The sequence below is a fragment of the Oncorhynchus kisutch genome, linkage group LG19 (assembly GCF_002021735.2).
Source record: "Oncorhynchus kisutch isolate 150728-3 linkage group LG19, Okis_V2, whole genome shotgun sequence".
NCBI lineage: Eukaryota > Metazoa > Chordata > Actinopteri > Salmoniformes > Salmonidae > Oncorhynchus > Oncorhynchus kisutch.
In genome coordinates, this window is record NC_034192.2 from 3240451 (window position 1) to 3384629 (window position 144179).

The 144179-nt window shown below is 43.5% G+C and overlaps 6 protein-coding genes, 1 long non-coding RNA gene and 3 pseudogenes across 18 annotated transcripts; 4 read left to right on the forward strand and 6 right to left on the reverse strand.

Moving 5' to 3' along the window:
- The first annotated feature begins 5002 nt into the window (after window positions 1-5002).
- On the forward strand, window positions 5003-10496 carry LOC116354957 (protein mono-ADP-ribosyltransferase PARP12-like; annotated as a pseudogene).
- Window positions 10497-30836: 20340 nt separating this feature from the next.
- On the reverse strand, window positions 30837-32941 carry LOC109896603 (peroxisome assembly protein 26-like; annotated as a pseudogene).
- A 1584-nt stretch (window positions 32942-34525) lies between these two features.
- On the forward strand, window positions 34526-39386 carry LOC109896583 (cystine/glutamate transporter-like). Of its 2 annotated transcripts, none has more exons than XM_020490859.2 (12): window positions 34526-35007; window positions 36455-36581; window positions 36701-36816; window positions 36912-37037; window positions 37145-37244; window positions 37342-37386; window positions 37478-37601; window positions 37704-37807; window positions 37902-37998; window positions 38158-38307; window positions 38431-38608; window positions 38751-39236. In XM_020490859.2, the coding sequence occupies exons 1-12, from the start codon at window positions 34917-34919 to the stop codon at window positions 38813-38815; spliced, it is 1323 nt and encodes a 440-aa protein (XP_020346448.1). In that variant the 5' UTR covers window positions 34526-34916; the 3' UTR covers window positions 38816-39236. The 2 variants fall into 2 exon arrangements, with proteins under 2 accessions (XP_020346448.1, XP_020346446.1); XM_020490857.2 differs by having other exon boundaries at window positions 34555-35151; window positions 38751-39386.
- Window positions 39230-45389, reverse strand: LOC116355001 (forkhead box protein M1). Of its 4 annotated transcripts, none has more exons than XM_031797638.1 (9): window positions 44710-45069; window positions 43475-43990; window positions 43216-43364; window positions 42797-42991; window positions 42482-42610; window positions 42272-42313; window positions 41893-41944; window positions 41598-41767; window positions 39230-41489 (listed from the first exon to the last, which is right to left on the reverse strand). In XM_031797638.1, the coding sequence occupies exons 2-9, from the start codon at window positions 43944-43946 to the stop codon at window positions 40683-40685; spliced, it is 2016 nt and encodes a 671-aa protein (XP_031653498.1). In that variant the 5' UTR covers window positions 43947-43990; window positions 44710-45069; the 3' UTR covers window positions 39230-40682. The 4 variants fall into 4 exon arrangements, with proteins under 4 accessions (XP_031653498.1, XP_031653495.1, XP_031653496.1 ...); XM_031797635.1 differs by having other exon boundaries at window positions 42257-42313; window positions 44710-45068; XM_031797636.1 differs by lacking the exon at window positions 44710-45069 and adding an exon at window positions 45221-45389 and having other exon boundaries at window positions 39906-41489; window positions 42257-42313.
- LOC109896589 (RAD9, HUS1, RAD1-interacting nuclear orphan protein 1-like) lies at window positions 45249-46602 on the forward strand (annotated as a pseudogene).
- A 3322-nt stretch (window positions 46603-49924) lies between these two features.
- On the forward strand, window positions 49925-90356 carry LOC109896544 (tubby-related protein 3). 3 transcript variants are annotated; one of them, XM_031797764.1, is made up of 12 exons: window positions 49925-50057; window positions 66231-66272; window positions 70754-70805; window positions 78945-79107; window positions 80094-80300; window positions 84957-85090; window positions 85346-85537; window positions 85770-85882; window positions 86065-86182; window positions 86296-86394; window positions 86821-86992; window positions 87142-90356. In XM_031797764.1, the coding sequence occupies exons 1-12, from the start codon at window positions 50038-50040 to the stop codon at window positions 87273-87275; spliced, it is 1446 nt and encodes a 481-aa protein (XP_031653624.1). In that variant the 5' UTR covers window positions 49925-50037; the 3' UTR covers window positions 87276-90356. The 3 variants fall into 3 exon arrangements, with proteins under 3 accessions (XP_031653624.1, XP_031653623.1, XP_031653625.1); XM_031797763.1 differs by lacking the exon at window positions 49925-50057 and adding an exon at window positions 50256-51085 and having other exon boundaries at window positions 87142-90354; XM_031797765.1 differs by lacking the exons at window positions 49925-50057; window positions 66231-66272; window positions 70754-70805 and adding an exon at window positions 72160-72472 and having other exon boundaries at window positions 87142-90354.
- Window positions 90357-90382: 26 nt separating this feature from the next.
- LOC109896578 (protein mono-ADP-ribosyltransferase TIPARP) lies at window positions 90383-97203 on the reverse strand. 5 transcript variants are annotated; one of them, XM_020490850.2, is made up of 6 exons: window positions 97048-97203; window positions 95852-96704; window positions 93786-93954; window positions 93440-93627; window positions 91444-91722; window positions 90383-91129 (listed from the first exon to the last, which is right to left on the reverse strand). In XM_020490850.2, exons 2-6 carry the CDS (start codon window positions 96616-96618, stop codon window positions 90676-90678), a joined length of 1857 nt encoding a protein of 618 aa, XP_020346439.1. In that variant the 5' UTR covers window positions 96619-96704; window positions 97048-97203; the 3' UTR covers window positions 90383-90675. The 5 variants fall into 5 exon arrangements, with proteins under 5 accessions (XP_020346439.1, XP_020346437.1, XP_020346438.1 ...); XM_020490848.2 differs by having other exon boundaries at window positions 95852-96729; XM_020490849.2 differs by having other exon boundaries at window positions 97041-97203.
- A 134-nt stretch (window positions 97204-97337) lies between these two features.
- On the reverse strand, window positions 97338-99946 carry LOC109896600 (zinc-binding protein A33). Of its 2 annotated transcripts, none has more exons than XM_020490879.2 (6): window positions 99775-99946; window positions 99143-99623; window positions 98832-98927; window positions 98493-98746; window positions 98288-98409; window positions 97338-98107 (listed from the first exon to the last, which is right to left on the reverse strand). In XM_020490879.2, the coding sequence occupies exons 2-6, from the start codon at window positions 99557-99559 to the stop codon at window positions 97563-97565; spliced, it is 1434 nt and encodes a 477-aa protein (XP_020346468.2). In that variant the 5' UTR covers window positions 99560-99623; window positions 99775-99946; the 3' UTR covers window positions 97338-97562. The 2 variants fall into 2 exon arrangements, with proteins under 2 accessions (XP_020346468.2, XP_031654196.1); XM_031798336.1 differs by having other exon boundaries at window positions 99143-99588; window positions 99775-99930.
- Window positions 99947-100503: 557 nt separating this feature from the next.
- On the reverse strand, window positions 100504-102962 carry LOC116355028 (uncharacterized). Its single transcript, XR_004204256.1, has 3 exons — window positions 102546-102962; window positions 101999-102385; window positions 100504-101614 (listed from the first exon to the last, which is right to left on the reverse strand). It is a non-coding gene; the product is annotated as an uncharacterized LOC116355028 (long non-coding RNA).
- A 1966-nt stretch (window positions 102963-104928) lies between these two features.
- Window positions 104929-107635, reverse strand: LOC109896585 (zinc-binding protein A33). Its single transcript, XM_020490860.2, has 6 exons — window positions 107024-107635; window positions 106722-106808; window positions 106049-106279; window positions 105837-105859; window positions 105629-105759; window positions 104929-105531 (listed from the first exon to the last, which is right to left on the reverse strand). The coding sequence occupies exons 1-6, from the start codon at window positions 107420-107422 to the stop codon at window positions 104999-105001; spliced, it is 1404 nt and encodes a 467-aa protein (XP_020346449.1). The 5' UTR covers window positions 107423-107635; the 3' UTR covers window positions 104929-104998.
- Between the last annotated feature and the right edge of the window lie 36544 nt (window positions 107636-144179).

Here is a 144179-nt window from a genome sequence, read left to right on the forward strand (position 1 = left end):
CCCGAACACAGATGTTCGACTTGATTCACCTGGCACGGAAATGGTTGCGACCGGAGACCCGTTCATCCGCCGAGATCGTTGAGACCATCATACTCGACCAGTTTCAGCGAGGTCTACCCCAAGAAGTTCGACGATGGGTTGGCCAGAATGAGGTACTTTCCGCCGACCATCTCGTGGGCCTGGCTGAACGGTATTGTACGGCAGGAACAGCTGAGCAGGCACAACAAACATGTGTATGATGAAAGTTCAAGGGAAAGGGGTTGAAGCACTGTTGGAGTCCGGCAGTATGCTAACCCTGGTCGTTGCAAACCTAGTGCCGACTCATAAACCGGATACAAGTCAGGATATCAGTGTTACGTGCATTCATGGGGATACCCGCTCGTGCCCCACAGCCTTAGTGAGCATACAAACCGAGAACGGGCTGCTAGATTATGAGGTCGGCGTGGTCCCAAAGATGCCATATGATGTAATACTGGGTAGATACTTTGCGAAGTTAGGCCAAAAGAACGTCATTTTTGAGAAGCCAACAACCCTGACCAAGCAGGAAGTAGCATGTAGCCTTCAAACAAAGCCAAGAAAAGAGAAGGTCTCCCTCAGCTCCCAGCTGTGCCCTGGACACCATATGTGAATTGATTGCCCCCCATCTATCTTCAGAGTTCGTTCTGTTAGGTGACCTAACCTGGGATATGCTTAACACCCCGGCAGTTCTACAATCTAAGCTTGATGCCCTCAATCTCACACAAATGATCAAGGAACCCACCAGGTACAACCCTAAATCTGTAAACATGGACACCAACATAGATATTATCCTGACCAACTTGCCCTCCAAATACACCTCTGCTGTTTTCAATCAGGATCTCAGCGATCACTGCCTCAATGCCTGCATCCGCTATGGGTCTGCGGTCAAACGACCACCCCTCATCACTGTCAAACGCTCCCTAAAACGTTTCTGCGAGCAGGCATTTCTAATCGACCTGGCCTTGGTATCCTGGAAGGATATTGGCCTCCTCCCATCAGTCGAGGATGCCTGGTTGTTCTTTAAAAGTAATTTCCTCACCATCTTAAATAAGCATGCCCCTTTCAAAAAACTGTAGAACTAAGAACAGATATAGCCCTTGGTTCACTCCAGACATGACTGCCCTCGACCAGCACAAAAACATCCTGTGGCGTACTGCAATGGCATTGAATAATCCCCGCGATATGCAACTTTTTAGGGAAGTCAGGAACCAATACACGCAGTCAGTCAGGAAAGCAAAGGCTAGCTTTTTCAAACAGAAATTTGCATCCTGTAGCTCTAACTCAAAAAAGTTTTGGGACACTGTAACGTCCCATGGAGAACAAGAGCACCTCCTCCCAGCTGCCCACTGCACTGAGGCTAGGTAACACTGTCACTACCGATAAATCCACAATAATTGAGAATTTCAATAAGCATTTCTCTACGCCTGGCCATACAAAACCCTGGCCAACAGCTCTGTACCCCCCCGCAGCTACTTGCCCAAGCCTCCCCAGTTTCTCCTTCACCCAAATCCAGATAGCAGATGTTCTGAAAGATCTGCAAAACCTGGACCCATACAAATCAGCTGGGCTAGACAATCTGGACCCTCTCTTTCTAAAATTATCCGCCTCCATTGTTGCAACCCCTATTACTAGACTGTTCAACCACTCTTTCGTATCGTCCGAGATCGTAAAGCTGCTGCGGTCATCCCCCTCTTCAAAGGGGGTGACACTCTAGACCCAAACTGTTATAGACCTGCCTTTCTAAAGTCTTCGAAAGCCAAGTTAATAAACAGATCACTGACCATTTTGAATCCCACCGTACCTCCTTTGCTGTGCAATCCGGATTCCGAGCTGGTCATGGGTGCACCTCAGCCACGCTCAAGGTACTAAACAATATCATAACCGCCATCTCAGCCCCCACCTCTACTCCCTGTTCCCTCATGACTGCACGACTCCAACACCATCATTAAATTTGCCGATAACACAACAGTGGTAGGCCTGATCACCGACAACAACGAGACAGCCTATAGGGAGTAGGTCAGAGACCTGGATGACGTGATCAAGACAAACGTGATCAAGACAAAGGAGATGATTGTGGACTACAGGAAAAAGAGGACCAAGCACTCTCCCAATCTCATCAACGGGGCTACAGTGGAGCAGGTTGAGAGTTTCAAGTTTGTTTGTGTCCACATCACCAACAAACTACCATGGTCCAAGCACACCATGACAGTCGTGAAGCAGGCACAACAAAATCTATTCCCCTTCAGGAGACTTGGCATGGGTCCTCAGATCCTCAAAAGATTCTACAGCTGCACCATCGAGAGCATCACTGCCTGGTATGGCAACTGCTCAGCCTCCGACCTCAAGGCACTACAGAGAGTAGTGCGAACGGCCCAGTACATCACTGGGGCCAAGCTTCCTGCCATCCAGGATCTCTATACCAGGGGGTGTCAGAGGAAGGCCCTAAAAATGGTCAAAGACAGGCAAAGCATCAATACAGGACTAAGATCGAGTCGTACTACACCAGCTCTGACGCTCGTCGGTTGTGGCAGGGCCTGCAAACCATTACAGACCACAAAGGGAAGCACAGCCACATCCAAGAGGCTTCTAAACAGCTTCTACCTCCAAGCCAGGAAACTCCTGAACATCTAGTCAAATGGCTACCCAGACTATTCACATTGCCCCACCCCCTCCCCTCTCCACATCACTGCCACTCTCTGTTGTCATCTATGCATAGTCACTTTAATTAACTCTACCTACTGTACATGTGCATACTAACTCAACTAACCAGTGCCCCCGCACATTGACTCTGTACCGGCACCTCCTTGTATGTATTGTTACTTTTTTACTGCTGCTCTTTAATTACTTGTTACTTTTATCTCTTATTCTTATCCGTATCTTCTGAAACTGCACTGTCGGTTAGGGTCTCGCATTTCACTGTATGGTCTATCAGAGGAAACACTGTACACCTAGCAACCTGGTCAGCATGCACTGCACCCAGCCCGCCACAGGAGTCACTAGCGCACAATGAGACAAGGATATCCCTGCCGGCCAAACCCTCTCTAACCCAGACGACACTGGGCCAATTGTGCATCGCCCCATGAGCCTCCCAGTCACAGCCAGCTGCAGCAGAGCCTGGGCTTGAACCCAGGATCTCTGGTGGCACAGCCTTAGACCACTGCGCCACCTGGGAGGCGAGACATTTCACATTCTTAAAATAAAGTGGTGATCCTTACTGACCTAAGACCAGGAATTTTTACTAGGATTAAATGTCAGGAATTGTGAAAACTGAGTTTATATGTATTTGATGAAGGTGTTTGTACATTTCCAAACTTCAACTGTAGGTGGTGACTGTAGGTGGTGGGGAGCCTCAAGTAAAGAGAAGTAATGCGGGCCAGAGTTGGCCGCCTGTCTTGTATCCAGTCCACTGCTGTCAGTGGCATCAGTTTTGTCTATTGACATGAACAGTGCCTTAAGAAGGTATCTGAACTTATTTAAGCTTGCCATAACAAAGGGGTTGAATTCGTATTGGCTCAAGACATTTCAGCTTTTATTTTTCTAAATACATTTCTAAAATGTTCTACAAACGAAATTCCACTTTGACATGATGGGATATTGTGTGGAGATCAGCGACACAAAATCTCAGTTTTGTAAGGTTCTGCTTTTCTTTTCTTAGTCAACCTTGTGTTCTTTTTCTTTGTGTTCTTGAACGTAGCCCTGTTTCTTTGTGTTTTGGAACGTAGCCATGTCTTTCATTTTTGTTCAATGATTTCACCTGTGTTCGTTTCTCACATGGTCTCATCAGCTCCCTGTTTAGTTCAGTTCTTTCTGTTTGTATGGTTGTGAGGTAGTGTTTTTTTTTGACTGCCTACCTGTGTTTGATCATTGCTTGCCTGTGACCTCGATTCCTGCCTTCTGGGAAGGTGTAATAAACATCTGCCCCGCTCAACGCATGAATCTACAACTTTTTCTCCCTGAGAATTTATTACAAGTTTAATCCATTTTGAATTCAGGCTTTAACACAAAATGTGGAGAAAGTCAAGGGGTATGAATACTTTCTGAAGGCACTGCACCTGTACTAATCCTCTTCAGACGTCAGGGAGGATGTGCACACAGTTCTTCCTCTCTTTCCTGGACGCTTCCAATTGTGCTGGGTCGAATATATGAATAGAGTTTAATTAAGAGATCTACTCTTGGGTGCCTCTCCATCACAGCCTGCTGCCTTGAAGAGCTCTACACATCCATCTCTCTCTTGCTCTGGAAGTTCGTCCAAGTGAATGTGGTGTGCTGGCGCCAGTCATCTGCCTCTGCCGTGCTGCCGTACTCTGTTAGGTCACACCTGTTGTTTACGAAGCATGTGACAAATCAAATTTGATTTGATTTGTGTGCACTCCTCTAGTGTTGGTTTTTCTTAGATTTCTTGGGTGAGGTATGATCATGACATGGTGTGCATAGAAGTATTCTGATACAGAAAAGCAAATGAATAGGCTGCATTTAAAACGCTGATATTCTTTAGACTGTTAGGAATGAAACATTAAATATCAAATCTGAACACATTAACCAAGTTTAAAATGAAACGATTTCTCAATAGGAAAAGTTCAAAAAGGACGTCTTTAAGTTTAACTGTCGCTGCCTACACTAATGTCTTCCTTTGGACAGTGAGTGCCTGCGCTTTACTCTTAAGTCTATTGTGCATGTATTGATGGGAAACAATTTCCATGTCCTCCCAGCAGCGCCATCCCACTTCTGGTACACATTGTAACTAATTCAGAGGGTACTGACCTGGACTCAAACCCAGGTCCCTGTGACTACCTTAACCAATACTGTATATATGTGGCACCTACATTTGAAGAAATTGTCAGAAATTGTCAGAGGGATGTCAGGAGTTAGAGGGATGAGTCAGGTATTTCCTTATTTCCTTCCATCAAAGGGCAAAGTGCATGGTGAACACACCAGGGACATTGCTCCTTTCTTGATAGTTAATTATGCTTTGGCTTATCATGGTCATTTACGGTAAACCCTTTGCTATTTCCTTGTACGATATAAACAACATATTCTAAGTGTCATAATCTCGGCGCACAATTGAGGCTGTGTCTTACTAGCTACTACAAGGTAAGCATTTTCACTTCTTGTTTTGAGGCTTACTTTATAACTTACTTTATCTTGTACACAAAAAGGGTGATATCTAAAACCTAAAACGGTTATTTGGCTGTCCCCATAGGGTAACAATTTTTGGTTCCAGGTAGAACCCTTTTGGTTCCAGGTATAACCCTTATGTGTTACATGCAAAACCCTTTTTGGGTTTTACAGAGGGTTCTACACATAGCCGAGGGTCCTACACATGCACACATTACTAGCCCTGTATTAGCGGACCTATATTGACTTTGGTAGCACATGCAAAAAAAAATGTGATGGCAAAGAAACAGGTGAGTAAATGACCTGTTGTTGTTGTTGTTGTTGTTATTGTTCTTTTTATTCTTATTGTCTCTGCACACAGTATGGCTTTCCATATTCATATTCGTGAGGATGTGGACAAAAGAGAGATTGAGATCACTGGGAATACCAATGATGCCATGGGATATGCTGAGACTTTGCTACAGACCTACCCATTTCATAAAATCATGAAAGGTGCTGCAAATGAGCCCAATTTGGGAAATTATCAAAATATTGTTTTAAAAATATTGTTTAATTTTCCCTCTAGCTAATGCATTTACACAAATGACAAAATCATTCATTACATTATTAGTAATGCTAAATATACATATTTGGTTCATTCCTAGATTAGAGTGCATTTTGGGTAGTGTAATCTTGTCAAATATAACAATTTATTCTGTTATAAAGTTGCCCCATCTGAAGAGGTTCAATTAAGAAAAATTACTATAAAGGTGACAATAAAAGTGACAGGATTGACCATAACAAGTTTTATTTAATTTATATTTTTAAATGTAACCTCTATTTCACTAGGCAAGTCAACAAGGTTGACAATTTAATATTAAATCAGCCCAAATTCACTTTGTGCCCGGTGGAATGGAAGCTTGTTCTATGTAACAGTGAGGAGAAATTGAATGCAAGCTTAACAATATTTGAACTTGTTAAAATATTTCTAGTCTATCTATCTATGGGTAACAGGGTTGATGTATTATGCTCGACATGCTCAGTTTTCCACTTCAAAACACCAGAAAATAGCTACAGCGTAGAACCATATTTTTAACTATGATTTAACTATTAATATTCAGTGTTTGTTATGAAAAACATATTTTTAAAGGAATAGTTTTACCATATTAAAACGAGAGTCCAGTTCGCAATACAAGGTTGAATTTAAACCTAGTAAAGGGTTTACTAATCACATTACACTCTGTGTACAATAATAGTGTTGAACATGATTTTTGAATGACTATCTCATCTCTGTACCCCACACCTACAATTATCTGTAAGGTCCCTCAGTCGAGCAGTGAATTTCAAATACAGATTCAACCACAAAGAGGAGGGAGGTTTTCCAATGCCACGCAAAGAAGGGAACCTATTGGTAGATGGGTAAAAAAACAGACATTGAATATACCTTTGAGTGTGGTATTAATTACACTTTGGACGGTGTATCAATACACCCAGTCACTACAAAGACGCAGGAAACCACTCAGGTATTTCACCATGAGGCCAATGGTGACTTTAAAACAGTTAGAGTTTTTTTATTAGTTTTATTTTACCTTTATTTTACTAGGCAAGTCAGTTAAGAACAAATTCTTATTTTCAATGACTGCCTAAGAACAGTGGGTTAACTGCCTGTTCAGGGGCAGAATGACAGATTTGTACCTTGTCAGCTAGGGGATTTGAAGTTGCAACCTTTCGGTTACTAGTCCAACACTCTAACCACTAGGCTGCCCTGCCGCCCCAGTTTAATGGCTATGATGGGAGAAAACTGAGGATAGATCAGCACCATTGTAGATAATCCACAATGCTAACCTAATTGATAGAGTGAAAAGAAGGAAGCTTGTACAGAATAAAACATTCCAACATCCTGGTTGCATAAAGGCACTAAAGTAATACTACCAAAAAATGTGGCAAAGCAATACATTTTTGGTCCTGAATAGTGTTATGTTTGGGGCAAATCCAATACAACACATTACTGAGTACCCCTCTCCATATTTTCAAGCATAATGGTGGCTGCAGCATGTTATGGGTATGCTTGTAAATCATTAGAGACTGGGGAGTTTTTCAGAATATAAAATAAATGTAATGGGGGTATGAATACTTTCTGAAGGTCTACTTACATAATTATTGAGATTCTAGAATGTAATACTTTGTTTATGTTACTGTATTTCTGCACTTTAACTTCATATGGTCTTCAAAAAACGTGCAAGCTTTGCAACCTAATCTGATATTGAAATGTGAAATCTTACATTTTTCACAGAAAAAAAAGAAATTTGTCATGGCTTCCTTTTTGGACGTTGCTTTGAAGGAGGTACAGTATAACACTGCGGTATTATCAGTGGAAATGCACCATTTGTGATAGAAATTATTTTCTTTTGACAAAAATGTATGTTCTAATTTCCCTGACTTAATCAGTATGGGTTTATTGCACTGATATTGATTTATATTTAAGATGTATGTATGGGTGTCCATTCTACTATGCCATATCAATGGGAGGTGGAGAATGGACTTGGTTGGTCATGTATCCCAGAGAATGAGGGAATTGAGAGAGACTACTGTGACCCAGCAAAGACCGAAAGGTATCTATTTTAAACCGAGACAATTACTAAATATGTAAAAATTAAGTAAAAGCCTTGAAAGTGTTTTTTTATGCCCTAGCCATGGAATACCACCGGTGAACTTTATCCTCATGATCCGCGGTCACAGCAAAGTTCGGCGACTTGCTACGGTTTCCTCCCTGGACCAACCAGAAGCTGCCCTTGCTACCAAGTGGGCTTGGTACTGGGAAGAAGAGGATGAATGCTGGAACGTATTTTGGTCATCAGTATGTAGTGATACCTAATTTCCCCCTCTCTAATATGGCACAAAGAAAATAAGAAAGTATCCCTAATGTGTGTGTGTGTACTAAGACTGTGGAGGACCTAGAGAGGGTGTACAGTGATCCCTTTCTTGGCTCAGTGTTTGAGTTCACTGCTGGACGACACACCTATGAAGTCAATTTGGAAGGTAGGCTGATATTATCTACCTGCTTTAGTATCTACCTGCTTTACTTTCTGAACTGAGAAAGATATGATTTTTTAGACATGATCCAGAGTAACAAGAGCTCACACACCCAAAGACTGGTAAGAAGACGTCCGATCTTCAAATCTCCCAGAGATGTTCAGAGAGCAATTTGGTAAGAGTGAAATACAGCAAACTGAATTATTGATTTTCAAAAAAAAAAAATACTACATTGAAATAATCTGGGCAAGATTATGTAATTAGATTTTGAATTAGATTTTCACTAAGGGTGATATTGAGTGAGTCTCCAGATAGGTATTAGCTACCTTTGTGGCAAGATGAGGACAATATGATCATTGATGACCATTTGTATCCCCTCACTCCTTCCTTAAGCATGTCTAATACCAACTCTTCGATTGTGCCATCTTACTGGGACCAGTCTCGATTGCCTGGGATCGGCTTTGAGGTAATGGAAAAACACCCAAAAAGCATAAAACATACATGCACTGTGTTAATGTTCACTGTGGATGTGATGTTACATTAAACTATCAGATTAACTTGTTTGAATACAAACCAGGATCATATTGTTCTGAACAAATTGTATAGCATGTAGTACCACACGGTGTCTTCTAAAAGCATGTATTATTGTGTATGAATGAGCTTACGAAGGGTTTTTCTTCACAGAGAGTTATGTTGTCAAGCTCAACAGGTGAACACGAAGACATGAAGGCCCTTTTTGAGAAAACTGTGGTGGGGTTTAGAATACACACGATTGAGAGAGTACAAAACCCAGCCTTATGGAAGTTCTACGTGATGTATGTTTCTTAAAGAGATAGTTCACTCAAAATACAAATCTGTGTTTTCTTCTTACCGTGGACGTCTCTGACAGTTTAAGTGCATATTTTGATAATCATGCTAACATTTTGGTATTATGAAAACATGTGGATGATATTTACTGAAACTGATCTCAATTCAAAATAGAAATAACACCGTTAATGAACAAAGTGATTTTCAACACTATACAGCTTCTAATGAGTTATTTTATGATGTTAGCCTTGATATATGCAACTGTACAGTGATTCTGCATTTACCATTTTAATGACACATTTGTTAGTCTTATTAAATGTAAATAATGGCACACTAAAATAGGTTGATTCACGAATATTCCTTTTTAGACAAAGAGATCAAATGAAATCTTCCTTGACAAGCATCAATGAGAAGCAGCTTTTCCATGGTACTGACTCCAAATACGTTGACAGTATTTGCAGAGAACTTTGACTGGAGAATATGTGGAAAGAATGGAACTTCCTACAGAAAAGGTAGAATGCCAGTACTATGTATGCAATGTTTCAATAAATCCAAAATAATTTTACATTTATATTTTAGTAATTTAGCAGACACTTTTTTTTTCTTTTCCAGAGAGACTTAATAAATGTTGTATTGACAATTTGCTTGTCTATGTCTGTGTGTATTGAATATCATTATGGGATAAATAATATAATTTAAAATGTTTTCTCTAAAAGTGAAGTCCCACATTCTTACATAATGAAATGTCTCTGAACACAACTGGTTTAATAAATGTTGTAATTTTATTTTTCCTTACTGTCAGTGTGGACAAAAGCTATATATAAAAAGCAGATTTTTTTTAAACACTGGGCTAAACGTTGTCTAATATTTCTTATTTTCAGGAAGTTACTTTGCTAGGGATGCTAAGTACTCACACGTATACACCAGCCAGTCAGGATTGAGGTCCATGTTTGTTTGTCAGGTGCTGGTGGGAGACTACACTGTGGGAAACTACAGATATGAGAAACCACCTCCTAAAGAAACCGGAGGATCCAGCTTCTATGACAGCTGTGTGGACAACATTCAAGACCCCAGAGTGTTTGTAGTTTTTGAAACGCATCAGGTTTACCCCGAGTACCTCATACAGTACAGTGATGGTAACACTCAGCAAAACCCTGCTCCACAGCCTGGCCCTGCTCCTCCACCAAACCCTGCTCCCCAGCCTGGCCCTGCTCCTCCACCAAACCCTGCTCCCCAGCCAAATCCCTCTGATTCAGATGAACCTGAATTTAATTGTTGTGTTCAGTGCTTGATAAGGACCTTCCGTTGGCCATTACGCATTTGTGTTCGCTGCTGTGATAATTGACCGGGCCTTAGTGAATACAGTGGGAGGGGGGGGGGGGGGGGGTCGAGGGATTTTACAAAACACTCCTAGTTCGTGTCATCTGCCGTCAAACTGATTGTCTTCATTTGAAAATGTAGTTATTGTCATTTGTAACAATTTGTGTTCTCCATTTGTAATATATCAATTATCAAGTTCAATAAAAAAAGTCAACTTACTAACACCGCTATTGCTATGTATTTTTTTTATTTACACTGTGTGTACAGTGCCTTGCGAAAGTATTCGGCCCCCTTGAACTTTGCGACCTTTTGCCACATTTCAGGCTTCAAACATAAAGATATAAAACTGTATTTTTTTGTGAAGAATCAACAACAAGTGGGACACAATCATGAAGTGGAACGACATTTATTGGATATTTCAAACTTTTTTAACAAATCAAAAGCTGAAAAATTGGGCGTGCAAAATTATTCAGTCCCTTTACTTTCAGTGCAGCAAACTCTCTCCAGAACTTCAGTGAGGATCTCACTTCTGTAAAGCCCAGCTCTGTGGAGTGTACCGCTTAAAGTGGTCCTATGAACAGATACTCCAATCTTATCTTTAGTCTCTTTGTTGCCTCTCTGATTAATGCCCTCCTTGCCTGGTCCGTGTGTTTTGGTGTGCGGCCCTCTCTTGGCAGATTTGTTGTGGTGCCATATTCTTTCATTTCTTTAATAATGGATTTAAATGGTGCTCCATGGGATGTTCAAAATTACGAATATTTTTTATAACCCAACTCTGATCTGTACTTCTCCACAACTTTGTCCCTGACCTGTTTGGAGAGCTCCTTGTGTTACGGTTTTCTTCTATCTCCTCCTCTGACGAAGAGGTGTAGCAAGGATCGGACCAAAATGCAGCGTGGTAATTTTCATACATGTTTAATAACGAATAAACACGAACAATACAAAATCAAGAAACGTAACACGAAAACCAAAACAGCCTATACTGGTGCAAACTAACACAGTAACACAGAGACAGGAACAATCACCCACGAAACACTCAAAGAATATGGCTGCCTAAATATGGTTACCAATCAGAGACAACGATAAACACCTGCCTCTGATTGAGAACCACTTCAGGCAACCATAGACTTTTCTAGAAAACCCCACTATACCACAATCCCGATACCTACAAAACAAAACAATACTAAATACACTACATAATAAACCCATGTCACACCCTGGCCTGACCAAAATAATAAAGAAAACACAAAATACTTAGACCAGGGTGTGACACCTTGGTCTTCATGGTGCCGCTTGCTTGGTGGTGCTCCTTGCTTAGTGGTGTTGCAGACTCTGGGGCCTTTCAGAACAGGTATATATATATATATATATATATATATATATATATATATATATATATATATATATATATATATATATATATATATATATACTGAAATCATGTGGCAGATCATGTGACACAGATTGCACACAGGTGGTCTTTATTTAACTAATTATGTGACATCTGAAGGTAATTGTTTGCACCAGATCTTATTTAGGGGCTTCATAGCAAAGGGGTTGAATGCATATGCACGTACCACTTTTACATTTTTTATATATATTTTTAATTTCACTTCACCAATTTGGACTATTTGGTGTATGTCCATAACATGAAATCCAAATAAAAATCAATTTAAATTACAGGTTGTAATGCAACAAAATAGGAAAAACGCCAAGGAAGATGAATACTTTTTCAAGGCACTGTATCTATAGCTGTGCTAGCCAGAAAACAATGGTTTAAATATAATGAATTAGCTGAGTTAATTAAATCAGTGGCATGCGGATAATGCTGTTGTCCATCAGTCCATCTTCTGTCTCAAACAGATGGCTTTAAATGCTAATCTTACTGCTACTTAAAGCTGTCACCCTGTCCCTGACATGGTTTAAAACTTCTTGATGCAACCACCCCGTTAGCGGGATCATTTTCGTCAACATCAGCTTAATTGCAGAGCGCCAAATTCAAATTAAATTACTAAAAATATTTAATTTTCATGAAATCACAAGTGCAATATAGCAAAACACAGCTTAGCTTGTTGTTAATCCACCTGGCATGTCAGATTTCCAAAAAGCTTTTCGGCGAAAGCGTACCAAGCGTTTATGTAAGGACATCTCTCTCAGCAGACAAAACATTACAAACAGCTAGCAGTAAAGTAGATTGGTCACGAAAGTCAGAAAAGCAATAAAATGAATTGCTTACCTTTGATGATCTTTGGATGTTTGCACTCATGAGACTCCCAGTTACACAATAAATGTTCCTTTTGTTCCAAAAATATTATTTTTAATATCCAAAATACCTCCATTTGGTTGGCGCGTTATGTTCAGAAATCCACAAGCTCGAGCAGTCACAACGGGGCAGACGAAAATTCCAAATAGTATCCGTAAAGTTCGTAGAAACATGTCAAACGTTTTTTATAATCAATCCTCAGGTTGTTTTTACAATATATAATCGATAATATTTAAACCGGACGTTTAACGTTTTTCATCCAAAAATCAAAATACTGCCCCCTACACTCAACAGGTTAAATCTTTATTAGATGAGCTTGATGCTGCATATGGTGACTTGATTCTCCACGCTTACGTAAGGTGGTTGAGTCGCGGGAAAGTACTGCAGCGATTTGTTGACTTGCTGCCCGAGATCAAATCATTTCTGGAGTCACGAAATGAGGAGCATGAGAAACTGTGTGATGATGCATGGCTGCTAGACTTTCTTCATGGACATAACAGCAAAACTGAACGAGCTTAACTATGAGCTTCAGGGAAAAGACAAAGACGTGGCACACATGATCCGCGCTGTCAATGCCTTTAAGGCCAAGGTGGGTGTGTGGGCCTCTCAGTTGAAAAATGGAAGAATGGTGCACTTCCTGTTGCATTTATCTCAAACCCTTTCCTCCCCTTTGAGATTGAGGAGGTGTCCGCCAAATTCCAGCAAGTATTTGCTTTACCAGTCGTAGTTGACATGGAAATAATTGAATTGAAAAATGACATTGAGTTGAAAGCAAGATCAAGAAACAGTGACTTTTGGGGTTCCCCCTCCTTTCATCCTGCGCACTTAAGGCGAAGGCCTACTTTGGATCGACATATCTCTGTGAGATGGCCTTTTCACAGATGAAAATAATAAAGTCAATGAACAGGTCTTGTCTAACTAATAGACATCTCACAGACAGTGTCAGACTTGCTGTGTCAAACTATGAGCCAGACTACAGTGCACTTGCTGATAGTGTGCAATCACAGCCATCACATTGAATGTGTATGTGTGTGTGTGTGTGTGGGGGGGGATCTCATCCACAGCCATCAGAGTGAGTGAGTATTGCCAGTTTCAAATCTGTTGTAGGCTATATTGTTTACAAAAGTATATGATCTGTGTTGTATGTTGGTCAAAAATAGAAAATAAAACAGTACTGTACATGATTGGCTAAGGCCTGTAATTGACTGATTATTGAGGTAATGAATTGTAGTAGGGCTGTGATTTGTGTGAAAGTATTTTTGAACAATTGAATGATGTGACTGTTGTCATAATATTTTGAATGCTAGTTGCACTTTGTCATGGAAATTGCAAGATTATGTTATAATGCTTGTATTGCATTATAATGGTTGTTTTATTCGACAGAATATAGTATTCTGTTAACTATTGTGTGTGTGTTCTACTGAGGATGGGCCTCTATGAGATAACATTGACAGAGGAGATGTCTTTGGGTGATAAAACCTAAAGAGCATTCCAGAGCATGAGTGAATGTTTCTGTTCTATACCGTACCAGGGAGAGATGGTTCCAGTTTGGAGTAGGAGGGCCAGACACTGGTCTATACAATGAATACTGTTTACACAGCAGTTGCTGTCTGCTATGTATTATAGATATCTTTCATACAAATCTTAACCTTGTGACCCATTCTATCTGTTGCTTGTCATGTAGGTTGAAAGGGGTGTATCTTGGTTATAAAAGACCTTTGTACTTTTGTTTTATCACTCTCAACGGTTCATTAGAAATGGTGAGTCGTTGAAAGTCATTGCTATTGCAAAGCTCTTATTATTTAAAGATGTCGTTTAAGTATAACTTTGACTTGTGTGAAGTTTGTCTCTCCTCATTTGATAATACAGAAATTAACCACCACAACTTACTTGAGTATTGTCATTTTGAAGTGTCTTGAAATATGATGTTTATAAAGGGAAAGTGAAACAGTACTGTACATGATTGGCTTAGGCCTGTAATTGACTGATGATTGAGGTTATATATGAATGGTGAATGAGTAATAGGCCTGTGGAAATATAGAAAAATGTAATGTGACTGTTATAAAATGTTGAATGATAGTTGCACTTACTTCTGATTATAGTATTTGTATAATTAAATTAATACTTTGCTTATGACTGACAGGTAACAAAATAAAGAATGTCAAAGTGGAACTACATTGTGGCCTTGTTTTTTTCGTCATTTTTTGCAAGTGGTAGATCTTGGTTTACATTTGGGCTTAAAAAGGTTGTTGACCACTGCGGTAGACCATTCCATTTGTGTGGGCAGGCTAAGGAGTATTGTTGTCTCTGAGGGGTCTTGTTTGTCTTGGCCTAGTTTGCTAACTACCTCTCTCAAAGAGTGCAGTGTATAAAGTCAGAACATCTGCTGTCTCAGTCACTTCCTGTCACCAAGGGAGCACCCCAAGGCTCGATCCTAGGCCCCACGCTCTTCTCAATTTACATCAACAACATCGCTCACGCAGTAGGAAGCTCTCTCTTTCATTTATATGCAGATGATACGGTCTTATACTCAGCGGGCCCTACCCCAGAATTTGTGTTAAATGCTCTACAACAAAACTTTCTTTGTGTCCAACAAGCTTTCTCTACCCTTAACCTTGATCTTAACACCTCCAAAACAAAGGTCATGTGGTTTAGTAAGAAGAACGCACCTCTCCCCACAGGTGTGATTACTACCATTGAGGGTTTAGAGCTTGAGGTAGCCACATACAAGTACTTGGGAGTATGGCTAGACGGTACACTGTCCTACTCTCAGCACATATCAAAGCTGCAAGCTAAAGTTCAATCTAGACTTGGTTTCCTTTATCCTAATTGCTCTTCTTCCACCCCAGCTGCCAAACTAACCCTGATTCAGATGACCATCCAACCCATGCTAGATTACGGATATGTAATTTATAGATCGGCAGGTAAGGGTGTTCTCAAGCGGCTAGATGTTCTTTAAAATGGCTCCAACAGAGAGGGCTGCCTCGTTTCCCACCTTTATGAATTTTTGAATGTATTCTTTCTTACTCTGTTAGCCCATAAAACATTTGTGTGTTATTACATACAGCCGGGAAGACACTATTGGATATCAGAGTGACGGTAACTCATCAGCACTACCAGCATTGCGACCAGAAATACGATTTCTTCTAATCGGATCCTTTGTTCGCACCCCCAGGGCGATTGAACTGGTATCAGAAGCCAAGTGGTCTTCTAGTGGTATTCTAGTCCGACTTAGGAGGCATGCACACCACCCACTGCTTCCGAGTATATTACTCACAAATATCCAGTCTTTGGATAATAAAGTTGATGAGCTCAGGGCGAGGGCTTCTTTCCATCGAGACATCAGGGACTGTGACATACTCTGTTTCACGGAAACATGTTTCTCTCGGGATATACTGTCTGAGTTGGTCCAGCCCACTGGGTTCTCAGTTCATCGCCCAGACAGGAATAAATATCTCTCCGGGAAGAAGGGCAGGGGTGTATGTTTCATGATTAACGACTCATGGTGTAATAATTATAACATACAGGAACTCAAGTCCTTTTGTTCACCTGACCTAGAATACCTCACAATCAAATGCTTACCGTATTATCTAGCAAAAGATTTGTATTTGGTTATAGTCACGGCCATGTATATCCCCCCTCAAGCCAATACCACGACGGCCCTCAAAGAACTTTACTGGACTTTATACAAACTGGAAACCACATATCCTTTGGCTGCATTTAATGTAGCTGGGACTTTTAACATAGCAAAGTTGAGGAAAAGGCTGCCAAAGTTCTATCATCATATCGACTATACTACTCATGCTGCTAAACCACTGTTACTCCAACTTCCGGCCTGGGGGTGCCGATGCTCCTGAAGAAGGTTATCCAGAAAGAAATGTGAGTCTTATTCAGTACATTTAGTTATTGCTTGCTTTTCTAATAGTGCTGAGCGATGAACCGTAATGACAGTTATTTTTGGTTTTAAAAACAACTACACAAAAATATAAATACAACGTGCAACAAATTCAACTATTTTCCTGAGTTACAGTTTATGTAAGGAAATCAGTCAATTGAAATCAATTCATTTGGCCCTAATCTATGGATTTCACATGACTGGGAATACAGATATGCATCTGTTGGTCACAGGTACCTTGAAAAAAAAGGTAGGAGCATGAATCAGAAAACCAGTCAGTATCTGGTGTGACCACCATTCGCCTCTATGACCTGTGCAACGTTGTCCCACTCCTATTCAATTGCTGTGCAAAGTTGCTGGATATTGGCAGGAACTGGAACAGTGTTGTACATGTCAATCCAGAGCATCCCAAACATGGTCAATGGGTGACATGTCTGCTGAGTATGCAGACCATGGAAGAACTGGGATATTTTCAGCTTCCAGGAATTGTGTACAGATCCTTGAGTCACGAGGCCATACATTATCATGCTGAAACATGAGGTGATGGATGGCATGACAATGGGCCTCAGGATCTTGTCACGGTATCTCGGTGCATTCAAATTGCCATCGATAAAATGAAATTGGGTTTGTTGTCCATAGCTTAGGCCTGCCCATACCATAACCCCACTGCCACCATGGGGCACTCTGTTCACAACGTTGACAGCAGAAAACAGCTTGCCCACACGACGCCATACTGCCATCTGGCCGCTACAGTTGAAACCGAGAATCATCTGTGAAGAGCATACTTCTCCAGTGTGCCAGTGGCCATCGAAGGTGAGCATTTGCTTACTGAAGTCGGTTTAAGACACATAACTGCAGTCAGGTCAAGACCCTGGTGAGGACGACGAGCATGCAAATCAGATTCCCCGAGATGGTTTCTGACAGTTTGTACAGAGATTCTTCGGTTGTGCAAACCCACAGTTTCATCAGCTGTCCGGGTAGCTGGTCTCAGATGATCCCGCAGGTGAAGAAGCCAGATGTAGAGGTCCTGGGCTGGCTTGGGTAAACTTGGTCTGCGGTTGTGAAGCCAATTGAACGTACTGCCAAATGTTCTAAAAGGATGTTGGAGATGGCTTTTGGTAGGGAAATTAACATTCAATTCTCTGGCAACAGCTCTGTTGGATGCAAACGTCAACACTTGAGACATCTGTAGCATTGTGTTGTGTGGTAAAACTGCACATAGACTGCAGAGTGGCCTTTTATTGTCCCCAACACAAGGTGCACCTGTATAATGATCGTGCTGTTTAATCAGCTTCTTAATATGTCACACCTGTCAGGTGGATGGATTATGTCAGCAAAGGGGAAATGCTCACTAATAAGAATGTAAACAAATGCGTGCACAACATTTGAGAGAAAAGCTTTTTGTGCGTCTGGAACATTTCTGGGATCTTTTATTTCAGCTCATGAAACATGGGACCAACACTTTATATATTGCGTTTATATTTTTGTTCAGTGTAATTGACCGACATTGGTTCAATATTTGAATTCCATATTGTTCTTTCTTTTTCTGAGGTCAATGCCAACATTCTGCAGTAAGCCTACCTTTTGCTAGAAATCAGACCTGGTTTTAATGTCTATGGTGCAGACATGGGGAGAAGAGACAGAAGAATGCATGATTGACAGGGATAGAGAACAGTTGCTTTGCTAGGTATCTCTACCTGAAAATACTTTATCTAAGTGACTGATAGTTGGTATTCATCAGTCATAAAAGTATTCCGTATTTACTTTGAAGAAATATTAAAATTGTGATTTTGTCAGGCATCAGCTCTATAGAGATGAGATGATGACTTGGAATGAAATAACAGTCATCCAATAAAACAAATGTAATATACACAACGTCTGAAATATAGTAATGTGAATAAATTATGGTTAATAAGTGATAAGCAGTAATGGGCAGTCATTACCATAATTTAAAAAAAGTATTATTCTGTGTTGTTACAGCATTCAACCCACATAACGCATAGTGCATTTAATGACTTTGAAAAATTATCGAAACCGAAAGATTTGAAACCGTACAGACATCAAAAAGCACTAACACTAAGAATGTTCTTCGTTTTTCTACTTTTGCCTCCAGACCTTCTCCAAATGTTCCTGGGTCTTCCTGGTTTTCTTTTTCCCTGTGGGTTTTAGGTTAGGGCTTGTCTGGTTGTGTCACGTCCTGACCTTAGTTCCTTTTGTATGTCTTTATTTTAGTTTGGTCAGGGTGTGAGTTGGGGTGGGCATTCTATGTTTTGTGTTCTATGTTTTCTATTTCTATGTGTTTGGCCTGGTATGGTTCCCAATCAGAGGCAGCTGGCAATCGTTGTCTCTGATTGGGAACCATACTTAGGCAGCCTGTTTTCCCACTATGGGTTGTGGGTAGTTGTTTTCTGTCTCTGTACCCGACAGAACTGTTTCATTTTCGGTCATTCTCTTGTTGTTTTGTGTTCAGTTTAAATAAATATTAACATGAACACGTACCACGCTGCATATTGGTCTGATCCTTCCTACTCCTCCTCAGAAGAGGAGGAAAACCGTCACAGAACTACCCACCACCAAAGGACCAAGTGGAGGTGATATGGTCCTTGACTAGTCTCAGTAACTTATTAGTTCAGGTTCATGTTTTGTCTACTGATACTACATTTTCATCTACTGCTCATACACATATATAATACTGGATTAAATAATAATGTAGTAATAATTACTTACTGTACCTCTCTCCACTGATCTCCACAGTGACCTGCTCAAAGGGTTCCAGGACTCTGCACACCTCCTCCACCACCTCCCATACACCTCCACCCTGACACCCTAGACCCACTCCAATTTGCTTACCGCCCAAATAGGTCCACAGACGATGCAATCTCAACCACACTGCACACTGCCCTAACCCATCTGGACAAGAGGAATACCTACGTGAGAAAGCTGTTCATCGACTGCAGCTCAGCATTTTGACACCATAGTACCCTCCAAACTCGTCATCAAGCTCGAGGCCCTGGGTCTCGACCCCGCCCTGTGCAACTGGGTACTGGACTTCCTGACGGGCCGCCCCCAGGTGGTGAGGGTAGGTAACAACATCTCCACCCCGCTGATTCTCAACACTGGGGCCCCACAAGGGTGCGTTCTGAGCCCTCTCCTGTACTCCCTGTTCACCCACGACTGCGTGGCCACGCACGCCTCCAACTCAATCATCAAGTTAGCGGACGACACTACAGTGGTAGGCTTGATTACCAACAACGACGAGACGGCCTACAGGGAGGAGGTGAGGGCCCTCGGAGTGTGGTGTCAGGAAAATAACCTCACACTCAATGTCAACAAAACTAAGGAGATGATTGTGGACTTCAGGAAACAGCAGAGGGAACACCCCCCCCTATCCACATCGATGGGACAGTAGTGGAGAGGGTAGTAAGTTTTAAGTTCCTCAGCGTACACATCAGACAAACTGAATTGGTCCACCCACACAGACAGCATCGTGAAGAAGGCGCAGCAGTGCCTCTTCAACCTCAGGAGGCTGAAGAAATTTGGCTTGTCACCAAAAGCACTCACAAACTTCTACAGATGCACAATCGAGAGCATCCTGTCGGGCTGTATCACCGCCTGGTACGGCAACTGCTCCGCCCACAACCGTAAGGCTCTCCAGAGGGTAGTGAGGTCTGCACAACGCATCACCGGGGGCAAACTACCTGCCCTCCAGGACACCTATACCACCCGATGTCACAGGAAGGCCATAAAGATCATCAAGGACAACAACCACCCGAGCTACTGCCTGTTCACCCCGCTATCATCCAGAAGGCGAGGTCAGTACAGGTGCATCAAAGCTGGGACAGAGAGACTGAAAAACAGCTTCTATCTCAAGGTCATCAGACTGTTAAACAGCCACCACTAACATTGAGTGGCTGCTGCCAACACACTGACTCAACTCCAGCCACTTTAACAATGGGAATTGATGGGAAATATATCACTAGCCACTTTAAACAATGCTACTTAATATAATGTTTACATACCCTACATTATTCATCTCATATGTATACGTATATACTGTACTCTATATCATCTAGTGCATCTTTATGTAATACATGTATCACTAGCCACTTTAAACTATGCCACTTTGTTTACATACCCTACATTACTCGTCTCATATGTATATACTGTACTCGATACCATCTACTGCATCTTGCCTGTGCCGCTCTGTACCATCATTCATTCATATATTCATATATCTTTATGTACATATTCCTTATCCCTTTACACTTGTGTGTATAAGGTAGTAGTTTTGGAATTGTTAGTTAGATTACTCGTTGGTTATTACTGCATTGTCGAAACTAGAAGAACAAGCATTTCGCTACACTCGCATTAACATCTGCTAACCATGTGTATGTGGCAAATAAATTTGATTTTATATTTTTGATTTGATACTGTTCTCTCTTCTCAGCTACAGTATGTGACAGTCTCAAAAATGATACTCCTGTGTAAGGGTCTGCAGCGAATCACAGCCAGCCGCCAGAGAGAAGCAAATGTAACCACAGGACATGTGACAGCGTTGATGAACACCCTATGTTCATCAATGGACAGAAAGTTCCACAGAATGGAATATAATCACGTGCTATCAGAAACTGCTGCACTTGACCCCAGGTTTAATAAGTTAGCCTTCAGTGATGCCAGAGCAATTGATGAGTCTCTTCAAAGAATAGCCTCAGCAGCAGGGAGGGACAGCCCCAGCAGTCAGCTGGCTCAGGCACCAGGGCAACAGGAAGAAGAGTTTGACGAGAGAGCAACTGGGGATGCAGCACAAAGGAATCCCTCAGCAGATGCCATAATGGAGGTCCGATCCTATTTGTAGGAGCCAAAGATCTGCAGATCCTCTGAGCTGGTGGAAGAACAAGGCCTCTGTCTACCCACGGCTTACTAAAGTCAAGACAGGGAGATTCTGCATAGTGGCCACATCCGTTCCCTCTGAGAGGGTCTTCTCGAAAACAGGACAAATAATTACTGAGAGAAGAAACTGTATCAGCCCCTCGAAAGTGAGGCAGCTTGGATTTATGAATGCAAATCTCTCATAAAAGCAAAATATGGTCAACATTGCTGTGTGCTGCTGGTTATAACATGGCAATAAAGAAGAGAGAAAAGAGGGACTAATTTAATGTTTTAAGTGAGATGTTGCAGTTTCGTACAATGTTATATATTTTTCTTTGATATGGTGCAATATTCTATTATTATGTTGTTCAGATTGTATTCGTTTTGAATTGTTACATTTATATGCAATATCTTTATATACATTAAAATAGTTGTACATTAAATGCACATGTGTAATCGTGTCCTTTTTTACATTCTTTTTCATAACAAACCACCTACCGACGTAGCCACCTTGAACTGTAGTGTAGCCTACGGCTTGTGTATTTCTTGTTATCGCTAAAGGCCTAGAAAAGATGATGTCCAATCTATAGATAATCTCTTTCCCTCAACACCTCATGGCATAAAAATCCACTTTTCCAGAAACATGTCTCTCAGCGTTGTAGCTTGCAATAGACCTCGTTCTGCCCCCAGCTGTGCCCTGGACACCATATGTGAATTGATTGCCCCCCATCTATCTTCAGAGCTTGTGCTGTTAGGTGACCTCAATTGGGACATGCTTAACACCCCGGCCATCCTACAATCTAAGCTTGATGCCCTCAATCTCACACAAATGATCAATGAACCTACCAGGTACAACTTCAAATCCGTAAACACGGGCACCCTCATAGATATCATCCTAACCAACCTGCCCTCCAAATACACCTCTGCTGTCTTCAATCAGGATCTCAGAGATCACTGCCTCATTGCCTGCATCCGTAATGGGTCTGGGGTCAAACTATCACCCCTCATCACTGTCAAATGCTCCCTAAAACACTTCAGCGAGCAGGCCTTTCTAATCGACCTGGCCCAGGTATCCCGGAAGGATATTGACCTCATTCCATCAGTAGAGGATGCCTAGGTTGTTCTTTAAAAGTAAATTAATCAAACTAATCAACTATATTTAAATGATGAGAGCGCACCCTTAAATAAGCATACCCTATTAAAAAAAATTGAGAACCAGGAACAGATATAGCCCTTGGTTCTCTCCAGACCTGATTGCCCTTGACCAACACAAAAACATACCATGGCGTACTACATTAGCATCAAATAGCCCCCGCGACTTTTCAGGGAAGTTAGGAACCAATATACACATGCAGTTGGGAAAGCAAAGGCTAGCTTTTTTCAAACAGAAATGTGCATCCTGTATCACAACCTCAAAAAGTTTCTGGGACACTGTAAAGTCCATGGAGAATAAGAGCACCTCCTCCCAGCTGCACTGAGGCAAGGAAACACTGTCACCACCGGTAAATTCAGGATAATTGAGAATTTCAATAAGCATTTTTCTACAGCTGGCCATGCTTTCCACCTGGCTACCCCTAGCCCGGTCAACAGCCCTGCACCCCCCACAGCAAATTGCCCAAGCCTCCCCATTTCCCCTTCACCCAAATCCAGATAGCCGATGTTCTGAAAGAGCTGCAAAATCTGTACCCCTTCAAATCAGCCGGGCTGGACAATCTGGACCCTCTCTCTCTAAAATTATCAGCCGAAATTGTTGCAACCCCTATTACTAGCATGTTAAACCTCTCTTTCGAATCGTCTGAGATCCCCAAAGATTGGAAAGCTGCCGCGGTCATCCCCCTCTTCAAAGGGGGAGACACTCTAGACCCAAACTGCTATAGACCTATATCCATCCTACCCTGCCTTTCTAAGATCTTCGAAAGCCAAGTTAACAAACAGATCATCGACCATTTCGAATCCCACCGTACCTTCTCCACTATGCAATCTGGATTCCGAGCTGGTCATGGGTGCACCTCAGCCACGCTCAAGGTCCTTAACGATATCATAACCGGCATCGATAAGAGACAATACTGTGCAGCTGTATTCATCGACCTGGTTAAGGTTTTCGACTCTGTCAATCACCACATTCTTATCGACAGACTCAACAGCCTTGGTTTCTCAAATGACTGCCTCGCCTGGTTCACCAACTACTTCTCAGACAGAGTTTAGTGTGTCAAGTCGGAGGGCCTGTTGTCCGGACCACTGGCAGTCTCTATGAGGGTGCCACAGGGTTCAATTCTCGGGCCGACTCTCTTCTTTGTATTGATCAATGATGTCGCTCTTGCTGCTGGTTATTCTCTGATCCACCTCTACGCAGATGATACCATTTTGTATACTTCTGGCCCTTCTTTGGACACTGTGTTAACTAACCTCCAGATGAGCTTCAATGCCATGCAACTCTCCTTCCGTGGCCTCCAACTCTTAAATGCAAGTAAAACTAAATAAATGCTCTTCAACCAATCGTTGCCCGCACCTGCCCGCACGTCCAGCATCACTTCTCTGGACGGTTCTGACTTAGTATATGTGAAACAGCAAATACCTAGAACTACAAATACCTAGGTGTCTGGTTAGACTGTAAACTCTCCTTCCAGACTCACATTAAGCATCTCCAATCCAAAATTAAATCTTGAATCGGCTTCCTATTTCTCAAACAAAGCATCTTTCTTTCACTCATGCTGCCAAACATACCCTTGTGAAACTGACTATCCTATCGATCCTTGACTTCGGCGGTGTCATTTACAAAATAGCCTCCAACACTCTACTCAGGAAATTGGATGCAGTCTATCACAGTGCCATCCGTTTTGTCACCAAAGCCCCATATATGACCCACCACTGTGACCTGTATGCTCTCGTTGGCTGGCCTTTATTACATATTCTTTGCCAAACCCACTGGCTCCAGGTCATCTATAAGTTTTTGCTAGGTAAAGCCCCGCCTTATCTCAGCTCACTGGTCACCATAGCAGCTTCCACCCGTAGCACGTGCTCCAGCAGGTATATTTCACTGGTCACCCCCAAAGCCAATTCCTCCTTTGGCCACCTTTCCTTACAGTTCTCTGCTGCCAATGACTGGAATAAACTGCAAAAATCACTGAAGCTGGAGACTCATAACTCCCTCACTAACTTTAAGCACCAGCTGTCAGAGCAGCTCACAGATTGCTGCACCCGTACATAGCCCATCTGTAAAATAGCCCATCTAACTACCTCATCCCCACACTGTTATTTATTTATTTTGCTCCTTTGCACCCCAGTATCTCTACTTGCACATTCATCTTCTGCACATCTATCACTCCAGAGTATAATTGCTATATTGTAATTATTTCGCCACTATGGCCTATTTATTGTCTTACCTCCCTTATCTTACCTCATTTGCACACACTGTATATATCCTTTTTTTCTATTGTATTATTGACTGTGTGTTTGTTTATTCCATGTGTAACTCTGTGTTGTTGTTTGTGCCGCACTGCTTTGCTTTATCTTGGCCAGGTCGCAGTTGTAAATGAGAAGTTGTTCTCAACTAGCCTATCTGGTTAAATAAAGGTGCTTGGTAGCAAGTTCTCAAATTCACTGTTCTTTTAAATGACTACTGTAACCAAATTCAAGCAGAAACTGAAGCCCAACCTGAATGAACGTTTCTTGGCACTTTGCTAGTTATAACAAAAGACAGGAAAACAGCCAGACTCGAATCTAATCAGCTCAATGTAAATGATAGGCACGCATCCTTGTATCTCTCCCTCTATGAACTATCGGCTTCCCGACTAACATAATAACACTTTGTGTAACAATAAATCCATAGCACTTACAGTACAATCAAATATATACAAATTCGTAGCTCTTTGTGAACTCTTAAAAAATTAAAACATGACAATTTAATTTACACAGTAACATTAATTTAGTTTATTCACGTTTTCATCTGTCCTCACACCTCCCCTGGTGTCAGTGACCCAAGGACTTCCGTGAGAATGTCTTTTCTTGGAGATTTCCACAGATATGGTATGTTTGAACCTTGTGACAGCTGAAAATAAAGGAGAGCCTCACACTCTAAGAGCTCAGATGCAAAAATCGAATGTCCAACGTTTCGACAGGCAAGCTGTCTTCATCAGGGTATAATCACAAACACTGCAGGGGGACTCGTTTATATAATGTCAAAAGACACACACAGGTGTCTGTAATCATGGCCAAGTATGGCCTAATATCATTGGTTAATTATTAAATATTAAAATGACATACAAAGAACAAAATACAAAAAACAAATGGATAGCATACAATAATAGATTCAATTTAGACTACATAAGCCTACAAACAATTATAATGGCAAATTCATAACAATCACAAGAATGGCTTCAGAACAAAGTCTACGTTGAGACCGAACGGAGCAAGGGTCTTTAAATTAAAGATCCAAACAGCCTCTCGTTTTAACAATAAATTACCAAGGTCGTTATTCATGGGAAACAAATGAAAAATCTAAGGGCCTTTTTGTTGTTTTTACCCATGCCTGTTTATTCATGAAAAGCAGAAGATAGTGAATATCATCAATCACAATGGTTAACCTATGCAAAATAATAGGAATACATTTCAAGCTTATTAATAGCATTACATTTAGCTGAATTGGGAACACATATGGCGCAGGGAAAAGTCAAAGAAAGGAAAACACAACCAGATTCTAATCTAATCAACTATATTTGAATGATGAGGGTCATTGTGTCATTCCCTCTGAACAGTGCAATAAAATATATCAATATTCATATCTCTTTACAAACTCTTGAACAATCCAAACATGACAATTTAATTCACACAGTGTCAATGACCCCAGGACTTCCATGGGAACGCCAGCCAGTCAGGAGTATTATCACCTTCTCATCCTTCCACTACAGTAGTCATTTATGGGAAATCAAATTAAAAATCAAAGAGCCTGTCATGCCAAATAGTGTCCCCTGCAAAAAATGTTTTAGGTTTACAGGACTGCCGAAAACACTGCAAAGAATACTGTCCGAAGATGCTTTACTTTCTCAGGCCCCAGAGACTGTAGGATGGGCATTGGCAGTTGAATCTCAATAAAGGAGTACATTGGGTTTTGTTTATTTGTATTTTGTTAATTATTTGGGCTGATATACAGCCAGGGCAGTGGGTGGGGGTATGCACTTGTTTGCAGACTGCCATAGTATCAAAGAAGAAGACCCCGTATGTAGGTTCAGGTCTGGAGACTGGCTAGCCCATCCCAGCCTTGTGCATGTCTACAATTTTACCCTGATGTCCTTACACAGCTCTCTGGTCTTGGCCATTGTGGAGAGGTTGGAGTCTGTTTGATTGAGTGTGTGGACAGGTGTCTTTTATACAGGTAACGAGTTCAAACAAGTGCAGTTAATACAGGTAATGAGTGGAGAACAGGAGGGCTTCTTAAAGAAAAACTAACAGGTCTGTGAGAGCCGGAATTCTTACTGGTTGGTAGGTGATCAAATACTTATGTCATGCAATAAAATGCAAATGAATTACTTAAAAATCATACAATGTGATTTTCTGGATTTTTGTTTTAGATTCCATCTCTCACAGTTGAAGTGCACCTATGATAAAAAATTACAGACCTCTACATGTTTTGTAAGTAGGAAAACGTGCATCGGGAGTGTGTCAAATACTTTTTCTCCCCACTGTATTATGATTTCAATGAATGGCATATCATAGAGAACACAATGTTTCAATGTGTCACCTTGTGCTTATAGGTGAGTACTTGTCTAGCCTGATGGCGACCGATTATTTTACCAAGTGGGTGGAGGCAATAGCCATGAAGTTCTGTAAAGGAAGGGAACGTGCTTAACTCTGAATTCCCTTCTGTAACCCATTTAAAAAGGGTGCTTGGAACCAAAAAATGATATTCTTTTGTATGATGCCCATCAACGACCAGACTCTTTCTTTCACTTACTTTCTGTGCTGTTTCGTTGTTCAGTTGTTCAGTCGTTTAATTCTCAACCAGGATTTTTATGGAAAGGCATTTGGGTCTTTGCGTGTCAAAAAAGATACACGTCAAATAACACTATTTGACGTGTCAAATAACCTGACATAATCTGTTTCAGTAGCTATAGTTAGCTAGCTAACTATATAGCTAGGTGTCATCTGAAATAACTCTAATTTATAAGACAGTTCTTATTTGATTAATGGTGGTCGGACCAATCTATGTGAAGCTAGCCACAATAATGGACTTCGTGGTTAGCCTTCAAATTAAAAGTATGGTATAATTCTATTTGTATTCATTTGCAACACTGTCAATGACATACTTTTATGTTTAAGGCAAACCGCAAATTCCACTATTGTGCTTAATCCTTATTGTGGCTAGCTTCACAGCACATAACCCAGTCCGGTTGAGCTTCACTAGCCAGATGAAGCTAGCTGGCTGCTTATAACGTTAGCTTTGGGCAACAGGGTTAATTAGCTGGCTAGCAATTTATTTTCATGAACTGAAGTTCAATTTCAATAGGCGAACAACAAGTGGCAAACTAGCTAATACTTACAAGGATTCCTAAATCATTGCTAAGAATAATGAAAATGATTGCAGTTTCTACTGGTCATTGTTTTCAGGCTAGTTGTATTGGTGCTAGCTAGGTACCAAGCTAAAGCTAGCTACCCCAGAAGTTGCGGTCGAACAACTTATGCTTCATTACCAACGCGGTATTGTAAACACATCGTTCGTGGCCGGCGTTTGCTTGTTTGCAGATTTTTTGTACAGCTTTGACAATGCTACTGTATATTATTTGACACGCAAAGACTCAAACGGCGTTCCATAGTATGTATGTCGTGAAGCTAATAGCAGTGTCGCTATTACTGTGTAACTCCTGTAGGGCAACATCTGGAAAATACTGCACTTGGTAGTGTGTACCGGTGCTTGACCAGTCGGCGTTCCATAGTATGTATGTCGTGAAGCTAATAGCAGTGTCGCTATTACTGTGTAACTCCTGTAGGGCAACATCTGGAAAATACTGCACTTGGTAGTGTGTACCGGTGCTTGACCAGTCGGCGAAAGCCAACATCGCCCACGACAGAAAGGTTGGTGAATTCCATTATCTTGGCTTTAATGGATTTCGCCTTTGAGTTGTCCAGCTGAAATGTTCTTACTCTTTCAAATGACTGCTCAACATGTTGACTGCTCGATCCACACAGCAGACATTGTGTGGGCTAGGTTTACGTGGCATTATTACGTCAAGACTGCAGTTATATAGGTATGCACGGTAGCTTTGACATCGGTTTTTAACATAGGGATTAAACTAGACATCGGGCCGATACAGATGTTGGCATTTTTAGCTAATATCGACCGATTCCGATATGTTCACTGATATATTGTGCATCCCTAGTATTTTTAAATACCTGATAATCATTTAACCTGTGTGTTTGCTTGTTTACGTCTGTGTCCTACCCTTTACTCTGCTCCTGTTCTCCAGGACCTAGGGGTTCTGCCTAACACCCAGACATGGATCCACCTGATGTCCTCCATTACCAACCACCCTCCAACTTTTCAATACAATAGCTACTGTTATTGTCAAGTTGTCATTATCTGCTAAGATAGAGCAAGAAAACAACATACTGGGCACATAATGTGAGCTGCACAGATTAGCTAAAAACACTAGCACTACAAACACTCAGAACAAAGAGGGCAGCAGTGCCTGGACTTCGCAGTTTCCCTCTTCGAGTTCACCTTCCAAGACTGACTACCTGTTAAAAACAAGTGACCGGCAGAACCTCCCATCCACACAGCACCCACCTCCTCTCTATTCCACACACCATAATTTAGTAGCAGCACGCACCTGTAGCATGCGCTCCAGCAGGTATATCTCACTGGTCACCCCCAAAGCCCATTCCATTCCGAAATGAGAACTTGTTCTCAACCTGCCTACCTGATTAAATAAAGGTGAAATAAATAAAATAAATATTAAACCACAAGGGTGTACTAATGAGCTATTGTTAAAAAAAAAAATCAAAATAGAGGACTAATGTTATTTCAGTGTTGATAAGGGAAGGCCTGCTTAAAATGATAACATGCCAGCCAGACAAGCCAGTGTATGAATGAAATATATCTGCATATGAATGGAGTGGAAATTAGCTCACTTTGCGATCTGTAAGGTAAGTAACATTAATGTGTGGGGGGGGGGGGGGGGGGGGGGGATTATATTATTTTTTACCCTGAAGCAGAAGATGGTAAATAACATTAATCACAATGGTCAGCCTATGCAACTAATAGAAATACATTTGGCCTAATTGGTAATAAATATGACTTTATTTAGGGGAAAGTCAAGATCCTAGTCAGGCTTTTGTTTGTCAAATCCAGATTAAATATAGGTCTTCATGTCTTTCAAATCTGTAGGCGATTGTGGACTAAGTCAATGACAAACAGCTGAAATGTTCAGGCTTCATCATGATCTGTGATTAAAACAGGCTGGGGTGTTTTCGGTTCCGTTTAGTCTAAGGATATGCGAAAGAACACAACTACACTGAAATAAATAGCCTGATTCAATGGGATTCTCCTGAATAACACATGTTTTTATATGTTAAACTTTTTGGTCTATGCATAGACCCATACCGATCCTAACGTTTTTGTATTTTACGGTAGGCATAGCTCTAAATGGCAGAGCATTTAATAAGCCAACCACATGTTCCTATGATGTTTAGGCTGATCAAGACCTTCAATAGGCAAGTAGACTATGCATAAATAATCGTGGAGTTAATCATTGTTATAGCCTAGATCGCTTTATATAATCTGGACTGTTGCTTTTCCTATGGATAAGAAGACATATGCTTATGTAGCATATGCTTTTTGCCCATCTCTATAACAAGGCCTATATTCTCACATACCCCCTACCCCCTCAATTAGAACCCTGCTTTTAACCATAAGACATCTCAACAGAAATGTATAGACTAAAGATTGCTTGGTGACAGTGATTGTGTCTGTTAATCCAGTAAACTGGGGAGTGGGAAAAAACGAGGTCAAATCATGACATCAGTGATTTTCAGGTAAGAGAAAGATGCCAGAGTTTCTGAATTGGAATTTCGAGTTGGATGACTGTTCAAAACAAAACAAAAATCCCAGTCTGAGATAGTTTTTTTCAAAGTTCCCAGTTGTCTTGAATGCACTGAAGTCGGAAGTCAGAGATTGCCAACTTCCGAGTTGTTTTGAATGCGCCAGTAAAGACCGAGGCTACCTCTTAGCCTCTGAATCAGAGGTGCGGGGAGCTGCCTTAATCTAAATCCACATCTTCATCGCCTGGGGAACAGTGGGTTAAACTGCCTTGCTTGGGCAAAATTATACATTTTTACCTTGTCAGCTCAGTGATTCGATCCTGCAACCTTTCGGTTATTGGCCCAACACTCTACCCACTAAGCTATCAAGAAGCCCTTTTGTTTGCATGATAAATAGGCATATCTACACAGTAATGGTGGCTGGTTGTGATATCAACTTGCCTAATAAGTCTTGTATTGAGGTGATAGGCCTATTTTTAGCTAAATCGACAAATGAAATTGACAAACTAAAATATTATTTTATAAAAACATTTACATGTAGACGTTTGTAAGGTGAGATCATGGTGAGAATAATAAACTAAACAGACACTTAAAATTACACGTAACACATAACACATGTAGACGTTAAGGCGTTCATGCTAAGATCATTCAAAATAAACCTACACGTTACACGACATGAACACTAGTCTACATGACGTGTACGTGTCACATGACGTGAATGCGTCGGCAGTTTGTCACCTTAAATACGTGTCTCCATTGACAGTCCATGTTAATTCATGGCGTTATTTGATGGCGCAAGGAAGACATTCGGTGACTTGGTGAGGAATCAGTAGCTTCACATGTCTTAATTCTGGCATGAATCACCCCCCATAGTTATGTGAACGATTGGCTGAGCCTTGGATAGACCCAGTATTGGTCCAAACATGCCTTCACAGGTATCCATGTTGTTCACATTCTGCCTTCACAGGTATCCATGTTCACATTCTGCCTTCACAGGTATTCACATTGTTTTTGCCAACAAAAGCCCCCCTGAATTTCTCTATTTATCTCAGTCCCTTATTAATATTTACATGATTAGATGGTCAATGGTGAGCTCTTCAGTCTCAGTCAAATTTAAACCTGATATCCCAGCACCAGGCTGTATGGTTTTACAGTTAGCTCTGAGCTCAGGCTCGATAGTAAGGAGCAAACATGGCGTCCCACATCTGCTTCAGCATCTGCAGCATCTGTGAGATCCAGGGGAAAGATGAGGGATGAGCTGTGGAGAAACCATATCCAAGAATCATAACATTTCTGCTTTTTGTTCTGATATCTAGTCGCTGTTCAGTGCTTAGTTGCTTAAATACTGTAGGTAGGTTGGCTGCAATCAAAAGCTAGACAAACGCTGTATGCTAAATGCTAGACTAGTATTAACTAAAGCAACCACATTAATTTGATGTTCAAATTATTTTTATTTATTTACCTGGATCCATCCGGACAAAAAGCATGTAGAGAAGGACCACAGCCAGAAAGACTCCCCGAATAGGGAATGACCCAGCACTGGCTACCGATAGTCCTCTGTTCAAAAGTCTAAGCAAGGCCTCAAGTTTCTGAATCACAGCACCTATAAAGTACAAACACACAGTCAGTCACACTGTCTGGCAGCATTAATGTCAATACAAAGGGATAATGCAACTGTAAGTGAGATCCACCTTGAGGTGTGTTAAGTCCAGCAGCTCCACCACAAGACTGGGGTTGGGACTAAGGCTTGGGGATTGTTCTTGGCTGAGGTTCTTTATTCTCCACAATATCGAGTGCTGTTTGTTTCTGGTCCTCTGTGAATGCAATACCTCTGACCTCACCACAATGTCCAGTGTCTACAGTGTATAGCACTGTTATAAATGGGGTGGAAGAAATGAGAACCTGCAAATTAACCATGTTACATTTTCCTCACCACATCTGCATTATTTTGGCAGGTATTTTCTCAGGGCACGCATAATGCTGCAGAATCCATGCCAGTGCACCAGGTCACTGATTGAGATCAGCCAATGGTTGAATCCCCACAATGCTGAGTGCAGCCTTGAACTCCCTATACCTGAAAGTCAGCTGGACAACGGGTTAGTCCAATAATGCAATGCAACAAGGACCATGTCATAAAAGCAGAGCACATTCTAAGAATTAGTACCCACCTGCTGTCCTTTTTCTCCGATTTTAAAATGCTCTCCAGACCTCTCTCATAGGTGTCGAAAGCAGCTTGGAAATCCCCCCGAACCATTAGCAGCTGGACAGCTGAGTCCATCAGTCCATGTGTCAGCGCAACATTTTAACTCAGCCGGGGGTTTTGACGGACAGACCCGAAGCTGAGAGTCTGAGCCATTGAGGTGGACGAGTTGCTCCTCATTTTACTGTAGGTAACTAACGTTTCTTCTCTTTGAGTTGTTTGTGCCGACAAAATGGAAATACGAATCACTGACTGTCAACCAAACATTAGTAACGTTTTTACCAATATGTGAAACGTGCCGTCAATTATGTGGTGGTGGTAAGTTTAATTGCAAAAAACGGTGGTACCTGCCTTGTACCAATTTGTTTACATTCTGAAGCAATCTACATGCTCTTATTTTGCTTCCGCATTCGCCAACAATCCTATTAGGAGATTACTCATGAACACAAGGCAGCCAATCACTTGCGTTCTTATTCATGCGTGAACCTCCAGGTGTGCTGATTTAGCTCGCCCGGAGTGCCGGAATGGTGGGGTTCCAGATTTTCGACATCCCCAAAAAGATGCTTGCAATTCCCCCCCAAAATGAATGTTGTCAAGCAGATTTCCCTATGCGACATTCAATTATGAATTAATTCATAAATATAACCACTGAATATGATAATTGATTTGTGGGATCTCTGGAACAATGGCGCATTTGCATATACATTTGCGTCACTGTTTTGTAAAACAAGGACAGAAAGCAATGAAGTTGAAAAACTCAAAATAACTCTATGCCATGAGCTGATTATACTGTGCAAAGTAAGGTTTGCGTGTTAAGAGACTCTAGTTGACAAATTTTCTGTTGAGAGACAGATTTAGAAGGTTCTAAATATTAGACGTGATGTTTGATGTTTGAAATACTTATTTTTCATAGCAGTAGGAATCTCTCTCAAACATCCTCACAACTTTCAGCTCAATAAACATGCAAAGTAGAAAAATAAATGGCATGCTTTGCCTTTCTGTACTATTCAAATCACATAATGTGATGGTGTAGAGTGGTCAAATATTGTGATACTTAGTTTCCCGGAAATGCTGACAACCATTGTCAACACATGCAATTACAACAAACATGTCAAATGAAAATAAAGCAGCTATAATGCCTTTGTTAACTGCTGTGTTGAAAGATTTTTAACAATAGGGAGCCAAGCGATGGATTAACTGAAATGGACAGCCACAGTCTCCCAAGCGTTAAGGAAAGAGAGGCCAGATACATTTTTTCACAGTTTGCTGTTTGATCCCTCACATGTGATCTCAAGCTGAAGTTTCTTTGCTCATGACAGAAATACCTCACAGTTCACACACAGGGACAAACTCCATGACCTTGGTTTTATTCATCAGGCGTGTGTGCAGAGAGACAGAAATGACATGCCAATTGTTTGATGTGGCATTCAACCCCATTTTAGTGTTGACATTTTTGTCAAATTGGATGTTATTTGGTTCTGATTTGGTTATGAATGAATTATAATTATATTTTGTGGATATTAGTGAGAATATCAACAAGGCCATCTGCTCCTATAGCACGTATAGTTTCTCTGTTGTGAAGTTGTTGTTGTAAGCGACCCCCCTGTTATTTGTACAGCTGCCGTTACAAGGGGTGTTTGGGTTCTCTCCCCATGGTATTCCGTGTTTATAGCTGTGCACACAAGCAAAACTTCACACACACACACACACACACACACACACACACACACACACACACACACACACACACACACACACACACACACACACACACACACACACACACACACACACACACAGTACAATGAATGCACCATGGCTTTGACTGTCTAAACTACCTTAATTACTCATGTTGTTGAAGCTTGGGAAGAAGACTGCTGGCTTTGTTTTCTGCTTGTGCAGGATTGGTGAGTTTCTATGGTTACTGGCTGTGCTGATTTGCAAGAGCCAATGAGGGGATAAAAAACAAGTTCAGGGGAGAGGGCCTTGTGCAAGTGTGAGGGGTATACTAGTCTACCCGTTCAGCTCATACAGCTCCACTCGGCTTGTCACCCTCCCCTAGCTTGTCTCGTCTTTCACACTCGTCCTCTACATCAAGCAATCTTCATTGGATATATACAAGCAGTTTCAGTATATGAAAAGGGATATGTTAATTTTATAGTTTATCCATAAAGGGAATTACTATACTCTTGTGTTCATAAAGAGAGAATACTTTTTTGTTCACTTAAATGAGCTACTTCTGTGTTTTCTTTAAACTGGAATGTGAAAGGATTTTTGCTGCTTAAACGTAATTTTTTGGTATTTGATTTATTCACTGGAACGTGTTGGTGTAAGGCTGGCTATCTAAACAAGGTGTGTGTTCACACCTTCAAGGCTGCTGAAGCATGGGCATAGATGGAATTCAGTTGAAGGAAGAGGGGGATGAGGTGAAGGAGAAGAAAGAAGATGAAGTGATCCACCTGAGGAGGACAATAGGTATGCTTCCGGCTATCTCCTTCATCATCGGTACCGTGGTGGGCAGCGGCATCTTCATTGCACCAAAAGGGGTTCTGATGAACAGTGGTAGTGTGGGGCTGTCACTGGTGGTTTGGACACTGTGTGGGGTCCTCTCCACCTTCGGTAAGCACCAACTGTCATTTTAAAAGAGGTAGCTGGTACCTATGAAAGCAAGAGGAGTATAATTGTGATGTTTGAGAGTGGCAGTTGCTAACACAATATCTGTCTTGAAACATTTGTATTAGATATTCACACTTCAGTCTGATTCAGTATTGTTAAAGGTTCCATTGCAGCCGTTTTTATCTCAAAATTAAAACATTTCTAGGTAACAATGAAGCACCTTTACTGTGATTTTTTTTCAATTAAAATGGTTAAAAATATACAAAAATAAAACTGTGCTGGATGTATTCACTTAGTTGAATGATCTGGCCATGGTCCACAATCCTCTGTTATTTGCACATGGGAACAAACCTTTGTACCTATAAAGTAACTTTGACTTATCTTATTTAATTAAGGTAATAACAGTTCACTGTACCGGTTATTGTCATACATGCACCACTATTATTTGTACCATTAACATAATTTAAAACATTTATTATCCTTCAAGTATATGAGTCCTTGCACAGATGTCCAAATGTTTACTATTAAACTGATGGGTTAACATACAGATGTTGGATCTTAATTTGAGCCAGTTTGCTACAGCAGGAAAATGAGCCTGTGGATTATAATTAATGGCCATTTTTGTAGGGGTTGATGCATTTTTCATTAGGGCAAATCAAGTCTGAAATAGACATTTCAGTGGAAATTACAAACTTCAGAAGCCTTTTTAAACCTCAAATACGCTACAAGTTTGAATTTACTGCTGTGCGGGAAAATACTTAGGAATAAAAGTGATAAAATGAAGATCTGTACTATTCATTACGGCTGTTTATAGGGTAATAGCCTATGGCTGACCAAATAAACGGATCAAAAGGGTAGCATGGGGTGGATGTATGCCTGACCTTTCCCAGGTATTCCCCCAGTTTTTAACTTTATTATACCACAGTTATAAGCACAGCTATAACTAATGATATGCACTGAATAATTAATATTTGAAAAAAATCTGTTTCCTGAATGTATAGAGATCGTTATACAATAGAAAATATCCCAGCCCACTGAGCAAAAATTTGTTGAGTCCACATAGTTTCCACATCATTTCAATCAACAAATTCAATGTGGGAAAACTGACTGTATTTGAAAAAAGTAATCAACTAAGGGAATTTTGTATTTTTTTTTCACCCAAGGAATCCAATTACTTGACATTTTTTGTGATTTCACATTGAATTCGTGTTAGTTGACAACTCAGCCAAATGTAAATCAAAACTTTACGTTGAACTGACGCTATGCCCTGTGGGAGATGTGTCATCTGTCTCTGCCCTTTGTCCAGGGGCCTTGTGCTATGCTGAGCTGGGAACCACCTTTACAAAGTCAGGGGGCCACTACACCTATCTGCTTGAAACATTAGGACCCTTGCCTGCGTTCCTGCGTCTCTGGGCAGAGTTTTTATTCATCAGGTCAGCAGCCTGTATCTCCGTGTCTCTGTGCATACACTCTTAGAATAGTTTAGGAGACAGTATAGTTTACTACAAGTTTTTCTAATACTTTAATACTGTACTCCATGTGGACTGTAAAGGCCAGCTGTAGCATCCTACGTGTCCCTGGCGTTCGGACGCTATGTGGTGGATCCCTTTTTCAGCCCTTGTGCTCCTCCCACAGCACTGATTAAACTGGTCAGCATCCTTGGAGTGAGTGAGTGATAAAATACAACCGAAAATACTTTGTGAATTGTTTGATTACTATGGTATACTATTTCAACAAGGTTTATCTTCCTCCTCTCACTGTAGCATTTGTGGTGGCGATAAACTGCTGGAGTGTGACCCTGGCATCTCGCACCCAGGTCACGCTGACATTCATCAAGATGTTTGCCCTGGTCTTAATTATCGTTCCTGGCATCACGGCATTAGCCAGAGGTGGGTAGTGGTTTTGGTAGAGTAAAATGATACACGATGTACACAATATACACAGGACCCTAATCAACCAAACCCTGCTAACTCATTTTCCTCTCTCCCCTCCCCAGGACAGACAGAGAACTTTCAGAATGGCTTTGAGATTGATACATTAACACTGGATAAGCTACCATTGGCCTTTTATTCTGGTCTATATGCCTATGGTGGATGGTAAACAGTGCACAAGAAATTCTCATATCATACCATTGTTGTGTTATCCATAAAGAACTGTTAACTGATAAATTAACATATTTTACTTTCTCCACAGGTTTTATCTGAATTTTGTCACAGAGGAGGTCATTAACCCAAATAGGTATTTTATATTAAAAAAACAATTGACCAATTATTTCCACACAAAAAATCAAGTAACCTCATGTCTTAGTTTGTCTGCTCTATTTTGTCAGAAACATCCCACGGGCAATCATCTTCTCCATGGTGACGGTGACTGTGTGCTACGTTCTTGTCAACGTGGCCTATTACACAATGATGACAGCAGAGGAGCTTCTTGTGTCTGACGCTGTAGCTGTGGTCAGTACTGTGGCATCAGATGGTCAAAGCCAAGAGACGAAAAATAACTGCATATGAAGTGAACTGCATGTCAGTCTCATATATGCTGTCTGTTTATCGCAGACGTTTGCCAATCGTGCGCTTCACGGCTTGGCCTCTGTGATTCCTGTACTGGTAGCTGTGTCCTGTCTTGGGGCGCTGAACGGTGGCTTCTTTGGAGCACCCAGGTAATAATGCTGCACTCTCGTAATTCAGAAATGTACCCCTTGATGTACGCTTGGCTGGTTTTATTCACGAGACGTCTGTCTGTCCGTGGTGCAGGATGCTGTTCGTGGGGGCCAGGGAGGGACACTGGCCAGTCCTCTTCTCAATGATCCATATCCGTAGAAACACGCCTCTGCCTGCTGTTCTGCTGCTGGTATAGTCTACTACTACTGCCCATAGTCATCCTTGCTAACCCTATTAGAGTCTCTTTACAGACATCTGTATTGTGGGGATGTCCTTATTGGGTTGATGAGGTAGGTCTATGCTTTGCTTTCATGGTCCAGTTGAGATGTTTGTGTTGTCCTTCCTGCAGTATCCGTTGGTGGTAGTGATGGTGGCAAGAGGAGAGATATTCCAGCTGATCAACTTTGCCTCCTTCTCTCGGTGGCTCTTCATTGCCATGGCGACCATGGGGATGCTCATCCATCGCTACCGCTTCCCCCTCCACCCAAGACCCTTCAAGGTTGCTATGACTACTATAATTAACTAATGTCACTTGTTTGGTACTTACTAGTTGGCGGTTTCTTGACTGCTTACCTAGTTTTATTCCTATGATCAGCTCATAATTCTATTCTATGTCTACTAGGTGCCGCTGGCCATTGCAGTCACCTTCACAGTGGTGTGCTTCTTCATCGTTGGGCTGTCTCTGTACTCAGACCCCTGGAACACAGGGGGCAGCTGTGCTCTCACCCTGTCTGGAATCCCTGTCTACTACCTGACCGTGCACCGCTCACGCCTGCCCACCCGATGGAGAAAGATATTCAGTAAGTCACATCCTTATCATGCCACTATAATGTCGTTGTCATCATACTGAATTACTGATAGCAGAAATGTCAGATGAGGGTGTTGTGTGGGATAGTTATGGCTGTTGCAAGTCACTGACAGGACTGCCTCTCTATTCTCCAGACTACTGCAGTAAGCAGCTCCAGATACTGCTGGAGGTGGCTCAGCAGGAAGTTCAGACCTACTAAAGACGCCTCTTTACACACACACTGACTGGACGGACAGACACCCATTGCTGTGCCCTCCATATTGTATATGGATGTAAATACCAAGGCATGTTAGATTTGGAAAATGAGCCGTTAACTCTACAACATTCACTGCTGGGAAAGTTAGTTCCGCAGAAAAAAAACTTGTTTTTGTTTACTTGAATTAATGAGATGTAATTTTACGCTTTGAATACGATAGATGTTTTGTGTGGATTATTTACATTTAAAATGACGCTCATCAGCAAATGTTGACATACTGGTATTTGGTACTCACCTGCATTGCTTGCTGTTTGGGGTTTTAGGCTGGGTTTCTGTACAGCACTTTGAGATATCAGCTGATGTACGAAGGGCTTTATAAATACATTTGATTTTATACTCAAATAAAACAAAAAGAGAAACTGTGACATTAATTTATTCCATTTACATAGGATTCATAAAACAGACATGCTTTTCTTAAACATCCCCAAATTTACCCATGTCAGTTTCTCCCCAAACCTCCCTCTGGGGTCTGTTGTACTGGTCATGTAATAAATACTGAACCAGAATGTAAAAGTTCTTGAATATTATGTGGTGTTCATGCCTCTTCCAGTTTATCATTATTTTAAATGATATGGGGCAAGAAACCCAGGACTGTGTGAAATCTAGTCAAGTTAAGACATCTAAACCCAACCAATGTGAAAAGGAGCAGCAAAGTCAGCGGGTTTCACTGTAGTCAGCACACCCACCCAAAAAGAAAAAAGGCACTTTAAACGTTTACATTAGCTACAGTTTCCAAGACACCAGTACGGTAAAGATAAGAAACCAAGTCAATCACCAGCAAGCCCATGCCATGATATTAAACACTAGCAGACAGGATGCTCCTCAGACTTTAACCTGAATGTGTCCACCACAAGCACAGCTAACAAAGGAACTGAGAAGAACTATAAAAAGCCTTACATCATTCACAATTGGTCCTATGCAAATGATGCCGTCTTCCTTTCCCATAACAAAGTAACAACTATGACCCTTCGATCAAGATAAAACCATAAACTCATGCATTAAATGTTTAACCTTCTAGCCAAAAAACTTCCAATGACAATTCAAACATTTTTTTTTATTCAAATATATTTCCCTTCTACCCAGACGGAGTAACACAGGAATAGAAGACAATCACCGTACTACTTTATGCTTTTACATAGTGAGTAAGAAACTACTACCACTCTTTAAAAGTTCACAAAGCAGATTGGACATTGTCATGCCTAGAATAAGTTACAAAAGTGCACTAGAATAAGTGTTGACTTGGTCAATCAAAAATGGCATCTCCTCTGGGTGTAGACAGTCCTTGTTGTTTATTACTTTCTCTCATTGGTGGTTGATCGTCTGTACATCATGTTACATCCTTTCAGAGGTCCAATCAAATGGAGACTCGCTCAGGCACCACATCTTATATTCTAGCATGGTAGTGTCGGTCTCACTGGATAGTTTGATGATTTATCTATGTATAAATGTACATTTTAAAGAGCAAAATATATTACAAAATGTGCAAATTAACATACATATTCTATGCAGGCTACATATCAACATACTTTTCGGTTCTCTAGTAGTTCCTTCAAGACTATCGTGGGAGGCAGTGAATTGTAATCAAAATATGGTCGCTTAAGCTTGTGGCATGAAACACAACCAAGAGAGAGGAAAAAGACTGGTTAGTTTTGACAAAAGCAACCAACGACAAAGAAAAAAAATCTAAGTTAGAAACACTCCCACATTTACAGATTGGAAGATGATGTGAGCAGCTTGGGTAATGATGAGACTATGGCATCCTCATCTAGCAAGGAACTTTGAAAGGGTCGTGCTCTCTGCTCGGCAGTGGCTACTTGAGTTCAGGGATGAGCTGAGACCAGCTGATGTTCCCCATACCCAGATCATCATCCTCCAGGCCAGAGAAGCTGATATCCACCAAGATCTTGCTCAGGCTGTCGTTCATGGTGTCCAGGACCAAGCCCTCCGTAAGGGAGCGGTTAGCTGTGGAGGGACCCCCGATCTGGAGCACTCTGGAGCAGCCCTGCAGACGCTCCGGCCCCGGGGAGCAGGTGTCGGTGAGGCCAGCCGCAGATGAGGAGCGTGCAGAGGTGAGCAGCTCGCGAGGGGAGTTGAACAAGGGCAGGTCCTTAAAGGGAGTGCTACTGAAGCTGAAGGGGGTGTGGTCATGGCGGTGCGGGGTGAAGTTGGGGCCGGGGGTTCGGATGGGGCTGAAGTCCAGCATGCCGCCTCTCTCCTTGCCCAGCGGGGTCACCCTCCAGGGCTCTAACAGCACAGTGGGTGGCTTGCTGGGGGTGGAGGAGGCTGGGTGGCTGCTCTTGATGGGGGTCTTGAAAGAGAACTCCCTGCAGGGGCTGTCAGGCTCCGGCCGGGGATCGAGCTCGGCGTCCTGGAAGGCGGAGCCATCGGAGGCCAGGCCCGAGTCGAAGAAGGTGCTGTCGGGGAAGAGGAGCACGGGCTCCTCATTGGAAGGCAGGACGAGGCGCTGCTTGCGACGGGAGCTGCTGACTTCCTTCCTGGTGTTGGTCAGAACAGCCCTAGGGGCAACGGAGGTCAGGGGCACACAGACCTGCTCCTCCTTCATCTCCTCAACTGGAGGAGCATACAACATCACTGTGGAGGCATCACTGTACGTAACCTGCCAAACACACAGTTCCAGCGTATTCATTTAATAACTATAGGGAATCAAGTAACCTCCCGGCACTTCACAATAAAAAAAAAACATATGGTAATGGTGAGACTTTACCTTGGGAGCTATACGGACCCTCTTTCCCCCTCCTGAGGAGCTAGATTTCTGTTGGGGGGCAGAGAGGGGGAGCTGTGTGGACGAGGACAGGAAGAGTGACTGGGTGAAAGGCAGCTGGATGGGGACCAGGTAGGAGTCTGCACGAGGAAGAAGGGGCTTCATCTTCCTCTCTGAACATATGGATGGCAGAAAAAAATGTAATGAGGCAACAGCTACACATCAATAATTTCCAACTCGCAAAGGTTTGGTAATTGTCCAGCTGCTTGTTTCCCCCCCACGTCTTTCCCTCACTCACCAGGGACACTGGCAGATGTTTTCTTGATTTCCGGAGCAATTCTCTTTTGTTGCTGCGGGAGACAATTGAGATGTTAACTTCTTATTCCCAACACAACTATTCTAATTGAAATGGTCCCTTTCTCTTCTCAAAGACAACATATGAAGACGGCATGAGTTAGACCTGTGTAGAAGAAGTTACTGACTATGTACGGTGGTCCTGTGATGTCTGCCTCTCTGCCTACACCTCGCATCTCCCCTGAAATTAATTGTCAGCTTAATGAGCTAAACAAGAGCAGATGGAAAGCATGTCCTGTCCTCTCTCCGACTGTCCTGTCCTCCCTGACTGACAGCCACAGATGAAAAGAAGGGTAAAACGATCTTACATGTTGTTCACAGACCTGCATGGTCCGAGACGAGATGGAAGTGGGATCAGACTCAGTCTGTGGGGGTGGACAATTGGTCAAAAGGGACAGAGTTATCATAGAGATGAGTAAATATCAGAGTTAAGACCGTTATATGCAGGGATTTGTCCTTTTGTGGAGTCCCATAGTTGTAATTGGCAAGCGACAAAATATGACTTAGAACAGAAAAGTGGGTATCATGCTGACCTTGTAAACCTGGTCAAGAGTAAGGCAGCGATTGGCCTCTGGGCGGATGGTCCAGTAGGAGATCTTGCCATCTTGTGTTGTCTCACGGATGAACATGTCATGCAGGGAAAGATTGTGGCGGATGGAATTCTGGCAAGGAGCATAGACAATATCAAACTAAGAGGATGTGGCTTATGCCATTGGCAATTATACCAGTTTTTGTTGGGTGCTTAAGGGGTATTCTTCTGCTTCTATTGTAACACGATATTGTCCTCAACTACTACAGTGACACCAATAAAATCTATCTGTGACCAAGGGCTTATTGTGGATGTTTACCTTCCAGCCTGGCTTGGCCACCTTTCTGAAATATGGAAAGTGATCCTCAATCCAAGTGTAGATCTCTTTCAATGTCATCCTCCTGCTCTTCTTACTGTTGATGGCAAACTGAATCATTGCCATGTACGAGTAGGGTGGTCTCTCTGACAAGGGGTCTTTGACAACCATGTGTGCTTCCATTCGCTCACTTTGTGACTGTGTGCAAAACAGAACAAAAGAGAGGTTGGCTTTGTTTGGCCTATTTAGATACTACTCTTTGAAGACTCAACAAATGCAGCAAGCACACAGAACTAACATCACACTTGAGTGCAACACTCTTGATAAACATATAACATGTTGCCGGTGACACCCTCCTTGAGCATCACTGTTTACATATGTCCGTTGACAATCACACCGAGAAGCTAAAAGAGGAGCCAAACCTGGAGAATCTGTTGGCAAGTGTCATGATTCTCTTTGTTGGCAGCTTTCTTAGCAGGATCTGGTTCAAGACCATCTGTATTCATCCTCCCAAGCCACTGGATGTTAGTAAGGCTGTCATCTAGAGGACTGCAATCAAGGTCCCTATTCACTGTGAAATAATAAAAACTGTGTGCATCAACAATGTTCATCAAACAGTTAAACAACACCTGAAAAGTGGAGGGTAATTTAACCCCAAATTATGAAAGAAAATAAACATACATGGTTTAATTGTAGTCAAAGTCCTAGTATCCTTTAGGCAGTCCATTGTTGTTGCCTTCTCTAGCTGTGTGACAAGAGCCATGCTACCCCTACCAGAGCTGCGTCCTCTCATATAGCTAGGTTGACAGAAAGAATCTGCACCATCCTTGATACAGCCACCACCACTTAGAAGGATGAATTTGTTTGGTCCTTGAGAGCCACACTCCTTCCCCTTGGCAGTGAGGGCCCCAATTACACTCTGAAGGTCTGCAGTTTTGGGGATGACAACCACTTGTGTGCCAGGCATAGTGGGATGGTCCATGATGCGGATGCCATCAGGAAAGCACTGGCCACCTGAGGGTTTGGATGTGGATGGTTCCTTGTGTCGCAGTCCATCCGGCTCCTCAATTGAGCCATCAAGTGTTGGTTCATTTAGCTGGAAAGGAAGCTTCCTCCTCCTAAGGATCAGGGGCCTTCTTGGGCTCTGTTTCATTTTGCTCAGATTACAGAGGCTGGCCCTTTGACTTCACTTGATGTCTGAAGAGATAACAGGTAACGTTAAAGTCACAACATTTCCCATGGGGCAGAAAAAACTGGTTAGATTAGAGCTAGTTAGCTATAATGGTTAAATGATAGCGAAACTGATCTCATGACGAATCAGGTGCTGACAACTTTTTACCTGAGTTGATATGCTGCAACTAAGCAAGCAAGACTGTCGATGCAAAAGCTGTTAGTTCAAAAAAATATCCAAGGTTCTTTTGATGGTTAAATTAAAGTAGCGTTAGCTAGCATGCGTAACCTGGTAACAACGCCGAATTAAATGTATTTCGGATATGGATCACATCATGAATTTATGTTTCCCATATTTGCGCTGACGTTACTCTAGTAACTTGCTAACTTAACTATACAAAAATATTTTGGATTGTTTAAATTAAAAATAAAGCAGCCAGCTAATTGTTACTATAGCTAGCTAGCTAACGATTTTAGAATAGAAATACCAGTCTTTCAAATATCAGCTATGGTTATGACGCAGTCTTCTAGAACACGATGGTGTTAGCTAAATTAAATAGTTGCTAATCCACGGGTTTATAGTTAGCTAGCTAACATACAAAGGTAGAAAAATATTCCCCAAAATAACGTAAACTAGTAGTTAGCTAGCTAGCGGTAGTAGTTAGCGCGTTTAGTTTGCCAGCTAACTTTAATCCAGTTAATTAGCCAGCTAACTAGCAACTTTAACCATGTTGAAAATAACAAACCTTCATATTATGGTGAAGCGCTTTTGTTCTGGGTTACTTGACTCCTTAATTAAACAATGACAATCGAAAATGAAAGTTGATAGGTAGTTTTTAGATCTCTACCTCCTTTCATTCAGTGTGAAAGGGAGTTTGAATTTTGGCGCAGTATTTGCGATTCCAGTCATGTGGTCTTTGCATATCCAATGGGCTGAACCCAGTGGATGTGAAAACCAATCAGCGTTAGCCATTATGTTAACCACAAGACTTGGAGGACAGCGGAGCAAATGCCAAATCGGTGTCCTTTCTGATTCTGACATTATTTATTCAAAACATTGATAACTAGCTACTTCTGACATGCAGTATACACCCAGGTACGTCTTGTGATATACGAAGGCGTACTGTGTTCATGGAAGGGTACATCACTCTTATTTTTGTTGTAGCTAACTAGCTACTTAACACAAAGCAAGCTATAGCGTTATAACGTTTCTTATATACCACATCTGTTCCATACTGCATTACTTTGATACGTCACCTTATATTTCACCTTCTTTTGATCCGATCAGCTCCTCAGCCATGATCTCTGATGCCCCGTAAAACAAGAAAGACATCTTTGCCAAACTCACAGAAGCCGTCGCTGTTGTTTTTTGATCCAGCACTTGATGACGCCAGATACCACAACGTGCCTCAAGTGAGAGGCGTACTCAATCGCAAGTCATTTCTGGTTGAGGAGCAGCGACAGAACAGCTGCACAGCCTGTAGTTCTTGGGTAATCACAGTTTAGGATAACTGATCATGTTTATGATGATCAATCATGTTTTTAATGTAATTATTTACTATCTTCTGAATGTTGTCCGTTCAAACTATAAATAATGTATAACTAACATGTTCAAAGATGTCTCGTCTCTCACTCAATTTCAGGTGAGTCCACAGTTTGATCAACTACCGCCCCCTGCACCCAGAGGAAGGCGAGGGAGGAAGAAGTGCCTCTCTGCAACAAGAATTCTTGACAGGAGTTCTGTTATCCAGAAAAAAATTGTATTTGCAAGTTCCAAGCCTTATCTTTTCAGAGAAGGTCAACAGTCGAATCTCTCCTTGCAAGCGCATAAGGTCGGTTCTCTAAGTACAGAGTACCTAAGTAATCAAGATGAAACGTAGACACCAACACTGATAACTTCTCTCAGGAAAGGGACAGCTGAGAGGAGACGGTTGTCAGAGGTAACACCGGAAGATGCAGCATCAACCTCTAGCAGATGTGTGGTGGTTCTTAGAACATCAGCTGCCAATGTTGCCAGACATTGCAAGAGCCCAGCGTCATGCTCTGCTCGGACTCCTGCCTCAGCAACACACCACACCCCTGGCACGGACAATGTCTTGTCCCCACCTGATGTAGAGACTCCAGAATTACACCATGATGGTAGTTCCTCCTTTCTTCGCCTCCTGTTGCCTGCGTCACAGCCGATGACCCCGCCACACACCGTGACTTCAGAGATTTTAGCAACAGATACCCCAGAGAGGGACTATGGAGTCAAGGTTACATGGAGGAGGAGGAAAGGGCTGATGAGGTTGCTGAGGGACTGAGGTTATCTTTCAAGTGCAGAGGCACTGATTAGCATCTAATCAATATAACTGTAAATATTGACATTTTATCATCATGTTCTGCAATTAACACTGAATTGTAGTTAACACCACATGAATACATTAGTCCACTGATTGAAAGTGATATGTTGCAATGACTATAATATTATATTATATATGTTTTGCTACTCGGGATATTATCGAGTCCACTCAATTGTTTTGCTGCTTGAGATAACTTGGCATGTTGTCCATGTGCAGTTGGTAGTTCAGCCCATTATGGATGTGGCTCTGTCTAGGTTCTTGTTTTCTTTGTACCCTGGGTCCACATTAAATCTTTTTTTTTTAAATTGGTTGTTTTTCAATTTAACATAAATACATAATGAATTTCTGTGGTGTGAGTGTTACAACACTAGCTAGTAACTTGGGTATAAGTAGAGGGGTCTATTTACTAGCTACATGTGTGGTAACATGTCATGCAGAAGCAAAGAAACCTGTCCAATCACTCAGCCTATATAACTTGCCATCCAATATTATTGTCAGTGTTGCCAACTTAGTGACTTTGTTGCTATATTTGGCGAGTATTCAGACCCCTCTATCGTCACATTTTTTAAAAATCGACGAGCGACAAATCTAGCGACGTTCTGGTGTTATTGGAGACTTTTGGAGGCTAACGTGAAAGCACGTATCGTTCTTACTCTTCTCAACGAGCAGTGGGTGCTGCCGTGGGCCCCACCCCGTCCCAAAGCACTCACGCAGCAGTCCCTCCCGGCTGCAGTCAGAGCAGGAGATGTTCACCCCTCCCCGTCCAGACTGCGAATGGATTGCGCATGCGGGAAGCTGCTGCTGGCTGATCCTGCCCTGGCTTACATTCAGGGCGGGATGCAAATGTAAAATGTTCTTTGTCTAAAAAAAAAAAAATCACTGCATTTGACTCACACTGCCTCAGTCACTTACTCACCTTGTCCACTGTGTGTGTGCCTCACTGTGACATAAGCTAAACATCTAGCTGGCTAGCACATCATGTCTCAGTCTAAACTGTACACTCAAAAATACAGAAAGGAGTGGGAATTAAAACCTGAATTCAAAGGCTGGTTGAAGCCGGTTATTGGAGATGATACACGGGCATACTGGCTGTATTGTAAGGCTGATTTCTACGCCAAACTTAGTGATGTAAAAAAAACACATGACAACTCAAAAACATACTCAAAAGGCAAAGCCTTATAACAGTTCCACCCAAAACAAGCTGCCATTTATGATTTAAAAAATGTACTCTGCAAAAAATCGCTGAACACTGTTCCATGCTGGCATGTGATCACATTGGAGAAGCATGTAGAGCTACTTTCTCAGACTCCGCTGCTGCTATCCACTTCAAAGTGCACAGAAATGATTAACGGTGTTCTAGCACCATACTTTCTGAAAAAGTTGGTCGCAGATGTGGGTGACCAGCGTTTCAGCCTCCTCCTCGATGAGTACACGGATGCAAGTGTTTCTACGTACCTGGGGGTAGTGACACCAAGCAGACAACTATCAACATTTCTGGGGGTTGTTGAGTTGGAGTGAGGAGATGCTAAATCTATAGCCTGTGCTGTTGTGGCTTTCCTCGAGAAGTGTTGTCTTAAAAAAGAGAAACTCCTGGGGATAGGGACTGACAATGCCTCTGTTATGACGGGGATTAACAATGGGGTCCATAAAGTGCTGAAGGAGGAGTATGGCCTCAAATATCTGGTTCTTATTCGCTGTGTGTGCCACTCTGCAGCTTGCTGTAAGTCATGCTTCCAATAACACCATCCCCGTAGTGTGGAGTACTTGGTATGAGAGACTTATAACTGGTTTTCAGTGTCTCCAAAGCGCAGGGAGGCCTACAAGGCCATATATGAGACAATCAACTGTGGGGAGAAACCTTTACAGATAACCAAGGTGTGTGCCGCATGTTGGCTCTCCATTGAACCCACGGTTTCACGCATTTTGGACCAGTGGGAGGAGCTTAGGCTGCATTTCACAGTCACCAAGTCCAGTGAACACTGCTACATGGCTGAGGTTTTCTACTCTATGTACAGTGATCCTCAAAGAGGAGAGCAAGTAGATCCTCTTAAGCTACTTGACAGCTTGGTTCGCCTGATCAAGTCTGTGAGCAGCAGGATGCTGAATCCACTGGCAAATGTTGATGTACTCAAAGGGCCAATAGATGGATACATCAGTCCCAAACCGTACCTTGGTTACCCTTTTGAGTCAAAGGCAGCTGAGTTCCACCTTGCACCTGAGGATAAAAACAATGTCAGAAAGCGGTGTGTAGCCTTCACCATCTCCCTCACTAATGAGTTGAGGGTGAGACTGTCAGACAACATCGAAGCATTGCAGTACATGTCAGTTTTCAATGTGGAGGAAACTATAAAGCACAATAAGAGTCCTGGAGAAGAAAAAAAATAGCCACGGTCCTTGGCGACTCAAATGCGGAGATAGACAAGATTGTCCAGCAATGGTATGCCATCCATCTTAGTAAATGGAATGAGACAAAAAACACACTGGGCTTCTGGAGTGAGATTTGAAAGTTCAGGGATGCAGCTGATATCAACCCGTTTCAAGAACTTGCCATGGCTGCTGTGTCTGTGTTGTCCTTGCTGAAGTCGAGAGTGTATTCAGCCAGATGAGTGTGGTAAAAAGCGAACTTAGAAATCGGATGTCCTTGCAGACCCTTAACTCCATCCTGTACAGTCGATATGGACTGAAGCTGTCTGGTGAGGCTTGCTATGAGCACCAGCTGCCTGATAATGTTTTGCAGCTTTTTGGCACATCAGCTGCTTACTTATTTAAGTCAGCTCCCTCAGTTGCTGAACCTGCCATAGAGAGCCCTGACCAAAATGACAATGACCCACTCTTTCTGTGAGCCAGCACAGCCTGTGTGTGTGTGGAGGCGGGTCTGTAAAAAAAAAAACTATTAACCTGAATTAGGGCCAGACTAGTTACCATCATTTTCTCACATTGACAGTTTTTTCTATTGTCTCTTTTTGGTCCATTTAGATTGATAATGTAGATTGTATACAATTAAAAATGTAAAAAATGTTATGGTTAAAAATGTTCATGTTTTACTGTGACTTGTTGTAGCCTCCTAAGACCCTAAGGTTAAAAACCAAATCAAATTAAGAAAACTAAACTAAAAAAACTAAAACAAAAAAATTAAATAAACAACTAAGTAACTCCGCCAGTTTCTCTTTTGGGTCACTTTTGCCGGTCCCAAGTCCAGATAAAGGAGGAGGGTTGGAATTGTGACATAAAAAAAACTATAATCTTTTTTTTTTTTCTACCCCCTTTTTCTCCCAAATTTCGTGGTATCCAATTGTTAGTAGTTACTGTCTTGTCTAATCACTACAACTCCCATAGGGGCTCCGGAGAGACGAAGGTGGACAGCCATGTGTCCTCCGAAACACTACCCAACCAAGCTGCATTGCTTCTTAGGAAGTTATTTTGTAGTTCTAAACATATCCAGGGTGTTTTTTACCAACTTTTTGTCTCTCCCACGACTTTATTCCTCTCTCCTACAGCATCCATCACAATTACATGCACATGGCCAATTATGCAAATTAGGCGATGGCGTCATTTAGCGACTTCTAGGACAGCCAATAGCTACTTTCCTTACTGAGGAGTTGGCAACACTGTGTTGTAGTCATGTGTGGTAACTAGGGCTGTGGGGAACAATTTTCCAAGCGTGTCAAGGAAAGTTGTCTGCTGCACCAGGAGGCCACCACCAGCTGGGATCCATAGCAACCGTGGATAAACATGAGTTACTACAGCATAAGGTAAGTTTAAAAAATAAATAATATATATATAGATAGTTCTTATATAGATAGTTCATATAGTTCTTTGCCCATGATATTATATAGACATGCGGTGACCAAATTTGATGGGCGAAGTGTGTCTGGTGGGTGGTGCGCGAGACTGGTCTGTCACTTAACTTTTTCAGAAGGCACTGCTGCTCGAGAAGACTGATGCTAGTTTGGCTAATGTTAGGCTAGCTAGCTAACGTTTCTTGCTTGCCTCAAGATAGCGTGCTCCGTGAAGAGACTAGAACAGAGGCTGAGTGGTAAATCAATCATGGAAGATAATACCAAGCACAAACTAAAATACATATTTTTCACAACTTTAAATGTAGCTAACTATTCGATTTTTCTTGTCAGGAATCAAGCAGAGTTAAACGCTTATTTTTAACGATTTGGGCATCGTTTTATCACGAAAAGGAAGCATGAGCTGGTCAGTGAATTGTAGCTAGGAAAACTCAATCGATTGTTAGCTAGCTAACGTTAGCGTGCGTGTTAACGGTTTAAGCAGAAAGCACACAATTCTTCATGGATTGCTCGTAAACTTTTTGATTCATGTTTTGTAACAGTAATGTGTTTGAAAATGAGAGAGTATTTTTAAAATGTTAACTTGTTAGCTAGCTACAACGTTCCATCTGAAAAATGTCAAAATTGTATGAACATGCATGTTGACAACGGAGCTATAACGACGTTATAAACATCTGGCAAGGCTCAAGTCTTGAATATGTTGGGTTGCTAACGTTACATTATTGCGTCACGAAAGCCATCAGATGGGGAATATATTATACTCGATTTCTCGAGTTACTGTGGCTTTGTCATAGGAGCTTGCGCCATTGTCCTTGGAGACGGCACCGCATAAATGTGGGTACTATAGCATGCTGCTTGCTAAAAAATACAGTATTAGGGCCTATGAGGGGGGCAATCTTGGCAACATCACTCGGCACGGTCACCACCAAAGAAGTCTCCCGAAACGGAAGAAGTGACAGGATGAACAACATCAACAAAAGCAGGTGAATCAAGCTAATGTCATAGGATAATGATTGTATGGCTCTGTGGCCAACATGGGGACAATCCGATGTTGAATAGGGTGTTGGATGGTTCAGTTCGTGGTTAAGGATGTGATAGTTATGTGATATGCTACATGGAGGCAATAGACAAATTACAATATGTCAGTCAGAGTATGATTATTATTTAACACTACCTGAACCCTTCTGCATAACAGAATCAGCTGTCATAAACACAGTCATGACAACTTTTCATTAAAATTACAATTGACTTTATACTGTTTATGACCCTGCTTTATGCAACTTCATTTCACCCTGTTAATTTGAGTGTCATTTAGGGATTCTTAATGCTTATTTCACAAGCAATCATTTTCCTTATGCTGTGCATTTCTGGTCAAAATAATGACACTCCTCCCCCATATTATTGTGGATTGGAATGTAGTATGGCTGAATGTTATGTGACTATCTGGAGGCTATAGAGAATTCCACAGTCTTTGCTTTTTAAAGAGTGCCTACGAATGTTGCAATACCATTGCACCCACAACAAACAATATTATTGGCTATTCCCTTTGTGACATTAATACACACTGTTGAAAAGGGCTCAGGACAATTAATAGGCAAACATGTTGACACAAGAATTATGCAATCTGGTTTCCGAGCTGGTCATGGGTGCACCTCAGCCACTCTCAAGGTCCTAAACGATATAATAACCGCCATTGATAAAAGACAGTACTGTGTAGCCGTCTTCATCATCCTGGCCAAGGCTTTTGACTCTGTCAATCACCGCATTCTTATGGCAGACTCAATAGCCTTGGCTTCTCAAATGACTGCCTCGTCTGGTTCACCAACTACTTCTCAGAGTTCAGTGTGTGAAATCGGAGGGCCTGTTGTCCGGACCTCTGGAAGTCTCTATGGGGGTGCCACAGGGTTCAATTCTCGGGCCGACTCTTTTCTCTGTATATATCAATGATGTCGCTCTTGCTGCTGGTGATTTTCTGATCCACCTCTATGCAGACGACACCATTCTGTATACATCTGGCCCTTTTTAGTTTAGTTTAGCTTATTAATTTGACCATTTAAAAAAACAAGCACATATAAAACTTAAAAGCCTTACATGCTCATGAATAAAATCATAGAGGATAACACACAATAAAGTCTGGGACTTATTTCCATTGTGGTCCTTTTGAGACAAGATGGCTAGACAAGATCAAACACAGTACGTCAGTGAAATAATAAAACAAAAACACACCTATCTCATCATTCCAGTTACATCATATTCATATGGGCACAGAAGACATCAAACATATTTTTACTTTCTTTTTAAAGCTGTCCAGAGAGGACTATGTTTTTATAGACAGAGGCAACTCATTCCATTCTGAGGCTCCAGTATATAAGAAAGTACTTTTCCCAGCATTACTCCTGAACCTGTATAAGCACACATCAGCAACACCTGATCTGGTGCTGTGATTGTGTGCATCCCTAACACGAGGAAAGTAATCACTTAGATATCTGGGCGCAGGACCATAAATACTCCTGTAAACCAAACCTAGTCTAATCTGGGACACCCCGGCCTCAACAGGCAGCCAGTTTAGTTCCTGAAAGCAGCTCCTGCCTATGAGTACGTGGACTCACCTTCAATACTACCATGATCAGCTTATTCTGGGCTATCTGGAGCTTCCCCTTCATAAGTTTAGATAAGCCCCCAACCCAGGAAGTACTAGCATGGTCGAAATGGCATTGAATGAGGGCAATAGCTAGCACTTTCATGGAGTCCTTATCAAGCAGCTTGGACTTTCTAGCCAAAAACTTAGTCCTGGCATTAACCTTCCCTAGCACCTTATTGGCCATGTTCACACATCCCAAGCTTCCATCAAGGATACATCCCAAGTAGCTAACAGAGGTTTTAGTAGTCAGCACCTAACCCCCGACCTACACAATTTAGGTCTGGATCCCCAAATAATTGCTTCAGTATTCCCTAAGTGCAGAGATAGCTTATTATCTCCAAAGCCATTTGCTAATGTTAGTAAGCTCTGTGCTAAGTATGCTCTCCAACATAGTTTTACTTTTTTATGAGACACCAGAAGTGTAGAGTCATCCGCATAAAGAAAAAGACGGCAAGAACAAGCATCTTTCGTATCGTTAATATACAATAAAACAGCAGAGGCCCAAGCACGCTCCCCTGCGGAACGCCACAACTCATTGGTTTTGCCTGAGACAGTGAACCATTAACCTCTACTACTTGCTCCCTTCCTGATAAATAGGACTTTACCCAGCCTAGAGGGATACTGCTTAACCCCAGTGCCTCCAGTTTGGAAATTAGGAGACAGTGGTTAACTATCAAAGGCCTTCTGTAGGTCAAGCAGTACCATTGCACACAGATTTCCCTCATCAATCTCTTTCCTGTGAAGTCAGTCAAGTAAAGTAGACATGAATCAGTGGAGCATGTTTTTTTTTTAAACCCGATTGAAAATCATACATTAGACCCTGTTTGTTAACATATTCATACATTTGCTCATGTACAATTCTCTCCAGGATCTTTGATATTACCATTGGATAGATACAGGCCTATAATTCCCAGGGTCAGACTTTATCCCCTTCTTATACAGAGGTATAACTTCAGCTTGTTTCTTGGACTGTGGTAACAAACCTCCAAACGAGCTTCAATGCCATACAACACTCCTTCTGTGGCCTCCAACTGCTTATAAATGCTAGTAAAACTAAGTATATGCGCTTCAACTCATGCCGCCGAACATACCCTTGTAAAACCGACTATACTCCCGATCCTCGACTTTGGCGATGTCATTTACAAAATAGCCCCCAACACTCTACTCAGCAAACTGGATGTAGTCTATCACAGTGCCATCCGTTTTATTACCAAAGCCCCATTTACTACCCACCACTGTGACCTGCATGCTCTCGCTGGCTGGCCCTCACTACATACATATCCGTCGTCAAACCCACTGGCTCCAGGTCATCTATAACATGGAACCCAAACCGTCTGAGCACGTGCGCCATCGTGCATACATTTATTTTGTCCCCAACACCAAACGCGATCACGACACGCAGGTTAAAATATCAAAACAAACTGAACCAATTACATTAATTTGGGGACAGGTCGAAAAGCATTAAACATTTATGGCAATTTAGCTAGCTAGCTTGCACTTGCTAGCTAATTTGACCTATTTAGCTAGCTTGCTGTTGCTAGCTAATTTGTCCTGGGATATAAACATTGAGTTGTTATTTTACCTGAAATGCACAAGGTCAGCCGAATTGTTTCTAGTCATCTCTCCTAGGCCTTTTCTTCTCTTGACATTATATTGCGATTGGCAACTTTCATAAATTAGGTGCATTACCACCACTAACCTTGTTCGTCTTTCAGTCACCCACGTGGGTATAAACAATGAGGAAATGGCACGTTGGTACCTGCTTCTATAAACCAATGAGTAGATGGGAGAGGCAGGACTTGCAGCGCGATCTGCGTTACAAATAGAACTGACTTCTATTTTAGCCCTTGGCAACGCAGATGCGTGAGCAGTGTGGGTGCAATGATTGAATAATATAGATTTATACATTTATTTTGCAAAGCTCATGCACGCGACACGAGCGGTGTAGTCAGCCTATAGGTCTTTGCTAGGTAAAGCCGCACCTTATCTCAGCTCACTGGTCACCATAGCAACACCCACCCATAGCACGCGCTCCAGCAGGTATATTCCACTGATCATCCCAAAGCCAACACTTCCTTTGGCCGCCTTTCATTCCAGTTCTCTGCTGCCAATGACTGGAACAAATTTCAAAAATCTCTGAAGCTGGAGTCTTATATCTCCCTCTCTAACTTTAAACATCAGCTGTCAGAGCAGCTTACCGATCACTGTACCTGTACACAGCCAGTCTGTAAATGGCACACCCGACTACCTCATCCCTATATTTTTACTTACCCTCTTGCACCCCAGTATCTCTACTTGCACATCATCATCTGCACATCTATCACTACAGTATTAATGCTAAATTGTAATTATTTTCGCCTCTACCTCCCTACGCTTCTATATTTGCACACACGGTACATAGATTTTTCTATTTTTATTTTATTTTCTGTTATTGACTGTACTGTTGTTTATGTGTAACTCTGTTTTGTTTTTGTCGCAATGCTTTGCGTTTATCTTGGCCAGGTCTCAGTTATAAATGAGAACTTGTTCTCAACTGGCCTACCTGGTTAAATAAAGGTGAAATAAAATAAATAAATACAGTGTTTCCTCTAGGATTCGACAGATAAAACGACACAGAGTTACACATGGAGTAAAAACAAACATACAGTCAATAATGCAGTATAAACAAGTCTATATACAATGTGAGCAAATGAGGTGAGAAGGGAGGTAAAGGCAAAAAAGGCCATGATGGCAAAGTAAATACAATATAGCAAGTAAAATACTGGAATGGTAGTTTTGCAATGGAAGAATGTGCAAAGTAGAAATAAAAATAATGGGGTGCAAAGGAGCAAAATAAATAAATAAATAAAAATTAAATACAGTTGGGAAAGAGGTAGTTGTTTGGGCTAAATTATAGGTGGGCTATGTACAGGTGCAGTAATCTGTGAGCTGCTCTGACAGTTGGTGCTTAAAGCTAGTGAGGGAGATAAGTGTTTCCAGTTTCAGAGATTTTTGTAGTTCGTTCCAGTCATTGGCAGCAGAGAACTGGAAGGAGAGGCGGCCAAAGAAATAATTGGTTTTGGGGGTGACTAGAGAGATATACCTGCTGGAGCGTGTGCTACAGGTGGGAGATGCTATGGTGACCAGCGAGCTGAGATAAGGGGGGACTTTACCTAGCAGGGTCTTGTAGATGACATGGAGCCAGTGGGTTTGGCGACGAGTATGAAGCGAGGGCCAGCCAACGAGAGCGTACAGGTCACAATGGTGGGTAGTATATGGGGCTTTGGTGATAAAACGGATTGCACTGTGATAGACTGCATCCAATTTGTTGAGTAGGGTATTGGAGGCTATTTTGTAAATGACATCGCCAAAGTCGAGGATTGGTAGGATGGTCAGTTTTACAAGGGTATGTTTGGCAGCATGAGTGAAGGATGCTTTGTTGCGAAATAGGAAGCCAATTCTAGATTTAACTTTGGATTGGAGATGTTTGATATGGGTCTGGAAGGAGAGTTTACAGTCTAACCAGACACCTAAGTATTTGTAGTTGTCCACGTATTCTAAGTCAGAGCCGTCCAGAGTAGTGATGTTGGACAGGCGTGTAGGTGCAGGTAGCGATCGGTTGAAGAGCATGAATTTAGTTTTACTTGTATTTAAGAGCAATTGGAGGCCACGGAAGGAGAGTTGTATGGCATTGAAGCTTGCCTGGAGGGTTGTTAACACAGTGTCCAAAGAAGGGCCGGAAGTATACAGAATGGTGTCGTCTGCGTAGAGGTGGATCAGGGACTCACCAGCAGCAAGAGCGACCTCATTGATGTATACAGAGAAGAGAGTCGGTCCAAGAATTGAACCCTGTGGCACCCCCATAGAGACTGCCAGAGGTCCGGACAGCAGACCCTCCGATTTGACACACTGAACTCTATCAGAGAAGTAGTTGGTGAACCAGGCGAGGCAATCATTTGAGAAACCAAGGCTGTCGAGTCTGCCGATGAGGATATGGTGATTGACAGAGTCGAAAGCCTTGGCCAGATCAATGAATACGGCTGCACAGTAATGTTTCTTATCGATGGCGGTTAAGATATCGTTTAGGACCTTGAGCGTGGCTGAGGTGCACCCATGACCAGCTCTGAAACCAGATTGCATAGCAGAGAAGGTATGGTGAGATTCGAAATGGTCGGTAATCTGTTTGTTGACTTGGCTTTCGAAGACCTTAGAAAGGCATGGTAGGATAGATATAGGTCTGTAGCAGTTTGGGTCAAGAGTGTCCCCCCCTTTGAAGAGGGGGATGACCGCAGCTGCTTTCCAATCTTTGGGAATCTCAGACGACACGAAAGAGAGGTTGAACAGGCTAGTAATAGGGGTGGCAACAATTTCGGCAGATAATTTTAGAAAGAAAGGGTCCAGATTGTCTAGCCCGGCTGATTTGTAGGGGTCCAGATTTTGCAGCTCTTTCAGAACATCAGCTGAATGGATTTGGGAGAAGGAGAAATGGGGAAGGCTTGGGCGAGTCGCTGTTGGGGGTGCAGTGCTGTTGTCCGGGGTAGGAGTAGCCAGGTGGAAAGCATGGCCAGACGTAGAAAAATGCTTATTGAAATATGGTGGAGAAAACATTTTACAGTTTTATAGCTAGTTTCATGCTATTCTAAACATTTTGCCATGGGGATGAGATAACATTAGCAGTTTTATGGTAACTGGCCAGAGAAAATCTCACTTTAAAAAGTTTATATTCTGTTAACTACAAAATAATGTTGTTGACTCGTCCTGTACTTGAATTTGTGGCCAAAGCATAAATTACAGCCACATCGACATTTTCCCACCGGGGGCAGAAAAAGATGGTTAGCTATAATGGCTAAATGATAGCTATACTGTTGAGCTGATGACGAATCAGGTGCTGACAACTTTCTACCCGAGTTGATGGTTCTTTTGATGAGCAAATTAAAGTAGTGTTAGCTAGCTAGCGTAACCTGTTAACACCAAATTAAATTTCTATCATGATCTGATGTTTTCCATATTTATGCTGACTTTACTCTAGTAACTTGCTAATCCTTTCCTACAATTCTACACATTTTGCCATGGGACTGAGGGAAAATGTGCAGTTTTAAAGTAACTGTCCAGTGAAAATCTCACTTTTAAAATGTAATATTCTGTTATATACTATTCTCATATTGAAATAATGTTGTTGACTCATCCTATACTCGTATTTGTGGCCAAACCATAAATTGGAGCTTGCTATTTCCTCGTGGAGTATGATGTAATACTCCTAACGAGGTTGAGCTGACCAATCAGCGGTCTACTTGTATAACATTTTTTTAATGGCCGGAATATGCCCACACCATTCTGTTTTTGGGGTACGCCTAAACCATTCCAACACAGAAAAGCTGCTGTGCATACTTAATTACATTTTTTTTGGAAGGAAAACTATTTTACTCATATTGTAATTCATTATAGGTCATATTAATCTGGAAACACTGGACAGCTATCTTTAAGCAAATTTCATGCAATTCTACACATTTTGCCAATGGCTTATGCTGTGTTCTTATGCTATCTGAGTGACTCAAACATTATAACAAAATCAATAGTTCAATGATTATCTTATTTAAAAATATGTATCCTCATTATCTTTTCTGCATACTTTATAATTGGTTTTAGTCGTTTAAGTTTACACTGAAAACATTTTATGAATACAGGGGAAACACTGACATTTTTTTTAATTTATTTTTTTTAGCCTTTATTTAACTAGGCAAGTCAGTTAAGAACAAATTCTTATTTTCAATGATGGCCTCTCCCTGCCTCGTCTTACTCTAGCTTTTCAATCAGTTTCAGAACTGAGGGCACTGTGCTTAATGTAATGGCTTGTCTGAGGGAAATCAACTCTCCCTATGGTCCCCCAGCACTCCTATTGATGTCTGTTTGATGTCTGTGCATTAGGACTGTGCTGACCAGAGGTGCCCTGAGAGTAGAGCATGGTGCTGTGTGCGTAAGAGGTTACTGTTAACTAGAGGTCAACCGATTAATCGGAATGGCCAATTAATTAGGGTCGATATCAAGTTTTCATAACAATCGGAAATCTGTGTTTAGGGACGGCGATCTTTTTTTACTCCTTTATTTAATCTTTATTTAACAAGGCAAGTCAGTTAAGAACACATTCTTATTTTCAATGACGGCCTAGGAATGGTGGGTTAACTGCCTCGTTCAGGGGCAGAATGACAGATTTTCACCGTGTCAGCTCGGGGATTCAATCTTGCAACCAGTTAACTAGTCCAACGCTCTAACCACCTGCCTCTCGTTGCACTCCACGAGGAGACTGCCTGTTATGCGAATACAGTAAGCCAAGGTAAGTTGCTAGCTAGCATTAAACTTATATTACAAAAAACAACCAATCAATCATAATCACTAGTTAATTACACATGGTTGATGATATTACTAGTTTATCTAGCGTGTCCTGCGTTGCATATAATCGATGCAGTGTGTATCGTTGCTCCAATGTGTACCTAACCATGAACATCAATAACTTTCTTAAAATCAATACACAGAAGTATATATTTTTAAACCTGCATATTTAGCTAAAAGAAATCCAGGTTAGCAGGCAATATTAACCAGGTGAAATTGTGTCACTTCTCTTGCGTTCATTGCACGCAGTTTATATGCAACAGTTTGGGCCGCCCAATTTGACAGAATTTTATGTAATTATGACATAACATTGAAGGTTGTGCAATGTAACAGGAATATTTAGACTAATGGATGCCACCCGTTAGATAAAATACGGAACGGTTCTGTATTTCACTGAAAGAAAAAACGTCTTGTTTTCGAGATGATAGTTTCCGGATAGCTAGTTAGTGGGGTGCGCGCTAATAGAGTTTCAAACGTCACTCACTCTGAGACTTGGAGTGGTTGTTCCCCTTGCTCTGCATGGGTAACGCTGCTTCGAGGGTGTCTGTTGTCGTTGTGTTCCTGGTTCGAGCCCAGGGAGGAGTGAGGAGAGGGACGGAAGCTATACTGTTACACTGGCAATACTAAAGTGCCTATAAGAACATCCAATAGTCAAAGGTTAATGAAATACAAATGGTGTAGAGGGAAATAGTCCTATAATTCCTATAATAACTACAACCTAAAACTTCTTACCTGGGAATATTGAAGACTCATGTTAAATTGAACCACCAGCTTTCATATGTTCTCATGTTCTGAGCAAGGAACTTAAACGTTAGCTTTCTTACATGGCACATATTGCACTTTTACTTTCTTCTCCAACACTTTGTTTTTGCATTATTTAAACCAAATTGGACCAGTTTCATTTTTTTTTAGGCTAAATTGATTTTATTGATGTATTATATTAAGTTAAAATAAGTGTTAATTCAGTATTGTTGTAATTGTCATTATTACAAATAAATGTAAAAAAAATCGTCCGATTGATCGGTATCGGCTTTTTTTGTTCATCCAATAATCGGTATCGGTATCGGTATTGAAAAATCATTATCGTTCGACCTCTACTGTTAACTCTGCAGAAAAAAATGTGAAATCTATAGGTCAATTTTTACTCTGAGAGGAGAATAAAATCAGAGGGCAGTTCCCACCCTTTCCTGTTCTATTGCTGCAATGTGGACTGTGATTGTTTGATGTAATCTGCTTGTGTATTCTTTCAGAGGATGTGTGTAGAGGATTAGTGTAAGGAACAGAAATGTAGCCTGGGCAGGGTTTCCATTAGGAAAATTAGGCGGCGGACACCGTGACCGGCAAGATTTTAATTTAGCGGATGTTTGAGAAATTTACCGGACATCCATATTTATTTATTATTATTATTATTATTTTTTAAAGTTATTTATTTCTTTCACCTTTATTTAACTAGGTAGGCTAGTTGAGAACAAGTTCTCATTTACAACGGCGACCTGGCCAAGATAAAGCATAGCAGTGTGAACAGATAACAACACATAGTTACACATGGAGTAAACAATAAACAAGTCAATAACACAGTAGAAAAAAAAGTCTATGTACATTGTGTGCAAAAGGCATGAGGAGGTAGGCGAATAATTACAATTTAGCAGATTTACACTGGAGTGATAAATGATCAGATGATCATGTGCAAGTAGAGATACTGGTGTGCACAAGAGCAGAAAAGTAAATAAATAAAAACATATGGGGATGGGGTAGGTAAATTGGGTGGGCTATTAACAGATGGACTATGTACATCTGTAAATAGCCCACCCAATTTACCTACCCCATCCCCATATGTTTTTATTGATGGACTATGTACAGCTGCAGCGATCGGTTAGCTGCTCAGATAGCAGATGTTTAAAGTTGGTGAGGGAAATAAAAGTCTCCAACTTCAGCGATTTTTGCAATTCGTTCCAGTCACAGGCAGCAGAGAACTGGAAGGAAAGGCGGCCAAATGAGGTGTTGGCTTTAGGGATGATCAGTGAGATACACCTGCTGGAGCGCGTGCTACGGGTGGGTGTTGCCATCGTGACCAGTGAACTGAGATAAGGCGGAGCTTTACCTAGCATGGACTTGTAGATGATCTGGAGCCAGTGGGTCTGGTGACGAATATGTAGTGAGGGCCAGCCTACTAGAGCATACAGATCGCAGTGGTGGGTGGTATAAGGTGCTTTAGTAACAAAACGGATGGCACTGTGATAAACTGCATCTAGTTTGTTGAGTAGAGTATTGGAAGCTATTTTGTAGATGACATCGCCGAAGTCGAGGATCGGTAGGATAGTCAGTTTTCCTCGGGTAAGTTTGGCGGCGTGAGTGAAGGAGGCTTTGTTGCGAAATAGAAAGCCGACTCTAGATTTGATTTTGGATCGGAGATGTTTAATATGAGTCTGGAAGGAAAGTTTACAGTCTAGCCAGACACCTAGGTACTTATAGATGTCCACATATTCTAGGTCGGAACCATCCATATGCATTGGCTGTTCTTATATCAGCAAGATGGGTTTTATCGAAAAGCAAAACATTGCCCATTGCGTCTTCATCCCTGCTCGTAAATCGTAAATGAATATCATTAAAAAAAAGAAAAAACATTTAGCCTATAAGAACAAGTCGCCTACACAGTAATAAAACACAACTTCAAAATGTAATATTTGTATAATATAATTTGCAAATGACCTGTCCTATAGCCCCCCAAACACCCAGACACTGTTTGTTTGTGTCCAGCAGTCATGCACACAGATAGCACAGCTGCAATCCTGGCATGTAAAACATCTCACCTATCTCTCAAGCCCTTTCCAGTAGCCTATCCTTCTCTCTTTCTCCGTAAGGGCAACTGAGGCTCCCTTCTCTCTCTGCTGTGGGTTTCATGCTTGGGTGGCAGAGGATGCGAGTGTCTGTTTTAAGAGCTGAACAGAGGGGTGGAAAGGGACCTTAACACAGCAGCATCTGAGGCTGATACCACAAACCTCAGAGTGGAGGGAAAAATGCAGCACATGAAACTACTGAACAAGCGCATGGATGGACAAATGAAAATCAGGGTGTCTGTAAGGTATAGTGCACACGATTATCATGGTCGGTGACCAAAGATAATCATGCACTCACAGTCTCACTCAAAATCAGTTACCATTCAGTCTGCTGTAGGAAAAGGTTCCTGGTTTAATTCAATGTGTCTTAAATCAGTATCAGTAATTCCCTTTCCATGAAGGTGTGGTTGTTGTATCCCTATTTCACAATGGCTCAGCAGACCTATAACAAACCAGCTGGACCTCAAGTATCTAACTGTACAAGACCTGTGGGTGAGAAAGCCGTTTCAACAGGGTAGAAAATGAAGTGCAATTTACTTCCTGTTTTCCAGCACATTCTGAACACATGCCTCCTCAGTGGCTTGGACAATCCACCCATTTGACTCAGGGACTGATAGACAGAGAAACAAATCTGGTATTTGCAATATGTAGGCTGGTTCTCAACTGTATCATGTAGGCTACATCATTTTAGCCTACCTAATCTCCCGTGGGCCGATTCTGCGTGTAGACCGAAGAATCTGCCGTGACTCAATGGGATGCATGAGATAACGAGCTTCTGTAGTTCCGGTCTTTGGGTTTTCGTCATTGTTATATGGATGTAAGGCGGTGCTTCGAATGCTGACCAGTCTACACTTAGCTCTTGTTTCCATCATTTGTTTTGACAGTGTTTAATTACTCTCAGGTGAATCATTCCCCAGATTGCCCTCAGCTTAGGAGAATGCCATTTTCCCTTCGCTGGCACGCGCATGCAAACACACGTACACAAACAGAAGACGATATGACTTAAAGGTCCTGTGGTCTCCTAGCAACAGGATCAAGGTCCCCCATTTCTTGCCAGTTTAAGGAATGAGAGGGTTGTTTGTTTATACTTCTGGTAATTGGGAGTAACTGTGGTTGTCATCCAGAAACCGCTCTACTTTCACGGATTCAAGGAGCATGTAAGAAGAGCCTATGTAGAAAGGCAGAAAACCAGAATAATGTGGTTTCACATTGACAAGAAACCGTTTGGTTCATTTTGCTATGACTAAGCAAATTCCATGTTCTGGCATTTTCTGTCAAAATAAAAGTGTTGGAATATTTTACTTAAGATACTGGGCCTAGGCTAAAGCTCACAAAACGTAAACTTTCCTAATTGGTGTTAAATTCAGTTTGTGTGAATGGTCTGCGGTTTTGATATGTGCAATATCTCCCTCTGAGTCAGAGGAAATGGCGTCTGTGGAGTTCTGCTGAAAGCATTTTTAGCTATTACGATACAGTCATGTCCAGTTTTAGCACGTGGCCTATCAGTCTATATATCTGATACATCTTAGAAACTGAAGAAAGACGGACATGTAACTAAGTCAGAGGACCAAGTTTAGCGATTTTATTCCCAGTATTTTGTCTTGTCATGAACTCACGCCACATTTAGACTCTTAACAAATCCCTGTGGGTTCACTGTGTTGTGTTCAGAGGCTAGCCTCAAGTGTGGCGTCATGGCAACGGCTCCTACTCCGAGACCTCACCCTCAGCTGCGTGGGGCTGGGACTCCCTCCTGGCTGCAGGGTAGCAGGGTTGTAGTTGGAGCTTCAGGTAGACCTTCAGACTGACTCTGGACCGGGTTGGGAGCACCATACATTACCAGAGCTGTGGCTGGACTATCATACACCTAGACTGACTGATACAGCATCATGGACCGTGTAAAGAGTGGTGTCTCCCAGCCTGTCTACAGCCACTGCCTACGTAGGCACACGCTCAAGCCTAGACATGATCATATTGTACACACACACACACACACACACACACACACACACACACACACACACACACACACACACACACACACACACACACACACACACACACACACACACACACACACACACACACACACACACACTGTGCTTGATATCTCATAAATGTGTACTGTAGGGTGATAGAGGAACTGAGAGGGGTCTGTGTCCTGTGAGTCAGGTGTTTGTCGTGCCTGTGACAGACAGATAGGCTTTGAGCATCTGTTCCCACAGATCCTACCTCCTACCCACACCCCGGTTCTCTGTTCTCCTTGGGCTGAATGGCTTACCTGTTGTTAAAGGGAAACAAACACCAAAAGGTTGTTTTTGAGTGGTTTTTCATGAGTCCACTGTTGATACAGCCCCAAAATGTTTTGTATGTCAGCAGTGAAGTTTTAAAGATATTGGAATTTCAAGAAGCAAAGTGTCACCGGCCAAATGCAGTGTCAACAGTGGGCTAATAAAAATAAAGTTTAACTTTAAGGGTCTCTCCCACGCTCATGTTTTGTCTGGTGCATTGTTGTTACTTATTCAGAGCTCCACCTCTTGTACTGTAACAAGTTTCTTTCAAACATGTTATATTGTGAGGTTTTGTTTTACAGCTGTTTGCTCTAACTAAGGACGTGCTAAGAATATTTGACCAAGTACCTGACATGAAAGAATTTGATTGAAGTTGCTTGTGTTGAAAAGACTGTCGTTTTGCTTGTATGAGTCCTATAATATCCTAGGCCTAGTTAAACAGTGTTGTTCATGCTCTATACCTCACCATGCGTTGATCATTTATTCAGCTGGTGTCTTTTAAAGGCGCAATCTGGAAATCTGTTTTAATGGTCATTTCAATTCTTGGTATATAGCAGGGCTGCTGTTTCACACAAAAAAAATGAATCCCAAATTCTAGCTTTAACTTGACGCAGAGCTGATCTGACTGCCAGGGAATCAAAAACAGTCTAATCTCACCCATGTCATCACCCTGTTTTGAATAATCCCTCTCTCTTGTGATTTCACTTGCTGAACTGGAACTGAAGCCATTCTCTCCAACCTCCGGGGAAATAGAAGTTTAATTAGACTACCTCTCGTTCAGTCTTTCATTTTTAACCCCTGAAAGTAATTTGCCGAAGGGGAAATTAAATGTACTTTATTCGATGAACTTTAAAACATGATTTAAATTAGTCCAAAGCTGTGAAGTATATTAATGAGAATAATTGTATTGCAGTTTGATAATACGCTTCTCCCTTGTCTCTCGCCTGATAATAAAGTCTCTCATTTTATGCTCAGTTCCAGAGAGACGTTTGGAACTGCATCATATTGTCATCTGAATGCAGGAGTCTCATCCTATTCTCAAGCTTTTTCACCAACAGACCGAGGACAATGCCATGACATGGAGGGTATCCTAAATCTTGTTCGTGACAAAGTAATAGGCTATTACTGGCCTGCGTCTTGTTTGCTTGTCAGTCATTAAGTCTTTTACAGCATAGTGTCAGTGTTATGAAACATTGATCACCGCGTAGATACCTGTGAAGTGGACAGAAAGACTGTGTCCTCCAAGTTTGATAGAGGTGGAGGACACAGTGTATTCTCAGATAAAAGTATAGAATGATGATACCCTGTGGCGGATTAAGCAAATACACAGCACTTGATCAATGTTCATTCACTGTCTGGGGGCTGTGACTACGCCACAGTCATATAGGTGTTCATTCACTGTCTGGGGGCTGTGACCACGCCACAGTCATATAGGTGTTCATTCACTGTATGGGGACTGTGACCACGCCACAGTCATATAGGTGTTCATTCACTGTCTGGGGGACTGTGACTACGCCACAGTCAAATAGGTGTTCATTCACTGTCTGGGGGCTGTGACTACGCCACAGTCAAATATGTGTTCATTCACTGTATGGGGGACTGTGACTACGCCACAGTCATATAGGTGTTCATTCACTGTCTGGGGGCTGTGACCACTCCACAGTCATATAGGTGTTAATTTGTAGTACTACTGTACAGGCCACTGTCTGTTCTATGTCTGCTAGCTCAGGTAGGCCTATTTTAGATAAATGAAAAATATATAGCTTATTATGTGTTATGGACTGGGGATCGATTTCCATTTCCCTGTAAGCTTGAAAGATCATGTGCTTCTCAAGCTGAAGGACTACACATGCGTAGAGACTGTCAGAACAGTACTGTCAGAACAGTACCAAAGCATCCTGTTTTAGCATGGTTCTTTTTGGTGTCACTGATCTCTTGCTAACTCTATTCTTCTCCGTGTCCTGTGTTCCTGTTTGAAAACCCCATGGCTCTGAAGACCCTCCAGCTCCGCCAGCTTCTCCTCTACCTCAACAGCAAGGTAAGCAGCACCGATGTTGGATCTTAACTTGATCACCCAATGCAGGAGATTTAAAACTTGGAGTATATTTGAGGTTTATAAAGGCTGCTGAAGTTTGTAATTTCCACTTTGAAATTTCAGACTTTATTTTCCCTTACGAAAAATGCATCACCCCTACAAAAAATGTCCAATAACTATAAACCACATAAGAATTCACATTTCCTGTTGCTGCAATATTATTCTACTGCTGTAGCAAACTGGCTCAAATTAAGATCCTACATATTTAGCACTCATCCATTAGAATACCTGTGATTAACCACCCACCCAGGCACCCACAGCTTCCATCAACTAGTCATTTCATGGTCAAAGAATATTTTTTTTACTCATAGTATGGTCCAATAGGTCAGTTGACAGACTACTTCAGAAATGCTCTGTTTTTGTGAGTGCCAGGTAAAGACCCTGTAGTGCAACTGGTGAAGTGAAATTTGTGCAGAACAGTCTGGATAAGGGTCTACTAGAAAGAGCTGTTGTGTTGTCAGAGAGACTAGGTTGAGTGTTGGGAGATGGATAGCCATATTGATTGTGGTGTCAAGTAGGAATCAAGGAGGATGTCCATCAAGGACATGGAATCAAGGAATGTCCACAGTGGCCACACACAGTCACTCTTCTACCTCTAGGGTTGAATGGGGACACTTTTCGGGTGTTAGAGCCACCTAAAAAGGGTCAGTTTTACAGGCCGGCACATTTAATGACAGTATCCCAACTATGTTTTTTCCCCCAGTCCAAAAGAGGTCAAACACCCTTTGGTAGTAACCATACCCACCAAGCCTCCAGCCTTTCCCCAGTGGAGAGTATTCCCATTGCGTCTCCACCCAGGTCCCTAGCTGGACAGCTGTTGAAAAGAAAGATTCCCCTGCTCTTCCTCCGCTCCTCCGCTCCTCCTCTGGACACCCTACACTTTTAGAAAAAAGGGTTAAAAGGGTTCTTCCCTTTTTGGTTCCATTAAGAACCGTCTATAGCAAAGGTTCAACATGGAACCAAAAAGGGTTCTTCAACGGGTTCTCCTATGGGGACAGCCAAAGAACCCTTTAAGGTTCTAGATAGCACCTCTTTATTCTGAGTGTAATGACCATCCCGGATGTGTAATTAACACCTCCCATCATCCTTCACTCGTCACTACCGTCACCAACACCTGCTCAGAGCCATGTAATGGCTTCCCTGTGGACAGATCTGCACGCCTTTATGGATAGCGCTGCACTGGGCTGATTAGACTCAAAGAGGGCTGTAAACAATCAGTATACTAAAACAGAGTGCTCTACAGCCTCTGAGATGACTGATCATTAATGTTAAGCTGACCAAACGGGTTGTTGTTGAATAAATAGACAAGCAACTCGCCAAATCAGGTCCAAAACTCATTGGTTCGATGACATTGGTATTTCTTATTGCCACATTATAGCCTAATGATTTTAATCCATCATTCTGAGGATGTTGGAGGATGTGGCCAAGTCATCGGTGTTGTTGTCTGTAATAATCTGAGTTCACGTAATAGACGGATGATGTTTGCCTCTCAGCAGATGATCGTCCTGCTTTCTATTCCTCTTGGCATTTGGTGCGGGTCCTTCAGAAATGGTGATGATGACATAATGAGGCCCTTATATCCTCATGGAGATAGAGAGAGAATCAGTGGTATGGAGAGATTGTTATTTACTGTAGATAGCCGTGCTTAATTAAGTTCTTCTTGTCCTGCTCCTGTAACACGCTCTGTCTGAATGGGAGATGCAAAGGGTATAATACAGCCGAGGCTGTTTGACAGCAACAGATGGTGTGAGCATGTGGACTGACAGAGAAATTAGTGAAGCCCAGAGATGTTAAATTGTTCTGAGAGATTTCAGCAGGTGGTGGCAGAACCTTGTTTTTTTCCCTCCCAATCTTCAATTATCCTCCATCACCCCCATCACTCCCCATCCTCCATCACCCCCATCCCTCCATCACACACTCCTTCATCCTCCATCACACACTCTCCCATCCCTCCATCACACACTCCCCCATCCCTCCATCACACACTCCCCCATCCTACATCACAATCTCCCCCATCCCTTCATCACTCCCTCCATCACACACTCCCCCCATCCTCCATCACACACTCCCCCATCCCTTCATCACCCCCCCCCCCCACATATGCTGTGTTCTTGCAGTGAGAGTGTCTTGTAGGTTATGTCTGCCAGTGAGAGTGTCTTGGAGGTTATGTCTGTCAGTGAGAGTGTCTTGTAGGTTATGTCTGTGGCTGGGTAGAGTAGCGGTGGGTTCCTCTAACTCGTTCTGTGCCTCTGAATAGACTCCCACTGCTACTCCCACCTTCTTCTCCTTCTCCACTGTAGCTTAGCAACATGTACCCAGCGGGCCTTTTCACAGGAGTCCAGGAAAAGTAGTCCCAAACAACAGCCACCACTCTGACGGCCAGAGACAGGACTCTATGGAGAACTGTGTTTTAGATCTAGACTTGCTGTTGCTTTGTAGCACAGTAGTGCTGCTGTCTAATGCGTTGTTCTATTGCATTATACAGTCCTGATACAGTATAATTTTTTACCTCACCAGGAAAGTGAGGCGTTTTGTAGCTTGAGCCCTAAGCTTTTCTCTTCAAGTTAGCCTCTGTGGTCATGAACAACTCCTGGACAAAATTATATTTCTTAACAACTACATGTTTTTTTTTACAGTGTGCAGATCATGCAGTCAGGCTAAGCTCAAACAGTTATAGCCTAAGGTATGACAGTAATCCTGTATGTCAGTCTTAGTTATGTGCAGCAGTGTAACTGCTTTTTCAAGCGAACACCTTGGTAACGTTCAATTCTAGCTCTGCCAGGAGATTTCGGTGCCTTGTCCACAGTTATTATTCACAGTAGCGATGCCCCCTGGTGGAATTCCATTGAAAATCATTAGTGTCATTGATGTAAGTGACAACAGGGTAGGCTTGAGCAATATATCACATTTTCAAATCAAATCAAATGTATTTATATAGCCCTTCGTACATCAGCTGATATCTCAAAGTGCTGTACAGAAACCCAGCCTAAAACCCCAAACAGCAAGCAATGCAGGTGTTGAATCACGTTGGCTAGGAAAAACTCCCTAGAAAGGCCAAAACCTAGGAAGAAACCTAGAGAGGAACCAGGCTATGAGGGGTGGCCAGTCCTCTTCTGGCTGTGCCGGGTGGAGATTATAACAGAACATGGCCAAGATGTTCAAATGTTCATAAATGACCAGCATGGTCAGATAATAGGTCTAGGACAGGTAGCACGTCGGGTGAACAGGTCAGGATTCCATAGCCACAGGCAGAACAGTTGAAACTGGAGCAGCAGCGCGGCCAGGTGGATTGGGGACAGCAAGGAGTCATCATGCCAGGTAGTCCTGAGGCATGGTCCTAGGGCTCAGGTCCTCCGAGAGAGAGAAAGAAAGAGAGAATTAGAGAGAGCATACTTAAATTCACACAGGACACCGGATAAGACAGGATAAGTACTCTAGATATAACAAACTGACCCTAGCCCCGACACATAAACTACTGCAGCATAAATATTGGAGGCTGAGACAGGAGGGGTCAGGAGACATTGTGGCCCCATCCGATGATGAACATCTCAAGACATCAGTTAGAAGAAGTTAAAGGTGGGTCGCAAATGGGTCTTCCAAATGGACAATGACACCAAGCATACTTCCAAAGTTGTGGCAAAATGACTTAAGGACAACAAAGTCAAGGTATTGGAGTGGCCATCACAAAGCCCTGACCTCAATCCTATAGAAAATGTGTGGGCAGAACTGAAAAAGCATGTGTGAGCAAGGAGGCCTACAAACCTGACTCAGTTCCACCAGCTCTGTCAGGAGGAATGGGCCAAAATTCACCCAATTTATTGTGGGAAGCTTGTGAAAGGCTACCCGAAGCGTTTGACCCAAGTTAAAAAATTTAAGGGCAATGCTACCAAATACTAATTGAGTTTATGTAAACTTCTGACCCACTGTGAATGTGATGAAAGAAATTAAAGCTGAAATAAATCATTCCCTCTACTATTATTCTGACATATCACATTCTTAAAATAAAGTGGTGATCCTAAGTGACAGGGATTTGTTTTACGAGGATCAAATGTCAGGAATTGTGAAAATCTGAGTTGAAATGTTTTTTTGCTCAGGTGTATGTAAACTTCCAACTGACAACTGTAGATATACCGATGGTATGATTTTCAATACCTTTTTCAAAAATAAACAAGGCCCCCTGTGTGCACTTCCGGTAATACCAAATACCCCGGTATGGTACAGAAGTGGTATAAAAATCTGCATACCACCCAACCTCGATCAGAGGTGCATTCATTAGTGACCACTGTAGCAAATTGTTTCTTATTGTAAATATAACAGATAACAGATAACAGATTGGTATTAACCACAGAACCACTTGTATTATGTCTCAGTCAGATATGAGTTATGAGTGGATAGTAACCATTTTGTCTTTCGTCTCTTCTCAGTGCCCTTGATGATGACAGCACCAGCCTCAGGCAGCAGAAGCTGGAAAAGCAGGTAATGACTAACTTTATTAAACACATTTAACTAATTACGCCACAAAAAGCACCTGTGCACCTGTTCAACATCATAGCCACTCTATTACAGCTCCCATATAGACATTACAGCTCCCATAGACTTGTTCAGGGTATATGTCATGAGTATTCTATTTATGATGCAGAAATGACCAGACTAGTCCATATTATTTATATCTAGAGGCATTTTGCGTTTTGGTTGTTTTTGGTGTCTTTTCATGTTTTTGTCAGAATTGTTTTTGAGGTCTCAGTCCATGTTTATGTGAGCCTGTCAAGCTTGAACATTTGACTGGCAGCGAGTGTACAAATGACCTGGTTTTCTGCCTCCGGTGTCACTCAGGCTATGAATTTAGTTGGCTTTGTAATAGCATTTGTATTTCTGACCATCAGCACAGTAAGGCTGATTGTCATGAAACAGAGGGAAAACAGGGTGTCTTTGAACTCTTTTATTTTCGAAGGCAGTACAATTTGTCCAATTAGCAGAAAGAAGCATATTTTTCCGGAAGTGAATTGTTTTAGCACTCATTGTAGAGATAAAGCACCAATCTGCTCCTTTCTCAGCGAACAGCTCTTCCTGGTCTGCGTGTCTGATGATTGTTCCTTACAATCCCTCCTGCCTGCAGTATCCTTATCACCACCCACGCTGTTTTAAAGTGAAACTGACTGATATGGTTTAAGAAACCAGCCTTTAAGCAACAGTCACACAATGGAGTAAAAGATGGATGAGATGATTGGTAGGCACATAGACTGACTCGATGCCTGCGTCCCAAATGGAACCCTGTTCTCTACATAGGCTTTGGTCAGAAGTAGTGCACTAACGAAGTAATGCACTATGTCGGGAATAACCGTAGAAGGGTTTCAGTAGACAGTCTGTGTAGTGAGCTGTATGCCTACAGATGTAGGATCTTAATTTGTTGCTTTTGTTGCTGAGAATTTTACTGCACAGCAGGAAATGCACACTTGTAGTGTATTTGAGTTTTTAAAAGGCTTATAAAGTTTGTAACGCTAAACCTAACCCTAACCACTAACCCCTTACCTTAACCTTAATTCTAACCCTAACTCTAAACCTAACCCCTACGCTTAAAATAGCCTTTGTCCTCATGAGGATGTGGGAAATGTTCCCACAAGGGAGAATTTTTCTTGTTTTACTATCCTTGTGGGGACTTTTGGGGATTTTAGGTTCCCACAAGGATAGAAAAACCAACCCACACACAAACACAGACACTTGCAGCACCTCTATCCCCCTCCCTCCCTTTCTCCATCTCACTCATTCTCTCTTTCTTCCCCACTCTGCCCTGGGGTGAGTAACACCGCTGATTCAGTTAGTTACAGTGACCACCCAGACACACGCACATACACTCTAGTTCTCTCTCACTCACACTCTCTCACAGGCTGAGGAGGAGACACGGACTCGGAGTGAGAGGGAAGCTGGTGTTGCGTGGTTATCCTCGTGTTAGTTGTCTGATCTGAAAGCCTGATCCAGGGGTAGAGGGGGACAGGGAGACAGAGGCATGCCCGGCACGAGTGCTGCTCGGTGGGAGAGAGTTTAGACTTGACGGGGTCTCACAGAGCATGGAACCCTGAGCTCCACAGAGAAACTTCTGCACTTCACTTTTACTCTCTGTCTCACTCCGGACACTAATGGACAGGGTGGGTCAGCACCTCTTATTCTCTGTTCTGTTTATGTCATTTATGGTTGACTATTTTGATCTGAGAGTAACATGGGAAGTTGTCTGTGCACAGGTACATGCTTGCGTGAGTGTATTTTGGTGTGTATATTTCTGTGTGTATGTGTGTGTGTGTGTGTGTGTGTGTGTGTGTGTTTGCATATGTACATGCTTGCGTGTGTGTACTGTGCATGTCTGCGAGCATTTGATTTCAGCTCATCCTGGTGATATCATTGTTATAGCCTGTCTCTGGTGGGACACACTTCCGTGGATGTGGGATATCTCCTAGTCTGCTATTTTCATTAGCCTCCTGTGTCTTGTTTTAGGCCTGTACAATGTCTTGCTCCCACAGCCTCAGGACGGTGAATGAAACAGTGTATTGAGTCATATCCTTTTCTCATATCCTATCCTCTTAAGTCTTTTGTTTTAAATTGACAATAATACAATGGATTGTTTTAATTGTAGGGCAGTTTTGTTTCTAGTAGCCTACGTTCTTTTCTCCAGTTAAAAAAAAACGATTCTCATGTTTTATAATTTAGAGGTATGTATGATCTGTGTAATGGTGGTGTACTGGGATCTAATAGCCTATTCAACAGATTCTATCAACTCATTATGTTGCTGTTTGAATATGCAAATAGTTGAACAATGAGTAGCCTAAAGCATAACTATTCCTCATTTTCCAGCCATACTCTATGTTCGGATTATACACTCTTAGAAAAAAGGGTTCCAAAAGGGTTCTTCGGCTGTCTACATAGGATAATCCTTTTGGGTTCCATGTAGAACCCTCTATAGAAAGGGTTCTACAAGGAACCCAGAAGGGTTCCTTCTATACCTGGAACTCAATGGGTTCCAGGTATAACTCAATGGGTTCTACCTGGAACCGAAAAGGGTTATTTAAAGGGTTCTCCTATGGGGACAGCTGTATAACTGTTCAACGTTCAAGATAGAAAAATAGGTGCTAAGAGTGTAGTCCAAGCAAGCTAGGAACTAGGTTTGAGTTCTGTTCAGTTTTGATAGAGTTAATTCAGTGAAGTGAAGTGTCGTTGCCACTGATGAGTTCTGTCAGCGAGTGAGACAGTTCAGTTTCTGCTCTACTGCTGTCAGTTCTTGTGAGGTAACCGTTCCATAAAAACTTTATTATTAGTTACATCCAGGAGTGGCCATTGCTAAGATTCCATCAGCAATATCATCTTAGTTACAGATCAATATCACACCAGTGAGAGAAAAACAGCTTACACATGATATAAAACATGATAAGGCTGGCAAGAATTTCCCAGACAGTTTACTGCTAGCCAGTTTACACAGGAAGACGACTGCTAGTCAGTTTACACTGGAAGACGACTGCTAGCCAGTTTACACAGGAAGACGACTGCTAGCCAGTTTACACAGGACGACGACTGCTAGCCAGTTTACACAGGAAGACGACTGCTAGTCAGTTTACACTGGAAGACGACTGCTAGCCAGTTTACACAGGAAGACGACTGCTAGCCAGTTTACACAGGAAGACGACTGCTAGCCAGTTTACACTGGAAGACGACTGCTAGCCAGTTTACACAGGAAGACGACTGCTAGTCAGTTTACACTGGAAGGCGACTGCTAGCCAGTTTACACTGGAAGGCGACTGCTAGCCAGTTTATACAGGAAGACGACTGCTAGCCAGTTTACACTGGAAGGTGACTGCTAGCCAGTTTACACAGGAAGACGACTGCTAGCCAGTTTACACAGGAAGACGACTGCTAGCCAGTTTACACAGGAAGACGACTGCTAGTCAGTTTACACTGGAAGACGACTGCTAGCCAGTTTACACAGGAAGACGACTGCTAGCCAGTTTACACTGGAAGACGACTGCTAGCCAGTTTACACAGGAAGGCGACTGCTAGCCAGTTTACACAGGAAGATGACTGCTAGCCAGTTTACACAGGAAGACGACTGCTAGCCAGTTTACACAGGAAGACGACTGCTAGCCAGTTTACACAGGAAGACGACTGCTAGTCAGTTTACACTGGAAGACGACTGCTAGCCAGTTTACACAGGAAGACGACTGCTAGTCAGTTTACACAGGAAGACGACTGCTAGCCAGTTTACACAGGAAGACGACTGCTAGTCAGTTTACACTGGAAGACGACTGCTAGCCAGTTTACACAGGAAGACGACTGCGTGCCAGTTTACACTGGAAGACGACTGCAAGCCAGTTTACACAGGAAGACGACTGCGTGCCAGAGCAAAGAGGGAAGACGAAGAAAAAAACTAGACAAAAAGAGTTTCAAAGTTTAATCAGTTCCTGGGTCAGATGTGTGGCTCTTGATAACATTTTTAAATAGGATCTCATCGTGAAGCAGTGTGGGGCTTTTGTTTCTTGTTTACATGGAATCTGTATCCTGTGTTGAAATTAACAGTCTGTTTCATTATGATAATCCATTCAGATGTTTTATTCATTTGTCTGCTATTTTTAGCCTTAGAAGAAAACGAAGAGGCGAACCCAGTTCCCCTCTTAAAGGGATACTTTAGGATTTTATCTACTTCCCCAGAGTCAGATGAACTTGTGGATACCATTTGTATGTCTCTACGTGCAGTTTGATGGAAGTTGCTAACTAGCATTATCGCAATTGATAGCTAGTGTTAACACAATGATTGGAAGTCTATGGTAATTGCTAGCATGCTAGTAGATGCCATAGACGTCCAGTCATTGGGATAACGCTAGTTAACATTGGCTCGTGAAACTACCTCTGACTTCCTTCATACTGGATGCAGAGGCATAAAAATGCTATTTATGAGTTCATCTGACTCTGGGGAAGTAAATAAAGGGCTTCATTGCCAAAAGCCCAAAGTGTCCCTTTAAAACAAAGCCTGTTTGAAATGTAAACCATCAGACTCCAAGTTGAAACCATTAAGCTCCCAGAGGCCTTTCATCTGGTCTTATTTTCATTTTAATCAAGGACAAAGTTTGGGTATTTAATTAATATAATTTTTCAGGTGCACCTTGAGATTCAGGTGTCAAATAGAAGCAGGCCATGGTAGTGTGTGTGTGCACGAGCATGTGTGTGTGTGTGTGTGTGTGTATGTATGAGCGTGCGTGTCTGTGCTTTTGTGGGTACGCCTGTGTTGCATTGGCCCTGAATGTGTCTTGCGTTAGCCCTGAGTAATAAAACCTTTCTGTAGTGGTGGTTAATCAGCCCAATGAGGCTTCAGAGAGACAAGGACCTCTCGTCTCTTTCCAGCCCAGTTCGTCACTAAACACCGCTTGTTGTTTTGATGCTCCCCACTAATTGAGGCAGTTACGTAACCCATCGCCTACTTTGACCAGAGACCAGGACTGCAGGGCCAACTGATGAATGTCACCATAATTCATGGAAATTGACCATTTCTCTAGTGTGAAGCTTTTTTTAATATTCATAGCGACATTGTGCTGTGTATTGTTTAGCCATAAATCTAAAGGGGACCAACCCTCGTCGCTGTTGTCCCTATTTTCCCAGAGTGTTTGTGATGGCTGTGTCAATGTCAGCTCTAATGATCCCACTGCCTTGTCACTGTCTCCAGTCTCTCTGTCCCCGTGCTGAACAGAGCCTCAGCCAGCATTTCCAACTCTAGGTTTACTAAGTAGTTTGAATTGTTTGCACTGTATGTCAAGCACTCTGTTACTTTGTCTCAGCATATTTTACAACAGTCTAGGCTTACTTGTCCAGGACCCATGTAAAAGGTTTTTCTAAATTGATTTCAATGGATTTGTTGCTGAAGGTTCCTTCACTGAGTAGCTAACTCTCTTATGTCCCATTTCCTCTAGTGGTATTGCTAGGATACAAAGGTCCATTATTCTGTGACATTTACTATGAGATAAATATAGCCTAGCCAACCTTACCTCACCTGTCCTGTTTCTATGCGAGTTGCTTATTCTGCCTTCCAATTTAGTGTCAAAGATACTGAAGGAAGAAAACATGACATTTTACTGTGGCTGAATGATTTCCCAGGTCGGGTCATGACGCTTGTGTGTGTGTTGTTTACAAAGCCATCTGGGGTTCCATTTTGAGATTCACATTGAATGGCCATCATGTTCTGTCCTCTCCCTCAACAACAGTGGGAGTGGTGAAAGACAACAAAAAGAATGTGGAGTCTATCAAGGACACTCTGACACGGTTACCATAGGAACATGCATCTTGTTTGACACCCCTGAAACGGAAGCTGGCAAGCCACGATAATGAGTTTTTTTGCTAATTTGTTTTGTTGTATTGCTTAAGATAACTCTGAGAGAGAGCACTGTTTTTCAAAACAACACCACCACCACAAAGTGTCTGATAAGGACAGAGTCGTTACTGATTGTCTGGTTCTCAGCATTTTGAGTGATCTGGATATGGTCTAAGGCTGTCTGTATAAGGTTGAATATAGATGAGTGTCTGGCTTGATGATGAGGAAGTCATCATAAAGTAATTCTTCCCCAGTCAGATGAACTCGTGGATACCAGTTTTATGTCTCTGCATCCAGTAGGAAGGAAGTTAGCGGTAGTTTCGCCAGCCAATGCTATCTAGTGTTTGAGCAATGACTGGAAGTACAGTACAGGAAGTACAGTCTATCTGTTTTAATGAGGGAAAGGGATGGTGTCCGATACCGATTATTGGAGGACCAAAAAAGCCGATACAGATTAATTGGCCGATTTTTTTTTTAATTTTTAAAAATGACAATTAAAAACAATACTGAACGAACACTTATTTTAACTTAATATAATACATCAATAAAATCAATTTAGCCTCAAGTAAATAATGAAACATGTTCAATTTGGTTATCAAATGCAAAAACAAAGTGTTGGAGAAGAAAGTAAAAGTGCAATATGTACCATGTAAGAAAGCTAACGTTTAAGTTCCTTGCTCAGAACATGAGAACATATGAAAGCTGGTGGTTCCTTTTAACATGAGTCTTCAATATTCCCAGGTAAGAAGTTTTAGGTTGTAGTTATTATAGGAATTATAGGACTATTTCTCTCTATACCATTTGTATTTCATTAACCTTTGACTATTGGATGTTCTTATAGGCACTTTAGTATTGCCAGTGTAACAGTATAGCTTCCGTCCCTCTCTTCGCTCCTCCCTGGGCTCGAACCAGGAACACATCGACAGCAGCCACCCTCGAAGCAGCGTTACCCATCGCTCCACAAAAGCCGTGGCCCTTGCAGAGCAAGGGGAACAACCACTCCAAGTCTCAGAGCGAGTGATGTTTAAAGCGCTATTAGCGCGCACCCCGCTAATTAGCTAGCCATTTCACATCGGTTACACCAGCCTAATCTGAGTTGATAGGCTTGAAGCAGAGCTGCTGGCAAAACACACTAAAATGCTGTTTGAATGAATGCTTACGAGCCTGCTGGTGCCTACCACCGCTAAGATAGACTGCTCTATCAAATCATAGACTTAGTTATAACATAATAACACACAGAAATACGAGCCTTAGGTCATTAATATGGTCGAAACTATCATCTCAAAAACAAGAAATTTTTTCTTTCAGTGAAATACAGAACCGTTCCGTATTTTATCTAACGGGTGGCATCCATAAGTCTAAATATTCCTGTTACATTGATCAAATTCTGGAAAATTCTGGAAAATTAGGCGGGCCAAACTGTTGCATATACACTGACTCTGCGTGCAATGAGCGCAAGAGAAGTGACACAATTTCACCTGGTTAATATTACCTGCTGACCTGGATTTCTTTTAGCTAAATATGCAGGTTTAAAAATATATACTTCTGTGTATTGATTTTAAGAAAGGCATTGATGTTTATGGTTCGGTACACATTGGATAACGATACGCACCGCATCGATTATATGCAACGCAGGACACGCTAGATAAACTAGTAATATCATCAACCATGTGTAGTTAACTAGTGATTATGATTGATTGATTTTTATAAGATAAGTTTAATGCTAGCTAGCAACTTACCTTGGCTTCCATTGCATTCGCGTAACAGGCAGGCTCCTCGTGGAGTGCAATGTAATCAGGTGGTTAGACCTTAGAACTCTAAGGTTGCAAGATTGAGTCCCCGAGCTGACACGGTAAACATCTGTCGTTCTGCCCCTGAACGAGGCAGTTACCCACCGTTCCTAGGCCGTCATTGGAAATAAGAATGTGTTCTTAACTGACTTGCCTCGTTAAATAAAGATTAAATAAAGGTGTAAAAAAATGTTTTTTGTTGTCCAAAACGGTGTCCAAAAATACCGATTTCGATTGTTATGAAAGCTTGAAATCAGCCCTAATTAATCGGCCATTCCAATTAATCGGTCGACCTCTAGTCCTCATGGACTGTGGGGAAGAGAGGCCAGGTATACCTGGACAGATACAGGTAGGGTCCAGAGAGAGAGGATCACTAGAGCCTTATCACCAGCTGTCAGTCCAGCTGTCAGTCTTGGGCAGGTAGGGACATACAGACAATATTTGCATGGTAAACTCTCACTGTCGTAATTCCCCTCCCATCCACAGAGGGCGCTGTTGGAGCAGAAGCAGCGGCGGAAGCGGCAGGAGCCTCTGATGGTGCAGCCCAACCCAGAGGCCCGGCCCAGGCGCTCCAAGCCTCGGCGCAGTGAGGAGCAGGCCCCGCTGGTGGAGTCACGCCTCAGCATCACCAGCGATGTCATCATGGATGGTGAGCCTTGGTTCTTGGGGTTAGCTACTGTACTAGCTAGTTTTTCCGGGGTCAGCTCTCATCATCGGGATAAAGTAATGGGTCTGAGGAAGCAGAATCAGTGCTGAGCGATTGAACCTCAGTCTACAGTCAAGAGATAGACAGTTGTTGGTGTTGGCTGTGAAGAAGAATACTTTAATGATCAATTTGCTTTCCAGTCCAGAGTGAGGACAGTATATCAGGTGAGGACAGTGAGAGGGAGTGGTGGGAGAAGGTGGGGCCCAGGAAAGCAGGAAGAGGAGCCAGTCATGGAGCTCACCATGGAGGAGCAGAGTGGCTTTCCAGATCGAGGTAGAGGAGACCAGTCAGGAATTACAAGACTAGAGAAAAGGTGCTTATATAGAATAGGCTCATAAACATTGGTGCATCCCACTTCTGATACCAATCACCTGTACATTGGCATGCAATATATTTTAGTCTTTCACGTACTGGGATACAATACAATGTTCCTACAAACAATCAGGAAGCTAATATGATGACGTGTGTGTGTGTGGTGTGTGTGTGTGTGTCTAATAACGCCTCCCTCAGTCTTGGGACATGTGGAGAAGCGACTGTTCAAGGTAGTGGAGGAGACACCCAGGAAGCTGTTCTCTGATGCCCAGAGGGGCCTTCAGATGGGGAGGAGAGAGTCACATTCAGAGAGGCAGAGCAGCATTCAGACTCCCAGGCAAGAAAAGGGCCACCTGCTCAGTGCAGCATATCACTCCATGGCACAAGGCTAAGCTCTGACATGAACATAGAGGAGAGGTATTACAGAGAAACGCAGCTGCAAGCAGACGGCTAAGTAATAAGGAGTAGGTACAAATCAAATCACATCAGGGAAGCACAGACAGGAATACAGAACAGCTCTTGGAGAAGTAAACAGCTGGGTGCTCAAACACACAGACAAGCAGGACAAAGTCATTAACATAATTCAAAAACGTCTGTGAATGCACCCCACCCTGCAGGTATCGACGGCCCTGCTGCCTTCATGGGCTCTGAGGCCCCAGACCTGGGTGCCAAGATCCAGATTCTGTCGGTGAGCAAGTCCCAGCCCCTGTCCCTGTCCCAGACGCTGCCCCAGTCTCCCCCCGCAGAGGAGCCAGACCGGGACGGAGACACGGAGACTCTGTTGGAGCCCAAGACGGACATCCACGAGCTGCTGCAGAAACGAGGTGAGCCGGGGGGGGTAGCTTGAGAAGGGGGTCAGGACAGGGAGTCAGGACAGCCAGTTTGGACAGAAGGTTGGAGTGTTAAAGTACAGTGTTATAAAGAGCTCTGTCAGTAGGTAAGGCTGGGGGGGGTTCCTGAACACCTTACCTGACCAAGAAATACTCCGGGACCTAGTAATGGTCAGACCATGTGACCAGGAAATACACCGGGGCCTAGTTATGGTCAGACCATGTGACCAGGAAATAGTCCTAGCCCTATGACCTCCACTGCACAGACAATGTCTCATACATAGTAGTGCTATAGACAGAAGACCTAGGAGAGTGTGTATACATGCGAGTCAGTCATTTATATCCTCTTCGTCATCTACCCTGATAAATCCTCTGGGTCGCCTCAGCACACGAATACGAAGCAGCTTCAGAGATCACATCCCGTCTGCTGCTCTGGCGGGCTACACCGACAGGGCACTCAATATAAGTGTCTCTTTCACACCTCTGGGCTGGTAGAGGCACTTTGTAGTCTCGTGAGAGGACAGGCTGAACTGAGAGAGAGAGAGAGAGAGAGAGAGAGAGAGAGAGAGAGAGAGAGAAATGCAGGATAGAGTGAGAGGTAGGGGGCGAGAAGATAAATAAAGCAAAGGAGGACAGATGAGAAATGGGAGCGTATCTGGTCGACATCGTTGTTCGGGGACAGTTTCAAGAACTATGAAGGTTGTTGTTTATTGTTGCAGCTGTTGCTGCTGTTCTTTCAGATACCCTCATTAAAAGCCATTGCGCATTGATAAAACCTTTTCCCTGCTCTGGGATACTTTCTCCTCCCAGGGCTGTGGTGCTGCAGTGTGCAGTTAGAGAGATGGCGGAGGGCAATGTTGATTGTGACACAGTGAGAATTTGATAATTTTATCATGTGTAAAGGGCAAGAGTAGCATCCACCTACCACAGTACCTATTTATGCCACCTCACCTCCCCTCCTTCTGGCTGGTCCACGAAGAGTGTTGAAGTCCTGAGACTAATTCAATATCCTTCTGTACTGTTACTGTGCGAAATGACAAACTAATTAAGATAGCCAGGTCTATATCCGGGAGAGTGATGTATTGCCTAGTTAAACCTGAGACCCAGATTAAGGGCAGTGTATTACTGCATTAGCCTCAGTTTTTAAGGATCTTCTCCTGGACAGCAACAAGAGGGCAGAGGTGACACTCCCCTCTCAATAATGCAAACCTTCATCATGAATGAATGCCTGGTCTGCTTAGTGCTACTGAGATACAGCCTGTCCTCAGGTGCCTTTAGATAGTATCTGTCTGCCTATGCTTTTTTATTTCCCAGTGGAAATGAATTGATATGGAAACGGCAAAGGATTAGTAATAGCCTACTGCCTCCATTTGGATTTGACTTGGGGACGCTATTCAATCAAAACTGGTCAGTGAGTTCCCAAGTTCATCATGTGCTGTGAGACAGAGAAAGCCGTTGAAATGATCACGTTGCAAGTTTTGGTTTTGCAACCTGAGCGTTGACATTTCCATTTCCAAACTTTGTGTGCTGTTTTAATTGATGCCTTTGAGTCACTATTAGAATGTAGCTGACATTTGCGGTCTGTATTTCATGTTTGGCAGTACCCTGACATTTAGACATCTCTGGGGCTAGATGGAGTGAACACCACTGTGTACATATTGTTTCTAGCCACGTTGGCCAATACATATGTGTCTGTCTGCAGAGGCATGGGACATCTCTCTCAGCCCCTCCCCCTCTCTGACCCCGCCAACGACAGGGTGGTCCAGTTGGTTGGTGCAGTGGAGGAGGGCCCGGAGGAGGGGCCGGAGGAGGGGCCAGAGAGCCCACTGTCTGCCAGGGAGAAACTACTCCAGTCAGGTAGTAGAGAGCAGCCTGCCGTTCCCATGGTGACAGGGCTGAAGTGAAGGTTGCTGGGTTTCTCCCTCCCTCCCTCCCTCCCTCCCTCCCTCCCTCCCTCCCTCCCTCCCTCCCTCCCTCCCTCCCTCCCTCCCTCCCTCCCTCCCTCCCTCCCTCCTTTCCTCTCTCTCTGTAGCACTAACTCTATGGAGCAGAGGTGAAACTGAGGGAGGATACAACAACAGTGAATTCTATAGTTACTGATAATAACCTAGTCTTTGGATGTAAAGTGCTACGTATTATACTCTGGCCTCAAGCCACACCGAAGAAAAACATTTCATATTTCTTGTATCATCAACAATGGAACACATTGAGAGCGGCCATTTTTCACATTCTCACTTTGAATTATTCTTTTACACCTAAAAAAATGCTTTCTCATTAAAATATTCCACAGCACCAGCCAGAGTCACGGCTGGTAAATCCAATTAGCAGCATTACTGACACCTGTCCAGAGCAGCTCCCACAGAGGACTGTCTGACCACACCGTGTTGTGTCTGACTGGCTGGCATCTCTCAATAGGATTTCTGCTTTCCCTCGTGCCTAACTAACCCCTTTACATTGGACAATCAGGGCCGGTTTCGCGGACACAGATTACTACTGGACTGAAAAGCATGCTTAACGTGCATTTAGTACAAGACTAGGCTTAATCTGGGTCCAGGAAACCAGCTCTCAGTGATGGATAAAACACACTGAAGATGGAGAATCTATTGTCTTGTATTTCAACAGTATTCTTTCCAATGTGGAAATGTATAGGGCTCTGAAGTGGACTAACAGTGGTGTCTGGGGATAATGAAGGCTGCTGGGATGGCTAGAGGTTCATAACAGGTCTCTTCTATCGTAACCTGGTTACTGGGTAGACTCGTCTGTTCTATACAGAAAAGTTCTTCCTCAATGGGTCTCAACAGTTACTCAGCACTATTTCGCTTCCACTTTCCTTTCTATCCTCTGCCAGCTGTTTTAAGGTTAGGTTGTCTCCTCAAATTTCGGGACTACTAAATATTTCAAAGAGCAATTTTAGCTGCATATTGTAATATGTGGCCTTTTCCGATTGCAGAAATATTGCATCAGTTCATATTTTCAACTGAGGTAGTATGATGACTTAGTTGGAACAAATCAAAGGATATGTGATCAAAAACACAATGTGCATACATTTGAAGAAATACGTTGCCCATATCCATTACATGCAGGCCAATCCCTTTGGATCCCAGGAGAAAAGAATCTATCTAAAAGTCATGGCAATAAGAACCTATGGGATTACTGAGGAGATATGGAGGAGTTGTAGCTTGGCTGGGCATCTGAGATGATCTCTCCTGTCTGCATAGAGAACCCTGGGTCCTCCTGATTAGAGGTCGACCGATTATGATTTTTCAACGCCGATACCGATTATTGGAGGACCAAAAAAGCCGATACAGATTAATCGGCCAATTAAATTTTGTATTTATTTGTAATAATGACAATTACAACAATATTGGATGAACACTTATTTTAACTTAATATAATACATCAATAAAATAAATTTAGCCTCAAGTAAATAATGAAACATGTTCAATTTGGTTTAAATAATGCAAAAACAAAGTGTTGGAGAAGAAAGTAAAAGTGCAATATGTGCCATGTAAGAAAGCTAACATTTCAGTTCCTTGCTCAGAACATGAGAACATATGAAAGCTGGTGGTTCCTTTTAACATGAGTCTTCAATATTCCCAGGTAAGAAGTTTTAGGTTGTAGTTATTATAAGAATTATAGGATTATTTCTCTCTATACCATTTGTATTTCATTAACCTTTGACTATTGGATGTTCTTTTAGGCACTTTAGTATTGCCAGTGTAAAAGGATAGCTTTCGTCCCTCTCCTCGCTCCTCCCTGGGCTCGAACCAGGAACACAACGACAACAGCCACCATCGAAGCAGCGTTACCCATGTAGAGCAAGGGGAACAACTACTAGAAGGCTCAGAGCGAGTGACGTTTGAAACGCTATTAGCGTGCGCTAACTAGCTAGCCATTTCACTTCGGTTACACCAGCCTCATCTCGGGAGTTGATAGGCTTGAAGTCATAAACAGCGCAATGCTTGACGCACAACGAAGAGCTGCTGGCAAAACGCACAAAAGTGCTGTTTGAATGAATGTTTACGTGCCTGCTTCTGCCTACCACCGCTCAGTCAGATACTTAGATACTTGTATGCTTGTATGCTCAGTCAGATTATATGCAACGCAGGACACGCTAGATAATACCTAGTAATATCATCAACCATGTGTAGTTAACTAGTGATTATGATTGATTGTTTTTTATAAGATAAGTTTAATGCTAGCTAGCAACTTACCTTGGCTTCTTACTGCATTCGCGTAACAGGCAGTCAGTCTCCTTGTGGAGTGCAACGAGAGAGAGGCAGGTCGTTATTGCGTTGGACTAGTTAACTGTAAGGTTGCAAGATTGGATCCCCCGAGCTGACAATGTGAAAATCTGTCGTTCTGCCCCGGAACGAGGCAGTTAACCCACCGTTCCTAGTCCGTCATTGAAAATAAGAATGTGTTCTTAATAACTAACTTGCCTGGTTAAATAAAGGTATATAAAAAAAATAACAATAATTAGCAAATCGGTGTCCAAAAATACCGATTTCCGAGTGTTATGAAACTTGAAATCGGCCCTAATTAATCGGCCATTCCGATTAATCGGTCGACTTCTACTCCTGATCTCAACCAATGGAGTGTAAGCTGTAGGCCACATCTCCCATAGTGCACTCTTTCTCCCTTGACCAGGTCTGTCAGGCAGTATGAACTACGAAGAGGCCAGTGAGGATGAGGAACACGGTGACGAAGACCGGACACGCTCGTTGTCCCCCAACCCAGAGTCAACCCGGCCTGCGTCTGCCTCCAGCACAAAGTCCAACACAGTGAGTCCAACCGTACAATTGTCTCTGTCCTGTCATATCATTAGGAGCACACACATAGCGATGTGGATATGGCTTGTGAGATTTCTAATGTGTTCATTACACATGGCAAATCAACTTGTCACTTGAAGACACTGAAACAACAAGATGACAGATGAATGTTGTCCTCCCTACTCCTGTACCGTATCTCCTTTATAACAGCGATTGGCCGGTATGTTTTGTGATATAGCAGTGTGTGTTTGTTTTTTCCCCTCACAGGAGTACGTGGCACCGGGGTCGCCCACGGCGGAGAGCGCCCTGATCGAAGTGGACAACCTGGAGGAGTTTGTGGTGCGTCCCGCACCCCGCGGCGTCACCGTCAAGTGCCGCATATCCCGGGACAAGAAGGGAATGGACCGCGGCCTGTACCCCACCTACTTTATGCACATGGAGAGAGAGGACGGCAGGAAGGTACATTGACCTCACATCCTGTCATAGTGGATTAACATGGAGACAAGACCTAGATGGGGTTATTTTACCATCTTATCTCACAGGCCTGTTTAATTTTCTTTTCCTCAATAGCTACATTTGAAATGGTTTGAGAATATAAAGTAAAAGTAACACCTGTTTTGACTGCAGTCATTAAAATGATGGTTTGTGAGTTTCCCTCTCACCCTGAGTTTACTCTCTTTGTTTCACCCAGCTGTTTCTTCTGGCTGGGAGGAAAAGAAAAAAGAGCAAGACGTCCAACTACCTGATCTCAGTGGACGCCACGGACCTGTCACGCGAGGGAGAGAGTTTCATGGGGAAACTGAGGTAGGACCATATCTCATTCGTCTCACAACTCTAAATATAATTCTAAATCTTTACTGATGAACAATTTCCATATTGTTTTGAGCCCTCGGCTGCATCTGATAACCCTATTGGGTGTGAAGTGGGATTGTGAGTGCTGGAGGGTCATTGTAGACTCTAATGTGATTGGTCTGGTCATCCTGCAGGTCTAACCTGATGGGGACCAAGTTCACGGTGTATGACCAAGGCACCAACCCCTGTAAGAACCCTGGAGCTCTGCTGGAGGAGAGCAACACACGACAGGAACTCGCAGCCATCTGCTATGTGAGTGTACACACACACGCACACACACACACGCACACGCACACAAATATAATTGAACCTGTAAGGTTGTGTGACATTCTGTGACATTCTGATCTCCTGTGTTCTCTCTGCAGGAGACCAACGTTCTGGGGTTCAAAGGTCCCCGCAAGATGACCGTCATCATCCCAGGCATGAACATGAACTTTGAGAGGGTTCCCGTCCGTCCAAACAGTGTATGTATCAGCCCCATGAGACTGTACAACTCCAATCACTTCTTCTAACATTTGTAGTCACTGTACTTGTTATCCACAGTATGGCAGAGTGGCGTGTCAGAGGGCATGATTGATTTAAGACTCTGGCATTCTTACATCTTGAAATAGAAAATAATTTAGCACAATCTGAATAATGGAGTGAGTATTGAAGTCAACATCATGTAATGGAAACTGAGGCTAACCCACTAAGGGCTGTGAGATGTGGTCACTGGGGAGTGATGTCAGATTAGATGGTTTGGATGTCTGGGTCGTATTCATTAGGGCACGCAACGGAAAACTAAATAGAGCGTTCTTATTGGGTAAGTCAAGGTTGTCACTCCCTGTTTCAGTCCTATTTCTTCTGTTTAGTGCCTAATGAATACAACCCTGTTGTCTGTGTGTTTTCAGGAGCAGGACAGCCTTCTAAGTAAGTGGCAGAACCACTCAGTGGAGAACCTGATCGAGCTGCACAACAAGGCCCCTGTGTGGAATGACGACACCCAGTCCTACGTGCTCAATTTCCACGGCCGCGTTACACAGGCCTCCGTCAAGAACTTTCAGATCGTCCATGACAACGATCGTGAGTCGATCCGTCAGTGCTTCTCTCGGCTCTTTCTCTCCTCTCTTTCTCGCTCGCTCTTTTTCACTCTCTATTTCTCACTCCCTCTCCTTGGGTAGAATGGAATAATGATTTCACATTATTGAGTCGTTTCTTCTCTCTTCCCTCAGCGGACTACATCGTAATGCAGTTTGGCAGAGTGGCCGAGGACGTATTCACCTTAGACTACAACTACCCCATGTGTGCCCTGCAAGCCTTCGCCATTGGCCTGTCCAGTTTCGACAGCAAACTGGCCTGTGAGTGACCAACCCCATCACGACTCCTAACTCGCCATTCCCTCCATGGCCTTTTCAACCTACTCCCTCCCCTCCAGGACAACGCCAACTCCACAACACCGCCCCTCCCCGTCACAGGATTCAGCGCCTTCCTTGTACAGTCAGCAGTCAGTTCGCCAGCAGTCTGCCACTATGGAAATAATCATGAACTATGACCTCTCACCCCTACGTGGTACATCCAATCATGGCACCCAAATCATGCTGACTTGGAGAGCGGATGAAGAGAGTGGGTGTGTGAGAGAGGACGAAAGCAAGTCGATTTGGGCGGAGGATATAGGATTTTCCTTATTGGCAGAAAAATGAAATTACCGTCCACAAAGGGAAACTGGTCAAATCATCAAGGCGCCTTTGTTTTTATTTGTATTTATCCGTAGTTCTGTTTCATTGAGTTTGTATTGCTTTTTGTTGCTTTAGCTGTTGTATATTGGTGATTCTATGTGTATTGAAATTGATTGAAAGGGAAAAAGGACACCAAGCATCATAGACCAAACACTCCCTGTTAGGGACAGGACTTCTAATACAGACTAGACCAGGTCACAGGAGATGGTGTCTTTGATTTATATCAGATTTGAATGTTTTATAGGCCTCAACACGTCTGATGAACTTGAGTTTTTAGCAGATGCTTTTAAAGTTGCCTTTAATGTTGATTCCAAGTGTCATTTTACTCCATTTTACATTCTGTTGCCTTCCACAATCACTGTTGTGCGATTCTTTTTTTGCAGCATCAAGATGTTCAATAACTCTAACGTTAAACTATTTCAACCCTTTTTTAATTTTCTTCCTCTTGAAGATACATTTCTCATAATCACATTTATTTGCCTGCATATCCATCCAATGTGTCCTCATCTGTTTTCTTGTTTTAAAAACACACTTTTACTAACGTATCTCAGTAGCATTCTGAGGAGTTTGGAAGGGAACATTTCTTACTGCAATTCCTTTGTACATGTCATTTTGTGATGTCTTAGCCCCATGTCAAGTTAAAACCTCACGGGAAAGTCAATAGAGTTGCCCAGTAAGCACCATTAAAGGATTTTATTATAGTTTTATGTAAGATATGTCTTAATGTTTGGACATACTGCTCATTTTCAAATATCATAAAATGTCAGCCTAAATGTCATTTCAATGTGTGGAATACAAAAGAGTTAGCCTGGAATCCAAACAATGGAGGAATATTCAGTTTGGATTCCAAGTGACAACGGTCGCCCTGTACTCAGTCTACATTATATGCCAAACGTATCTACCCATTTAAAATGATACCAGATTGAATAATAACACTACATTTTATATGTACTGTAACTGTTCAGCAGACTACACTTGTACTGTACCATGAAGTCATTGAGAACCCACTGGGTGAAATCTGGTTGAATCCATGTTGTTTCCACGTCATTTCAACCCCAACATTTGAGGTGATGACTTTGAATCAACGTGGAACACTGATTGGATTTGCAAAAAGGAATTGCGTCTTTTTTTTAAACCCAACGTTTAAATCCAATGACTGGGTCAAATGTTTGGTTGATTTCACGATGGTCTATGCCCAGTGGGAAATTACTTTTGGGGTGACATTTAATGTGCAAAATAGTTCAAATCTGTGCAAAAATAAATATAAAGATGACCATAGAAAGTTATTTAAGTAGTTTTAAGTACACTGAAAAATGCATAAATAGTGGCCTTTTACAGCGCTCGTTGCCGAAGAAAAGTCACAATGCCAGATTATTACTTTTACAGTATTTTTTTGCACAGGTTTGAACTATTTTGCACCATGAAAAAGTCGCCCTTGATTAAAGTTTCAGCTGGATGGATGTGCTATAGAAATGATTCTGTCCAGTTCTGTGATTCTTGTTCTTGGAGGATTAGGAACATTCCTGGGTAACCTGCAGGATGCATTTGATTCCTGTCCAAACAAGACTAACACTGATTATGTGTGACAGTGTCGGGAAACAAAGTTAATTCACAAGATGTACTGTTAGAAAGAGGGAAAGGGTTTGTTTGTACAAAATATATAAAAGAGAGAAATATAACATTTTACTACAAGATACTTATGGGGAATTGCATTTCATTCATAACTTAACTTTCTGACAATTTTTTGGGGGAGTGAATTTCAGAAATATGACTGTAAATAGAATAAATGAAGATATTGTAAAGTGCACAAGACTCCCCCTGTAAGCTTAAGTAATTCATGTATTCAGTAAAACACATTTATTTGCACCTACAGTGCTGTGAAAAATTATTTGCCCCCCTTTCTGATTTTCTCTACTTTTGCATATTTTTGATACTAAATGTTATCAGATTTTCAACCAAAACCTAATATTAGATCAAGGGAACCTGAGTGAACAAATAACACAATTACATACTTGTCTAATTTATTTCATAAACAAAGTTATGCAACATCAAATGCCCCTGTGGGAAAAAGTAAGTGCCCCCTTAAACTCAATTACTGGTTGTGCCAGTTAGCTGCAATGACTCCAACCAAACGCTTCCTGTAGTTGTTGATCAGTCTCTCACGTCACTGTGGAGGAATTTTGGTTGACTCTTGCATGCAGAACTGCTGTAACTCAGTGCCATTTGTGGGGTTTCAAGCATGTACTGCCCGTTTCATGTCCTGCCTCAACATCTCAGTTGTGATTAGGTCTGGAATTTGACTAGGCCATTCCAAAACTTCTAATTTGTTGCCTTTTAGCAATTTATTTTTGCTTTCATTTGTAGGCTAGGTTGTAGCAACCTCATGATGGGTACAGGAAAAATGTTAGTATCATGTAGTAGCCTAAACCTGTCGATGTTACATTAAACTGGGTGAATGGAATATGAATGACAGTCATCCAATATTCTGTAATAGAAATAAGAACATGCTCATTAAAAAAAATTGTCCTCCGTAATCATAAACTGAACCGACTGCCCCTGATGTATTCAGTAAACCCATTTATTGTCAATAACAGAACGACTTTACAGTTTATTAAGAACCTTTTTGAAAGCAACATCTAGAACTTATAATTTCTTCTTTCTACATTATCAAATTACAATTGTTTCCATTATTAAAACATTTCGAAAATATATCAAACTTGTTTGTGTTACATTTATAATTCCATTTTAAAATGGGACGTTGTAGAAACTTACTGTAAAAACGGTAATTGTAAAACTTCATAAAACACATATCTATTCTAAAGACATTCCAAGTCTTTGGAAGGCTTTGAACATTATCCTTTGGACTGGATACACAAACATTTTGTTTGATGCAGTTTTGACTGATCTATTCTCAATGCTGTCTTTCACCTTAATGCAAGGTGCTGCATTACGGTCTGGTGTGGAATGAACATCCAGTGAACAACAACAGTTACCGTCACAGGCAGCAACACAAGCTCTCCCAGGGAAAACCTACTCATTAACGTCCACCACTAGCAGTTCTTTGTATTTGATCAGGTAGTAGGGGTAGCACTGGCACCGGTCAAAAACTACAAAGATGGTGGGGTTGACCAGCTGGTCCACACAGGTGTCGTATAGGTTGTAGTCCTCCTTCGTGGATCTGACAGGTGGTGGCCGGCGGTATTTGCACTTGCCCACGCTCACCTTTCCCACCAGCACCTTGGCCAGGAACATGTGACGCACCCCAGCGTCAGGTGACACCGCAGCGAATGTGTTGGAGTAGGAGGCGTCGCGGGCGAAGTAGGAGCCGTAGCCGTACACGAACCCGTTGACTCCCGAGACGCGCGGGTCAAAGTTGTTGTGGCAGATGTCCTCAATGAAGTCCCCGACGGTCCCGTGGAACAGGTGCCTCTCCAGAGCCCCGTCTTCCTTGGTGTCACCGCGTTTCCGCATGTGCTCCTTGTACCTACAACACAAACAATGCCACCTAATGTATGAATTCATCTTAAATTCAATCGTTTTTTATCAGTATTACATTTATTCATTGTCAAATGGAGCAGGAAAATAAAAAGCCTTCATCTCCTTTGGATAACCCTTATCAATAAAATGATATTGATCTGTTGTGTGATGTAATGTTGCACCATGTTATCTACCTTTTCCCTATCCTTTATCCCATTCCCACATGACGGTCATATACACAGTACATGAGGAAAATGAATGGCTATTCTCGTAAGGATAGAAAACATATCAAAGAGGGCCAGAGGGAGTCCCCATCCACACCTTTGGAACTTGTCCCAGTGGAGAACATTCTGGATCTGGTGGAGGCTGACTATCTCCACCCGGGTCTCTGACAGGGTCTTGTGGAACAGGCGGTGGACCTTCTGGAAGGCCTGGGTGTTGGCCGGCACATCCACCATGCTGTAGTCCTGGTCTGGGGCGGAGCTAGGGGTCCACACTGGGGGGTACCAGGTGCTGAACTCCCCCAGAGGGTCTACACTGAAGTTGGCCGGGGAAGGCTCGGTGGATGTGCCGGCCAGACCATCCAGCAGGATACCTGTCCTATACAAATCAAGTAGATTATTGTTTTCGTGAATGTAGTTCATATTATTGATGAACTACAACTAATATGGTGTGATTCCAGCATTATGAGTAGGACCCGGAGAAATGCTCTACCACCTGACCTATGACATTAACCTGCAGTTCAATCAATAATTTTACTGATGACACTACAGCCTCTTCCAAACACATTTCAACATAATGAACACATGGTTAGTTGTGGTTAGTCATTTTACAGGTCAGGAGTATCTTTCTAGCCCCTCCCACACAGATGCGTCCCCTTCAGGGTCTAAATGCCAACAGGTGGCTTGAGATGACACTATCAACCTTTTGGTGCTGTAGGACAGAACTACTGGTTTTAAAAAGAGTGGAGAATTTCTCCAGGCCCCAATTATGAGTTAAACTACATGACCAAAAGTATGTGGACACCCCTTTGGACTCGGCTATTTCAGCGACACCCGTTGCTGACAGGTGTATAACATTTTGCAATCTCCATTGACAAACATAAGCAGTAGAATGGCCCGTACTGTAGAGCTCAGTGACATTCAACGTTGCACTGTCATAAGATGCCACCTTTCCAACAAGTCAGTTTGTCAAATCTCTGCCCTGCTAGAGCTGCCCCGGTCAACTGTAACTGCTGTTATTGTGAGGTGGAAAATTCTAGGAGCAACAACAGCTCAGCGAAGTGGTAGGCCACACAAGATCACAGAACGGGACCACTGAAGCGCGTAAAAATCATCTGTCCTCGGTTGCAACACTTACTACCAAGTTCCAAACTGCCTCTGGAAGCAACGTCAGCACAATAACTGTTTGTCTGGAGCTTCACAAAATGGCTTTCCATGGCGGAGCAGCCACACACAAGCCTAAGATCACCATGCGCAATGCCAAGTGTTGACTAGAGTGGTGTAAAGCTCGCCGCCATTGGACTCTGGAGCAGTGTAAAAATGTGTTTTCTGGAGTGATGAATCACGCTTCACTATCTGACAGTCTGATGGACGAATCTGGGTTTGTTCAATGCCAAGAGAGCGCTATCTGCCCAAATGCATAGTGCCAACTAGTTTGGTAGAGGAGGAATAATGGTCTGGGGCTGTTTTTCATGGTTTGGGCTAGCACCCTAGTTCCAGTGAAGGGAAATCTTAACGCTACAGCATACAATGACATTCTGGACGATTCTGTGCTTCCAACTTTGCGGCAACAGTTTGGGGAATGCCCTTTCCTGTTTCAGCATAACAATGCCTCCGTGCACAAAGCGAGGTCCATACAGAAAGTGTTTGTCGAGATCGGTGTGGAAGAACTTGACTGGCCTGCACAGAGCCCTGACCTCAACCCAATCGAACACCTTTGGTATGAATTGGAATGCTGACTGCGAGTCAGGCCTAATCGCTCAACATCTGAGCCTGACCTCACTAAAGCTTTTGTGGCTGAATGGAAGCAAGTCCCCGCAGCAATGTTCCAACATCTAGTGGAAAGCCTTCCCAGAAGAGTGAAGGCTGTTATAGCAGCAAAGGGGGGGGAATCAACTCCATTTTAATACCTATGATTTTGGAATGAGAGATTCGATGAGCATGTGTCCACATACTTTTGTAGCCAGGTAGTGTATAACAAACAAGTGCATGTAAATTAGATTTAAGATAATTGAACACAGTTCAAAAGAGCCTAGAAAGTAAGGTAACTGAACCAATCAACCAGCTCAAGGTTAAAACAAAACATGGATACGTACCTCAAATGTGCTCTCAGAGACTTAAGGGAGCGGTAGAAGGGTCTGAGTCGGATGGCCCGCTGAAACCCTGTGGTGACGTTGGTCTGGATCATACTGATGAAGTCCACCTTGTATTCCACCGCTAAGATGTGCAAACGACACTCCAGCTCCCCAGCATCCCTCTTGTCCAGAAGGATCTTGGACACATCCTTAACAAGACAACCCAGTAAGTCAAAGCCTACATGAACATGAAACAGAGGTAACCATTTGTGAGGGAATTATCTTTTGTCATGAACAAAACGCAGTCCGCCATAGCGAAAGTTCATTAAAGATCTGAGGGTAGGAGAGAGGGGTTTGAAGCACTCACGTCTTTGTACTTTGTCCAGCTGAGGTTATTCCACCAGAAGAAGCACCACCTGGTGTAGAGGTGAGGGTTCTTGGTTGGGTCTGTGGTGTTCTGGAGTCTTCTGACCCGGTCGTATTTCTCCCCGTCCTTCAACGTCATGTTGTCAAAGTGCAGGGTGAACATATCCGTACTAGTGATGGGGGGGGGGGGAATTAGATACAGGTACGTATCGGGATATAACTTTTTGACGATATACAGTGCCTTCAGAAGTTTATTCACACCCCTTGACTTTTTCCACATTATGTTTTGTTACAGCCTGAATTCAAAATGTATTAAATTGATATTTTGTATCACTGGTCTACACACAATACCCCATAATATTAAAGTGGAATTATGTTTTATAAATTAAACAACAATAAAAAGCTGAAATGTCTTGAGTCAATAAGTATTCAAACTCTTTGTTATGGCAAGCCTAAATAAGTTCAGTAGTATGCATTTGCTTAACAAGTCACATAATAAGTTGCATGGAATCACTGTGCAATAATAGTGTTTTATATTATTTTTGAATGACTACCTCAGACATCCAATTATCTGTAAGGTCCCTAAGTCGAGCAGTGAATTTCAAACACCGATTCAATGCCTCACAAAGAAGAGAACCAATTGGTAGATGCGTCCAAATTAAAAAAAGCAGACATTGAATATCCCTTTGAGCATGGTGAAGTTATTAATTAAACTTTGGATGGTGTATCAATACACCCAGTCACTACAAGGATACAAGCGTCCTTCCTAACTCAGTTGCTGGAGAGGAAGGAAACCATGAGGCCAAAGGTGACTTTAAAATAGTTTGAGTATAATGGCTGTGATCGTAAACTGAGGATGGATCAACAACATTGTAGTTACTCCACAATACTAACCTAAACGACAGACTGAAAAGAAGGAAGCCTGTACAGAATAAAAATATTCCAAAACATGCATCCTGTTTGCAATAAGGCACTAAAGTAAAACTGCAAAGAATGTGGCATGTAAAGAAATTAACTTTATGTCCTGAATACAAAGGATTATGTTGCAGGCAAATCCAAAACAACACATCACTCTTCATATTTTTCAAGCATGGTGGTGGCTGCATCATGTTATGGGTATGCTTGTCATCAGCAATGTCTATGGAGTTTTTGGGGATAAAAAAGAAATGGAATAGAGCTAAGCACAGGCAAAATCACTGGGACACTGGGAGACAAATTCACCACTCAGCAGGACAATAACCTAAAACACAAGGCCAAATATAAACTGGGGTTGCTGACCAAGATGACATTGAATGTTCCTGAGTGACATGTGAATACTTATGTAAATGAGATATTTCTGTTTTTCATATGCAAAAATATCTCAAAACATGTTTTCACTTTTTGTTATTATGGGGTATTGTGTGTAGATTGGTGAGAAAAAAATATCAATTGAATCCATTTTGAATTTAGGCTGTAACACAACAAAATGTGTAATAAGTCAAAGAATAAGTCACTTTCTGAAGGCACTGTATCTGCACCAACATTTCAATATTTTTCCTTCATAGTTCTGCATCTTCTATTTAAAAAGGGAGACCATTTTTTATTAGCACTTTTATTTTCCCGACTGGTCGGAACTTGTTCTCTCATGCTTTCTCTTGTCCCTCTACAGCAGACATCGTGAGCAATATGCTTGAAATCACAGTATCGAAACGCAATACATATCATATTGGCACCTAAGTATCGTATCGTGAGGTACCTGCCAATAACCAGCTCTAATCATAGCAAAAAAACGTTAAGAGTTATGATGGGGTAGCAAGTAGTGCTACGTAAAAAAAAACGGTATCAAATCCTTAATGTCATCTCTGGCACTTCCCGTGTGTGTGTGTGTGGGTGAGTCTCAGTTCCTGTATTTTTCTTCTTCATAAACTCTGTAAATGTGCAATATTTTATACATTGATTGATAAACTATTGTGTGATTAAAATTCATCAGTACTTATGGAGCTATGAATGACAACAAGTATGGAAATCACAGATTTTGAGGACTGATGGACAGTTTTATGATTAACATCTACTACCTGTACAACTCACCCTTCCTTGACGCCAATCTCCTCCCGGTTGACATTGCAGTAGGCCCTCTCTAGATTAACCTGGGTGCGGGGGGTGAAGTCTACCCACTGGTGACTGTTGATGCACCACAGCTGCCAGTGGAAGGGGTATGGCGTGTGGTGCTGCTTGCAGTTGCTCCCCGTCCTGCAGAAGTAAGTGAGAAAGTGGTCGCAGATCTGGATGTCGCCGGAGGTGTTTGTGTGGAAGGTCAGACTGGCTGCCGTCTTGGATGGACCAGGGGGCTGATTAGTGCTAGCGGCTTGGGCTTGTGTTTGGGCTGGGGTGGTAGGCTGGTGGACAGGCTGTGGCTGGGTGATGATGACAGGCAGGGGGAGGATGAGAGAGGTGGTTTTGACTGGGCCCGGTGTCATGTTTTGGGGCTTGTGAGGTGAGATGGTGATTGCTCCAGGTTGAGGAAAGAGGGTGCTTTGAGGAAAGGTGAGGAGCACACTGGGGGGGATTTTGGTTGGGGTCATTTGTTGTGGTAGAGGTTGGATGATCATTTGGGTCTGGCTTAGGGCTGAGGATGGGCCTGACGACAACTGGATGATCCTGGTGGTGCTGCTGCTTTTGCCAGGAGAGCAGATAAGAGTATTGCTGGCACTAGTAGTCTGCCCTGACTTGGAGGGGAGAGGAGTGAAACGGACATTGATACTGTATGGTGTCACAGTCCAGACAACGTCCACTTGTTGGGAGTGCATGGCGTCCCACACTGGCAGACTGGTGTTGGTGTCAGAAGGGACCTCCATGAGCAGTAGAGAAGGAGTGAGGAAACTGACCTTGGGAGACTTTGGACAGGCCTCTGTGATCACGGTTGTAGGCCCCCTCTTCTTCCCTTTGATTGATGAAAGGTCAGTCATCTTCAATATTTTTGAGGGTAAATGGTCAGTTTATGTTGGCATAGCATGGTACAGGAAGGACTAAAATGTCCCAATCATAGCCCGAGTCTCTGACAAAACAAACGCCTAATACTTTTAAAAGCAAGACTTAGAACTTGACCAAAATCCAATTTGCTAGAATCCTAAAAAGGCTTATAGAGATATCCTGTAGACATTTAATGAAAAGGTACTAATTAATACGAATGCTTGGGACTTTGCCGATGCTTTTCGTCGTGTTTCTTACTAGCTAAATTACTAGCATCGCATAATGCAAAAACAGAACATGAACTTACTTTTTACCTGTTAACTTGCAGTGTTTCAGGCCTAATGAATCTGTTCACGTTTTGTTTTACTCGAAAAAAAATGTATTGATTGGTGAGTAACTTAAAAGACATTTAAATGTAAGCCTAAAAAAGATCTGGAAGTCGTCTTCAAACAATATTCTTACAGGATCGTTTATAGATTTCAGGGGAAACCATTTGACGGTGTTATTACAGGAATGGTTTAGCCCAACTATTTGAAATTGATGACGACTGCATAGAAATACTAGTTTATCTTTGTATTTTATAATAAAATATCACCACAGCAAGTCTGATGTTCCATTTTTATTCCACACAGAAAACGAAACTTTTATTCCATACTACACAATAAAATAAATGTCAACAAGTGTCCATTCTATCAAATGTAAGTGTTAATTTAAAGGCAACGAGTGGCAAATATTTAAATATTATTTATCCATTAGATGTTTCTCATGACATAAAATCAACATCAAGAAAGACACTAGAGACAGAAAATTCCCATGCGCCAACACATTCTCAGGTGTGATCTACAGCTTTCACTGAGACCTCTAATGGCTCAATCCTCAGAGGACACTGCTTACAGCCAACCCAGAAATAGGGGAAGACCCTCTCAGAAAAGGTGTGTTTGAAAGTGTAGATCTGCGTGTTGTCAGCTGGGTCAGAGAAGCACACTCTCCCCTTCTCCCAGTCTAGCTGCACTCTGATCCTCTGAGGGCTCTTCTTCAGATTGAGTCGTGTCAGGGGTGAGGTCCCTGCAAAGTACATCTTGTGGTAAAAGTACACGGACAGGTATCCATTCTTCAGTACGGAGGAGACCTTGTCTTTCCTCTGGATGGACTCTTTGGCTACACCGAGGACCCAGGCGCTGTTCTCTCCAACCTCCACGTCCCAGACATGCTTTCCTGAGCTGAAGCCCTCAGAGCCCAGTACGCCTGTGTCAGGGTCAAACCTCTCGGGGTTGTCTGGAAGCTTCTGTTTGTCGTCGCTGTCCCTCACACTGGTGAGGTCTTCAGACAGCAGGAGCCAGGGGGCAGCCGTGTTGGGGTCCAGAGTCACTGGCGCTAAGGAGAAAGTATATCCAGTTACCATGATGTAGTGGTTCTCACCACTGTAATTACTGTGTCAATACACATTAAGAAGCACTTTAAGTGCTTAAAAAGTTAACGTTTCAGTCTATCATGTAATGAAATAAACTAGTCTTGACACCGAGTGATGTTCAACACTCTGCAGTTAGTACTCACTGTATTTAACAATCCCTTGCATCTTCTCCCACACTTTGTATTGAAGTGAGCCCAGGTACTTAGCCACATCGATGAGTGCTCCAGAGACCATATCTGGGTCCTGCAGTGTGCTGCACTGAGCACTATACGGCCAGAACAAGTAGGAGTCAGTACTCATCACTGTCTGTAGACAGTGAAACCACCAGGGGTTGTATAATGTACTCACCTTCTCATTGTCTGCTTGCATTTCTGGAGAAAAAAAGTATCCTCCAAAGCCATCTCCTCCTCCACGGCTCTGATTGTGTCAGAGAGGGAGGCCAGGGTTCTGTCCATCTCCCTCATACTCTGCCTCAACATCTCACTCTTACTCTCCTCCTCCTCTTTCAGAGCTACAAGCCTAGCAGCCTCTTCAGCTTGGAGGAAATGGTGGAGTGTCTCAAACTCCTCATGAATCCTCTTTGCCACAAACCGGGCCTGGACCTGAAATGAGACCTGTGTTAGGATTGTGTGTTAACATATGAGAGAGTTTGATTTATTTCATACTATGGCCAACCACCAACACTACCTGAATGTGTGTCACTGTATTTTCATAGTTTTGCTTCATTTTGTCAAAAGCCTCCGTCTTCTCTTGCAAACAAGTAAGCACAGACTTCATATCCTCCTACAAAGAACATTAAAAAGACAATTGGACTAAGAATAGAGTAAACAAAACATATCAGTTCTTCAAAGGCAAACAGTTGCAGAAGGCATAAAACAGATTAGATCAAACTCACAGCATTTTCCCCTTTACCTTCATGTTCACCTCTGAACTCATAAAATGCTAGCTAGAGAACTCAATTTATATTTATAGGGTTGCCTATCACAACAACAGATTACCTTCATGTCGCCTATAGCCTCTCCCATCGGGCAGCACTCATGGTTTTTATGCTTCCTGGAGGTGTGACAGACCACACAGATGGGCTCCTTGTCCTGCAGACAGAACAGCTTCAGCCTCTCCCCGTGCAGGGAGCACAGCTCACCCGGTTCACACAGCTCTCCTGTAGACCCAAGCGCTCCACTCTCCTGGATGTAGGAGTCACACAGGTTCTTCAGGGTGAGGCTGGCCACCGGCTCGTCCACAAACTCCCTTCTACAGAGAGGGCAGTCTCGGGCCGAGCCCTTCCCAGACCAGTACTGCTGTAGGCAGGCTGCACAGAAACTGTGGCTGCACTTGAGGACCACAGGGTCCCTGAAGATGTCACAGCACACAGGGCAACAGAGGTCCTCCTCTGGGACAGAGAATCGAGTGGCCATGCCTTCTTCACACGAAAGTGACTCTTCCTCTGGAAGGGAATGTAGGGCAAAGGGACGCACAGAGCTGCAGGCATTAGACAAACACAGAGTGAGCCCTTGTTTGTGTTCTAGTTAGCTAATGGCCTCTGTAAGGTACAGCATTTACTTTAACTTTAACCAACTAAATATTTGGGCTCAACAACATAATGCCTGAACTTCAAAATGGCCATACTTACTGCCTAGGACAAGTCGATGTTTAGTTTGGGAGTGCTTTAATAGAACAAGTTACATTGACACTCGCCTGATATCCAAGGCACGTCTACAGGAGAACGCAACCAATACACGTAACTAGCTCCTTGTTTTATCTGCGACGTCAAGAGTTGTTTTGACTTCCTTCTTCCTGTTATGGTGTGACACATCCTTATCGGGGTGGAGCCAGGCAGACCATTCTTTAACACTTTAACACCAGTTCCACTTTGTGCTCACTTTGGTTTCATTATTTGGTGGTACTAGACTGTTACTCCAATGTTTGTGTTTGTTGTCATTGTTGTCTTTGTAAACAAATTATTTATTCATATTAAAAGTAATGTTTCACTAATGAGTTGTCAAGCCATGAGCACTACACATACATAATATAAATCAACTACTAATTGAATGTTAATGTCATAGCCGTGGGATGTATTTACTCCATTGATATTTACATTTTTGTTGTAGGCCCACTCTGACTATAGGCCCATTTTACAGTGTGGCATTGAGCAACAGTGGTCTCTACTGTATACCGGTAGTTGGAGATCCCCATCTAGTGGTGAATATTTGCAATGGTAGCAAATTGGAACTTTATTTTATAACGTGTTAATGAATTAAATGAGCTAAACCCACTTATATAATTAAGAAGGTACATTCAGTTAAATAGAAAAGCACAACATGAAATGCAATAGAAACTTTTAATATTTATTTAGATAACTGACTGTACTTTACATATTTTACATACTGTTACAACTGTTGTAAACACTTGTACAAGCATTATGAGATAGACAGTTGTTACCATACCACATTCCATTGGCATCAATTAGATTACACTACTTATATCCATAGTATGCTTTGTGTTGAGGCAAGTCTTACAGCTATTTACACGGAACTGGATTCAACTAAAGTTCACACAATGGGGTCCCTACAGTTGATACATCAACTAAATAACATGTTAGTAGATATTTGTCCCCACATATTATAAACTTAGCAACCTGTCTCCACTCATGTTTATGTTCTGCCCAAAGTTGGGGCTAACTGACAAAAGGCACAGTGGGACAAACTGATTGGTACTGTAAAAGTATGGGAACACGTTTTCAGTGAATGTATCATTGAAGGTGTACAGAGTAGTGCTCTTAGTGGGATTGCAGAATGTCAGCTCCCCCTTGTCACAGTCCAGACGTGCTCTGATCACTGGTGGGCTCTCATCCAACTTGATCTGGATGTCTGCGTTTACGCATGTCCCACTAATATATCTGATGCTCCACAATCTACATTTTGAGTGACATGCTGCGCACAATGGACTCTTTGCCGACTCCCAGGGTCCAGTTATCACTTTATCCTACCTCTACATCCCAAAAATGTCTGCCTTTACTGTACCCTTCAGAACCCAACACTCCCATTTTAAGCCTCTCAGGATTTTCTGGAATGTTCTGCCTCTCCTCACTGTATGTCACAGTGGTCAGGTCACGAGTCAGTATGAGCCTTGCAGACGCTGTTTGGATCAATGGTCACTGAAGCTTTAAGGGGAAAGTTCATTGTACTTTTATATTGTACTTTAATACTGAAGTGTGTGGGTGTAATGGGAGATAAAACCATTTCAAATAACTATTGAAAAAATACATTTATTTCCAAAGTATTGTGGCCTTATTTGCTACAGTAAGATATTAAAAAACAACATTTGTGAAAAACATGGACTTTCTATAGTAAACGATCCGAAGCATCTTCTTCCAGACCTTGGATTTCAGAGATCCCACATGCTTGGCCATGTCAATGAATTCTCCGGACACTATCTCAGCATCTGCAGTGTCTGTTGCTGTGCTTTCGGCTCTATGGGAATAAGAAAACATCAGTGCTGTTGTAAATGGAGTGTAACATGTATTTAGTAGGGATGAAAGGGGACTTCATTTATGACATACCTATTAAGTAAGGCCTTGTAATTGTACAAAAGAAGGACATATTTCACTATGTTATATCAGATGACACTGAGATAATTGAGAAAAAACTCACAGAGAAATAACTAATTTACAGTTGTGAAATCATTCACCAGCAATTTCCGACCTGGTTGAGAACTTCAAGGCGTTATACGACATTTGACTGCAGACTAGCAGTGTGACACTTGCGTCTTTTGAACGAACATTCGTTTTTGCAGTGAGTTCATGAGCTCATGTTGGGAATTGACATCTTTGTTATTTAAAAAGTCTTTACCCTTACCGGAAGGAATGTGATATTGTCAACTTCCATTTCCTTGATCATTTGAATAGTCTCTATTAGGGTTGAAATCTGCTTGGTCAACGGCTCAGCTCTTTCTCGCATCACTTGACATTTCTGTTGCTCTTCCTTTCTCAGGGCAGCTGTCCTCGCTGTCTCTTCCTGTTCCGGGAACTGGTGGTGTCTTAAACTCCCCCCTCATCTGCTCCTCTCCACACTGGACTTGACCATAATGGACTTGACCAAACTTGAACACTGCTCAAATGTTTCTACATTTCAAAACTTATTTTTTTAAATGACAGATACCCGTATATGCTCCTCCCAGGTTGGATGGTACATCTTGGCTGTGTTCATGTTTTTTAATTCCTTCTTCAAAGTGGAACTCACACGCTGGAAATTAAATGAAAAGTGATTATTGTAAACATGGTAAATGTATGTTACACAGACCAGTTTTTTAATCCAGCCAGTCACTCTCTACTCAGTCACATAATGTGATTTAAATGATCAGTTCAAATAAAAGCAAAGGGAACAGATACTTTCACAAACTGACCTTCAAATCAGGCAGAGCCTCCTCAATGGGACAGCAGTCATGGCCTTTATGTTTCTTTGATGTGTGACAGACAACACAGATGAACGGCTTGTCATCAAAACAGAAGAGTTCCATGTTGCTGGCAATTGTCCTGAGATACTTTCTCCTTTTCACTCCCTCTCTGCAACGATTCTCAGAGACTCTTTAAGGCCAAACTTAGGCTAGGTTCATCAATAGAACACTCGTTCCTGCATACAGGACACAGCAGATTGTCCATATACTTCCAGTATTTCTATAGACACTCCTCACAGAAGCCATGGCTGCATTTGAGGACGACAAGGGTGATGTATATTTATTTTTTATTTAAACTTTATTTAACTAGGCAAGTCAGTTAAGAACACATTCTTATTTACAAAGACGGCCTACCAAAAGGCAAAAGGCCTCCTGCGGGGTTGGTTCTGCAGGTGAGGACCACAGACCACTTCTCAGTTCCTATGTTTTGGTCACTTTTGAATGCTGGCGGTGCTTTCACTCTAGTGGTAGCATGAGACGGAGTCTACAACCCACACAAGTGGCTCAGGTAGTGCAGCTCATCCAGAATGGCACATCAATGCGAGATGTGGCAAGAAGGTTTGCTGTGTCTGTCAGCGTAGTGTCCAGAGCAGGGAGGCGCTACCAGGAGACAGGCCAGTACATCAGGAAACGTGGAGGAGGCCGTAGGAGGGCAACAACCCAGCAGCAGGACCGCTACCTCCGCCTTTGTGCAAGGAGGAGCAGGAGGAGCACTGCCAGAGCCCTGCAAAATGACCTCCAGCAGGCCACAAATGTGCATGTGTCTGCTCAAATGGTCAGAAACAGACTCCATGAGGGTGGTATGAGGGCCCGACGTCCACAGGTGGGGGTTGTGCTTACAGCCCAACACTGTGCAGGACGTTTGGCATATGCCAGAGTACACCAAGATTGGCACATTTTCCACTGGCACCCTGTGCTCTTCACAGATGAAAGCAGGTTCACACTGAGCACATGTGACAGTTTGTGACAGTCTGGAGATGCCGTGGAGAACGTTTTGCTGCCTGCAACATCCTCCAGCAAGACCAGTTTGGCGGTGGGTCAGTCATGGTGTGGGGTGGCATTTCTTTGGGGGGCCGCACAGCCCTCCATGTCCTCGCCAGAGGTAGCCTGACTGCCATTAGGTACCGAGATGAGATCCTCAGACCCCTTGTGAGACCATATGCTGGTGTGGTTGGCCCTGGGTTCCTCCTAATGCAAGACAATGCTAGACCTCATGTGGCTGGAGTGTGTCAGCAGTTCCTGCAAGGGGAAGGCATTGATGCTATGGACTGGCCCGCCAGTTCCCCAGACCTGAATCCAATTGAGCACATCAGGGACATCATGTCTCGCTCCATCCACCAACGCTACGTTGCACCACAGACTGTCCAGGAGTTGCCGGTTTCTTTAGTCCAGGTCTGGGAGGAGATCCCTCAGGAGACCATCCGCCACCTCATCAGGAGCATGCCCAGGCGTTGTAGGGAGGTCATACAGGCATGTGGAGGCCACACACACTACTGAGCCTCATTTTGACTTGTTTTAAGGACATTACATCAAAGTTGGATCAGCCTGTAGTGTGGTTTTCCACTTTAATTTTGAGTGTGACTCCAAATCCAGACCTCCATGGGTTGATAAATTTGATTTCCATTGATAATTTGTTGTCAGCACATTCAGCACATGTCAGCACATTCAACTATGTAAAGAAAAAAGTATTTAATAAGAATATTTCATTCATTCAGATCTAGAATGTGTTATTTTAGTGTTCCCTTTATTTTTTTGAGCAGTGTATATATACAGTGCCTTGCGAAAGTATTCGGCCCCCTTGAACTTTGCGACCTTTTGCCACATTTCAGGCTTCAAACATAAAGATATAAAACTGTATTTTTTTGTGAAGAATCAACAACAAGTGGGACACAATCATGAAGTGGAACGACATTTATTGGATATTTCAAACTTTTTTAACAAATCAAAAACTGAAAAATTGGGCGTGCAAAATTATTCAGCCCCTTTACTTTCAGTGCAGCAAACTCTCTCCAGACAAGACAATGATCCAAAACATAAAGCAAAATCTACAATGGAATGGTTCAAAAATAAACATATCCAGGTGTTAGAATGGCCAAGTCAAAATCCAGACCTGAATCCAATCGAGAATCTGTGGAAAGAACTGAAAACTGCTGTTCACAAATGCTCTCCATCCAACCTCACTGAGCTCGAGCTGGAGGAATGGGAAAACATTTCAGTCTCTCGATGTGCAAAACTGATAGAGACATACCCCAAGCGACTTACAGCTGTAATCGCAGCAAAAGGTGGCGCTACAAAGTATTAACTTAAGGGGGCTGAATAATTTTGCACGCCCAATTTTTCAGTTTTTGATTTGTTAAAAAAGTTTGAAATATCCAATAAATAGATTTGCCTCGTGCCCCAGCTCACGTCTCAGTTACCTTAGTGAGGGGTCTCTTACAAAGGCGCAGTGGGCTTTTAAGACTGCCTATACTAAAGTATGGGAACAGCTTTTCAGTAAATGTGTGTTTGAAGGTGTACAGAGTATTGCTCATAGTGGGGTCGGAGAATGTGACCTCCCCCTTGTCACAGTCCAGACATACTCGGATCACTTGTGGGCATTCATCTACCTTGATCTCTTTGCGTGATTTCACACCTGCTTTGTATTTCCCATTAATATATCTGATGGTCCACAATCCACTCTCAGGATCCAGTTTTACTAGCTTCTTCCGCACAATGGACTCTTCGGCTACTCCCAGAGACCAGTTATCGCTGTCTCCTACCTCAACGTCCCAGAAATGTTTGCCTTTAATGAAGCCCTCAGACCCCAACACTCCTACATGAAACCTTTCAGGATTGTCTGGAAGACTCTGCTTTTCCTCACAGCACGTCACAGTGGTGAGGTCATCAGTGAGGATGAGCTTTGTGGACACTGTGTTTGGATCCATGGTTACAGGATCTAAGGAGATACAGATAAATCATTTCACAGAACTATTGAAAGATATATTCTGTTCACAAATGTTGGCGAATTGAATTGTGAAATACCCTGGACTTACTGTAGTCAACAATCTTAATCAGACTGTTCCAGACTTTGAACGTCAGACATCCAACATGCTTGGCCATGTCAATGAATGCTCCTGGCCCCATCTCAGCATTTGCAGCAGTGTCTGGAGGTGTGCACTCGGCTCTAGGGTAATAATTAAACTTTAGTGATTCCATTCAATGGAATGGAAAAGTATGGAGATAAAATAAAATGGGACTTACCTGATAAGTATGGCCTCGTAGTTCTATAAAAACAACAAGGACAAATGACACTGTTACAGTATGAGGTGGCTGTGAAATAAAAGTCCATAAACCTGTCAATCATTGTAAATATGCTTATTTGCCTCATAGCTTACAGGTGTGTCCATTGACAGTTGTGAAACAATTGTATTCACCACCAATTGACATAAATTAAATAATACTGGCCCACATACCTGCAGGAATGTGATATCATCAGTCTCCATGTCCTTTTTGATAACTCCAATAGTCTCAGAAAGCATTGAGATATTCTTGGTCAACTTCTCCATTCTTTCTCTCATCACTTCATATTTCAGCTGTTGTTCCTTTTTCAGAGCAGCTATCCTGGCAGCCTCTTCTTCTTCTAGGAACTGGTAAAATTTCTTAAACACCCCCCTTATCTGCTCCTCTCCAAGTTGGCCCTGGACCTACCATAGACAAGAAGGAAATTTAAAAGGATAGTTCACCCAAATGACAGATTTACATATTGGTTTCTATACCCTGAAGCAGTCTATGGACAAAGAATGACAGCAATCCATGTTTTGTTTTAGAATCACTGTGCAGCGATGCTCCCCATCCAACCTGACAGAGCTTGAGAGGATCTGCAGAGAAGAATGGGAGAAACTCCCCAAATACAGGCATGCCAAGCTTGTAGCGTAATACCCAATAAGACTTGAGGCTGTAATCGCTGCCAAAGGTGCTTCAACAAAGTACTGAGTGAAGGGTCTGAATACTGATGAGGGAAAAAAACTATTGAATTAATTTTAGAATAAGGCTGTAACGTAACAACATTTGTAAAAAGTCAAGGGGTCTGAATACTTTCCGAATGCACTGCATCTTTACTAGAAAGAATGTGTTACTGTGAACTACCATTAAGTGTTCCACACAGTTTTCCTCTTCCAGTTTGGCGGCGGTCATTTTTCCCAATTTGTTCTGCAAAGGAGCCTTGATTTCACTCTAGAATGACATAAGAAGTGAAATTTGTCAACCTTGCTAAACGTTTATGTAGATTAAACAAAACTGAGTCAGGCATTCATTGTACAGTACTCAGCTAGTCATGTCTTTATTCAGTCACAGAGGGATCCATTTTTCTTTAAACAAGGGCAAAGTTAACACATCAAATCACACAATTATCAGTTAAATAAAGGCAAACATGTTGAAATCTGTCTCACCTTCAAATCAGGCAGAGCCTCCTCAATGGGATAGCAGTCATGGCCTTTATGTTTCTTTGATGTGTGACAGACAACACAGATGAGCTGTTTGTCATCAAAACAGAAGAGTTTGAGTTTCTCTCCATGCAGCTGGCAGATATCCTGAGATCCTTTCTCCTTTTCAATTCCTCTCTGGAACGATTCACAGAGACTCTTTAAGGCCAAACTTTGGCTCGGTTCCTCAGGAGAACACTCTCTCCTGCATACAGGACACAGGAAAATCTCCAAGTCCTTCCAGTATTTCCGGAGACACTCCTCACAGAAGCTGTGGCTGCATTTGAGGACGACGGGGTTGCTGAATATGTCACAACACACAGGACAAGAGAGGTGTTCCTCCAGGAGAGACAAGCTGGCTTCCATTATTATTTATCACTCTGTGTGCTATTCTGTCTCGGTTAAGGCTAGAATCCATAAAGCAGGTTGACTGAGTTGTGTCTAAAGGGGCAGGTTATACTGGTTATAAAGACATGATACAGACTAAAACTCCACCCACAGTTACGTTTTCATATTCCAGGAAACTAAACCAAAACCAGAACTATCACATTTCCCTCTGCATCCTGGCAGAAACTGAGGTGTGTGTAGTGTACCAACCAGAAATAATGAGTGATATAACACACACTAGAGGGATATAAAACAACAATAAAAAATATGTTAAATCAAACAAGGACTTTACCACTAGATGTCTAGCCATTGCAAAGAGCAACGGTTATTACTGTGAAAAGCATTGCAAAGACTACATTGTAGACTGCTGGTGAAGATATGGCAGTATTGCTTAATAGTTTATAAGTATACAGACATGGTCACCCAATGAGATATGCTGTTATTTATGTAGTGTACTTTCAAATCTAGTCGGAAAATAGCCAATTTACTTTGAACCTGTCTTTCAACACACCAAGGTACATGTCATCTTACTAACAAACAATTCCCCAACTAAATGCTATTGCAGTCTTTCTCTCTCCTTGAGATGTTTCTACAACTTGATTGGAGTCCACCTGTGGTAAATTCAGTTGATTGGACATGATTTGTGAAGGCACAAACCTGTCTATATAAGGTCCCACAGTTGACAAGTCATGTCAGAGCAAAAACCAAGCCATGAGGTCGAAGGAATTGTCCGTAGAGCTCCGAGACAGGATTGTGTCGAGGCACAGATCTGGGGAAGGATACCAACACATTTCGGCAGCATTGAAGGTGCCCAAGAACACAGTGTCCTCCATCATTCTTAAATGGAAGAAGTTTGGAACCACCTAGACTCTTCCTAGAGCTGGCAACCTGGGCCAAACTGAGCAATCAGGGGAGAAGGGCCTTGGTCAGGGAGGTGATCAAGAACCCAATGGTCACTCTAAAGGAGATCCAGAGTTCATCTGTGGACATGGGCGAACCTTACAGAAGGACAACCATTTCTGCAGCACTCTACCAATCAGGCCTTTATGGTAGAGTGCCCAGACGGACGCCACTCTTCAGTAAAAGGCACATGACAGCCAGCTTGGAGTTTCCCAAAGGGCACCAAAAGGACTCTCAGACTATGAGAAACAAGATTCTCTGGTCTAATGAAACCAAAATTTAAATTCTTTGACCTGAATGCAAAGCGTCGCATCTGAGAAAACCTCGCACCATCCCTTTGGTGAAGATTGTTGGTGGCAGCATCATGCTGTGGGGATGTTTTTCAGCGGCAGGTACTGGGAGATTATTCCGGTTCGAGGGAAAGATGAACAGAGCATAGTACAGACAGATCCTTGATGAAAACCTGCTCCAGAGCGCTCCGGACCTGGGCGACGGTTCACCCTCCAACAGGACAACAACCCTAAGCACACAGCCAAGACAACGCAAGAGTGTCTCAATGTCCTTGAGTGGCCCAGCCAGAGCCCAGATATCAGTAAGTATCCAGACATTGCAATGAGCAAAACTACATTGTAGACTGTAACTTACTCCTGGTGAAGACATGGTAGTATTACTTAATAGTGTATATGTCAAGGCTGTGGGTAACTGGTGAAAGGAGTCAGGCGCAGGAGAGCTGAGATGCGTGGACAAGGTATTTAATTCAGGAAAACACCAGTACAAAACACAATACTATGGTGCTGGAAAAATACCGATACCACGAAATAAACTGGCGTAACAACAAAACCCGGCAACAATAATACCAGCCGTCAGATACAGCCTTATATTAAAACAAACACGCACACAAACATGGGAGAAACCAGAGGGTTAAATAATTAACATGTAATGGGGGAATTGAAGCCAGGTGTGTAGAAAACAAAGACAAAACAAATGGAAAATTAAAAGTGGATCGGTGATGGCTAGAAGGCCGGTGACGTCGACCGCCATACTCCGCCCGAACAAGGAGAGGGACCAACTTCGGCGGAAGTCGTGACAGTATAAGTATACAGACATGGTCATCCAATGAGATATGCTGTTATTACATGTACATCTAGATGAGAAATTGTCTTAAAGTAAATCCAATTTGTTTAAAATATGTGAGACACCAAGGGTTACTGTCATTTTATTAGCAAGCAATTCCAACAGCCTCAACTAAATATTGTCTCCCGTCTGTCTGTCTCTCACTCTCTAAGATGGAGAGTGGCAGGCAGGCGGCGCGATGGACGCAAGCTTAGTGATTATTTCACTCATACTGTCCACCATTCTTCCAGTTAGCCAGGCAACTTGGAGCCTTATCGGGGATCCAAGTTGATAGTACAGGGGACAGACTCTTTTCACGCAACTTCGATACAAAGTAATTTTCGTAGCAGGTTAGGAGAGCATTTTTGCTAACCCTAACCTAACCCTTTTCCTAACCTTAACTCAGTCTCCTAACCTGCTACGTTAGTTATCCAAATCTGCTGCGTAAATTCTAACCTACAGCGAAAAAGTCACTTCCTGATCGAAGTGGTGAAAATAGTGTTTCTCCACTGTACAGAATGTGAGTGTGCAGTGCACTTCCCAAGGGTCCTGGGGAGAGGAGAGGGTGCTGGTTCCCAGTGCCTAGTCCAAAATGTCCTCTTCCTCTTAAGCAGCACAGTATGACAGTGTGCTGATCACTGCCCAGCGTTGTATTCAAGTCCCTAACCTGGACTTGGGTACTACAACACTGGCACTGACTCCAAGTGTCCTGTGAGAGAACAGGGTGCTGGGGCCCAGTGTCTGCCCCAAAATGCTCTCCTGGTTCGATGTTAGGATCGATCAACTTGGCAATGTAAGTTGTGGTGGCTTGCTGGATCAAAGTGCAGGTTGATAGTGTTGAAATCGACTCCACCCACAATGACCAGCAGTTTCTATATGTCATTCTCATTATGGAGAGTTGCTAGGCAACAAAACCAAAACTTACAGTCACATTTCACTCTGCTTGCTCCAGACAGAAACTAAGGCTCTGACTCAGGGGTATATGCACAATATTACCAACCAGTGGAGGCTGCTGAGAGGAGGAACGACTCTTAATAATAGCTGGAATGGAGCGGATGTAATGGCATCAGACCATGTGTTTGATGTATTTGATACCATTCCACCTATTCCGCTCCAACCATTACCACGAGCCCATCCTCCCCAATTAAGGTGCCACCAACCTCCTGTGCTACCAACCCACATTATGACAATCTAACAGTCAGACAATAAGTATTGTCTTGTCAAACCAACTGGTATCTGTATATACAGTGAATATGCAGCTGTCACCTTTGTAATATCTATTAGGAAATATATTGTACAGACTAGAGTGACATAAAACAACAATAATACAACTTCTAATTAAACTAGTGAAGTACCTGCTGTACCTGTGTTGTCAGAACTGTACTTTACCACTAGATGTCAGTAAGTGTCCAGACATTGCAAAGAGAAACAGTTGTTACTGTGAAACACATTCCAAACTACGTACATTGTAGACTGTTACTTACTGCTGGTGAAGACATGGTAGTATTACTTAGTTGTGTATAAGTATACAAACAGGTCACCCAATGAGATATGCTGTTATTATGTGTTACATACTTTTAAATCTAGATGGAAAATGGTCCTAAAGTAAATCCAATTTGCTTCAAATATGTCAGACACCAAGGGTTACTATCATTTTATTAGCAAGCAATTTCAACAGCCTCAACTAAATATTGTCCTCTCTCTCTCTCTCTCTCTCTCTCTCTCTCTCTGTCTCTCTGTCTGTGTGTGTGTGTGTGTGGTTGGAGACAGGTGTGCTGGAGTCGGAGCAGGTCCCTACCAGCTGCAACTCATCTCATAAATCAAGACCTCTACATACTCACTCCTGCCACCTCAGTTACCGCTCTCTCTGGCTCCTGGCTCCTGTCTCCTGTTCCACATCTCACCACCAACCACCTTGCTCTGGATATCACTCACCACCATTACCTTGGATTCCCCTCAGGACCTGTTCACCTGTTCTACTCAGCCAACTCCAACCTCACTCTATACTCATGGTTTTTGCAACTCATCTGAGCTACCCCGGTTCTGCACTCCCCATTTCTCTGTGTTCAATTCATCCCGGCTTCCTCTTCTGAGTCCGCTCTTGTGTTCCCCCCCTTCGCTCATCGTAACACTTGGAGACTCATTGGGGCTCCAAGTTGATAGTACAGGGGACAGACTCTTTACACGCAACTTCGAAACGAAGTGATTTTCGTAGCAGGTTAGGAGAGTCTTTTTGCTAACCTTAACCCCTTTTCTAACCTTATACCTCAGTCTCCTAACCTGCTACATTAATTCTCTCAACCTGCTGTGTAAGTTCTCCTAACCTGCAGCAAAAAATTCACTTCCTGATCGAGGTGGTGAAAAGAGTGTTTCTCCACAGTACAGAGTGTGAGTGTGCAGTGCACTTCCCAAGGGTCCTGGGGAGAGGAGAGGTTGCTGGTTCCCCGTGCCTGTCCCTAAATGTCATCTTCCTCTTAAGCTGACAGCACAGTATGACAGTGTGCTGATCCCTGCCCAGCGTTGTAGTCAAGTCTCTAACCTGGACTCGGGTACTACAATTCTGGCACTGCTCCCAAGTGTCCTGTGAGAGAACAGGGTACTGGGGCCCAGTGTCTGCCCCAAAATGCTCTCCTCTTGATTCGATGTTAGAATCGATCAACTTGGCAATGTAAGTTGTGGTGGCTTGCTGGATCAAAGTGCAGGTTGATAGTGTTGAAATGGCCTCCACCCACAATGACCAGCAGTTTCTATGTCGTTCCCATTATGGAGAGTTGCTAGGCAACAAAACCAAAACTTCACTCTGCCTGCTCCCGACAGAAACTAAGGCTCTGGCTCAGGGGTGTATGCACAATATTACCAACCAATGGAGGCTGCTGAGGGGAGGACGGCTCTTAATAATACCTGGAAGGGAGCGGATGTAATGGCATTAAACCATGTATTTGAAACCATTCCACCTATTCTGCTCCAGTCATTACCACGAGCCCTTCCTCCCCAATTAAGGTGTCACCAACCTCCTGTGCTACCAACCCACATTATGACAATCTAACAGTCAGACAAGTCTTGTCAAACCAACTGGTATCCGTATATACAGTGACTATGCAGCTGTCACCTTTGTAATATCTATTAGGAAATATATTGTACAGACTAGAGTGACATAAAACAACAATAATAAAACATCTAATTAAACTAGTGAAGTACCTGGTGTACCTGTGTTGTCAGAACTGTACTTTACCACTAGATGTCAGTAAGTGTCCAGACATTGCAAAGAGAAACAGTTGTTACTGTGAAACATTGAAAAACTACATTGTAGACTGTTACTTACTGCTGGTGAAGACATGGTAGTATTACTTAATAGTGTATAAGTATACAGACATGGTCATCCAATGAAATATGATGTTATCACATCTATCATACTTTTAAATCAAGATGAAAAATTGTCCTAAAGTTAATCCAATTTGCTTCAAATATGTGAGACACCAAGGGTTACTGTCATTTTATTAGCAAGCAATTTCAACAGCCTCAACTAAATATTGTCTCTCTCTCTCTCTCTCAGATGGAGAGTGGCAGGGAGGCGGTGCGACGGACGCAGGCTTAGGGATTCATTATTTCTCTCATACCGTTCAATGTTTTCCCAGGTAGCCAGGCAACTAGGAGCCTCATTGGGTCTGAGAATAGCTGTCAATCCCTCTAGGTTCTAATGAGCTTTGGCAGTTTGACATGCAGTGTTCCCTCTTACTATCCTCCCTGGGACTCGTCTCAGTGACGGATGCCTTCTGGAGAGTATCAGGACCCCTCCACCAGTCTCACACCTCTATCAGGGTGTTACAGAGCTGATAGTACATAGGACAGACTCTTTTCATACCCCTTGGATACAAAGGGATTTTCGTAGCAGGTTAAGACAGGATTTCTGTCTCCTAACCTGCTACATTAATTACCCTAACCTGCTGCGTAAGTTCTTCTAACCTGCAGCGAAAAAGTCATTTCCTGATCAAAGTGGTGAAAAGAGTGTTTCTCCACGGTACAAAGTGTGAGTGTGCGGTGCACTTCCGCCAAGGATCCTGGGGAGAGGAGAGGTTCCTGGTTCCCCGTGCCTGTCCCAAAAAGTCCTCTTCCTCTTAAGCTGACAGCACAGTATGACAGTGTGCTGAGCACTGCCCAGCGTTGTAGTCAAGTCCCGAACCTGGACTTGGGTGCTACAGCACTGGCACTGCTCCCAAGTGTCCTGGGAGAGAACAGGGTGCTGGGGCCCAGTGTCTGTCCCTAAATGCCCACCTCGTCTTGGTTCGATGTCTCAATGCCACTCTGCTGTCTCCTTCCTGTAGCTTGTCCTCTGGAGAGACAGAAGGTATTGATGCCGATGGCTCTGAGCGCATATTAAATGTTGTTATCAATATAGTATAATGGTGTCACATTTATTGCAGCCTCGTGTAAAACGATTCAATAGGCTATTAATCTGCTGTGCTACGCAGTAATGGTGGACGGTAACTAGTGAGAAGAGGGACCATTAGTTATTAGGGTGCTTATGGACTGAAGAGAGCAAAGTGTAGAGGGGAAGGAAGAGCGAGAGAGATGGAGATGGAGGGAGAGAGGGAGAGAAGGAGGGAGAGAGCTCCTCAAATGATCACAGTGAATAACTACCAACGGAACAGGCCTGTAGAGTAGTCCTTGGGTAAATAGTGGAAGACATTAGCAGATGAATATCCTCAAGTTGAAACACAACTGTAATTGTTACAGCCCCGAGATGGAAGAAGACCATGGTGCTTGGTCTGTATGTCATGCTTTATCAATATTTCCTATTCAGAAAGAAATTGTTGTGTGACGTGTCGACCAATCATTTCCATTCCCTTCACGTTCTGAGTAGTAGAGGACCACGAGCGCCAAAGGAAATAAACCTCAAGCACATCCATTTAATCAGAGGAGAATTTCATTTCTGCTTTTCACATATGAATTGAGGCCTCCGTATAAATTGGATGAAATGCACAATATCACCAGACTGGCCAGGCTGGCTGCTTACCAAGTACCAGTTACCTTTTCGGTCATATTGATTATTTTCTCCCTTCTCTGTATTGGTGGAGGAACTCTTGACAACAATCTCAGACAGACATGAAACCAATGGAGAAAAAAACCCAAGGAAAAAATATTCAGTTTAGAAAGTTTCCCCAGAAGCCATTTTATGTATGGATTCTTACTCAGAGGCCAAATGTGTGTTGACCACTGGAATACACACACACACACACACACACACACACACACACACACACACACACACACACACACACACACACACACACACACTCACACGTCTTGCCCACGGCTTGCATGGGGACGAATGAGAAGTGAGGTCAATCTTATTTGGAGAGAATGGTGAGAAGCCTGGGACTCAGACTCCATCCTCCTTTGGGCTCTGGAAGGTCGCCAGGCCTCACATTCCAGATCTCCAGGATTCACTGGAAGCCCAGCTGTTATTGGGTGTGCAGCCCTGCATACCTCCACCTCCAGCTCTGCAAATAGAGTTTAAAGGAGCAACATCAATTCAATAACCCACACCTGATGGGACAATACAGCACACCCACTCTCCCCTCCCCAATCTCATTCTTCTTTTCATTTTTTATTCCCAAGCTTTCCTTTAAACTCTAGCTGAGCGAGAGAGTGATTACAAGGTTGTCAAATCGTTCTTAGTTTTTTCTCTGGCTTCGTGATGGTGCGAGCAAGGAAAGCGCTCCTGGTGTAAGGAAGGTTTTCACAATCACCTTCCTGAAATTGTGTTTCATGTTATGGATTTTTTTTATTTCATCAATGTCCTGAAATGGTGACTGAGGACAATTATGGAAACACCCACTCTGGAGAGATAAGAAACGATACAATGTGATTCAGATCACAGACGCAGGCACTACATCACATCACGTAGACATCTCCAGACTACGGTGTTTAGGGTAGCATCCATTCTATTAGGGCTGATCTGAAAGGTTGGTGCCAAACCAATGTCACAGATTGACCGTCTCCAAGTAGGTCACATGGCATACAGTGCAGAAATGGTAATTGTCAATGGTGAAGGGCCTAATCCACTGTGGTTTGCTGGGATAGGCTCTAAGCTCTGGGCCGCACAGTGAAGAGAAGAGGACCAGCTTCACACCACAGGCAGATAAGGAGGTAGTAGCTAGAGGAAACTGGGAGTCTTTTTAGAGCCAAGATGGATGGTTGTGATGCTCCATCATGGCACAACGGGGCCTCTGTCCCAATGATAGGGGATATTAAGAGCTGCCCTGGGAGAAAGGATCCTGCCCTCATTAACTGTGTGCTAGCGGGGCATATACAAGATGGGAATGGTTATAAGGCGCTATATAATCCTCCATTGACCTCTACCAGCTACGTGCATCCGTCTCAGAGCTGGAGTTCAGGGACACATCCGTTGCGGCTGGCTGGAAATAACGTGACTTGTGTGGGGTTGATTCATGACAGGATGGGGTCCTTGGAGACAGTGGATAGTAGATGGTGCCGTACAGTAACAATACATGTACCTTCCTCTGAGACATCACTGTTATATGTGATTACATTGAGAGTAAGAGATGACGTGAGGCCTCTGTATATGTTGTTTTCCCATCCTGATCATGGGGGGGGATTTAATTAATAAAACCTCTTTGCTTGCAGGAAGCGATTGTTACCGTTTAGAATTTGACAGTTTCCATGGGACCGAGAATGCAAATAATCCTTTAATCTTAGCAGTCGGTCACAGCCTCACAGCCGCCCTCCTGCATCCCTCATCACATTACAACTCACACAACTCACATTGGTCCCAGCAACCCTTTGTCCCATGTCAAATGCTTCAGGCTCGTAGCCATTGTGGGGTTCTAATGCTTTTTATTAGTAATTTCTTAGTGGTTTTAAATTTGATCAGTTGGTGCGCTGGCCTCCTACTGAGGGGAGATGGCAGAGAAAGTAACATTCAGTAAATTAGCTCCCCAAAGTGCATCAGCCCAGTCTTTAAGCACTGACCCGTCATACTAGTGTGTTAGCGTAGGAAATCCCAGGATACTTTGAGCTGCTGAGGGCAGAGAAAGTACCATTCAGTAAACAATGAGGAAGTAGAAGGTTGGAGTGAGTCATCAGGGAGTTTTAACCTATAGATAACGAGGATTAGGCATGCAGGTGACATAACAGGTGCGTCACTGTGGTGCCCTGGTATAACCGACAGTTACTCATAGCTCAAGTCCATTTAGAGTTTCAGTCATCAGTGTACAGTAGCCTACATCCTCTTTGTCATGCAAGGAGCCAAAGTGGAGCTGATGAATGAAACGGGATGCCGTCACTCATGGCAACCAGCCTGTCCCCTTACTCCTTCTCTGTGGGTGGACGCTGGACAGACATGGTCCTGTTGCCAAGCTACGGCAGGGGAATGCATCGCTTCGTTGTGTCATTTAACAACCGTGCGGATGATGTCCCTAGTTTTGTACCTTATTCATCTGACATTTCTACCGAGGGGGACCGGGGATGTGTCTCTGAATGACTTGCAGAACTGCTGCCAATAAATGTCAACTCTAAGACCTAATGATTTTTAGTCGTTGACATGTTTTAATGTGTCCATAAAAGTAGCGAGGAACCAGTCCATTAAAGAGTAGATGGCAGAGAGTGGAGAGAAACTAATAAGGTCTATTTTTTATCACACAGTGCCTTTCAGAGGGACATAAATTGAGTTTTCGAGGAAGTTAGAAGGCTTCGTAATAATTGTATTTGAGGAAAAGGACAAGAAAATAGAATTGGGGCTATAGTCTTAAATCTAGGTTTGTAGTCCCTCATTCTCTTGCTCATAACAGACCATCGACCATCCAGCATGTGACGGCTCCAGTCTGTGACTGTCACAGATGGAAGATGCCGAAGTACCTACACATCAGGTGTGTATTCATGTGTCTGCACCGTTCATAAAACAACAAAGTCCCCTTTCATCATTCTAATAGGGTTGTTATCAAAGATAGTCTCCTATTTTACCCTCTGCAACGTGATAAACGACAGACATAATCTGACCGCCATCTGTATCGACTGGGGCTGGGACTGGAGGAGTGGACTGGCCCTGAGAGGAGAAGAGATAGGAGAGGCGGGTTGTTGTTTAAAATAGTAGCAGTGCAATCAACCATTGATCTGGGGGGGAAGGGGGGGGGGGGGAAGCGGGAGCCCGCCCTGCAGCAGCTCAAATTAATGCTAGGGTTTACATTTTGAGAAACAATGATGTATGAACCGATGCGGAGAGACGGGGGACACGAAGCGAGATAATTGTTTTGTTGGTGTCCATGGTGCCCAGAGAAGGTCATGCGTTATTGAGTGTTTGGCAGCATTTTTATCCATAACCATACTTGAAACACAAAACTATGGATAATGGCACTGTTGAGTCTAGCGATCGCCGGAATCGTATATTTTACGAGTCTTCAACGCGGCCCATTAAGATGCAAAATACATTTCTCCATTCAAGGTGACAAAAAAACCTGTCCATTAGCCAAGAGGAATTGGAGGCTGTTATATTTCTAATGCAATACTATTGAGTGAGAGTAAAATATACATATGCAATGGTTTACAGAAACGGTAGTAGGCCCTATAGGTGTCAGGTAAGTGGCATTCCATTTGTAGTTATGGACATCAGAGGATGATGTTTCATTGCTGTGAGGCAGCTCTGAATGATGCAGTTGACTGCTACTCAGACAGTGGAGCAGAGAGGGAGGTGACATGATCATCGTGACAACAGTGATGCAAATCTCTTTGGGTTATCAGTGCCTGTAGAGAGAGGACTGTTGCAACCGCTCTCTCTGTCTCTGCCTAGCCCTGGTCCCAGATCTGTTTGTGCTCTATAGCCAACTCCTATGGTTGTTGATATGCCAGGTGTTGCAAGCATAGCAGGCATAACAACCACCATAGTAGGCTACACAGCACAAACAGATGTGGCACCAGGCTAGTCTCTGACACACATAGTGACCTCCCTCTCTGATAGAGTCTTGTCACTTGCAGGGTGATTGATGTATGGCGTCCGCTGGGAGGATGGTGAGATGGTTGTTTGCCGTCAGACACAGACCCTTGTGATGGGTTTTTGTGTGGGGTGTAAAGGTCAACGCGGTGTGGAACTCCCCTGCCCAGAGCAGACCTCATCTCAACCTCATTAGAGAAGAGCACAGAACCGCCAGCACCAGACGACCTCATCTGTATGCTAACAGACTAATAAACATGTCAATGTGTCTGGAACGCTGCCCTGTCTGACCCCCAGTATGCAAAAATCACTTATTAAAGCTGTTACTGAACACAAACAGTGTATCATTCTAACAACACCTGCAGATTGAAAACCAGAGGAAGAAAGGCGTAGTGAAATCAAAATGGCCGCCCTCTTTGACCACGGGTGACCCCACTGAAATTTGATGGGAACACGTCAAGTTCCAGTATCCTGCTATTAACTCTAGTAATAATACTAAATATATTAATAACAGTAGTTCCAGTATCCTGCACGGATATTAACTCTAGTAATAATACTAGATATATTAATAACAGTAGTTCCAGTATCCTGCACGGATATTAACTCTAGTAATAATACTAGATATATTAATAACAGTAGTTCCAGTATCCTGCACGGATATTAACTCTAGTAATAATACTAGATATATTAATAACAGTAGTTCCAGTATCCTGCACGGATATTAACTCTAGTAATAATACTAGATATATTAATAACAGTAGTTCCAGTATCCTGCTATTACCTCTAGTAATAATACTAGATATATTAATAACAGTAGTTCCAGTATCCTGCTATTAACTCTAGTAATAATACTAGATATATTAATAACAGTAGTTACAGTATCCTGCTATTAACTCTAGTAATAATACTAGATATATTAATAACAGTAGTTCCAGTATCCTGCACGGATATTAACTCTAGTAATAATACTAGATATATTAATAACAGTAGTTCCAGTATCCTGCTATTAACTCTAGTAATAATACTAGATTTATTAATAACAGTAGTTACAGTAGTAATAATACTAGATATATTAATAACAGTAGTTCCAGTATCCTGCACGGATATTAACTCTAGTAATAATACTAGATATATTAATAACAGTAGTTCCAGTATCCTGCACGGATATTAACTCTAGTAATAATACTAGATATATTAATAACAGTAGTTCCAGTATCCTGCACGGATATTAACTCTAGTAATAATACTAGATATATTAATAACAGTAGTTCCAGTAGTAATAATACTAGATATATTAATAACAGTAGTTCCAGTATCCTGCTATTAACTCTAGTAATAATACTAGATATATTAATAACAGTAGTTACAGTATATTTCAGCCCTGAGAGAAGTTTCAAATGAAATGAAATAAAGCAACTCTGTGGTACTTCATTCTCATCAAACTGGGGATTAAAGCTAAATCTGCCTTTATTTAGTTCTATTGTACAATAATGTGTAATCTTTACAATATTCCATATTGCCATGGAAATTAATGCACACCCAGCACACTTCAAAGCGTTCAAATTTGAGTTGTGAATAGATTGTCATTAATAATCGAAATGAGCTCTGAATATTGTGATCAAAGTTAAAATCCGTGTTTAAAGGGTTCCCTTTTTATTGTCCGTAATTACAGTGGATTATGTGGGATTAGCTGGGAAGCAGTGCCATTAGATTAGAGATTATATCACTCACTCTGACGTCCCAGGTTGTTTCATAACCTTTGTTTTTCTTTGTCCTACCAGAGGTGTTCTGAGTGATGACATCACTCACCAGATGCTATACATCCACCTCCATACATGTACCTATAGATAACACAACTACAGAGATAGGATCTTAATTTGATCCCTCTTCTGTTGCTGAGAATTTTCCTCAGCCGCCGGATATGCAGATGAGCTTCTGTGATTTTCATTAATTCACTGAAAACTCACACTAACACATGGTTATATTAACAGTATTGTACTTTTCCTGTGTCCTACTTTTTTGTCCAGCTAATAGTTTAACCACCGATCAAGCAACAATATTGACTATAATTTCCAATCCTGTTGCTGAAGGAATATTTTGCTGTGACAATATACATCACCGTTCAAAAGTTGAGTCACTTAGAAATGTCCTTGTTTTTGAAAGAAAATCACAGTTTTTGTCCATAAAAATAGCATCAAATTGATCAGAAATACAGTGTAGACATTGTTAATGTTGTAAATGACTATTGTAGCTGGAAATGGCTGATTTTTAATGGAATATCTACATAGGCGTACAGAGGCCCATTATCAGCAACCATCACTCCTGTGTTCCAATGGCACGTTGTGTTAGCTAATCCAAGTTTATCATTTTAAAAGGCTAATTGATCATTAGAAAACCCTTTTGCAATTATGTTAGCACACCTGAAAACTGTTGTTTTGATTAAAGAAGCAATAAAACTGTTATTCTTTAGACTAGTTGAGTATCTGGAGCATCAGCATTTGTGGGTTCGATTAGAGGCTCAAAATGGCCAGAAACAAAGGACTTTCTTCTGAAACGCATCAGTCTATTCTTGTTCTGAGAAATTAAGGCTATTCCATGCGTGAAATTGCCAAGAAACTGAAGATCTGGTACAACGCTGTGTACTGCTCCCTTCACAGAACAGCGCAAACTGGCTCTAAACAGCATAGAAAGAGGAGTGCACAACTGAGCGAGAGGACAAGTACATTAGAGTGTCTGGTTTGAGAAACAGATGCCTCACAAGTCCTCAACTGGCAGCTTCATTAAATAGTACCCTCAAAACACCAGTCTCAAAGTCAGCAATGAAGAGGACTCTGGGATGCTGGCCTTCCAGGCAGAGTTCCTCTGTCCGTGTCTGTGTTATTTTGCCCATCTTAATCTTTTATTTTTATTGGCCAGTCTGAGATATGGATTTTTCTTTGAAACTCTCCCTAGAAGGCCAGCATCCCGGAGTCGCCTCTTCACTGTTGGCGTTGAGACTGGTGTTTTGTGGGTACTATTTAATGAAGCTGCTTCTTTCATCCGAACAACAGTTTTCAACAGTTTTCAGCTGTGCTAACATAATTCCAAAAGGGGTTTCTAATGATAAATTTGCCTTTTAAAATGATAAACTTGGATTAGCTGACACAACGTGCCATTGGAACACAGGAGTGATGGTTGCTGATAATGGGCCTCTGTACCCTATGTAGATATTCCATAAAAAATATGCAGTTTTCAGCTACAATAGTCATTTACAACATTAACCATGTCTACACTGTATTTCTGATCAATTTGTGGTTATTTTAATGGACCACAAATTTGCTTTTCTTTCAAAAACAAGGACATTTCTATCAAGGCACAAAGCAAGGCCCAAATGCAGACACAGGAGGCAGATGGTTGGAGATTTACAATGTTTATTAATCCAAAGGGGTCGGCAAGAGAATGGTTGTGGACAGGCAAAAAGATCAAAACCAGATCAGAGTACAGGAGGTACAGAGTGGCAGACAGGCTCGTGGTCTAGGCAGGCAGAATGGTCAGGCAGGCGGGTACAAAGTCCAGAAACAGGCAAGGGTCAAAACCAGGAGGACTAGAAAAAGGAGAATGTAAAAAGCAGGAGATGGGAAAAAAGCTGGTTGACTTGGAAACATACAAGACGAACTGGCACAGAGAGACCGGAAACACAGGGATAAATACACTGGGGTAAATAAGCGACACATGGAGGAGGTGGAGACAATCACAAGGACAGGTGAAACAGATCAGGGCGTGACACATTTCTAAGTGACCCCACACTTTTGAATAGTAGTGTAGGTCAAATTCAACTCTGACATCTGAATGCAAACACAATCCACCAATAATGTTAATTTCCATTGTAATGGTTTGATGTTACAGTATCCATTACCATGAATCTGCTCTAGTCCGGTCTTGAATCTAACCCAAACTGCTGGTTGAGGAAGACTGATTACAGATTACAGAGGCACTTGCTGTGTGTCAATGCTATGGATTTGTATTTACTTTTGTACTGGCAGGATTGACAGTGAGCACCTGTGAACGGCGAGGCACCAACCCACTAAACTGATCTGTTTATACACTCCATTGATTTAGAGAGGAGGCTGGGAGAGGAGAAATGAGGGCCTGATGCCCCGTGCCAATCAAAAACAATTCAGTGCCTGCTGAAGAAGCAGCATGCCCTAGTAGTGAAAAAAAGCCATAAACAACGCCAGCGCTTGATGTCGTCCCCATCTGATTATTAACGTTAGCTAGGTTTGGATTCTTATAACTTTATTAGTATTATTTTCTAAATAGTTTTTTACATTTGTCTCACAAAGGAGTTTAGAAGGAATGGAGATTCATCCTCTTTCTCCTCATGTCTCTGGCAAGGTCTATGCTGCCTGTGGTAATTTATTTTCCAATCGATTTCCACTGCAGGCCCCTCTCTCCTATCACTGATGTCCAGTGATCAGCTGGAGTGAGACAGAAGTGTTTTATTTTGGGGGTATTGCTCTCAATATAAACTTAATGGAAAGGAGTGTATCACACCATTTACAGGTCACTGTTCTGTCTGCCTCTGTGGCAGGAATGGAGGGGGAAGGGTGGGGTGAGGAGGGTAAGGGTGGGGTGAGGACGGTAAGGGTGGGGTGAGGAGGGTAAGGGTGGGGTGAGGAGGGTAAGGGTGGGGTGAGGTGAGGAGGGTAAGGGTGGGGTGAGGAGGGTAAGGGTGGGGTGAGGAGGGGAAGGGTGGGGTGAGGAGGGGAAGGGTGGGGTGAGGAGGGTAAGGGTGGGGTGAGGAGGGTAAGGGTGGGGTGAGGAGGGTAAGGGTGGGGTGAGGAGGGTAAGGGTGGGGTGCATCTTCTGCCACGTAGCAGCTATCAACATGAATGTTTCGGAGAGAGACAGTTCCTCAATGTCCTCAGGTGATACTGAATAGAGGGGTTCATTTCCTGGTCACAGCCCCATCTCTGTCTCGCTCTCCAGCACTTTACATAGGCAAGATAAAAGGCTAGACCTGAGAACAAGCAGCCAAACCCAGTGGCAACAGACAAAAATGACAAAGTAAGAGCAAACTGACCAAACCAAACACAGAGCTTGTGGAATGCTCCCGGGGGCCCAAGGTTCCATCATCTGTAGCAGTCCAAGTCAGGCTTGATCCACCTTAACTCTCTGTTCAGTGTTCACTGGCACTAATCTCAGTGTTCAGTCTGCTGCCAAGATCACTGACAGTTCGCTCAGAGAAACACAGAGGTTTTCCTCCTCCACTGTTTAATGCTACTGTCTGTCTGTGTCCGTGTGACATGCAGCAGACAACTGGGAGCACTTTTAACCCTATCCTTTATGAATGGCTCACTTCCTCTATTGCTATGAAGGGACTGGTGTAGTCACATGGGCCAATCAAGGGCATTCCTAGATGACATAGGGATGTGTAGGGTGCATACTGTACATTAGTTACAATGTACACTGTAGGAGGTGTAACCATTATCTTCTTATTAGAATGACAGAGAGAAGCATTTCTACCACATGGCTCCAGTTCAGACTTCCACAGTAATTAGATGTATGTATTTAAATCAAGCGTGAGCCCGAGAACACAACACTGCATATTAGGCAGATACATGTGAAAAGGAAAAATCTTCTTCTTCACTGGATTTGTACTTTGAAAGAAGAGAAAGAGCGAGATATGACATTGTGATAGGACAGAATAATGCACAAACATGTCTGAAGTTTGTTCTAAACAGAGGATTCATAATCAGAGCACACAAACAAAATGAGTTGTTTTCAATATTTCACCAGATTCTTTTGAGATTCTTTTGGGAGAAATCTTCGAGTGTGATCAAGAAAAGTCTGGAAGATATAACACATATAAATCACATATGTAACAGAGGTTTTTCGTCACCTCAGGGTATAGATTTCAATTATAAGCAGTGATACAATACTGCAAGACCTGCCCCCCCCTCTCTCACTTTCTGCCCCTCTCTCTTTTCATCTATCTCTCACACTCTCTCTCTCTGCCTCTCTCCCCTCTCCCTCTCACACCCAGTCCTGCAGTGCTTGCAGCTCTAGTCATTATTTTAGTGTAGGTACATCATCCTCCCGATCCCAGAAGACTGAAGTAGAACTTGTATTCGAATGCCAAAAAACAAAGAAGAACTGGAGGATTTAATTAATACAACCTCTTTTCTTGCAGGAAGCAATTGTTTAACTTTGTTTGACTGCAAAATTAATTTTTGTTTACAAAATTGACCCTCAAATAAAACATTTAGAATTATAGTTCTGCCGCATATGATTGAAAACCCATTATTAAGAACAAACACGTGGCATCCTTGCACATTGAAATAAGCCATTAAAAATGCATGAGTTTCTGAGGTGAAGTGTCTGTAGGTGGAAAAGCGCATGGCGACTGGGTGAGAGTGTCGAGCTGAGAGACAGATCGCACCCGTCCAGGCTGGCTGTTGCTGCTGCTTCGCCAGTGCTGTCACACTTCAACAGCCAGACAGGGTGTTTGGCTCCTGCAGATTAATTGTCAGGGCTAAATTAACTTTCCTTCCATCCAATTGCAACCTGAAACAGCCTTGGCTTTCGAGGCTCTGGGTTCTCGAGACAGGGGAGAAGGGCAGCACATCAGGAGCTGTCAGAAGCATCAGGAATCAGTTCACTGGGAGCACTAGACCAGGATTCATGGTGTCTGCTGTCTGAGTGGGTACAAGAGAGAAGGCTTCAGTTGGATCAGTATCAGAGGTACATTCAGTTAGGAATATTTAGTTCAAACTGTAATACATTGTGTAGTAAAATCCCTTGACACAGGGATAAATTCACTTTGAACTGTGCATCCTATTCATATGATACAATGAGGCAGCAGCAGTAGTAGTTGTGATAGTAGTAGTACGTATATTAGTAGTAGTATATTCAAGAAAGAGTACACGTCGACCTGAAAGACTCAAGCATAATATAGAACAACGAAATGTTGCTCAGAAAGTGCATTGCGAAGGCTTTCATTATAGGGAAACATCATGCTGATAAGGGTTGTCTTGGGTGGGTTAGAAAAGGCCCTCTTTACTTTTATAAGCAGTGGCACAGACGCATAAATATTCATACTCAGCCGAGAGCTCATGATTTTTTTATGCAGCTGAGAATCTTTTGAAATGAAATTGGCATAATAGAATTTCTTTCATTACTTCATTTTGAATTAATAAGGGCCATAAAAAAATGTTGGCGTTTAAACTGCGTTGGAGAGGACTTGATCCCGATAAGAAAAGACTGTATTGTGAACCTATTTGTTTTCCAGCCAGTGAAACATCCAACAACATGGAACTGAGTGGCCTCGTCTTTGACATGTTTGCCAACCTGTCAGATTGTGTGCGGTTTTTCAGGATTGGAGTGGGTCCTGTGACACATCCAGCCTGGTTGCTAGCCAACAGACCCTCAAATCACATACAGTGTGCTCCAAAGTAATGATGAGGGAGAAAGTTAAAGACCCACAAATAGCATATCCCAAGACAACCTCTCACCATTACAATAACAGGGGAGGTTAGCATTTTTTTGTTTTTGGGGGGGGGGGTATGATATTTATGCCTCTAACTTTCTCACTCATCATTATTCACGTTTCATTCAGGATTACCATTAATCATGGTTGCATCCATATGAATGTAGACGTGTTAACAAACATATTTTATTCTTATTTACAATAAAAGTGACTCTAAAATGACACAATACATTATTTACCATTAATTTCTATTGGGCACAAAATAATCTGAAACAACCAAAACAAACAGCAAATGAGTCACAATCTTGATGTAGTCATTACATGCTATGAATATGGGATCAAATACTTAACTATTTACATATAAGTGAATTTGTCCCAATACTTCTGGTCCCCTAAAATGGGAGAACTATGTACAAAAAGTGTTGTCATTTCTAAACAGTGTATCCAAGTTGGATGAAAATACCCACAAATTAAAGCTGACAGTCTGCACTTTAACATCATAGTCATTGTATCATTTCAAATCCAAAGTGCTGAAGTACAGAGCCACAACAACATAAATATGTCACTGCCCCAATACTTTTGGAGCTCACTGTAGCTGGCGATTAACGTAGTCAGCCAGATACTCATTTGGCCATTGTCCTGGAGGCAATTATGAAGTGAAGAGCAGATGTCATCGGATTCTGAGCGTCTTAATAGATAAAAAAATAAATGGATCCAAAGAGCACCGAAGGACACTGACATGTAATCACCAGGCTGATAGATTTTAGACGCTCCACGGTGACATGTAGTGAAGAACAGTTACCCCCTGAGAACTCCTCAATGATTGGGTCAACAGATTGCCATCGCTTTCACCTGTATTGATGGGTTCCATTCCCTAGGCCACTCCCCTCTTGGTTTTGTTCGATCTCAGTCTCTGCCAGTGCCCCAGAGGTGCTCCAAATGTGTTTGTATGAAGTCAGCCTGTTTGTGTGTGTAAGAGAAATTAGATGGGGGTGTGGGGGGGCATGACGTCCACATGCTGAAGTTGGACCATATATTTTAGGTCAAAACTTTCAATCACCCAGACGGTCAGAGACTGGTCTAGACATTGTCTCCATTTGTTCTCTTGCTGTCTCTGTTGGACCTAAAGTTGATAAGATGAATTGGATAAGGGCCACTGTGTAGTATGGATCCAGACAGAAGAGATGGATCTCATGTGTTCTATCTAAACACAGTGTGTTGCTGTTCTGCTGTGCTGTGTGACACTGGAGAGGACTAGCTTGCCAGACAGTGGCAGCCCAGCCTGTCTCTGTGCTAGTCTGATCGAGATGCATGCAGTTACCTGTCCGTAATAGCCAGAGTGTTAGCTGTCAGCATGGCTCTGTTTGCGTGGCTGATTTATGTCATTTCCACTCTACTCGGAATGGACTCTCGGCTTCCATCAAGGTAGAGGAGTTTAGACTCCTTTCGACCCAGAAATAAGTTCAATCTCAATTTCCATTCAGACACATAGCAGAAATGGAACATTTGCAAGAATGAAAGAAAACAAATAAGTTATTCTCCCTTTCCGCCGTATGCTCCCTTTTAGTGATGTTTCCCCAACAATATTACTCTCTGCTCAGCAATTTTCTCCCAGCCAACGTGTGTCTGGGAGATGACAGAGGGAATGACAGCCGGGTCTCTGGGCCTCGGGTAGGTAGGTGTTCCATATGTCAAAGAGGGAGCGGCACAACGGGGTTAACGGGGGATTTCATTTGGTTTCATCAGATAGACGCTCACACACACACACACACACACAAACACACACACACACACACACACACACACACACACACACACACACACACACACACACACACACACACACACACACACACACACACACACACACACACACACACACACACACACACACACACACACACACACACACACACACACACACCGAGGGATGGGGTGGGATGGGGCTAACCTAATGGTAAAAACAGATATGGGATGGGGCTAACCCAATGGTAGAAACAGGGATGGGGTGGGATGGGGCTGACCTAATGGTATAAACAGGGATGGGGTGGGATGGGGCTAACCTAATGATAGAAACAGGGATGGGGTGGGATGGGGCTAACCCAATGGTAGAAACAGGGATGGGGTGGGATGGGGCTAACCCAATGGTAGAAACAGGGATGGGGTGGGATGGGGCTAACATAATGGTAGAAACAGAGATGGGGTGGGATGGGGCTAACCTAATGGTAAAAACAGATATGGAATGGGGCTAACCTAATGGTAAAAACAGATATGGAATGGGGCTCACCTAATGGTAGAAACAGGGATGGGGTGGGATGGGGCTAACCCAATGGTAAAAACAGATATGGGATGGGGCTAACCCAATGGCAAAAATCAGATATGGGATAGGGCTAACCTAATGGTAGAAACAGGGATGGGGTGGGATGGGGCTAACCCAATGGTAAAAACAGACATGGGATGGGGCTCACCTAATGGTAAAAACAGATATGGGATGGGGCTAACCTAATGGTAGAAACAGGGATGGGGTGGGATGGGGCTAACCCAATGGTAAAAACAGATATGGGATGGGGCTAACCCTATGGTAGAAACAGATATGGGATGGGACTAACCTAATGGTAGAAACAGGGATGGGGTGGGGTGGGGCTAACCCAATGGTAAAACAGATATGGGATGGGGCTAACCTAATGGTAGAAACAGGGATGGGGTGGGATGGGTCTAACCTAATGGTAAAAACAGATATGGGATGGGGCTAACCTAATGGTAAAAACAGATATGGGATGGGGCTAACCTAATGGTAGAAACAGGGATGGGGTGGGATGGGTCTAACCTAATGATAGAAACAGATATGGGATGGGGCTAACCTTATGGTAGAAACAGGGATGGGGTGGGATGGGGCTAACCTAATGGTAAAAACAGATATGGGATGGGGCTAACCTAATGGTAGAAACAGATATGGGATGGGGCTAACCTTATGGTAGAAACAGGGATGGGGTGGGATGGGGCTAATCTAATGGTAAAAACAGATATGGGATGGGGCTAACCTAATGGTAGAAACAGATATGGGATGGGGCTAACCTTATGGTAGAAACAGGGATGGGGTGGGATGGGGCTAACCTAATGGTAAAAACAGATATGGGATGGGGCTAACCCAATGGTAGAAACAGGGATGGGGTGGGATGGGGCTAACCTAATGGTACAAACAGGGATGGGGTGGGATGGGGCTAACCTAATGATAGAAACAGGGATGGGGTGGGATGGGGCTAACCCAATGGTAGAAACAGGGATGGGGTGGGATGGGGCTAACCCAATGGTAGAAACAGGGATGGGGTGGGATGGGGCTAACTTAATGGTAGAAACAGGGATAGGGTGGGATGGGGCTAACCTAATGGTAGAAACAGGGATGTGGTGGGATGGGGCTAACCTAATGGTAGAAACAGGGATGGGGTGGGATGGGGCTAACCCAATGGTAGAAACAGAGATGGGGTGGGATGGGGCTAACCCAATGGTAGAAACAGGGATGGGGTGGGATGGGGCTAACATAATGGTAGAAACAGAGATGGGGTGGGATGGGGCTAACCTAATGGTAAAACAGATATGGGATGGGGCTAACCTAATGGTAAAAACAGATATGGGATGGGGCTCACCTAATGGTAGAAACAGGGATGGGGTGGGATGGGGCTAACCCAATGGTAAAAACAGATATGGGATGGGGCTAACCCAATGGCAAAAATCAGATATGGGATGGGGCTAACCTAATGGTAGAAACAGGGATGGGGTGGGATGGGGCTAACCCAATGGTAAAAACAGACATGGGATGGGGCTCACCTAATGGTAAAAACAGATATGAGATGGGGCTAACCTAATGGTAGAAACAGGGATGGGGTGGGATGGGGCTAACGAAATGGTAAAAACAGATATGGGATGGGGCTAACCCTATGGTAGAAACAGATATGGGATGGGACTAACCTAATGGTAGAAACAGGGATGGGGTGGGGTGGGGCTAACCCAATGGTAAAAACAGATATGGGATGGGGCTAACCTAATGGTAGAAACAGGGATGGGGTGGGATGGGTCTAACCTAATGGTAAAAACAGATATGGGATGGGGCTAACCTAATGGTAAAAACAGATATGGGATGGGGCTAACCTAATGGTAGAAACAGGGATGGGGTGGGATGGGTCTAACCTAATGATAGAAACAGATATGGGATGGGGCTAACCTTATGGTAGAAACAGGGATGGGGTGGGATGGGGCTAATCTAATGGTAAAAACAGATATGGGATGGGGCTACCCCAATGGTAGAAACAGGGATGGGGTGGGATGGGGCTAACCTAATGGTATAAACAGGGATGGGGTGGGATGGGGCTAACCTAATGATAGAAACAGGGATGGGGTGGGATGGGGCTAACCCAATGGTAGAAACAGGGATGGGGTGGGATGGGGCTAACCCAATGGTAGAAACAGGGATGGGGTGGGATGGGGCTAACTTAATGGTAGAAACAGGGATAGGGTGGGATGGGGCTAACCTAATGGTAGAAACAGGGATGTGGTGGGATGGGGCTAACCTAATGGTAGAAACAGGGATGGGGTGGGATGGGGCTAACCCAATGGTAGAAACAGGGATGGGGTGGGATGGGGCTAACCCAATGGTAGAAACAGGGATGGGGTGGGATGGGGCTAACATAATGGTAGAAACAGAGATGGGGTGGGATGGGGCTAACCTAATGGTAAAAACAGATATGGGATGGGGCTAACCTAATGGTAAAAACAGATATGGGATGGGGCTCACCTAATGGTAGAAACAGGGATGGGGTGGGATGGGGCTAACCCAATGGTAAAAACAGATATGGGATGGGGCTAACCCAATGGCAAAAATCAGATATGGGATGGGGCTAACCTAATGGTAGAAACAGGGATGGGGTGGGATGGGGCTAACCCAATGGTAAAAACAGATATGGGATGGGGCTCACCTAATGGTAAAAACAGATATGAGATGGGGCTAACCTAATGGTAGAAACAGGGATGGGGTGGGATGGGGCTAACCCAATGGTAAAAACAGATATGGGATGGGGCTAACCCTATGGTAGAAACAGATATGGGATGGGACTAACCTAATGGTAGAAACAGGGATGGGGTGGGGTGGGGCTAACCCAATGGTAAAAACAGATATGGGATGGGGCTAACCTAATGGTAGAAACAGGGATGGGGTGGGATGGGTCTAACCTAATGATAGAAACAGATATGGGATGGGGCTAACCTAATGGTAAAAACAGATATGGGATGGGGCTAACCTAATGGTAGAAACAGGGATGGGGTGGGATGGGTCTAACCTAATGATAGAAACAGATATGGGATGGGGCTAACCTTATGGTAGAAACAGGGATGGGGTGGGATGGGGCTAACCTAATGGTAAAAACAGATATGGGATGGGGCTAACCTAATGGTAGAAACAGATATGGGATGGGGCTAACCTTATGGTAGAAACAGGGATGGGGTGGGATGGGGCTAATCTAATGGTAAAAACAGATATGGGATGGGGCTAACCTAATGGTAGAAACAGATATGGGATGGGGCTAACCTTATGGTAGAAACAGGGATGGGGTGGGATGGGGCTAACCTAATGGTAAACACAGATATGGGATGGGGCTAACCTAATGGTAGAAACAGGGATGGGGTGGGATGGGCCTAACCTAATGGTAGAAACAGGGATGGGATGGGGCTAACCCAAAGGTAGAAACAGGGATGGGGTGGGATGGGGCTAACCTAATGGTAGAAACAGGGATGGGATGGGGCTAACCCAATGGTAAAAACAGATATGGGATGGGGCTAACCTAATGGTAGAAACAGATATGGGATGGGGCTAACCCAATGGTAAAAACCAGATATGGGATGGGGCTAACCCGATGGTAAAAACAGATATGGGATGGGGCTAACCCAATGGTAAAAACAGATATGGGATGGGGCTAACCCGATGGTAAAAACAGATATGGGATGGGGCTAACCCAATGGTAAAATCAGATATGGGATGGGGCTAACCCAATGGTAAAAACAGATATGGGATGGGGCTAACCTAATGGTAGAAACAGGGATGGGATGGGGCTATCCTAATGGTAGAAACAGATATGGGATGGGGCTAACCTAATGGTAAAACAGGGATGGGGTGGGATGGGGCTAACCTAATGGTAAAAACAGATATGGGATGGGGCTAACCTAATGGTAGAAACAGATATGGGATGGGGCTCACCTAATGGTATAAACAGGGATGGGGTGGGATGGGGCTAACCTAATGGTAGAAACAGGGATGGGGTGGGATGGGGCTAACCTAATGGTAAAAACAGATATGGGATGGGGCTCACCTAATGGTAGAAACAGGGATGGGGGTGGGATGGGGCTAACCTAATGGTAAAAACAGATATGGGATGGGGCTAACCTAATGGTATAAACAGGGATGTGGTGGGATGGGGCTAACCTCATGGTAGAAACAGGGATGGGGTGGGATGGGGCTAACCCAATGGTAGAAACAGGGATGGGATGGGGCTAACCTAATGGTAGAAACAGGGATGGGGTGGGATGGGGCTAACCCAATGGTAGAAACAAGGATGGGATGGGGCTAACCCTATGGTAGAAACAGATATGGGATGGGGCTAACCCAATGGTAGATACAGATATGGGATGGGGCTAACCTAATGGTAAAAACAGATATGGGATGGTCCTAACCCAATGGTAGAAACAGGGATGGGATGGGGCTAACCTAATGGTAGAAACAGGGATGTGATGGGGCTAACCCAATGGTAAAAACAGATAAGGGACGGGGCTAACCCAATGGTAGAAACAGGGATGTGGTGGGATGGGGCTAACCTAATGGTAGAAACAGGGATGGGGTGGGGCTAACCCAATGGTAGAAACAGGGATGGGGTGGGATGGGGCTAACGTAATGGTAGAAACAGGGATGGGGTTAACCCAATGGTAGAAACAGGGATGGGGTGGGATGGGGCTAACCTAATGGTAGAAACAGGGATGGGGTGGGGCTAGCCCAATGGTAGAAACAGGGATGGGGTGGGGCTAACCCAATGGTAGAAACATGGATGGGATGGGGCTAACCTAATGGTAAAAACAGGGAGGTGGTGGGATGGGGCTAACCCAATGGTAGAAACAGGGATGCGGTGGCATGGGGCTAACCTAATGGTAAAAACAGGGATGGGGTGGGATGGGGCTAACCTAATGGTAGAAACAGGGATGGGATGGGACTAACCCAATGGTAAAAACAGATAAGGGATGGGGCTAACCTTATGGTAGAAACAGGGATGGGATGGGACTAACCCAATGGTAAAAACAGATATGGGATGGGGCTAACCTAATGGTAGAAACAGGGATGGGGTGGGATGGGGCTACCCTAATGGTAGAAACAGGGATGGGGTGGGATGGGGCTAACCTAATGGTAGAAACAGGGATGGGCTGGGATGGGGCTAACCTAATGGTAAAAACAGGGATGGGGTGGGATGGGGCTAACCTAATGGTAGAAACAGGGATGGGATGGGATGGGGCTAACCCAATGGTAGAAACAGGGATGGGGTGGGATGGGGCTAACCTAATGGTAGAAACAGGGATGGGGTGGGATGGGGCTAACCTAATGGTAGAAACAGGGATGGGGTGGGATGGGGCTAACCTAATGGTAAAAACAGGGATGTGGTGGGATGGGGCTAACCTAATGGTAGAAACAGGGATGCGGTGGGATGGGGCTAACATAATGGTAGAAACAGGGATGTGGTGGGATGGGGCTAACCTAATGGTAGAAACAGGGATGGGATGGGGCTAACCTAATGGTAGAAACAGGGATGGGGTGGGATGGGGCTAACCTAATGGTAGAAACAGGGATGGGGTGGGATGGGGCTAACCCAATGGTAGAAACAGGGATGGGGTGGGATGGGGCTAACCTAATGGTAGAAATAGGGATGGGGTGGGATGGGGCTAACCTAATGGTAGAAACAGGGATGGGGTGGGATGGGGCTAACCTAATGGTAGAAACAGGGATGGGGTGGGATGGGGCTAACCTAATGGTAGAAACAGGGATGGGGTGGGATGGGGCTAACCTAATGGTAGAAAAAGGGATGGGGTGGGATGGGGCTAACCTAATGGTAGAAACAGGGATGGGGTGGGATGGGGTGGGATGGGGCTAACCTAATGGTAGAAACAGGGATGGGGAGGGATGGGGCTAACCTAATGGTAGAAATAGGGATGGGGTGGGATGGGGCTAACCTAATGGTAGAAACAGGGATGGGGTGGGATGGGGCTAACCTAATGGTAGAAATAGGGATGGGGTGGGATGGGGCTAACCTAATGGTAGAAACAGGGATGGGGTGGGATGGGGCTAACCTAATGGTAGAAACAGGGATGGGGTGGGATGGGGCTAACCTAATGGTAGAAACAGGGATGGGGTGGGATGGGGCTAACCTAATGGTAGAAACAGGGATGGGGTGGGATGGGGCTAACCTAATGGTAGAAACAGGGATGTGGTGGGATGGGGCTAACCTAATGGTAGAAACAGGGATGCGGTGGGATGGGGCTAACGTAATGGTAGAAACAGGGATGTAGTGGGATGGGGCTAACCTAATGGTAGAAACAGGGATAGGATGGGGCTAACCTAATGGTAGAAACAGGGATGGGGTGGGATGGGGCTAACCTAATGGTAGAAACAGGGATGGGGTGGGATGGGGCTAACCTAATGGTAGAAAAAGGGATGGGGTGGGATGGGGCTAACCTAATGGTAGAAATAGGGATGGGTTGGGATGGGGCTAACCTAATGGTAGAAACAGGGATGGGGTGGGATGGGGCTAACCTAATGGTAGAAACAGGGATGGGGTGGGATGGGGCTAACCTAATGGTAGAAACAGGGATGGGGTGGGATGGGGCTAACCTAATGGTAGAAAAAGGGATGGGGTGGGATGGGGCTAACCTAATGGTAGAAACAGGGATGGGGTGGGATGGGGCTAACCCAATGGTAGAAACAGGGATGGGGTGGGATGGGGCTAACCTAATGGTAGAAATAGGGATGGGGTGGGATGGGGCTAACCTAATGGTAGAAAACAGGGATGGGGTGGGATGGGGCTAACCTAATGGTAGAAACAGGGATGGGGTGGGATGGGGCTAACCTAATGGTAGAAACAGGGATGGGGTGGGGCTAACCTAATGGTAGAAACAGGGATGGGGTGGGATGGGGCTAACCCAATGGTAGAAACAGGGGTGGGATGGGGCTAACCCAATGGTAGAAACAGGGATGGGGTGGGATGGGGCTAACCTAATGGTAAAAACAGATATGGGATGGGGCTAACCTAATGGTAGAAACAGATATGGGATGGGGCTCACCTAATGGTATAAACAGGGATGGGGTGGGATGGGGCTAACCTAATGGTAGAAACAGGGATGGGGTGGGATGGGGCTAACCTAATGGTAAAAACAGATATGGGATGGGGCTAACCTAATGGTATAAACAGGGATGGGGTGGGATGGGGCTAACCTCATGGTAGAAACAGGGATGGGGTGGGATGGGGCTAACCCAATGGTAGAAACAGGGATGGGATGGGGCTAACCTAATGGTAGAAACAGGGATGGGGTGGGATGGGGCTAACCCAATGGTAGAAACAGGGATGGGATGGGGCTAACCCTATGGTAGAAACAGATATGGGATGGGGCTAACCCAATGGTAGATACAGATATGGGATGGGGCTAACCTAATGGTAAAAACAGATATGGGATGGTCCTAACCCAATGGTAGAAACAGGGATGGGATGGGGCTAACCTAATGGTAGAAACAGGGATGGGATGGGGCTAACCCAATGGTAAAAACAGATAAGGGACGGGGCTAACCCAATGGTAGAAACAGGGATGTGGTGGGATGGGGCTAACCTAATGGTAGAAACAGGGATGGGGTGGGGCTAACCCAATGGTAGAAACAGGGATGGGGTGGGATGGGGCTAACGTAATGGTAGAAACAGGGATGGGGTTAACCCAATGGTAGAAACAGGGATGGGGTGGGATGGGGCTAACCTAATGGTAGAAACAGGGATGGGGTGGGGCTAGCCCAATGGTAGAAACAGGGATGGGGTGGGGCTAACCCAATGGTAGAAACAGGGATGGGATGGGGCTAACCTAATGGTAAAAACAGGGAGGTGGTGGGATGGGGCTAACCCAATGGTAGAAACAGGGATGCGGTGGCATGGGGCTAACCTAATGGTAAAAACAGGGATGAGGTGGGATGGGGCTAACCTAATGGTAGAAACAGGGATGGGATGGGACTAACCCAATGGTAAAAACAGATAAGGGATGGGGCTAACCTTATGGTAGAAACAGGGATGGGATGGGACTAACCCAATGGTAAAAACAGATATGGGATGGGGCTAACCCAATGGTAGAAACAGGGATGGGGTGGGATGGGGCTACCCTAATGGTAGAAACAGGGATGGGGTGGGATGGGGCTAACCTAATGGTAGAAACAGGGATGGGCTGGGATGGGGCTAACCTAATGGTAAAAACAGGGATGGGGTGGGATGGGGCTAACCTAATGGTAGAAACAGGGATGGGATGGGATTGGGCTAACCCAATGGTAGAAACAGGGATGGGGTGGGATGGGGCTAACCTAATGGTAGAAATAGGGATGGGGTGGGATGGGGCTAACCTAATGGTAGAAACAGGGATGGGGTGGGATGGGGCTAACCTAATGGTAGAAACAGGGATGGGGTGGGATGGGGCTAACCTAATGGTAGAAACAGGGATGGGGTGGGATGGGGCTAACCTAATGGTAGAAAAAGGGATGGGGTGGGATGGGGCTAACCTAATGGTAGAAACAGGGATGGGGTGGGATGGGGTGGGATGGGGCTAACCTAATGGTAGAAACAGGGATGGGGAGGGATGGGGCTAACCTAATGGTAGAAATAGGGATGGGGTGGGATGGGGCTAACCTAATGGTAGAAACAGGGATGGGGTGGGATGGGGCTAACCTAATGGTAGAAATAGGGATGGGGTGGGATGGGGCTAACCTAATGGTAGAAACAGGGATGGGGTGGGATGGGGCTAACCTAATGGTAGAAACAGGGATGGGGTGGGATGGGGCTAACCTAATGGTAGAAACAGGGATGGGGTGGGATGGGGCTAACCTAATGGTAGAAACAGGGATGTGGTGGGATGGGGCTAACCTAATGGTAGAAACAGGGATGCGGTGGGATGGGGCTAACATAATGGTAGAAACAGGGATGTGGTGGGATGGGGGCTAACCTAATGGTAGAAACAGGGATGGGATGGGGCTAACCTAATGGTAGAAACAGGGATGGGGTGGGATGGGGCTAACCTAATGGTAGAAACAGGGATGGGGTGGGATGGGGCTAACCCAATGGTAGAAACAGGGATGGGGTGGGATGGGGCTAACCTAATGGTAGAAATAGGGATGGGTTGGGATGGGGCTAACCTAATGGTAGAAACAGGGATGGGGTGGGATGGGGCTAACCTAATGGTAGAAACAGGGATGGGGTGGGATGGGGCTAACCTAATGGTAGAAACAGGGATGGGGTGGGATGGGGCTAACCTAATGGTAGAAAAAGGGATGGGGTGGGATGGGGCTAACCTAATGGTAGAAACAGGGATGGGGTGGGATGGGGCTAACCCAATGGTAGAAACAGGGATGGGGTGGGATGGGGCTAACCTAATGGTAAAAACAGATATGGGATGGGGCTCACCTAATGGTAGAAACAGGGATGGGGTGGGATGGGGCTAACCTAATGGTAAAAAACAGATATGGGATGGGGCTAACCTAATGGTATAAACAGGGATGGGGTGGGATGGGGCTAACCTCATGGTAGAAACAGGGATGGGGTGGGATGGGGCTAACCCAATGGTAGAAACAGGGATGGGATGGGGCTAACCTAATGGTAGAAACAGGGATGGGGTGGGATGGGGCTAACCCAATGGTAGAAACAGGGATGGGATGGGGCTAACCCTATGGTAGAAACAGATATGGGATGGGGCTAACCCAATGGTAGATACAGATATGGGATGGGGCTAACCTAATGGTAAAAACAGATATGGGATGGTCCTAACCCAATGGTAGAAACAGGGATGGGATGGGGCTAACCTAATGGTAGAAACAGGGATGGGATGGGGCTAACCCAATGGTAAAAACAGATAAGGGACGGGGCTAACCCAATGGTAGAAACAGGGATGTGGTGGGATGGGGCTAACCTAATGGTAGAAACAGGGATGGGGTGGGGCTAACCCAATGGTAGAAACAGGGATGGGGTGGGATGGGGCTAACGTAATGGTAGAAACAGGGATGGGGTTAACCCAATGGTAGAAACAGGGATGGGGTGGGATGGGGCTAACCTAATGGTAGAAACAGGGATGGGGTGGGGCTAGCCCAATGGTAGAAACAGGGATGGGGTGGGGCTAACCCAATGGTAGAAACAGGGATGGGATGGGGCTAACCTAATGGTAAAAACAGGGAGGTGGTGGGATGGGGCTAACCCAATGGTAGAAATAGGGATGGGGTGGGATGGGGCTAACCTAATGGTAGAAACAGGGATGGGGTGGGATGGGGCTAACCTAATGGTAGAAACAGGGATGGGGTGGGATGGGGCTAACCTAATGGTAGAAACAGGGATGGGGTGGGATGGGGCTAACCTAATGGTAGAAAAAGGGATGGGGTGGGATGGGGCTAACCTAATGGTAGAAACAGGGATGGGGTGGGATGGGGTGGGATGGGGCTAACCTAATGGTAGAAACAGGGATGGGGAGGGATGGGGCTAACCTAATGGTAGAAATAGGGATGGGGTGGGATGGGGCTAACCTAATGGTAGAAACAGGGATGGGGGTGGGATGGGGCTAACCTAATGGTAGAAATAGGGATGGGGTGGGATGGGGCTAACCTAATGGTAGAAACAGGGATGGGGTGGGATGGGGCTAACCTAATGGTAGAAACAGGGATGGGGTGGGATGGGGCTAACCTAATGGTAGAAACAGGGATGGGGTGGGATGGGGCTAACCTAATGGTAGAAACAGGGATGTGGTGGGATGGGGCTAACCTAATGGTAGAAAACAGGGATGCGGTGGGATGGGGCTAACATAATGGTAGAAACAGGGATGTGGTGGGATGGGGCTAACCTAATGGTAGAAACAGGGATGGGATGGGGCTAACCTAATGGTAGAAACAGGGATGGGGTGGGATGGGGCTAACCTAATGGTAGAAACAGGGATGGGGTGGGATGGGGCTAACCCAATGGTAGAAACAGGGATGGGGTGGGATGGGGCTAACCTAATGGTAGAAATAGGGATGGGTTGGGATGGGGCTAACCTAATGGTAGAAACAGGGATGGGGTGGGATGGGGCTAACCTAATGGTAGAAACAGGGATGGGGTGGGATGGGGCTAACCTAATGGTAGAAACAGGGATGGGGTGGGATGGGGCTAACCTAATGGTAGAAAAAGGGATGGGGTGGGATGGGGCTAACCTAATGGTAGAAACAGGGATGGGGTGGGATGGGGCTAACCCAATGGTAGAAACAGGGATGGGGTGGGATGGGGCTAACCTAATGGTAAAAACAGATATGGGATGGGGCTCACCTAATGGTAGAAACAGGGATGGGGTGGGATGGGGCTAACCTAATGGTAAAAACAGATATGGGATGGGGCTAACCTAATGGTATAAACAGGGATGGGGTGGGATGGGGCTAACCTCATGGTATAAACAGGGATGGGGTGGGATGGGGCTAACCCAATGGTAGAAACAGGGATGGGATGGGGCTAACCTAATGGTAGAAACAGGGATGGGGTGGGATGGGGCTAACCCAATGGTAGAAACAGGGATGGGATGGGGCTAACCCTATGGTAGAAACAGATATGGGATGGGGCTAACCCAATGGTAGATACAGATATGGGATGGGGCTAACCTAATGGTAAAAACAGATATGGGATGGTCCTAACCCAATGGTAGAAACAGGGATGGGATGGGGCTAACCTAATGGTAGAAACAGGGATGGGATGGGGCTAACCCAATGGTAAAAACAGATAAGGGACGGGGCTAACCCAATGGTAGAAACAGGGATGTGGTGGGATGGGGCTAACCTAATGGTAGAAACAGGGATGGGGTGGGGCTAACCCAATGGTAGAAACAGGGATGGGGTGGGATGGGGCTAACGTAATGGTAGAAACAGGGATGGGGTTAACCCAATGGTAGAAACAGGGATGGGGTGGGATGGGGCTAACCTAATGGTAGAAACAGGGATGGGATGGGGCTAGCCCAATGGTAGAAACAGGGATGGGGTGGGGCTAACCCAATGGTAGAAACAGGGATGGGATGGGGCTAACCTAATGGTAAAAACAGGGAGGTGGTGGGATGGGGCTAACCCAATGGTAGAAACAGGGATGCGGTGGCATGGGGCTAACCTAATGGTAAAAACAGGGATGGGGTGGGATGGGGCTAACCTAATGGTAGAAACAGGGATGGGATGGGACTAACCCAATGGTAAAAACAGATAAGGGATGGGGCTAACCTTATGGTAGAAACAGGGATGGGATGGGACTAACCCAATGGTAAAAACAGATATGGGATGGGGGCTAACCTAATGGTAGAAACAGGGATGGGGTGGGATGGGGCTACCCTAATGGTAGAAACAGGGATGGGGTGGGATGGGGCTAACCTAATGGTAGAAACAGGGATGGGCTGGGATGGGGCTAACCTAATGGTAAAAACAGGGATGGGATGGGATGGGGCTAACCTAATGGTAGAAACAGGGATGGGATGGGATTGGGCTAACCCAATGGTAGAAACAGGGATGGGGTGGGATGGGGCTAACCTAATGGTAGAAATAGGGATGGGGTGGGATGGGGCTAACCTAATGGTAGAAACAGGGATGGGGTGGGATGGGGCTAACCTAATGGTAGAAACAGGGATGGGGTGGGATGGGGCTAACCTAATGGTAGAAACAGGGATGGGGTGGGATGGGGCTAACCTAATGGTAGAAAAAGGGATGGGGTGGGATGGGGCTAACCTAATGGTAGAAACAGGGATGGGGTGGGATGGGGTGGGATGGGGCTAACCTAATGGTAGAAACAGGGATGGGGAGGGATGGGGCTAACCTAATGGTAGAAACAGGGATGGGGTGGGATGGGGCTAACATAATGGTAGAAACAGAGATGGGGTGGGATGGGGCTAACCCTATGGTAGAAACAGATATGGGATGGGGCTAACCCAATGGTAGATACAGATATGGGATGGGGCTAACCTAATGGTAAAAACAGATATGGGATGGTCCTAACCCAATGGTAGAAACAGGGATGGGATGGGGCTAACCTAATGGTAGAAACAGGGATGGGATGGGGCTAACCCAATGGTAAAAACAGATAAGGGACGGGGCTAACCCAATGGTAGAAACAGGGATGTGGTGGGATGGGGCTAACCTAATGGTAGAAACAGGGATGGGGTGGGGCTAACCCAATGGTAGAAACAGGGATGGGGTGGGATGGGGCTAACGTAATGGTAGAAACAGGGATGGGGTTAACCCAATGGTAGAAACAGGGATGGGGTGGGATGGGGCTAACCTAATGGTAGAAACAGGGATGGGGTGGGGGCTAGCCCAATGGTAGAAACAGGGATGGGGTGGGGCTAACCCAATGGTAGAAACAGGGATGGGATGGGGCTAACCTAATGGTAAAAACAGGGAGGTGGTGGGATGGGGCTAACCCAATGGTAGAAATAGGGATGGGGTGGGATGGGGCTAACCTAATGGTAGAAACAGGGATGGGGTGGGATGGGGCTAACCTAATGGTAGAAACAGGGATGGGGTGGGATGGGGCTAACCTAATGGTAGAAACAGGGATGGGGTGGGATGGGGCTAACCTAATGGTAGAAAAAGGGATGGGGTGGGATGGGGCTAACCTAATGGTAGAAACAGGGATGGGGTGGGATGGGGTGGGATGGGGCTAACCTAATGGTAGAAACAGGGATGGGGAGGGATGGGGCTAACCTAATGGTAGAAATAGGGATGGGGTGGGATGGGGCTAACCTAATGGTAGAAACAGGGATGGGGTGGGATGGGGCTAACCTAATGGTAGAAATAGGGATGGGGTGGGATGGGGCTAACCTAATGGTAGAAACAGGGATGGGGTGGGATGGGGCTAACCTAATGGTAGAAACAGGGATGGGGTGGGATGGGGCTAACCTAATGGTAGAAACAGGGATGGGGTGGGATGGGGCTAACCTAATGGTAGAAACAGGGATGTGGTGGGATGGGGCTAACCTAATGGTAGAAACAGGGATGCGGTGGGATGGGGCTAACATAATGGTAGAAACAGGGATGTGGTGGGATGGGGCTAACCTAATGGTAGAAACAGGGATGGGATGGGGCTAACCTAATGGTAGAAACAGGGATGGGGTGGGATGGGGCTAACCTAATGGTAGAATAAGGGATGGGGTGGGATGGGGCTAACCCAATGGTAGAAACAGGGATGGGGTGGGATGGGGCTAACCTAATGGTAGAAATAGGGATGGGTTGGGATGGGGCTAACCTAATGGTAGAAACAGGGATGGGGTGGGATGGGGCTAACCTAATGGTAGAAACAGGGATGGGGTGGGATGGGGCTAACCTAATGGTAGAAACAGGGATGGGGTGGGATGGGGCTAACCTAATGGTAGAAAAAGGGATGGGGTGGGATGGGGCTAACCTAATGGTAGAAACAGGGATGGGGTGGGATGGGGCTAACCCAATGGTAGAAACAGGGATGGGGTGGGATGGGGCTAACCTAATGGTAAAACAGATATGGGATGGGGCTCACCTAATGGTAGAAACAGGGATGGGGTGGGATGGGGCTAACCTAATGGTAAAAACAGATATGGGATGGGGCTAACCTAATGGTATAAACAGGGATGGGGTGGGATGGGGCTAACCTCATGGTATAAACAGGGATGGGGTGGGATGGGGCTAACCCAATGGTAGAAACAGGGATGGGATGGGGCTAACCTAATGGTAGAAACAGGGATGGGGTGGGATGGGGCTAACCCAATGGTAGAAACAGGGATGGGATGGGGCTAACCCTATGGTAGAAACAGATATGGGATGGGGCTAACCCAATGGTAGATACAGATATGGGATGGGGCTAACCTAATGGTAAAAACAGATATGGGATGGTCCTAACCCAATGGTAGAAACAGGGATGGGATGGGGCTAACCTAATGGTAGAAACAGGGATGGGATGGGGCTAACCCAATGGTAAAAACAGATAAGGGACGGGGCTAACCCAATGGTAGAAACAGGGATGTGGTGGGATGGGGCTAACCTAATGGTAGAAACAGGGATGGGGTGGGGCTAACCCAATGGTAGAAACAGGGATGGGGTGGGATGGGGCTAACGTAATGGTAGAAACAGGGATGGGGTTAACCCAATGGTAGAAACAGGGATGGGGTGGGATGGGGCTAACCTAATGGTAGAAACAGGGATGGGATGGGGCTAGCCCAATGGTAGAAACAGGGATGGGGTGGGGCTAACCCAATGGTAGAAACAGGGATGGGATGGGGCTAACCTAATGGTAAAAACAGGGAGGTGGTGGGATGGGGCTAACCCAATGGTAGAAACAGGGATGCGGTGGCATGGGGCTAACCTAATGGTAAAAACAGGGATGGGGTGGGATGGGGCTAACCTAATGGTAGAAACAGGGATGGGATGGGACTAACCCAATGGTAAAAACAGATAAGGGATGGGGCTAACCTTATGGTAGAAACAGGGATGGGATGGGACTAACCCAATGGTAAAAACAGATATGGGATGGGGCTAACCTAATGGTAGAAACAGGGATGGGGTGGGATGGGGCTACCCTAATGGTAGAAACAGGGATGGGGTGGGATGGGGCTAACCTAATGGTAGAAACAGGGATGGGCTGGGATGGGGCTAACCTAATGGTAAAAACAGGGATGGGATGGGATGGGGCTAACCTAATGGTAGAAACAGGGATGGGATGGGATTGGGCTAACCCAATGGTAGAAACAGGGATGGGGTGGGATGGGGCTAACCTAATGGTAGAAATAGGGATGGGGTGGGATGGGGCTAACCTAATGGTAGAAACAGGGATGGGGTGGGATGGGGCTAACCTAATGGTAGAAACAGGGATGGGGTGGGATGGGGCTAACCTAATGGTAGAAACAGGGATGGGGTGGGATGGGGCTAACCTAATGGTAGAAAAAGGGATGGGGTGGGATGGGGCTAACCTAATGGTAGAAACAGGGATGGGGTGGGATGGGGTGGGATGGGGCTAACCTAATGGTAGAAACAGGGA

Coding starts and splice junctions, on each gene's coding strand:
- LOC109896583 (XM_020490857.2), top strand. CDS start 34,917: ATGGGCATAGATGGAATTCAGTTGAAGGAAGAGGGGGATGAGGTGAAG. Junction 36,582..36,700: donor GCAGAGTTTTTATTCATCAG/GTCAGCAGCCTG, acceptor TGGACTGTAAAG/GCCAGCTGTAGCATCCTACG. Junction 38,609..38,750: donor CCGATGGAGAAAGATATTCA/GTAAGTCACATC, acceptor TCTATTCTCCAG/ACTACTGCAGTAAGCAGCTC.
- LOC116355001 (XM_031797635.1), bottom strand. CDS start 43,946: ATGAAACAGAGCCCAAGAAGGCCCCTGATCCTTAGGAGGAGGAAGCTT. Junction 42,314..42,481: donor CTCTTGACCAGGTTTACAAG/GTCAGCATGATA, acceptor CCACCCCCACAG/ACTGAGTCTGATCCCACTTC. Junction 41,768..41,892: donor AACATCTGCCAGTGTCCCTG/GTGAGTGAGGGA, acceptor CCATATGTTCAG/AGAGGAAGATGAAGCCCCTT.
- LOC109896544 (XM_031797763.1), top strand. CDS start 50,985: ATGAGGGGGGCAATCTTGGCAACATCACTCGGCACGGTCACCACCAAA. Junction 66,273..70,753: donor TCCTCTACCTCAACAGCAAG/GTAAGCAGCACC, acceptor GTCTCTTCTCAG/TGCCCTTGATGATGACAGCA. Junction 86,183..86,295: donor AACTCGCAGCCATCTGCTAT/GTGAGTGTACAC, acceptor TTCTCTCTGCAG/GAGACCAACGTTCTGGGGTT.
- LOC109896578 (XM_020490848.2), bottom strand. CDS start 96,729: ATGACTGACCTTTCATCAATCAAAGGGAAGAAGAGGGGGCCTACAACC. Junction 93,628..93,785: donor GCTGGACAAAGTACAAAGAC/GTGAGTGCTTCA, acceptor TGTCTTGTTAAG/GATGTGTCCAAGATCCTTCT. Junction 91,130..91,443: donor CACTGGGACAAGTTCCAAAG/GTGTGGATGGGG, acceptor TTTGTGTTGTAG/GTACAAGGAGCACATGCGGA.
- LOC109896600 (XM_020490879.2), bottom strand. CDS start 99,559: ATGGCCACTCGATTCTCTGTCCCAGAGGAGGACCTCTGTTGCCCTGTG. Junction 98,928..99,142: donor AGGCTATAGGCGACATGAAG/GTAATCTGTTGT, acceptor TGTTCTTTGTAG/GAGGATATGAAGTCTGTGCT. Junction 98,410..98,492: donor TGCAAGCAGACAATGAGAAG/GTGAGTACATTA, acceptor CTGGCCGTATAG/TGCTCAGTGCAGCACACTGC.
- LOC109896585 (XM_020490860.2), bottom strand. CDS start 107,422: ATGGAAGCCAGCTTGTCTCTCCTGGAGGAACACCTCTCTTGTCCTGTG. Junction 106,809..107,023: donor AGGCTCTGCCTGATTTGAAG/GTGAGACAGATT, acceptor ATGTCATTCTAG/AGTGAAATCAAGGCTCCTTT. Junction 105,532..105,628: donor GATTAAGATTGTTGACTACA/GTAAGTCCAGGG, acceptor GTATCTCCTTAG/ATCCTGTAACCATGGATCCA.